The 144,179-nt window shown below is 42.7% G+C and overlaps 2 protein-coding genes across 2 annotated transcripts; both read right to left on the reverse strand.

Annotated features, from left to right (window-relative positions):
* Positions 1-20,744: 20,744 nt before the first annotated feature.
* PLPP4 (phospholipid phosphatase 4) lies at positions 20,745-117,556 on the reverse strand. The gene is made up of 7 exons (XM_008173307.4): positions 116,953-117,556; positions 82,421-82,529; positions 76,667-76,757; positions 73,557-73,620; positions 71,197-71,321; positions 31,917-32,087; positions 20,745-24,029 (listed from the first exon to the last, which is right to left on the reverse strand). The coding sequence occupies exons 1-7, from the start codon at positions 117,006-117,008 to the stop codon at positions 23,830-23,832; spliced, it is 816 nt and encodes a 271-aa protein (XP_008171529.1). The 5' UTR covers positions 117,009-117,556; the 3' UTR covers positions 20,745-23,829.
* Positions 117,557-130,390: 12,834 nt separating this feature from the next.
* Positions 130,391-133,217, reverse strand: LOC135972950 (uncharacterized). The gene is made up of 2 exons (XM_065553638.1): positions 131,897-133,217; positions 130,391-130,909 (listed from the first exon to the last, which is right to left on the reverse strand). Exons 1-2 carry the CDS (start codon positions 132,474-132,476, stop codon positions 130,440-130,442), a joined length of 1,050 nt encoding a protein of 349 aa, XP_065409710.1. The 5' UTR covers positions 132,477-133,217; the 3' UTR covers positions 130,391-130,439.
* Between the last annotated feature and the right edge of the window lie 10,962 nt (positions 133,218-144,179).

The raw sequence follows: 144,179 nt of genomic DNA on the forward strand, positions 1-144,179 counted from the left end.
TTTAAATGATAGGTTACAGATGACAGTTAGTGGTCCTGCAATTTCACATTTGAGTTCCTTCAGAACTCTTGTGCGAATACCATCTGGTCCTGAAGACTTATTATTGTTTAGTTTATCATTTGTTCCAAAGCCGCCTCTAATGACATCTCAATTTGAGACAGTTCCTCAGATCTGTCACCCAAAAAGAATGGCTCAGGTTTGGGAATCTCCCTCACATCCTCAACAATGAAGACTGATGCAAATAATTCATTTAGTTTCTCTGCAATGGCCTTATTGTCTTTGAGTGCTCCTTTAGCATCTCGATCGTCCAGTGGCCCCACTGGTTGTTTAGCAGGCTTTCTGCTTCTGATGTATTTTAAAAATTTGCTATTACTTTTGGAGTCTTTGGCTAGCTGTCTTCAAATTCTTTTTTGGTCTACTTATATTTTTATACTTCATTTGCCAGAATTAATGCTTTTTAAAGGATTCCTTTTTGCCTCTCACTGCTTCTTTTACTTTGTTGTTTAACCACGGTGGCTCTTTTTTGGTTCTCTTACTATGTTTTTTAAATTGGGGTATACATTTAAGTTGAGCCTCAGTTATGGTGTCTTTAAAAAGTTTCCATGCAGCTTGCAGGGATTTTACTTTTGGCACTGTACCTTTTAATTTCTCAAAAAGAAGAACAGGAGGACTTGTGGCACCTTAGAGACTAACAAATTTATTAGAGCATAAGCTTTCGTGGACTACAGCCCACTTCTTCGGATGCATATAGAATGGAACATATATTGAGGAGATATATATACACACATACAGAGAGCATAAACAGGTGGGAGTTGTCTTACCACCTCTGAGAGGCCAATTAATTAAGAGAAAAAAACTTTTGAAGTGATAATCAAGCTAGCCCAGTACAGACAGACAGTTAGATAACAAGTGTGAGAATACTTACAAGGGGAGATAGATTCAATGTTTGTAATGGCTCAGCCATTCCCAGTCCTTATTCAAACCGGAGTTGATTGTGTCTAGTTTGCATATCAATTCTAGCTCAGCAGTTTCTCGTTGGAGTCTGTTTTTGAAGTTTTTCTGTTGTAATATAGCCACCCGCAGGTCTGTCACTGAATGACCAGACAGGTTAAAGTGTTCTCCCACTGGTTTTTGAGTATTTTGATTCCTGATGTCAGATTTGTGTCCATTAATTCTTTTGCGTAGAGACTGTCCGGTTTGGCCAATGTACATGGCAGAGGGGCATTGCTGGCACATGATGGCATATATCACATTGGTAGATGTGCAGGTGAACGAGCCCCTGATGGTATGGCTGAGCTAGAATTGATATGCAAACTAGACACAATCAACTCCGGTTTGAATAAGGACTGGGAATGGCTGAGCCATTACAAACATTGAATCTATCTCCCCTTGTAAGTATTCTCACACTTGTTATCTAACTGTCTGTCTGTACTGGGCTAGCTTGATTATCACTTCAAAAGTTTTTTTCTCTTAATTAATTGGCCTCTCAGAGGTGGTAAGACAACTCCCACCTGTTTATGCTCTCTGTATGTGTGTATATATATCTCCTCAATATATGTTCCATTCTATATGCATCCGAAGAAGTGGGCTGTAGTCCACGAAAGCTTATGCTCTAATAAATTTGTTAGTCTCTAAGGTGCCACAAGTCCTCGTGTTCTTCTTTTTGCGGATACAGACTAACACGGCTGCTACTCTGAAACCTTTTAATTTCTGTTTCACTAACTTCCTCATTTTTATGTAGTTCTCCTTTCTGAAATTAAATGCTACAGTGTTGGGCCGCTGTGGAGTTTTCCCCACCACAGGGATGTTAAATTTAATTATATTATGGTCACTATTACCAAGCGGTCCAGCTATATTCACCTCTTGGACCTGATCCTGTGCTCCACTTAGGACTAAATTAAGAATTGCCTCTCCTCTTGTGGGTTCCAGGACCAGCTGCTCCAAGAAGCAGTCATTTAAGGTGTCAAGAAACTTTATCTCAGCATCCCTTCCGGAGGTGACATGTACCCAGTCAATATGGGGATAGTTGAAATCCCCCATTATTATTATTGAGTTTTTTATTAGCCTCTCTAATCTGTCTGAGCATTTCAGAATAACTAACACCATCCTGGTCAGGTGGTCTGTAATATAGCCCTACTGCTATATTCTTATTTTTCAAGCATGGAATTACTATCCATAGAGATTCTATAGTACAATTTTGTTAATTTAAGATTTTTACTTCATTTGATTCTATGCTTTCTTTCACATATAGTGCCACTCCCCCACCAGCACGACCTGTTCTGTCCTTCCGATATATTTTGTACCTTGGTGTTACTGAGTCCCATTGCATTGCATACTGTGTCCCTCTTGCATCTGAAGAAGTGAGGTTCTTACCCACGAAAGCTTATGCTCCCAATACTTCTGTTAGTCTTAAAGGTGCCACAGGACCCTCTGTTGTGTCCCACTGATTATCCTCATTCCACCAGGTTTCTGTTATGCCTATTATATCAATATCTCCATTTAATACTATGCACTGTAGTTCACCCATCTTATTATTTAGACTTCTAGCATTGGTATATAAGCATTTTAAAAACTTGTCATTTTTTGGCTGTCCCATATTGCATGACGTAACTGAATGGGACTTGTTTTCATTTGGCTGTTTCTCATCAGATCTTCCCTGTATTTTATCGTTTTCCATCCTCTCCTCCTTATTAGGACATAGGGAATCTCCATTTATAGATCCTCCCCTAAGGGATGTCCAAACCACATGGTCCTCCGCACCTGTCGGCTTTCCCCCAGCCATCAGTTTAAAAACTGTTCTACGACCTTTTTAATTTTAAGCACCAGCAATCTGGTTCCATTTTGGTTTAGGTGGAGCCCATCCTTCCTGTATAGGCTCTGCTTCTCCCAAAAGCTTCCACAGTTCCTAATAAATCTAAACCCCTCCTCCCTACACCATCATCTTATCCACGCATTGAGACCCTGCAGTTCTGCCTGTCTAACTGGACCTGCGCGCGGAACTGGAAACATTTCAGAGAATGCTACCATGGAGGTCCTGGACTTCAATCTCTTACCTAGCAGCCTAAATTTGGCCTCCAGGACCTCTCTCCTATCCTTTCTCATGTCATTGGTACCTACCTGTACCATGACCACCGGCTCCTCCCCAGCACTACACATAAGCCTATCTAGATGTCTCAAGAGATCCACAACCTTCGCACCAGGCAGGCAAGTCACCATGAGGTTCTCCTGATCATCGCAAACCCAGCTATGTTTCTAATGATCAAATCGCCCATTACTAATACCTGTATCTTTCTAATAACTGGAGTTCCCTCCCCTGGAGAAGTATTCTCAGTGCGAGAGGATACCACAACATCATCTGGGAGAAGGGTCTCAACTATGGGATCATTTCCCTCTGCTCCAGTTGGATGTTCTCCTTCCCTGAGGCTTTCATCCACCTCAACAGCACAGAGACTGTCAGACTGGGGGTGGGACCGTTCTACTGCGTCCCAGAAAGTCTCATCTGTGTACCTCTCTGCTCCCTTAGCTCCTCCAGCTCAGCCACCCTGGTCTCCAAAGTCCGTACACGGTCTCTGAGGGCCGGGAGTTACTGGCACCGAATGCTCACATACGCCACCAGCCCATAGGGCAGGTAATCATACATGCTGCATTGGGTGTAATAAACTGGGTAACACCCACTCTGTTGCTGGACTTCTGCCTGCATTCCCTTTTTACTCCTGAAGCTTGTTCCCTTGTTGGTGCTTTGTTTTTAATCAAGCGGTGGTTTGATCTTTAAGTGCAAAGACCTTTCAGTGGTCTGACCCAGTATGACCGTTCTTATGTTATGTTCTTATGTTCCACCTCTCATTACCAGGGGACATAGTTTAAGAGAAAAATGACTTCCTTTTCTGTATATAATTCTCTTACTATTTAAATATGTTGTATATAACCACATTCTCAGTCAATGGGATTTCCACAGTGGGTCAAAGGCAGTTCTGCATATGGCCCATAGTTTGTTTTATATCTGTATTTTTCATTTATTAATAATGAACTCATTTAGTGAAGAACAATGAAACTATTATCCCTATAAGACATATAACGACTAATGACTTTTTTATTTATTTGTGTTCTCATAATGCTTACAAAACCCCATTGTGCTAGGTGCTGTACAAAGAACACAGAACAAAAAGATGATCCCTGCCCCAAAGAGCTTACAATCTAAGTATAAGAAAAGAGACAACAGATGGACACAGATATATCAATAGTGGAATACAAGGAAATAATGAGACAATACTGGTCTGCGTGATAGGCTAGGGTCTCAGCACAACAACAGCCTAGCTGTTGTCCAGTTATTTGTAAGCCACGCAGCAAAGGATAGTTTTAAGAAGGACAATGAGTTAGTTTTGCAGATATTTACATAGAGCTTCTCCCAGGCATGAGGGGCAGCATGCGAGAAATCACAAAGTAGATGAATAGAGGTTGACATTGTTGGCTGATCATTAGTAGAAGTCACACGCCCTGTACAGCTGATAGCTAAAATAAGTTCTTGTTGAACTTAAGTGGTAAAGCCTGTGCTATGCAGAAGAAGGATGAGTTGGGCCTTTGGGGATGTGTGCTTAATAATGGTGAACAATCATTGCACAAAAATGTAAACATTGTAGCAATGAAAACAAACCTTAATCTAAGTCAGGGGTTCATAAAATGGGGATTGGGACCCCTCAAGGGGTCATGAGGTTATTACATGGGGGGTCGCGAGCTGTCAGCCTCCACCCCAAACCCCACTTTGCCTCCAGCATTAATAATGGTGTTAAATATATAAAAAGGTGTTTTTAATGTATAAGGGGGGTCGCACTCAGAGGCTTGCTGTGTGAAAGGGGTCACCAGTACATAAGTCTGAGAACCCCTGATCTAAGTGAAATCCCCCTTTTCAGCTCTTTTTTGCTGAATACGAATTTTAGCAACTGGTGGAAGTTGCTGAGATTTTTAGTATCCGCATTTTGAAATGACCCCAAGATATAAAAATACAATTTTGTCTGGAAAAGGTATATGCACACTTAAACTGCTAAATAAAAGAGCCTCACTGGACAGCATTGCAGGTAACATTTGGTGTTTTCTGGGTGGTGGGTTGTATCTTTATTCCTCACTGTTAATAATTTTTCTCTGCTCCTCTAAACAGTTTGTGAGCCCCACCCCCCCTCCATCTCAACAAACTCCCTCAACAAACTTTGGAAGAGTACATTATAGTTGCCACCATCTCTTGGAGCAAAATGAAAATTCCACCCAATAAGGACATGATATAAAAGCTTTTATCTGAGTTCAACTGACAGCAAGATGTATTTTTGCCCTGGTGTCTTCTGGCAAAGCCCATTGAAATTCAGCTCACAGGATTTATTCAGATTGTGTTATGCCTGTTAATTCTGATATTTAAACAAGTTCCTCAGTGGATGGCAGAACTTTTGCCAGCAAAGATTTAGCACAATGAAAATCAGGATTATAGTGCTTAATGTTTGATACACCTCACAAAGTTCTGGGACTACTGCATGTAAGTTATGCACATGGCTGAACATTAATACTAATTACAGTAGTGACTCCAGTTATTTACTGCATTATCACAAAATAACGAGGCAGTGTTTCCATGATTTTCTTTGCATAAAAGAGTTTACTGGGTAATAAATATTTCAGCCCCCAACTGCAAAATGCCGCACAGGATTTTGCTGTAACTTAGTGAACAGCCATGACATGATTATAATTTTTCAGGAGGGGCATGGTTTGCACACATTTTCCTCTGTATTTTTAGTGAATTGCTAAGAAATGTTCATGGTTTACAGAAACCTGTATTCACATCCCTAATAGTTTTGCATAATTTCTTACTGTAATGTTATATATTTTGGTAAGCTCCCAATAACAGTAATTGGAGTTCTATAAACATGCATTCAAGGGACTCTAATATTTAATTGCCCCTTAAGTGAACACATTTTAGCTCTTTGCTTTATGAAACTATTACACACACACACATACACACACAGAGTGTTTAGCCTCTTTTATATTCACTGTGGCACTGAGAATGTATTAAAATGCTTTATCCTTGCTTGTTTGGAGAATGCTACAGATATGAATTCCAGCATGTTTGCTCCATAGATTGATTCATACCAAGAGTGTTCGTTTAAAGAATTATATTGCCATATTATTCTTTTTCCCCTTCTCTTTTGCAGCTTTGCAAAGGGCTTCATTAAGGGATTACAATCTTAATCCGCTGTTGTGGCTTTGAAACATGATCCTGAAATTGAAGATGCAGTTCAACAGAGTGGTGCCATAATGCTGATTAAAAAAAATAGATACTGTAACACTCCCTCACTCACCCCAGAGGAGGGAGGTCACTGAAGGGTTGGTGGTAGCCCGCCGCCAAGCTCATCTCAGTTTAACTGGGGCCGGGGCTTGCCTGGGCTCAGGCAGCCGGCGAACAATACTCTTAAGGGGCTGGCTATAGCCTGGCTGGGGCTCAGGCCGCTAGCAAACACTACAGTCTCAAAGGAAGGTTGGGGCCTGAGCTTGCAGGGCTCAGGCAGCCAGCAAACAACAGTCTTACAGGGCTGAGGCCACTCTTCTTCAGAGCAAGAGCCCCTTGCAGAGGAACAAGGGTCAGCCACCCCGGGGGGGAGGGTCAGGGGGACGCGGACCCTCCCTACTCCACCATGTCCCAGCCCAGGGCCCTGGCAGGGGCAGAATCAGCTTCCCCAAGGTCGGCGGGGATCCAGCCGCAACACGCTGACGCTGGGGCTCTGGGGTTTGCAGCCAGCCCTACGGCAGTTGCCGCTGGGCCACTTCCTGCCTCCCCTGGGGTGGGTACCTCTGACATCCAATTGGCGTCTGGCTCCTCCGGGTAAGCGGCGGTGGGCACTCCGGGCCAGTTGTCGTCCGTGTCCGGGGCGTGGGTTGAGCCAGGCTGGGGATCCGCTCCATGCTGCTCTGGAACAGGCGGGATGTCCTTCCCCTCTGCAGGCTTCCCCCTGAATGGGCTGCAGGTCTGGTCTTTTATACTGCCGGCCACTCCCCTGTCCTTCCGGAGAGAAGGGCGGGGCGGCCTAGGCTCTGCCCTCCAAGGGGTGTGTAACACTCCCTCACTCACCCCAGAGGAGAGAGGCCTGTTTGCCTCACTACACACACACACACACACACACACACCCTTAAGTCCGTCTCCGGGAAACCAGAGATGGCCCCTTCCTCATCCCCTAACAGGGAGAAAATGTCTGCGTTAGGGTGGAGCCTACCGGCCCGATGCCGAATAGTAAAGGCATAAGGCTGCAGTGTTAGATACCAACGCATAATCCGTTGGTTTGTTTCCTTGGCCATGTGTAGCCACCGAAGAGGTGCGTGGTCCGTGATCAGCACGAAGGGGCCGCCTAGGAGATAGTAACGTAGGGCGTCCACTGCCCGTTTTACGGCCAGAGCTTCCTTCTCGATCACGGTGTAGTGTCGCTCTCGGGGAAACAGCTTCTGACTGATATACAATATGGGGTGTTCCTCCCCATTTACCTCCTGCGAAAGGACCTCCCCCAGGCCTATTTCTGAGCCGTCAGTTTGTAGGAGGAACTCCCAGTCAAAATAGGGAATGAAGAGCACCGGGGCTTGGCACAACCGGTCTTTAAGGGTTTGGAAGGTCTGTTGACATTCGTTGGTCCACTATACATGCCGGGGGCTATCCTTTTTCAGGAGTTCTGTTAGTGGAGCAGCGATGGAGGCAAACCCAGGGACAAAGCAGCGATAGTCGCCTGCTAACCCCAGGAATTGCCTCACCTGCCTCTTCATTGTGGGGGCGGTATAGACCTGTAGTGCCTGGACCTTCCCCACTAATGGTCGTACTTGGCCCCGCCCGAGGATGTACCCCATATAGGTTGTCTCCCTCCAGCCAATCTTACATTTCTTAGGATTGGCCGTCAGCCCAACATCCCACAAGGCTCGTAAGACTGCGGCAACTTGGTTAAGGTGACCCCCCTAGTTGCGGCTGTAAATCATCATGTCATCGAGATATGCAGCTGCATAGGCTTGGTGTGGCTGGAGGATCCAGTCCATCAGCCTTTGGAAGGTGGCTGGGGCGCCGTGAAGGCTGAAGGCATTCGGGTAAATTGATACAGTCTGGTTGAGGTTGCGAAGGTCATTTTCTCTTGGGCACTCGAACTCAGAGGGATTTGCTAGTACCCCTTTGTGAGGTCCAGCGTGCTGATGTACTGGGCATCTCCGAGACGATCTAGGAGCTCATCGACCCGCGGCATTGGGTAGGCGTCTAACTTTGAAATGTTGTTGACCCTTCTAAAATCGATACAGGACTGGACTGTCCCATCCGGTTTTGGGACCAGGATGATGGGACTGTGCCAGTCACTTTGTGATTTTTCCCACTACCCCCAGCTCGAGCATGGTTTGTACCTCCTGTTCGACTAGGTCCCGCATTCAGCATAGCAACGGCCTAGTGGTCTCGCGTATAACTTCCCCTGGAGTAGTCTGTATCTCATATTGCACCAAGGTGGTTTGACCCGGCTTTGCGGTGAAAGTTTTCGGGAAGGACTTTAATAGGGCCCTGGCCTGTTTCAGTTGTTCCTCGGTCAGGGTATCCCCCAACTGTGGCTCTTCTGAGTTGGTGGGACCTGGCGTTTCCAGTCCCAACTCGAGGTCTCGGGGGTACGAGGTGATCCAAGAGCCCTTCGCGCTCCCGCCAGGCCTTTAACAGATTGACGTGGTATATCTGTTTTTTCTTTTTCCATTCGGGTTGGGATTGGAAATACTTCATACGTGATGGGCCCGACCTGGCGAAGGATTTCGTATGGTCCCTGCCAGTAGCTTTGATTCCTCCGACGGGAGGAGGAGCAAGACCCTGTCGCCTGGCGCAAAGGTCCTTCCCCGGGACTCCTTATTGTAGGTCCGCTCCTGAGCTTCTTGTGCCTTCTGTAAGTTTCCCCTTGCCAGGTTCCCCACCCAGATCAGTCATCCCTGGAGTTGAAGGACATACTGGAGGAGGTTGTGCGTGGGAGACGGCGTTTGCTCCCAGTTCTCCCGCATGAAGTCCAGTAGCCCTTTGGACTGCCAACCATACAGCAGTTCAAAGGGGGAGAACTTGGTGGAGGACTATGGTACTTCCCGGAGGGCTAGTAACGGGGAGAGGGAGGGGAAATCAGCTGGTCCCACTGGCTCATCTCTTTCGGGGGGAACTTCCGCAGCATGTCTTTCAATGTCCGATTAAAGTGCTCCACCAGCCCGTCGGTCTGGGGGTGGTAGATGGAGGGCTGTAACTTTTTATCCCCAGACCTGATGGAGGAGCTTGGATGTAAAGTTCGTGCCTTGGTCCATCAGGATTTCTCGTGGGAGGCCGACCCGAGCGAAGATTTTCAGGAGTTTGGCGGCAATTGTCCGGGCAGTGAATGGCCTCCGGGAACCAGGTTGCATAGTCCAGGACCACCAGGATGTACTGGAACCCTGCAACACTCTTAGGCAAGGCCCCATGATGTCCATGGTGATCCTCTCAAACGGAGTGCTCAGGACGTGGGACGAGAGGTGCCTTTGGTATTCCCTTCGGGGCTGCTCGTTGGCAGTCGGGGCACGAGTCACAGAAGTCTCGGACTTCCCTATGTACCCCAGGCCAGTAGAATCAGCCCCAGATCTGGGCCAAGGTTTTCTCGTGGCCCACTGCAGGGACATCGTGAGCCAGCTGTAGAATCGCTCGGCGATGGCAGCGGGGGACCACAAGCTGCGCTCGAGTCTCATTCATCTGGCATTCTCGGGTGATCCGATATAGGCAGTCCCCCATCAACTCAAAATGGGGGTAGGTGGTGGCCTGATGGGGCACTGTCAGGGTCCCATTAACCCTTACTAACTGTTTGAAGGCCCGACTAAGGGTCGGATCCTCCCGTTGATCACGACTGAAGTCCATCCCCACCAGGGGTGGCCCCTCGTGGTTGGGCTGTTCGGGTTCCCCCTCTTCTTCCAGGGCGTCGGGGTTCAGGCCGCTGGCCCCAGGGTCCTCCCGGTTGGGGTCTGCCGGGGCCATGTCGGCTCCTGCTATGGCTTCCCCCTTGAGGGTCCTCCTTCCCGGTTGGGCCCCGCCTTGCGAGGCCCACAGGATCTCCGCAAAGCACCTCCAGTCTCGTCCCAGGATGACCAGATACGCCAACCTCGGGGCCAGCCCAACCGTCAGGGTCCGGGTCTTTCCCTTCACGGTCAGGGACACAGTGGCCTTGGGGTAATTCCGCACATTCCCATGTATGCACTGGAGCTGAACGACCCCCAGTGGTGTGGTGGGGAGTGGGACCAGGCCCTGGCGGACAAGCGTTTGACCACACCCCGAATCCACAAGTGCCGATACGGGGGCTCCATTCAGCATAATGGGGATAGTCAGTTTTCTCGCGCCCTGCTTACTGGTGCAGGTCTCTCCCAAGCAGACCTCCCTGAAACTGCAGTCCATCATGGGGCACTCCCGGCGGAGGTGTCCGAAGTGGCCGCCGGTGAAACACGGGTCCAGCTCCGGGCGTCAGAGCTGGTCCGATGCCGTAGGTGTCATGGTGGATGTCTCCATGGTCTGGGGTTGCCCCCCGGTGGCCCCCGTTCCCTCCAGACTACCCACCGGGCTTTGCCGACGTCCCATCCATCGGAGGGTCATAGCTCCAGCCGGGGCTCACTCCTCTGGCCTTGAGCCTTCTCCCCCGGGGGCTGGGTGGGTATAGTTGTTGGAGGCCTGGACCCCGGTCCGTTGGGGGTCTCTGCCACTAGGAAGTCTTCCATCAGGGCTATGGCCCGGGTCAGTGTCACCGGCAGATGGCGCATGATCCAAGTCCTTCCACGAGCTGGCAGGATGTGCAAAACATGCTCCAGCGCCACTTGTTCCGCTACCTCGACCCCCGTATGCTGTTCTGGTTGTAGCCATCGCTAGCAGGCCTCTTTCACCTGCTGGGCTATCACTTGGGGATGAGCTCTGGGAGGGTAGGTCTTCTCGCGCAGTCGTCGCTGGAAGGTCTCAGGGGTGATTTCCAGGGCATCGAGTATTGCGGCCTTCAGCTGCTCGTAGTCATGAGCCTCGGCCACAGGAAGCGCCCTATAGGCGGCCTGGGCCGGGCCGGTTAGGTACGGTGCTAGTAACGTCGGCCATTAAGCAGCGGAGGCAACCCTCTTAAAGGTGACTAGGAAGGTCTCGAGGTCCCCATCTTGGTCAGGCACATGGGTACGACGGGGTCTGGGGATCCCGGAGCTGCACTGGGATTGGGAGGCCCTGGGGTCGACTACAGGGCCGCAAGTTGTTGCAGACATTGCTGCTGCTGCTGCTCGTGGTTCTGGGCCCCCAGCTCCCGAACCAGCTGCTGCTTTTGGCTGCCGAGTTGTTGCAGCAGCTGTTGTTGCTGCTGCTATTGGCTTTCGGTGAGCCATTTAATCAGTCTTTCAACCTTCATCTTCTGCGTATCTTGGAAGGGGGGAGGCTTCTAAACCACTTCGCTGTCGGGGCATCCCCTTATCTCAGGTGAGGGGATGGAATCCCCACTTCTGGTACCACATGTAACACTCCCTCACTCACCCCAGAGGAGGGAGGTCACTGAAGGGTTGGTGGTAGCCCGCTGCCAAGCTCATCTCAGTTTAACTGGGGACGGGGCTTGCCTGGGCTCAGGCAGCCGGCAAACAGTAGTCTTAAGGGGCTGGCTATAGCCTGGGCGGGGCTCAGGCAGCTAGCAAACACTACAGTCTCAAAGGTAGGCTGGGGCCTGGGCTTGCAGGGCTCAGGCAGCCAGCAAACAACAGTCTTATGGGGCTGGGGCCACTCCTCTTCAGAGCGAGAGCCCCTTGCAGAGGAACGAGGGTCAGCCACCCCGGGGGGCGGCGGGGGTCAAGAGGACGCGGGCTTTACCTACTTCACCACGTCCCAGCCCAGGGCCCTATCAGGGGCAGAATCAGCTGCCCCAGGGTCGGCGGAGATTCAGCCGCAGCACGCTGATGCTGGGGCTCTGGGGTTTGCAGTCAGCCCTATGGCGGCTGCCTCTGGGCCACTTCCTGCCTCCCCTGGGGTGGGTACCTCTGACGTCCAGTCGTCGTCCGGTTCCTCTGGGTAAGCAGTGGCAGGCACTCCGGGCCAGCTGTCGTCCACCTCCGGGGCGTGGGTCGAGCTAGCCGTGCTGCTCCAGAACAGGTGGGACATCCTTCCCCTCTGCAGGCTTCCCCCTGAATGGGCTGCGGGTCTGGTCTTTTATACTACCGGCCATGCCCCTGTCCTTCCGGCGAGGGGGGCGGGGTGGCCTAGGCTCCGCCTTCCAAGGGGCGTGTAACACTCCCTCACTCACCCCGGAGGAGGGAGGCCTGTCCGCCTCACTACAATACCAAATTCAGATTAATATTATCACATCTTCCATTTAATCTGTTCCATGTAACATTTAAATAGCTATTTAAAAAACATCAAATGCAGAATAATATATGTTACTTGATTTACAAATGAGAATGGTGCCAGGAATAAAGTGGGGTTTGCTTTGACCTAATGTCCCTGGTACATGTTACTGAGTACAAGAACTGACGAGAGTTGAGACAGCAGGAAGACTGCAGAGCTCCTCTGTGTGAGAAAACATCACTGCTAGTCACCAGTCCGTTGTGTGTGCATGGCAAGAAACATGGACTGATTCGTTGACTGAGGTACCAAACACACATTTTTGGATGTACACAGGGGTCATGCACTGTGTTTCTCAACATTGGGACCTCTTGTCCCCTCCCTTCTGACCATAGGTGCTGGAACCAGTGGTGCTGGGGATTCTGCCAGACCCCGTGTCTTGAAGTAGTAATAGCAACCTAAATACAGCACCATTGCTTCTGACTAGTTTTTGTGGGGCTACTTGCAGAGTAAGGTACTACTCAACATAAGGGTGGCAGATTTCATACCATAGTGCACAGAATGGTTCTTATGCAAAAGGATTCCAATGAGAAAAGGTCACAGAATCTCCCTTTTCCCCCCACAGAATTGGTTCCATCCTCCACAGGCATCACAGAGTGAGAAGCTAGAGCCAGGTAAAATTTAATTGCAGTAACTTCAAGTGGTGGAAATTTAGAGCTGGCAGCAGCCATTGGAATCGCACACTAATTATTTTACTAAACTTCTGTATTTCATGCAATAATGCTAGAAATATAATTTTAGTATGGCAAGCAATGTGCCAAGAGAGATCAGCGTTATTGGACATTTTCTATCCCTTCTACAGTTAGGTACCTTAAGAGATGAGAATCTGCCTGGTTGGTTAAGAGTGAGGAAATGTAACGAGAATATATATACCTGTGTCAGGGAGGGGTTGGTATTAATGTCTTAGTCCATTATGGGCTTGAGGTGATCCTGACTTTACATAATCAGCAGGCTGGATTTTGTAGGCATCGTGGCAGAAGTGAGTCTTAAGGAAGGATTTGGAGAATTGTCTCCAAACTGAGATACTCCTATCCATAAAGGCCCTGAAATACATGTTATAGATCATCCAATATGTCTGGTAGATCAGAGGTGTTCTGCTCTGCCTGGTGGCAGAATATGGATCATAAATGTGAAGAACAAGAACCTGCTCCTGCTCCTGCTCCCGTTGAAGTCAGTGGTAAAACTCCCTTGGACTTTGAGAGCAAAACAGGGCCACATTTAGGCACCTGTCCTTGCTCATCAGCAGTTCTTACTGAGGTTTTAAGAAGTATACAAGTGAACCTGCCTCTTTCCAATACATTGCGGAAGAACCAGATGCAGACTATTTCAGGGACTTAAGGGTAAGGTGAGTTGTCTTCTGGGCTGTGTAAAGACTTTCTTTTTATAAGGAGTTGGGTTTTTAATGGTTTTTAGAGGGATACCTGGGCTTTCGTGAGCTACAATTATATCTGGAGGCAAATTGTAGTTTAGAATGTATAATAATTGCATTAATTGTAGTTTATCCCTTGTAAACACTAAAGTTGTCTGTACTGAATGTTGAAAATGAAAACCGCACACACACGTGGCATCACTGTCTCCGGGATCAGCGACACAGCCAGGGAAATGGTTTATAAATATATTTATGTATTTAAACCTAAATGTTCTTGACGTTTTTCTCATTATGACTTCCCATTATTTATTCATAATTATTTCCTATACAGCCAACATCACCTAAATGTTATGATTTCGAAGTATATTATTTTTACTGTCTGCATTTGTTCCAGATTTTCCAATTCTTGAGCTGCAAACCCTGGTCCCTTTGCACAGCTTTGGTACATGGGCTGTGCATAGGGGAATGCTTGGGGACTAGGAGGGAATGGAAAACCTGCTTTCCCCAGCTGTAAATTAGCCAGAAAGTGGCTCTGTGGTCACAACTGCAGCCTCACTGGCGACTCCATTCAAAGGGTTTGGCTCGTGAACACTGGTAATCTCAGATATAACAGCCATACTCCCTATAGCAGCCCCTGTTTCCGGCCCCTCCACAAATGCAGTCAGAGACCAACTGAAGTGCAGCACCCATGTCCTTTTATTGTTTGTGTCCGTTCCCACCACCTACTATTTACAAGTATTTACAGAGACCAGCACTCTTGGAGATTACTAACTTCCCAGCCAGCAGGGATCTAGAGCCCACACTCCTCCCTTTCCTGTCTCCCTCTGCTTCCTGTCTCTTAGCCAGCTTTATAGAGCAGGCTGGCGACCCAGGCCTGCAGGTGGATCCACTCTGGTAATTAGGGCGTGGCCCCTCAGCCAGCCCAACGAATACCCTTCTTCCTCTGGAACAGTGCTAACAGGGGCCTGGCTTGTTTCTCCTAGCCAGCACCCTGTTTCATTCCCCCACCGCTAATGTGGAGTGAAGCCCCACAGAACAGTGCTCTATGATGCTTAAGGGGCAAGGACTCCCTGTGCAGATTTGCTGCACAGCAGACCTGCACCAGTTCCACTACCTATTGGGTCAGAAGCATAAATGAAGAGCATGGCAGGATTTGCCTATGAGTTATATTTGCACTGCTGTAAGCTTATTCACCAGTCAAACATGAGCAGACAGGTTCAGTGGTGATTATCTGAGAAAAAGAGAGTGACTTTTTGTTTTTGTTTTTTGTTTTTTTAAAAGCCTACTTTAAATTCAGTACCGATGGACTTCACCAAGTGTGGAAGCTAATGGAGCTGCTGAAGCTAGGCCATAACGTTCAAGTAGTCACTACATGGGGTTTTCCTTCTAAAAGAGAGGTATTTTTGAATGTGGATCAGGCCAGCCAAAGCACCGGTACCAGCAAAACAGAGATGACAAGGGAATGAGAGCATGGATTGAACTGCAGCAAAAAAAAGCTCTTTAAAATCCTCTGAGCAACACCAAGAAAGGAAAGAGTTTATTCTCAGGCTTCAAAGAACTTTTATCTTTTTCCTTCCTTCAGCATCAGAAAGAAGGATCTGGAGACTAAGTGGAGAGGGACCCAAAGGAGCAGTGAGAGGTTAAAGTTGGCTTTTATATCTGTGACTGCTAGATCAAAAATATTGAAAGTGGGTTTTAAAAAAAGCTTTGACAATAAACTTTGTTTCATTCCAAACAGGATGAGTATAATAAATTTGTAGTGAGCCTAACACACAATGGATAAGATTTTCAAAGATGCCATAGTGTTTTAGACCTACTGTTCTCATTGAAATTAATAGGAGTTGTGCTTCTAAATCCCATTGAAGCTTTGAAAATCGCAGCTAATAAGAAAACAGCATCCTAAGTGCTTTGAGGTTAGGAGGTTTTTTTTTTATTTATTTTTTTATTTTAATTTGTGCTTGACACCCAGTAATACACACAAACCAGTTCAGTTCAGCACATAATTGTTTGTATTCATTCACTGCACCAGACAGGGATTTTCGATTTCATGCCTCATTCAAAATTTGGATTTCAGAAACTGATGTTACCATATATTACCTGGCTATACTTTTTTGTTCTTTTTGGAAGGTTTTCTCAGCAGCTGGCTGCATAAAGCAAGGGCCAAATTCTGACTTCAGTTGGTCTTGTGTAAATCCAGAATAACTCAAGTGACTTCAATACCATTATACTGAATTTACACCCGATGACAATCTGGCCGCTGGTGTGCATTGGTGGTTTGAGGACTTTCTTGTTGTCTCTGAGACTTTAATCCCAAATCCCATAGCACTTAGGCAGCTGTTGGGAAATCTAGGCACAAGGGGAAGGATTCTCATTTCTTTTTAGTATATCACAGAGTCTCCACACAGCTTTGTCATTGCAATTTTATACATTTAATATTTGTAGTCTGCTGACATTTGATGAAATCCCAGTCTGTTGCTTCAGAAATGATCAGAACTATAGACAGCACAATCTAGTGCTCTGCTTTCTGTTCCTGCACTCTCCCATTTCTAACTTGGGCTTTTGGGACAATGGCCCCGTCCATTCAATGGGATGGAGCAAACTTCTACCTCTTGACGAAAAGATCAGTTAGGATGGAACTCATGGGGTTTCTACTCCTCTGGGTATTTTCCTGTGGTGGAACGGAAAATGATTTACTTTTCATGGAGAAGAAAATGTATGACAGTATTTTTTTGTAAAGGGCTCTCACATATTGGATATATCTAATTTAGTTCTAACCTTTTGGAGGAAGGATGTAGGAGTCAATCCGATCACCTCACACAGAATGTACATGAAGGCAGACAAGAAGGCAGATCATGAAAAGGTGGAATAATGAGAATAATACATCAGCATGTTAATACTGATAATATTCTTGATTATTCAAAAATATAGTGATGCTTAGCAACTGTTAGATAACTGCGAAAAATCTCTATGTTTTCATTGTGTATTTAAATAACATGCAGTAATTAGCAAATTAAATCTAAACCAACTGATTCAGAACTGATTAGCACATAGGATGAGTATTTCAAATTGGTCTTTCCATTTTGTCTATTTCAGCTGAGATCCTATCACCCATTTAACTAGTTTTGTTTGGGCCTTCTGAAGTTATGGTATATTAGCACTGTTTTAAATTATTATTAAAATATTTGCTAAGGATTACCAAATGTAGCAACTACACTATTATGCATAACAGATGGTTTTAATGAACATTTTTATTAACATGAAATTGTGTTATATCTGTCTAAAACCATTTTTAGCAACTTTGATTTAAATGGTTATTTTAAATTTTTGTGTATCATATATTTATATAATCTGCATGTACTAAATAAATGGAGATCCCTGAACATATGGATGACTTTCTGAGAAGACCTTAAAAGAATTTTAAAAGAAATCACTGAAACATCTGGAGGGGAAAATATTTGTTTGGATTCCAGGACTGGTGGCAATTTTTGGAAAAAAAATTATCCGAACTTCAGTGCTACTTTCTCTTGCAAGCTAATTTTTTCTCCATTAGAAAAAGGTACAGGAGTGGGAACAGATGTTCATGGAGGTTTTACCTCTCTGAAGTAGTTGTTCTCTGTTGTACAGATGGACCCTGAATGTGAAGCTACAGACTTTTTGTATGTTAGTTTGAAGCTCATGAAATGTATTCGGTGTAATAGCTATGGGTTGGATTGTCTTTTCCCGCTTCTGAGAGCAGAAGGGACCTGGAGCTAGAGAACAAAGACGTCACATCTTTCTGGCATTGATCCCTGTCTTGGGATCCTGCAAAAGTTCCACTCCTGGTTTCCTGTGCATAAATTTGGGGGCAATGCTGGGGGTAGAGAAATAAAGCTCATTGCTGGCCGAGTCTACAGATATCAAAGTGAATATGCTTTTAGGAACTGATGTTACTCGCAGCTGCATTAACTCTTATTGGGGTCCTGTTTGTAGTTGCTACCACAGGAGCCTTGCTGATAGGAAGCCTAGCTATCAGTGAGGAAATGGGCTAAGCAACCCTCCACACAGATGTTTCTGTATCTAGCCAACTGTATCTGAAGAGCTACAGGCGAAATTTGGGGCCCGGGTACATTAACATTCACTGCCCCCTCCCCATTTCACTTTATTTATACAGACATGCAGACCTATGGGAGAGGCGCTGGTAGAATTGTCCTCACTTTCATCCTCTCTCATCAGCACTGACAGAGCCTGCAGGCTGCACCTACTGCACACTGTGCTCTCCACAAAGCCTCTCCCCTACTGGGAAACTCTGAGAGCACAATCAGAAGCTGCTTCCTGGCCCCTTTATTCCCCATTCTCTAGTAGCCCTCCAGTGGGATTCTCTGCGAGAGAATGAGCCAGCCCTTAATTTTCTAGTTTCTATGGGCTTAGTTCAATCTAGTGTAAGTCCTTGGCATTAGGCCCAGGATGAATTTGGCCCTATGGCTTTGATCAGACAGAGGTGATGCTGTACATTGAACAGGGAGAAAGGAACTGAACTTGCAGTACTTAAGGCTTTCTTCCTTCCTAGGGGGGTCTATGATCATGGTCCAGTTCAGAGGGGGAAAAAATCACCTTCCCTTCCTCTCACTTTTATTCACAGCTATTTGTGTGCATGTATTCTTCAGGCCTAATGCCATGCTGACATCTTACAAGTGAGCACTAACTGGGTCACAGACCTCTTCTTTATTTCCTCTTCCGTCTATTAGTTCTTTTCTTACATTTCTTCTGGCAGTTCCTCCTCTCCCTCCCCACTTAGGCAATGGCTTCTATTGAAATTGAAGCTGTTATTGCATCTGCTGCCAATACTCACCTTGCTTCTGAGTCTCTTCCTTTTTATTCTCCGGCTTACAGGGAACTTCTTTCTTTTGCTGCCCTCTCAAATTCCATTTGATCTACTTTTCCTCCTTGAGTTTTCCTTTCTACCATCCCCCTCCACGTGGCTGTCGTTGGCAGCTATCTGATTATATTAAAACCCTGTTAAAGGCACCCATTCCCTGATGAAAGATGATATATTGAGTTATATTGTAACATCCATTGTTTAATTTTACGATTAGGTCTTAGGCGATATAAGAATAAATTGTCTTTTTAAAAATGAACAGGCCAAGTTCTGCACTGATGTAAACCTCCTTCAACTCACCGAATTTAATGGAGTTGTACCAGGGTTAAATTAGTTCAGGATTTGACTGTGTATGAAACCAAATGCCAGCGCTAAGTAATAAAGACTTCCATTTTTTATTACAGTCTTGTTTGCACTGCAGCAAACAAACACACGCACCATGGGAAAGGACGGAGGGCCTGCTCCTGCTCCCATAGAAGTCAATGGAAGTTTTGCCACTGATTTCCCTGGAAGCAGTATTGGGGCCATTTTTTAAAGAGCCATGCACACCTATGGTGCATTAATAAAACAGAACACCTGCACTGTATACTCATAGCACTGTATTTACTGTACAGTTACATTAGACCAAGAGGTTCCACAGCCAAAGCCTAATGCCCATTTGATAGCAAGGCACTTCTCCCCCCTCCCAGGTCTATGGAACACTCTCAGTCAATTATTGAGAGCTAGATGGTACCCAGTTACAGTGCAATTGTGCAAAGGATGCGTGAAGCCGTTGCATCACTTGCACCTCCTCTACAGTGATAAGACACAATGGCTACCTCTCCAAGTTCCCCTGTAGACTCTAGCCACCCCAAAGGGGGTTGGCTGGATGCATCCACCCTCTCAGGGAGGTAGCAGTAGGCATAAGCCCCATGCATGCTTGTTAACACTGGAAGATGTGTCTTTCCTGAGTTCCTACTCTCTCTCTCAGGTCTTCTCATACATTGCTCTGTATGTATGCTATAACTTTGCTTCACAAAATGACTGTCAGCACTTCCATGGTTCCTGAAGCCTTAGGGCTGTATTAAAATGGTATAATTCTGGAGTATTTACACTGATTTAATTAAGAGCAGAATTTGGCTCTTTCTCTGTGAATTAGTATGAGCACAGGAGAGTAAATTCTTCAGTGCAGGGATCATGCCATATTTGTTCTGAACAGCAGACTTTCTGGGTTGATCTGTGCAGAGCAAAGTTGATCTTACCACTCCCCTGTTCCTGTTTCTGCTCTGTTCAAGGCTATTCCCCTTTCACCAGGTCAGAGCAGGGCTGCTCTTAGACCAGCTCTAAGTAGTCCCAAGAATCCAAAACTGCAGCCAAATCTAATTAGATTCACCCTTACCCACAAAACCATTTGTAAAATATGTGGTCAAAAGTTGGATTAGGAATTTGACTCTGGTCTTGTTGGTATCAGTAGAAATCTGAGTCAGTGGAATTATACCAGTGTCAAACCAGAACCAGGCACCTAATTTCTATCTTGTATCTTTGACACAGTATTTTCTACCTACTAACAAATTACAAACATTCTCACCATGTTAGAAACCAAGGGCTTATTGTACTGCTTTAGAAAAAGCAGAGATCCTGAAGCTACCTGAATCTGCAGTCAAGGATATGTGAAAAAAATGACTTAAACACCCTTCTATTGGTTTCTAGTCTGAGACATGCATCCACCCCAGCAGACGTTTTCCAAGTTCATCTGACTCTCAACCGGACTCTTAGCTGCTCTTGGTTTCAGTATTGCTCCATAGTTTTCCATAGCAGCTTATTATTCCTCTTATACTAATCAGATGTTTTATGAAGTATGTAATTCTCTAAACTTCACAGAGAGGCATGTCGTAGTTCCGCTGGTTGGATGTTCCGAGATGACCTTCAGATTCTAAGATCTAAACTGTGTTTTTTTTTCCTGCATAGAAATTGGATAATGTGTACTAGCTGAATGCTGGGACAGATCCTTGCTTGTAGCAACAGTAACTAACTCTTGGAACTGTTCCTTGCTCCTAAGTGATTTTAGGGCTGGTGGTTTGCAACACTCGTTATGGTTTACTAATGAAACCAAATTGGTGACCTTTCTCCTTACCAAAAAAATGATAACACTCAGATGTACAAAACCCCACATTCATGTGCAGTTTTATTGGTGCATTACATTACATTTCCTTCACATTAAGAGAGCATGAAATTAAAATACACCGATCCACAAAAATGCTTTCCTTACGCTGACATGTGCTGGTAATTATAGCTCCTATGAACCTTTCTGTAAGTTTCATTTTATTACATTTTTCATAATTTTAATTACACCTTAATCAAAGCTTTTACATGGGCTGTTTTATTACTTTCAATTTAATTACACCCATTAAAAATACTTTCTTCGCTGCATCGCAAAGTCCTTTTCACCCATTTATCTTTCAATATAAATATTTATGGTGCACAACATTTCATATTCCAACATTTTCACAGTTGCGTTTCTTCTAAGTGCTGTGTCAGCCTTTCCTATCCCAACTAACAAGGGGAACATAGCTAACTTGTATCAAAGTCCATTAAAATAGTGGGAATTTTTACAGCCCATTTAGGAGGCCCTACTCATTTTTTAAGCATACACCAAATTTATATAAAAATGTGTAAAATGCACTATACCTCAATAATAAACTTTCAATTTGAGTTTAAGAATTTTTTAAATATTTGCATACATGCCAGAAGCCAAGTTTTTCCACTAAAAGACAAAGCCAATGGAAAAATCCTACAGAATTTATAGAAATGATAACTTTGCTAGTTTTTTTAATCATCCTATATAAAATTATATCCTTGATATAGAATTCTATAGAACGGTGTGAAAACTCTCTAGCAAGGAGATAATTCTTTATTACATTTGCCTAGGTTTCTAGAGTAATGACTGGTCTACTATAGCTGGGTTTTGTTGGTAAAGATATACTGGGAAAACCCGCCTAGTGAGGATGCAGTTAAACTGGCACAACTATGCTTATATTGGTTTAATTTATGTCAGTTTGAGGAACTGACATAAGCTATAGTGGCATATAAAAACAGTTATGCTGTATAATTGTATCTACACTAGGGCCTATAGCACCAGTATAGACCAGGCCTAATTTCTATAGAACCCCTATTGGTCTCATCCCTATTACATTTTCTATGACTTTTCCATAAGGTCATTTCCTATTAATGTATATTTCACAATTTTGTATATGTTTTCATTAAATGAGTTTGGCAGCATTCTTTTGCGTGCATTTTTTTATTTAGAAAAAGGGTTCATAACTTGTTTTTCTTCTATAAAAATTCAAGTGTTGCCAATCAGGGAATAGCTCTTCTCAAAAAATCTACAAAGTGTACCTTTGACAAAAATAAATGACAAGCCTTTACACTGAGACACACAGCTTTTTTGAATCACAAAACGCCTACAAGGCCAATACATATTCCAACAGGAACACATTAGTTATAAGGTAGCTATGGCACCGGTCTCCTCCAGTCTAAAGCACCATAATGGATATTGTTGATCAAAGCAGTTATGATCACCTTAATGAGCTAATCTAGCCAAGGAATGTTCAACTGTCAGGATGTGATTTTTAGAACATTTTACCTGCTCTTTTATAATCCATCTATTAAAGGAAATGCTGGAAGATGACACTTTGCCATTCAAAGGTACATCATTTCACTGGAGGGTGATATGTTTTTAATATGGCATAGTGCATGAATAATGAATGGAAACCTAAAAAAAATGAACTAACATAGGTTGGTCATACACATGGTTACCTCCTCTGCACCTCATCAAAAGCCTACTGGAATATTATGAAATGATTCCCATTGACTTAATGGGCTTTGGATCAGGCGGCAAGATGACCCTTACAAATGCTAGGCTTAGGAATATGATGAATTGAAAATGGGGAAATGAGCAAATAGAATATTTTTCTCAGAATTCAGCCAGGCATATTACAGTGCTGGAAACTGACGGAAGCATTCAGACATGTCAAGTGTCAGAGGGGTAGCCGTGTTAGTCTGAATCTGTAAAAAGCAACAGAGGGTCCTGTGGCACCTTTAAGACTAACAAAAGTATTGGAGCATAAGCTTTCGTGGGTGAATGCCCATTTCATCAGACGCAAGACCAGTACTTCTGTTAGTCTTAAAGGTGCCACAGGTTGATTCATACATGTGAAACCAATGCTCATGAACCAAAGTCCTTACATTCCTTAAGATCACAACCAATGCTGGAGTGTCTCATTAGAGACAGTTCTACCAGGACAGCTGTGGCACATTGAGATTCACAGAAAAGACGGTGTTTCTTCAACTGCGCAGTTTTAGGAATTTTGCTTGTTTGTTTGTTTTTAAGATTGCAGCTTGTTGTATGTTGTGGGAGTTGCTGCAGTTTCATTCAATTTTGAAAATAATTACTGTCCGAGCTCTCAGAAAAAAATGCTAATATTTTAATACTCAGTTTCTAATCCAGCCTATGAACATATGTTATTGCAAGCTGACAATTTCCACAGATTTGGCTCACTCTGCTGTCAGCTTCATCCTCCAAAAGCCTTGATGTGAATAGATTTGGCTCTTTTCAGACTCTTGCTCTTCATACATTTCAGCAACTGTTTAATTACCAGCTCAGAATAACCCTGCCAAAACTTGACAACAAGCACAAAGCATTCACATCATGTGGAAGATTTATTATGTTAGAAGACCACAACATAAACATAAGGAGGTTGCCCCTTACACATCAAATTATATAAAGAAACAGACCAAGGGCTGATTATGGCAGTTGCTGAAAACCTCCTGAAAGTGATGACCGCACTCAACACCTCCTGAAGTCACCGATGGTTGAGGACAATCTATTTCCTAGGAGGCGCTCAGCATCACACAACATCTACTGTTTTCAATTGATTGTATATTCAAATACCTCTCTTTCAAAACTATTCAGTTAACTAGCTTGGATTTGGCATGTGCTCTCTATTGACACTTTTTTCCTCTCTGGATTTTTTTTCGCTCTGGCAACGGACTGAAAACAGACAGCTGGACAAAACAGTATGTATTGAAAACTGAACTTTAAAAGTAAGAGGATGTTACTGTATGAAAACAAATATCTTTAAAAAAAAAAATCACTGCCCAAATGTACTGTAGGAAACATCATGTTAAGAGACCAGTTTGGAGGAATGTGAGAAGGGCTAAAAGTTCATTGTGCACATTTATTAGTCATACTGGTCCTTCAGTTATTCCCTCTAGAGGCAGGCCGGTAGCATTATCTGCTGTTGGTCTCTCTTCTTTCTTCGTTGAGATCTGAACTAGGAGGCTGACGTAAGGTTTATGGCAAGCCATGTTACCCAAAGGTGGGTAGTGCTGTCTGTAGCAAATATAAGCGAAAATTAGGCCAATGATTCCTCCGACAAAAGCATCTAGGTAGGAAAAGCAACAAAAAAATCAAGCATGTTAGTGTTGAAATAGCAGCCAATATTGATGGGGGTGGATGGGGGGGAATTAAAGTCTGCATCCAAGAGGTGCAGAATGTTTCTCTGGGTGGAAGCACCCTGCATCCTTTAATCTGCTCCTGGATTTATCCTTATGCAGCGCACTCACAAGGGAGACCCACAATAAACCCGATGGGTTGCTACCCAGGAGATGGCACCCTTGTCCAGGGGCAGGTGGGTGGAGTCCCTATGAGGAAGTCTTTACAAAACAGTCCCTTTGTGCAGGGAACATCATGAAGGCCGTGGGTGGTGTGAGATGGATGGAATTCTGTATTGCCCCTTTGCATTCCCTACAAGAGTTTTGAGCTGCCAAATCCATCTGGCTTTAAGAGTCCCTCTTTCACCCCCAGCCTGCTAGCTATAACTACGTACTAACCAATGTATTTGGGGCTTGCATAGAGCCCCTGCATCCAAGAGTCACTCAGCACCTTGCGCTATTGGGCCCTAACAATATTTTGCACCTTTAATATCTTTTAACCATTGTCTTCTAAATCCAGGGTAGATATTCTCAAAGCTGCTAAGCTACATGGATACTCTATCCACAAAATAGGTTTTATTATAGTGACTACAGTTGCATTTTTATATTTTTTTAAAAAATCAGTTAATCTGAAAACTAACAGAAGTCTCTGAAAAGACAAACCCTAATTAAACAGTTTGGCTTTTTGGTCTTGTCTTCCTGCTTCTTTCTGACATCACCTCCCGCTCCAGGCCTGCAGTGATGCTTGGGGACAAAAACTCTCTGAAGTCCTGCAGACAGGAGTGGCGCCAGGGTTTTTGGTGCCCTAGACGGGGGTCCTTCCGCGCTCCTGGTCGTCGTCGGCAATTCTGCGGCGGGTCCCAGAGCGAGTGAAGGACCCACCGCAGAATTGCCGCCGAAGACCCGGAGCGTGGAAGGCCCCCCCGCCGCCGAATTGCCGCCGAGGGCAGCAAAATGCCACCCCCCCAAATCCTGGCGCCCTAGGCAACTGCCTAGGACGCCTAAATGGAAGCACCGGCCCTGCCTGCAGATACTGGGATATTACTCACTCACAGCATGCATTGGTTTAAAGGGAGCATGGTCATTACATTTCTGCCTGTAGTTCTCCTCTCCCTAGGTGCCATCACTACAACAAACAAGATAACAAACTTCTTTGCAACACAAAGGGATTTGCTTCCTACTCCTGTTCTTTTTGTAGGACTGTTATTCTCTGTCTGAGAGAACAACAGTCTGTCAAGTGCAAGAGATTTGCGCTGTTTGTCAAGTCACCCCTTGTCCCTTAATATTCAATTTTCTTGATCTTCTTTAGGAAATTCTTTATTTTCAAGTGAGGAAAAAAAAAATCCCTGAAAATACGCATCAGCTCGGAAAGGCCCTGGAGATTCAAATGTAAACAACAGTGAAAGACACTAACTATTAAACGGCACAAGGAGTTTAATTTTGTTCAGGAGCTTTAGCGCTGATCAAAAAAGGGTCAAAAGTATCCACTTATCTTTCTGATTTCTTTTTCACTTTCTTAACGGAAATGACAGTGTAATAAAAAATAGTGAAATTATCGTATCTAATTACAAAGAAGAGTAAATCGCTAAAATAAATGTAATTAAAGAGAAATTTAGAATTCAAGCTCTAGTTCTGTCAGTCTGGTGTAGATTAGAGCTACAGCTAAAGTCGACATAAGTTATGTCACTCAACTTAAACACCGGTGTAGACAGCGCTATGTTGGTGGGAGAGTTTCTCCTGTCAGCTTAGAACAGCAATACTAGAAAGCTGACAGTGGCGCAGTGACTTAGTAGCGTATATCCCATCGAAAGTCACCTGAAAATCCCACCTTTGAGCTTTATTTCCTGGCTTAAGTCCCATACCAGGGGTCATGGTTACAAAAAAAATTAACAATATCCCTGTCACATGGCAGAAGTCACTATCCACTGACTCCAATATGTGCTATTACACAGGCTTTCAAAGTTGGTTAAATTTAACAAATATTGTTTAGAATAAAATAATTTACTCTGCAGCTACATGAAAGGCTACTTTTGTCAGCTGGTACCTCATATAAATCACATTAAAGTCAAAGAATGATTGAGTTTGGATAGTGTTCTTAGGCCTCAATGGAAAGACTCCCAGTGAGTGTAAATGATATTGGATTGGGGTCTTAGTAAGAATATCAGAACGGCCATCCTGGGTCAGACCAATGGTTGATCTAGCGCCAGAGGCTTCAGAGGGAATGAACAGAACAGGGCAATTTCAAGTGATCCATTCCAGTCATCCAGTCCCAGCTTCTGGCAGTTGGAGATTTAGGGAAACCCAGAGCATGGGTTTGCGACCCTGACCATTGATGGACCTACCCTCCAGGAACTTATCCAATTCTTTTTGGAACCCAGTTATACTTTTAGCCTTCACAACATCCCCTGGCAAACAGTTCCAAATGTTGACTGTTCACTGTGTGAAGTACTTCCTTATGTTTGTGTTAAGCCTTCTGCCAATTAATTTCATTGGGTGACCCTGGGTTTTTCTGTTATGTGAAGTGGTAAACAACAGTTTCATATTCACTTCCTCCATTCCATTCATGATTTTATAAACCTCTATCACAGTGATCTCCATTCCCTCTGTCCTAATCGACAGCATCACGTTGGAACTCCTGCTGGAAAGTGTTAATATAATGGCAACTCTCATTATATTGATGAAGATGAGAGAACAGCACCCTTCTCATTTCGAGAGGATACTAGGACTCCCAGAGTATCCAGAGCTGCAAGCACACTGTTAACCATGCTATGTCCTTTCCACTGTGATCAATACAGTTAGCTTCAGCATAATGAACTCCTTTTGACTCAAACTTCTCCTGACAGCATTAGACTTTACAGATCAGGCATGATTATTTTTACTTTCTCTCAGGTTCTTCAAACAAGAGCACCTGGGAAACCTTGTGTGTTGGTCCTTTCTGTGTCCTTTAAAAAAGAGCTCACCCTTCCTGGAGGCTTTTGAATTATGAAGATTAGGTTATAATATATATTATAAACCTTTTCTTTATATATTATAAACCTTTTCTTTAGGTTATTGATCTGGCATGATGGATAACTCAGGCCTCAGTTCTGCCAGTCTTACATGTAGTAAGTAGCACCTTACTCATGAGTATTCTGATGGACTTCACTGTTACTACTCACATGAGCAAGTTGCTATATGTACTGAGTACACACAATCATGTGTTCCTACTACTCTATACCGTACACTACTCCCACCTGTTATATCTCCTTAATTAGAGCTAGATTGTATAAACCATTACATTGGTGAGCACAAGTTGACATGTAGAGCCCCACTGAAGTCAAAAAGATTGCTTGTGTGAGTAAATTCTTGTGTGAGCAAATGCTCACCAGTATGACCAAATGTTTCACAATCTAGCCGTTCATACACTCTTTAGGGTAGGGACTGCTTTTATTGTATGTCTGTACAGCATCCACCACAGTGGGACACTGATCCTAACCGAGGCCTGTGGAAACTACCATAATACAAAGTAACCACATGACTGCAGTGCTTTAGATCTGTGGGTTGCTGATCTTGCCCTATGTAGTCCGCAAAATTAGAATAAGCATTTTCACTCTGGTTTTCTCCAAGAAGATGCCTGTGTTTAATTTGAGATCCTAGGAGAGACAGCCTTGCAAAATGTTATTTTTAATTTATTTACCAACACTAGAAAGGGAACATTGTTCCAGATTCCTTGTTTACCCCTGGTTCTATTTATTTCCATTTATCTAGTTAATAAATTCATTGGAAGCTTTTCAGATTAGAGAAAGCCATGTGTTGAGTTAGGGTCTTAAAACAGTCAATGTATTTGGGATTCAATATGGAATATGCTAATCTGTTATAGTTCACTAATGCCAACACAAAGATTATGAACTCTATATTTTATATCAGAACTGAAGGAGGCTCAGAGAATGCTCATAATATTAATTCTGAGATTCCATTCTATGGCTTTTTAATGTAAGGTTACACTATTTCCTCTTTCATCTACAGTTCACTGAGTCCTGTACAGTGTATGGATAGTCCTTGCTCATTCCCCACTGGGCAGTTAAGGCTGTATCACAAAGCCACCATAAGTAATTTAACACAATTGGCTGCCTCCGCTGAGCACAAAAGACAGGGGCTGAGCTACAATGCTAAATTTTACAGAGTGACTTAGTCCCTCCCTAGAGAGTGCAGTTTTCTCAGGTAAGCGCTAAGGTCACTTGCAGGATAACAGGGCTGCCTGAATAATCCCTGGTTTGTTAACAGCCAGCAGAGTTTTCAGCATCATCTACTTATACTTCAAAGACAAACATATGCAGCTGTAATGGACATGGTGGTAACCCCTTGGGTGTAAACTATTTCCACAACATATAAAACACACCATAATTATCTGCCTCACAGCACACATTTTAGTCCATAAATAATTCTTGCTCTTGGCAGGATAAAACACACTGTAAACATGCATAGACCAAGCTAGAGAATAACTACTGAATCTTTTCTCACAGACAGACCCGCACAGTTTTAATACTACATTCCACAGCATATCTATCTCTATGCACATGAATCTGCAGAAATAATTAGTCTGCACTTTCAAGTGGTTATCTGATTTTTTTTTTAATTTAATTTCTATATTTTTTCATTGATTTGGAATGTTCCACCATCCTTATGTCTTATAAATTGCAATAAAATGACTGTCTACCCTTGAAATTGTTGTTGTTTTACTGTACTTTCTTGCTTATTGTACAGCTGGTCAACGTTGTTTGACCAAATTTTTTTTTTCTGTCAGAAATGTAGTTTCATCTAAATCAAAATTTTCTGTAGGAAAATGTTGATTTTGACTAGATATTTAAAATTTTCTAATCAGAAAAAGTACAATGAAAAAATGTTTTGAATAGGAAAAACCCACTTTTCCACATTTTGTTTTTAAATTCTTGAATGTGTTGAGGTTGTTTGAGATAAGCATGCAAAGCAAACCATTAATGTTTTTGTTTAAAAAGAGGTAAACAATTGTTTTTAAAGTTTTCAATTTTTAAAATTTCTTTAACAAACACTTTGTTTCATTTTTTTTGTAAATTATTATTTTGAGGTCTGTAGTATCAATGATTGGTAATAATTTTGCAAGTTTAACAAAAAGGTATTTTTAAGAAAAAGCAAAAATGGCAAAATTGAAGTATTTTAAATTGTTGACAGTTAAGTTGCTAAAGCACAGATTTTTTTTTTCCCTGAAATAACTTCTTGGGTAATCCCTCTTTGTTAACAAAACACCAGCTTAATTCAGGGCTGCTACTACACTGACTGTGAATTGAATATCAAGCCACCAGAATGAAGGGCTCTTGCAACACCAAACTTTTTGGTGATTTCTCTGATTGTTTTGTTTTCAAAATGTTTTGATTTTGCCCTCTTTGGGGGTGCAAAGGGCTCAGAAATGCAAATATAGTTCCAAAAGAACATCAATTTGTTGCTTCTTTAAAAAGGAGACAACAAACTTGGGTAAGAACACCATCAGGGCTAAAGATTTTTTTTCCAAGTGTCCAAGCTTAACCACTAGTGCATAAAATGTTCATGGTTTGTGTAAATGTACAGCTTTAACTGTGTAAGTGGCAAGAGAGAGGATTTCACATATACACCCATCTTTACCCATCCTGGGCATACAGACAAAGAAGTGATAAGAACTGGTTTGTTCTTCAGCATCTTACAAACGTATAACAGCAGCAGTTTTAGCTACAAATTAAGTGAGTTCTAAGTTCTTAGTGTAGTTAACATCTGGAAAATTTAACTGCAATTTTGGTAACATTTCATCAAGTAACATTTGTAAATCCCAGTTTTGGAATAAGAAATTTCCAAACCCTACACTATAATCAAGTACCTTTTTCTTTTCCTTTTTCCTCCCTATATGCGTGAGATAAAATAAGGTTTTTCTTAGTAACTGTGATTTTATGAACAAATGTCTGATCCTAGGCGGAATTCGTTCATAAAAAAGAGGGATTATATTATGATAATTGGTCTTACAAATTTATTCTAATTGTGAGCTCAACTGTAAAGGATGTGAAAGTTCATAAAATGTCACTATAACCTATAATAGCAAATGTTAATGGGAACAGGTGCAAAAAAAACCCTGATAAAAATAACTCCAGAATTAGTCAAAACAGAAAAGTCTACTGATATAATTCAAGGACTATGACAAAATCATGCTTGGTAAAGACAAAAGATATGTAACTGGATTATAATGAACTGCAATTGGTTTGCTGGACATTAGGTCTAATTGGTGAACAAAATAATGAGGGGATGGACTATTCCACCCATCACTCCCTTTTGAGGGGGGGAGGGAACCTTAAAGAAAGACTTTTTGGGGAAAAATTAGAAAGCACAGACAAAGCTACTGGAGCGAGCTGCACCATCATGGCTGCCATCCCCATTGTTTCCTGGGACCCCAAGCCACCTTTGTCCTTATCCCGAGGGATGTGCTGACCAGATTGGGCCAGAGAGAGGGATTCAGATGACATTGGTATCCCTACTTGCTTGAGCTAAATCCTAAACACCTCTAAGATTAAGCTAAATAGGACTTTAGCAACACCAGCTCCAGCTCATCTCAGCTAACTTCTTCTCTTTTACCCCAAAGGACAGTTATTAACTATCTTTAATACTAGGGTGACCAGATGTCCCGTTTTTAAAGGGACAGTCCTGCTTGGGGGGACTTTTTCTTATATAGGTGCCTATTACCCCCCACCCCCTGTCCCATTTTTTCACAGCTGCTATCTGGTCACCCTATTTAATACCATCTAAAAGATGGTCAAACAAGGGTTTCCCCCCCCTTCTAATAACTCTCTCTTTAGCTAAAGGGAAAGTGAAGGGATGTTGTTAAAATGAAAGCCTTACTTAATACTCTACATTTCAAATGCTTTAACTGTTTTTCCTACTTTTCTTTATCTTTAATAAAAGGTTAAAAGGATTTTGAATGGTGTGTTTGCCATGGTACTAAGCAGGCTCAGGTTTCTGTATAGCAAAATCTGTTTAAGACTGTTTAATGTTTGACAGTGACTGGCTTATGTTAAGACCTTTGACCCATTTATTCCATGTAAATTAATATGACAGTGATAAGATCTTCAGACTCTGAGATCTGATTGCAGAATCAGGAAAGCATTGCATGTTCCTGCAATAAAGAACATGTCATGATACAATAAATTATGAATATTTTAATTAGCAGTTGCAACTTAGTGAACATACACTGGTACAACGTACATTGTATATATTAAATCTACCCAGCTAACATCTGAGAATTAGTCCATTCTGAAGTAAAATACTGGAATCAAAAATATCTGCCAGAATCTATGGAAAATCAATTTTATTTTTTATTGGACATGATGTGAATATGATATCGTTTCCTTACTAAATTAGGTGATTAATTTGGAAACAGAGGTTCTCATTCCTCTAAAGCCATTATGACCATAGCCGTTTACCCAAACATCTGTTTTACTAAAAAAAATTTAATGGGCTAGAAGACATGAAGCTTTGCAGCAAAGCTTTGAGCTCGGGCAAAAGTTGTCACCATCTGTATTCTATACTATATATCTTAAGAGGCCACAATCCACCTAGTAGCATTTACAAAAAAGTTCTGTAGTTTTCTGTTCTACAGTAATGGGCCAAAACATGTTTATATGCATTCAATCATATATAAAAACACACAGATATACTGAGCCCCTGTCATATTCACACACGCTGTCGGAACTAAAATGACGCTTAGAACTAGCTGCCAGTCAAACAAGTTATAATCACTCCATCCCTGGAGCTCTCACTGCAGAAATAGAAGGACAATAAAAAGGAAAGGCATCACCATGACTCACCTTGCCAATGATGCTTGTAATCACACATGCGTGACAGGGCAATCATCATGGCACAATACAGAGGCAGAATTGCTGCACAAAGCCGCCAGCTTTTCCCTCGGCCATTTTCAGTGAAGCAGTGCAACTTTCCAGCTAAGTAGAAGGTCGTAAAGCCAAGGCCTGAAAATGCAACTGCCGAAGAAAAACACAAAGTTACAAAATCATGTCATTAGCAACTAGAGTAAGAGTGTGATCCTGGGAGGTTTAACAGAGAAGTGAGAGGCCTGTGATATACAGGAGTCAGACTAGATCAGCGGGTGGTGCCTTCTGGCCTTAAACTCTATGACTTTATAACATGTATCTTTCTACTGCAAGAAGATCTTGGTCCTAGTAGGTGCTCAGCAGCACCTTTTAGGTTAGAGGCCACTAGAACCAGAAGGATACAAAAAGCACAGGCCATGCATCCTGAACCCAGATAAACTCTAATGACCATATGGAGGAGCCACGGGTGCACAGTACCTGGTGGGAGGCATCCAGCACTCTTTAGGCATGGTAATAACCCCAGCCTTCTTCTTAACAGTATTGATATATCTTGGCTATTTTAGTTATAAAAAATTAACCTTCCTAAACAGCTGATTTTTAAATGTTTTTTTGTTAAAAGGCAATAGTGACATTACAAATCTTAGGCTCAAGCCTACAAGTGCTAAGCTGTGGGTACTCAGTCCCATGCAAGATTGGGCCTATTATTAATACAGGTTTCCATATATGTGATATACATCTATACAGGAAAACAAGGTAATGAGGTTGAGTAAATATTTCAGAATAAATCCATCTGCCTTTCAAAGATGTGCAGCTCGCACATAACCCACCAAATCCCAGAATACTGTGATATCTCATTTTTTTAAAAATTTTCATTAAAGCTTTCTTTAACAGTGAACTCTTTTCCTCTGGAAAAACCAGATCTATCCAGTATTACATATTTATCTTTTGCTTTATGGCATCCATTCCAATAAGCACTTAAGCATATGCTTAACTTTAGGCACAAGGTTAAGAGTTCTGATGGACTTTCCAGCATAGATCCCAGTTCATGATTGATGGTGTAAAAGGATTCACTCATATAAAGATCTTTTGATATATTTAAAAGATATTATTGGGTTCCATTTACTTGCTTCTGTATCACATTCTTAGCTAGCAGTTATGACAGAATCCAAATGCCAAGTTTCTATACACTGAATGTTTTTATACGGATTGCTGTTCAAATTCCAGATAGTTGGTGATGGATCTGGGGCAGCGATTTAACAAAAAAAAAAAAAAAAAAATTACTTTTTAATTAAAAATATGTATCTTATACATTTTAAATGTTTGTTGTTGTAGTAAATGTACTGCTGATGAAAGGTGTGGAACAGACAGCACTGGAAAACAGAGTCTTTTGTTGATCCACAAAAAGGGTACAGAGAGGCTCACCTATAAGCCTTAACCATGGTCTGGAAGGACCAACTGCAGGAATGAGAGCAGAGTTCACTCTCTAGACGTCTGATCCAAAGCCCATTGACATGAATGAGAGTCTTTCCATTGACTCCAATGAGTGTCGGATCAGATCCTTATATTCATTTCCCAATCCTGTGAATTGCTGAGTACCTTCTATAAGGGCATGTCTACACTTACCTCCGGAGTGATAAATTGACCGCCGAGCGTTCTCCCGTCGATGCCGGTACTCCACCGTAGCGAGAGGCACAGGCGGAGTCGACGGGGGAGCGTCAGCAGTCGACTTACCGCAGTGAAGACACCGTGGTAAGTAGATCTAAGTACTTTGACTTCAGCTATGTTATTCCCATAGCTGAAGTTGCATAACTTAGATTGATCCCGCCCCTCCGCCCCCCCCAGTGTAGACCAGGCCTAAGATGATGAAGGAAGTTGCAACTAATTCATTGATAATTCCACATAACTTTAATATATTGGTTTCACTCTGAATTGAGGTTATGATTCTAATTCTATTTATGCATGTGTCTAGTGAAAAGCAGTCTAACACACTGCCATTATGTAAGTAAATGGAGTCCTGAATATTCATGGCGTATCTAATAAAAATAATTGTAAAGAACTACCTGTGTACCTCCCCATGACATCTGTTATGCGTTTGTCACTGTAAGAACTAGACATTACTCATTTATTGACACATGAACATAAGGTAATAGGTCATGTTCATATGATAAAAGCCACTGATCCTGCTCTTGTTGAAATCAGAGGCAAAACTCCCATTGATCTTGGATCAAACCCAGATTTGTTTTCTAAACTTATACTTAGGCCTTTCAAAATGTCCTTCTGCACATACTTTCCATCGCTAAATGAAACAAAGTAATGACCTTTGCATTCTGCAGATGAATCTATGGAATAGTCAATTTTAGTTGATACCACAGTGGAGCATTTTCATAAATTTCAACCATGCAGACAATTGAATGTAATTACTGAAGATTTGTTTTTCACCTTTAAACCCACAAATGAATTGTCTCTTTTGAACAGAAGTAGCAGATAGAGATGGGATGCATACTAAGCATCAAACTTGGGCACCAAACACTTAGTTTTCGGATAGCCCCCTTCAGTCTATGGTGATTTCACTACATTCTTCCTGGCTGACGAAGGTGGGAAGTGGACTCTGAAATGCACTTCAGCTCAATGAAAGGTCTCCAGCAGATAGTAAACCTACTTTTGTTTATTATTATTTTAAAAAAGCTATAAGGATGTGGGTATAGCCTGAAAGTGCCCAAACCAATGGATAGTAAAACATTCTTTCTATCTCTGAAACTGTGGGTTGGGACCCCCTTTGAATGGGGTCTCCAGGGCTGGCTTACACTTGCTGGAGCCCAGGGCTGAAGCCCGAGCCTCACTACCCAGGGCCGAAGCCAAAGCCCAAGGGCTTCAGCCCTGGGGGGCAGGACTCAGGTTGCGGGCCCCCTACCTGGGGCCAAAGCCCTTGAGCTTCAGCTTTGGCTGGAGCAGTGGGGCTTGGGCTTTGCCCCCCCCCACCCAGGACAGTGGGGCTTGGGCGGGCTCAAGTTTCAGTTCCCCCCTCCTGAGGTCATGAGTAATTTTTGTTGTCAGAAGGGGATCGCGGTGCAATGAAGTTTGAGAACTCCTGCTCTAGAGGAGGTGTTGTGGTGGTTTCCTCCCATGTTCAAAGCAAGTCTTAACTTGGTGCATGCTTTTTATCTTCTTTACTTGATGAGCTAAGTGAGATGTGTAATAATAGGTATGGACTAGCAGGGAATGAAACAGAATCTGACCCAGATGTTCACCACCACTCAAATGTAATCAGGTTCCTTTTTTGAAATAATAATAAAAAAGTAAAAAGCAACAGAGGGTCCTGTGGCACCTTTGAGACTAACAGAAGTATTGGGAGCATAAGCTTTTGTGGGTAAGAACCTCACTTCTTCAGATGCAAGTAATGGAAATCTCCAGAGGCAGAGATTTCCATTACTTGCATCTGAAGAAGTGAGGTTCTTACCCCCGAATGCTTATGCTCCCAAGACTTCTGTTAGTCTCAAAGGTGCCACAGGACCCTCTGTTGCTTTTTACAGATTCAGACTAACACAGCTACCCCTCTGATAATAAAAAAAGTAGGTTTACTTTTTTTCATGTCTCTCCTTCTCCCCTTCACCCTCCAATTTCTGTGTGCCTTTGCACCTCCTGGTTCTTTCCATGACTGCAAAAGGGAAAGCTGAAATATGTTGACAATGATATTTCCTTCAATCCATCTGGAAGCACAAAATGTAATACATTTCACCAGTGAGCCTTCACTTGTGAGATTTGCAGCCCCTAGCAGTTCAGAGAGTTTGGATAAACATCTGAATTTTGTACTGATTTTCTAAACCTAGCCTCTGAACAGTGGAAAAGTTGTGCAGCAGCAATCGCTCTTTGCAATGTAGGTCTTCAGGTCACCCCTCCTCATATTCAGAACTGCTGTGGTTTGAAAGACAATTCCAATGCAGAAAAAAGCAGCAAACACAATTAACACTTTATTCTGGGGAGCAACGTATTTTCCCCACAGTAAAAACTCCAGCTAGGTGTTGTTTAGCATCTCTTAGGATCATGACCAACATTGAAGGGAAGAAAAACAGCAATTTAAATATGTTCATATGTTAATGTCAACCCCTATATTTTATTAATGCAATGAGAATATACAATTCACCCATATTCAGAAAAACAGATTTCTGGGTGCCTGTCTCAATATCTGCACATTATAAGGGGATGCAGGAACAGTCTTACTTTCCATACATCATGCAATTAAAAAAAAATGGGAGTTTCTTCCTTAATCTAAACCTTTTTATTTTCAGGCATGTAATTTTCACATTCATAGTGCAAGAAACATTGGGTTCTATTAAGATGCTCCAGGGCCATAGATTTTTGCAAAGTCAGTGAGACAAATATTAATCATAGCACAGCAGTACCCACCAAAAAAAAAAATGCACCACATTGCATTTCAATTAACTTAATTAGCCCCTAAAGACAAAGGACCTAACCAAAGGTTTTTTTAGATAAGATCATTATTAGTTTCAAAAAGGGAATGGTAAGTACAGAACTGCCTTGATATTTAGCATTTGCATAGGCTGTATCATCTCAGGGGGATTCTCAGAGAACTTAGTGACAGAGGGGTATCAACATTTGGAGAGTCTTTGGGCAGATCTACACTACAGCCGAAGTCAAATTATTTATGTCTCTCAGGGGAGTGAAAAAGCTCCTCCCCACCACCTGAGCGATGCAAGTTCTGCGCTTTCCACACTAGAGTTACGTCAGCGGGAGATGCTCTCTAGCTGACATAGCTTCCACCTCTGGAGTAATTATGCCAACAGGAGAGCACTCTCCTGTTGCCATAGTGTGTCTGGACCAGATGTGCTGCAGCTGCGCCGATGTAACTAACGCTGTAGTGTAGACTTGCCCCTAGCTTAAAATACATTACAAAGTAAAACAAAGGGAAACAACTCATCAACTGGGGTTCAAAACCTTCTTAATATGGAATTCCTTCAAAGTTTCTCTTTTGTGAAGAGAAAATGTAATTCTGAAACACTGACAGTGATTCTAATTGGACTGAAATGACGTATTGCTGGATTAAATGGGTAATGTGACGCACTTAGCATCAGAGAGATTTGATGCTGATTTGAACAGCGCAGTCATGGCAGGCCATGCATATTATAAACAGTCAGGCTGTTGCAATGCATATTACACTATGTCAAGAACTGATTTTTAAGTTTGCTGGCAGTTCCAATTTTTTTGAAAATTTATAAAAACAACAACGTTTTTCTGAATTTTCAGCGAGTCAAAAAGTTAGAAAAAAATCATTTGGGGTTGAATGAAATGCTTCCTTGAAAATGAAAGACTGTTTCAATTTTGGGCATTTTTGTTGTTAAAAGCAAAGGAAACTTGCTTTTATTAGGGCTAGATTCACAAGGGGACTTAGGCACCATTCCCAAAACCATGATGGTAGCGCACCCCCCTGCCCCACATTTCCTCACTCACCTGGGATGTAGAAAACCCAGATTAAAATCTCCACACTTTATATGAAAGTGGACCAGAGAGTGAGAATGATTCTGTAGCTTGGTGGTCCACACACTCACCTGGGTTTCAGCCCCTGCTCCAGTGAATATTTAATTATTTATACAAAGTAGAACAGCTTCAATAGGAGAGATTAAGACCCATCCTAGAATAGCCACTACCCTAGAGGAGAGATCTGAACCCACTTCTCCTATATCCCAGGTGAGTGCACTAGTCTATTTGATATAAACAGAGGAGGACCCTCTTTTTCCTCAATGCTGTGAACAGCACCCCTTCTGAATCTAGGCTGGAAAATCTAAATGTTTCATTTTGAAAATGTTGAAATGAACAATAGAAGTGGTAGATGTGGTATATCTTGACTTTAGTAAGGCTTTTGATACTGTCTCACATGACCTTCTCATAAACAAACTAGGAAAATACAACCTAGATGGAGCTACTATAAGGTGGGTGCATAACTCATTGGAAAACCATTCCCAGAGAGTAGTTATCAGTGATTCATAGTCAAGCTGGAAGGTCATATCAAGTGTGTCCCACAGGCACCAGTTCTGGGTCTGGTTCTGTTCAATGTCTTCATCAATGATTTAGATAATGGCATAGAGAGTACACTTATAACATCTGTGGATGATACCAACCTGGGAGGGGTTACTAGCGCTGTGGAGGATAGGATTAAAATTGCATAAATGGTCTGAAGTAAATAGCATGAAATTCAATAAGGACAAATGCAAAGTACAGTACAGACCCGTTTACACGCGAATCCGCTTAAAGCGCGGTAGTGCCATGCCTCCCAGTGCTACCTATTTAACACGCGAGACTCATTAACACGCAGTAGAGGAACTTGCTATGTAGTGCTACAGATTTGCTCACTAACTCACTGACACAGAAATCGACAGGAAGTGCAGAGTGGAAATGTGTTGTACATCTTTACCGATATTGTATCACGCACACGTAGTCATTGTCACGCTAGAGAGATATATAATATATAGTAGTTATATAGTAATATATATACACTACATTAGAAAATTTTAACCGTAGGCCTAATATAATGGCAGAGGGCAAGCATCAGTGTTCCTACACTATAGAAGAAAAGCTAGCTGCAATAGATGGAGTAAACAGATCGAGAAACCCAGGCCAAAGTTTCAAAAGATATTAGGATTGCCGAATCTACTCTCCGAGGATGGCTAAAAAACTAATCTAAACTGAATGACTTTGTACAAAATATCGATTCTGCCATGGGGCCTAAGCGAAAACATATGCGCTATTCAGCAAAACCCACAATAGACAAAGCCATGCGCACGTAGTTTGCTCAGGAAAGGCTGAAGGAATGCCGCTAAGTGGGCCAATTCTTCAAGCCCAAGCGACAAAAGTTGGAAATTTAACGGGGGATGAATCATTCCAAGCCAGCAAGGGGTTTATAAGTCATTTTAAAAAGTGTCATGGCATAGCGCAGGTATCGATTTCTGGAGAAAGCCGATCAGCCGATGAATCGGCCACGAACGCGTTTCCCGCCGAGTTAAAATCTATTTTACAAAATGAAGAACAACTTTATAATTGTGATGAAACAGCTTTATTTGCAAAACTGCTACCTGTTAAGACTTTATCCTTTAATTACGAGACACAGAAACAGCTGGATTTAAAAAGATATAAGATCGTGTGACTCTTCTTTTTTGTAGTAATAAGATGGGCAGCCATAAGCTTGCCCCTCTTCTTGTTGGCCACTTTCTTAACCCTCACTGCTTTAATCACCTCAGTAGAGCCACACTGCCAGTAATATACGCTAACAGCAAAAATGCTTGGATGACAAGACACATTTTCGACGACTGGTTCCACAACAGCTTTGTTCCAGCTGTTCATAAGCATCTGTGGTCGAAGAAACTCTAAGCCAAAGCACTTTTGATACTTGACAATTGTCCAGCCCATCCTCCAGCCGAATCACTGGTATCAAGCGATGGAAAAATTTGAGTGCTATACCTACCATTCAACACATTTTGTTGAGTGCTATACCTACCATTCAACATTTTTTTCGACATCAAAAAATTAAACCTTTAGACCAGGGCATTATTCAGAATTTTAAAAACATTTATCGTCGGGAGCTGATTTCAGCGATTATGTCATGCACGTCTTCAGGCATTTCTGAATTTCTGAAACAGTTAAACATGAAGGAAATCATTTATTTAGTTAAAAAAGTCCATTGAAAACTGCTGGATGAAGGCTCTCGGTGATGCCTTTTCTGTCAAAGACAGCTCAGACTCAGAAAACTCCAGCAGTGGCACTGATACAGAGCCAGACTTTGAATGATTTTCAGAAGAAGACGTCCTACAAACACGCACGCAGACAAAAGAGGATAAAGGTAAACTTCTCTTTCAAATGATAAAAGACTTTAGTTTGGATACGCCATCGGAAATCATTACCGAGTGGCTGGAGATGGATGAAGATTGCCCGACTTCAGAATTTCTGTCCGAGGAAAAAATATTAATGGGCTGTGAGGCTACGTTGGACCGTGAAAGTGATGGCGAGAATTCTAATAACGCAGGTCTAAATGACAATGATGACGACAACGAGGATGTCGTTGAAAAGGTCAAAATTTTGCCCACAGAAGCCATTAGTGCTGTAGAAATTGTGGTAAGAGTTATGGAGGAGCAAAATGCGGAAAATATCGAAATGATTCATCTGCGGCGAGTGACAGACTTCATAAGAAAGAAAAAAAATGCATAGCCCTTTTAACCCGCAGTCCGTTAACACGTGGTTGTGACTGCTTGACTCCTGACATCCGTGCGTAAATAGGTCTGTACTGTATTCCGCTTAGGAAGGAGCAATCACTTGCACACATACAAAATAGGAAATGACTGTCTAGGAAGCAGTACTGTGGAAAGGGATCTGGGGGTCATAGTGGATCACAAGCTAAATATGAGTCAACAGTGTAACGCTGTTGCAAAAAAGAAGACATAATTCTGGGATGTATTAGCAGGAGTTTGTAAGCAAGACATGAGAAGTAATTTTTCCTCTCTACTCTGTGCTAATTAGGCATCAGTTAGAGTATTGTGTCCAGTTTTGGGTGCCACATTTCAGGAAAGATATGGACAAATGGGAGAAAGTGCAGACAAAGCAACAAAAATGATTAAAGGTCTAGAAAACATGACCTACGAGGGAAGACTGAAAAATTCTGTCTGCCTTAGCAGCAGCCACACTGTGCCACCAGAGATTGCAATCGACTGGCGATCCTCTAGGATCAACCAGTCAATCATGATCAACTGGTTGGTGACCACTGGTCTAGATAATACTTAGTCCTGCCATGAGTGCAGGGAACTGGACTAGATGACCTCTCAAGGTCCCTTCCAGTCATGATTCTATGATTCTGACATTTCTGAAACCCCCCCACCCCCTGTTTTTTCCCCAATATCACTGACATGAATTTGTGAAATGTTTCAATTGTCTCAAATCTACATTTTTCAGCCTCTCCCCCACCCCCAAAAGGTCTGGATGAAAAATTCTGCCCAGCTCTAACTTGAAGAAACACAGTATCATCATGCAGGTGCCCCTTAGTCAAAGGATCCAGGTACATTTTTATACTTTACACAATCTCTGGCCGCACTGTGAAGTCTTTAGGGAGATCATTAAAAACCTTCCCATATGTAAAATCTTTTCCGTTTTGAATTTCCACTTTGTGGGCTTGGATTCTTCTGTAGAATTCCCTTCATGGTCATACATAAATAAATGAAAAGAAGACAGAGCTGTAGCTAAATGTACTCCATATAAATAAAGATATGGGTGTCTGACGGTGTTATAAATTACATGCCTTTAATTCTGAAGGCAAGAAGGCAATTAAAAGCAGAGGCGAAGAGGCCAAGTCACAGCAAACTGTATCTGACTCCAAGGAATATAGGCAAAGCCAACCCTACTTTTATTAAGGAGTTTCCACATCTGCCTTGTATTCTGTTCTATTCAATCTAATCCACAGTGCAATGTCCAGAACTGTATTGACGGGCTATATTTTTCTGAAGATTGGTGGCAGCATAGAAGAACATAAAAGATCATCCCTTTACAAGTGTGGTGGAATCCAGTGGTAGATTTATTTTGATGAGGCCTGGAGCACGTCCAATCAAAGAGCCTGGTACAAAAAAAAAAAAAAAAAATCAAAATGCTCATGGCATTACTGGTTCCTTTCCCATGCTCTGTATTTGTTCAGAGCATGTAAAATTTCCATTGAGGTCAGTGGAAGATCCTATCATAAAAGAATGCTCAATACACAGTTGAATCTATGTTTGCAGTATAGGTGGAGAGACAAATTTTGCCTTAGGCTGTTAGCTTGTAACTCTGAACTCAAGGCAGAAATAAAGATTGACTCACAAACTCTCCTGGGGGGGACTTATGCCCCACTTAAGATGAAAAAGTGAAGTAATGATGCTTTAGCTTGTGGCCATGAAACCAATATTCTCCAGCCAAGCTTTACATTACAGTGTTGTGAGACTGACTTTCTGAAACCTGGAATGTGTTCATCCAGAACCCAGCTGCTTTCCCTATGGCCTCAGTTTGTACCGTCAGCAGCAGAGGAGAACATGGACTCAGCAGCTAACAGCTCTCAGACGGAGGAACATCAAATAGAGAAGTAAGAGTAGACTCTGACATCATTGGATTGATGTGCACTCTGTGTAGGCTGCTACTTTGCTTGCTAACTATATTTTGAAGACGTGGTCAGTCAACAACATTAATATGGGCAATTCACTCTGTAAAAAGGGAAATCAGTGTGGGAATACGTGTGATTCACATTCAAGAATCAGTCAACCAATTGCATATATTTCAGTGCGTATTTTTTTTTCGGCTCCAGGAAAAGTCAACAGCTTATTTGTACCATACAGAATAGGCAGACACACACACAAAGACATGTCATGCACACTTTAGTACTAAACACGGAAATAAAACCGTCCGGTGTCACATTAAATAGTTCTTATGATTCTGCATCAGAAGATAGATTTCAAACAATCAATAGAACCATTGCCACTGACCTATATTTATATTTTTGCTTCATTATGAGCTGCTTTGATCCCTTGCACCTGAGTAATTCATATCCTGGACCACTTGCATAATGAAGACAAGGAGTGACATAAAATCCCAGCAAGCCCTTCTGGGAAACAGAGCACCAACAAAAATGAAGAAGTCAGTTTGATTCAGCTTAAAACAGTGTAACTAAAACTAAGGTTGATGTTGTTGTAAAGTCTCAATATAAATATTTAACTGGCTTTAAAATTATGGAAGGAATGAGAGGGAGAAAAGGAATGATCCAAATGCACATCACAGGAACATGTGACAATTCTCTGCCCTTTGTTCATTCTGGTATTGCTGATACAACTCAAGCACCTTATCCTGCACGGTGCTGCACTCTCAACCCCCACTCAACACCTCAAAGGGGGCAAACAGCATCTTACTGGGTTGGTCCCCAAGTTGCAAAACAGTGTGGAACTTGGCACATGTTGGATGAAGAAAACAGACTGGTTAAAATGTGTAGTGTGCCATTATTATTTGTAATGCAGCATTAGGTCCCTATTTGTGCTAGACTTTGTACAAACACACGCTAAGGTACTGTCCCACAGAGTTTACAGTCTAAACAGACAAAGGGTGGGAGAACCAGAGCTGCACAGAGAAGAGAAGTGACTTGTCCAAGGTCACACACACCGCCAAAACCAGAAATAGCAGCAGAGCCAGAACTAAAGTCTCCTGAGACCCAGGCCAGTGCTTTGACCACTGAATCATGCTGCCTCACAACATTCAAACAGCTTCACTTTGCATTTGAATAGTATTCATAAAAGAGCTCTCTCTAAACGGGTGGGATTAGTCATAAAATATTCCAGGGGTGAAGGGAGTATTGGAATTAGGAAGGAGGATTTAGTTCTTACTGTTAATGGTTGCTATATGCTGACATCCAGAGAACAACAGACCCAAAAGTGATGAGGAAAAAAGATTTAGCAAGACTATTCCTCCAATTATGGTAAGCTTACATTTTCTAGCTCTGCTGATAGCATTAGAGAAATGCATTGGGGACTGCGGGGCTGCATTAGCTCCAATAAAGATTCTGTATTTGCAAACTTTTGTACCATTTGGAATAGAAGCTGAAGCAATCCTGGGATGTGTGGTGCCTGCCAAACACTTTTTAAAAAAAGTAAACCCTGATAGTTCGTGCAGAAGGGCTCGGCCCTCCGCAGGGCTGTGGGGTATCCCACTGCCTCGCAATAGTTTGCTATGGGCCCAGGTCCTGGGTCAGGGTGGGCCAGTAAACACACAGTCAGGAGCTCAGGCCCTTAGGCAGGGGCTGAGCAAATAGTTCAATAGAAGCCCAGGCCCTGGGTCAGGGCAGGATAGCAAATACACAGTCAGGAGCTCGGGTTCTGAGCATCTGGAGCGAGAGGGAGACTGCCACCCATGAGTGGGGTGGCAGGAGGGACGCAGGCCCACCCACTCCACTGCGTCCCAGCCCGGGGCCCTAGCAGCGGCAGAAGACCCGCTGCTGTGTCAGTGGGGATCCTGACCACAACACACTGACATTGGTTCTGGCAGTGCTGCGGCCAGACCAGGGTCGGCTGCCCCCCGGGCTACTTCCGGACTCCCCCTCGTAAGGTACCTGGGTTAGGGCGGTGTCCTCAGAGGTCTCCAGCACCATCGGTTCCTCCGGGTAACTGGCAAGGGGTAGGCTTGGGTGCTCCTCGGGGTAGCTGGCCAGGGGTAGGCTTGGCTGGCCCGGCCAGTCCTTGGGTCGGCCGCAGCCTGCTGGCGTTTCCCAACCTGGAGCTAGGCCACAGGCATCTGGCCTCTCCGGCGGCTGGCTTTCAAGTGAGCTCTGCAGTTGGGCTTTTCTACTTCCTGTCCTGCGCCGTGACCTCTGGGGGGCGGGCGCAGGATCCACTGGCTCCGCCCACGTTGGTGCTAGGGGAGGCTTGTCCTTCAGCGGGGCTGTGGGGTATCCCACCGCCTCGCTACAGTTCCCATTTCTAAATTTGTTTTCCATATTTAAAAGGATTTTCTTCAAAACCACCACTATCAATGAACGTTCATTATCAAATATTGCTCTTAAGATAATATTCTCAGTGCCCATTTAGGCTTCTCCGGATAATGAATTAAATCCCTTAGCATTCTTTTCTATACATACTTTGCTTGTTTTATTTTTGCTACTACAAACCTTATTGGTTATGCAGTCAGAAGTGTTGTAGAGATACGTTTGTAGAAGATTATAATTTAGAGACACGCCCTCATAAGGGCCAGTATTATGAATATAGGAATTTGGAGATGTGCCCTGGAGGCAGGGGTTGGGACCACCGCATGGCTGTGTGCAGCAGCTCACTACAGCTCTCCAGTTTGTTTTATTAAGTTTTATTCCTTTCTCATTCATTTGTTTGTTATTTAATGAACCCCAAGATCGTTACAGGTGTCTAACTGATTTTGCTTTGAGTATGGTTGCAAACCTATTCATTTATTCACTGCACAATGTATTCCATCAAACAATCCACACCTAAGTGATGTTACAAAGGAATCTTGACCACTCATCTCTCTGCTCATCATAGGAATTCCCTATTCTTATGCACAGAACAAGTCTCTTTTGAGTACCAGTACACACTGGACCAACCTGTCACTGGCTTACATTGGACCAGTGCACACTAAGGCCTTGGCTACACTTACCCGCTAGTTCGACAGCTGGAAATCGAACTTCTGGGTTCGACTTATCGCGTCTAGTCTGGACGCGATAAGTCGAACCCGGAAGTGCTCGCCGTCGACTGCGGTACTCCAGCTCGGCGAGAGGAGTACCGCGGAGTCGACGGGGGAGCCTGCCTGCCGAGTGTGGACCAAGGTAAGTTCGAACTAAGGTACTTCGACTTCAGCTACGTTATTCACGTAGCTGAAGTTGCGTACCTTAGTTCGAATTAGGGGGGTAGTGTAGACCAAGCCTGAGATTACACAGCCCCCTGTGACTTACGTTGCTCAGAACACTGCCTATCTCATTAGCTGAACAGGGCCCTTTATAAAATTCCCAGTAAAGCTTCCTCTTTGTCTTTTGTTTTACTTTAGTATGTTTCTGTCTGATTGGGTATGTCAGCATAGTTGTTGTGTGAAATGATCCGCAAATTATATGATGCTTTATGTACATTTTATCACTCCTTTTCTCACAATCACATCCCCATCCTGCTCTCCAAACACTGATACTGAGATGAACACTTTGATTCTGTGCTCCTTATCAGCAAATGAGCAAGTCCTAGGAATATCAATTTGAGGGAACAGGTATTTACTCAGAACTAACACATCCACAAATGTCCTGAATCTGTAAAAGAGTCTCCTTTAATCAAAACACAACCTCTTATATTCATAGACTTTATGAGTCAGCTAGCTCAATGAAGCTGGCTCATTTTTTGCTTGCATTCCTGATTTGCTACCAACTTGCTGTTCTGATGCTAATAATATTATAGTAATGTGATTAGTACTAGAGATGGGATGAAAGAGAAATTTTTTATCTAACTCCTTCCTGCTGAACATCTAAGGTGAAGATGCAGCAGGACTCAGTCAGAAGCAAACCACACATGACTTGGTCTTGGTTTGACCAAAAAGAAGATTAAATCAGGGCCACTCTGGGACCTTTCTGTTTATTATCTAAGACCCCGATTCAGCAAAGTACTTAGTATAGGACCATTAAGAAAGAACAGACACACTCCAGGTGCTTCAGCAACGAACTAGAGAATGATCCCTTAAATCCTTCGTACAACATATCAATACATGTTGTCTTACTTCACAGTAATGAGGTACATGCACAACCTCAACAGGACTACTCACATGCGTCCTTACATGTATGCTTAAGTGCCTTGCTAATTAGGGCCTAATTCTGCAACAAGGGCCCAGCTGGTACCCTCTGAGGGCCCTCTTAGGTACCTGTTAAAAAGGAAAAACCTCTCCTTTTATTTTAAGTGCAAGCTGAATGTATTACTGGTGTAAAGTGAACATCCTGCTCCCTTCAGAAACATATCCTCTGACATGATACTGAGACACTGGAAGAATATCTAAAACCAAATCTCCAGCCCTTTGGCCATCTAAGAAATTTCAGAATGTTCACCTTGACCCTCTTTACCTAGCAAATTACAGTGTGTATTTTACTTTCCATTTCAATGATCAGATATGCTATTCAGACCTTACATCATTATGTTTTACAGACCTGATATATTTCTGTACTTTTAACTTGTGACTCAGTAAAGGAGCATAATAGATGTGAACGAGCACCAGGCTGTTATTCACATGGGGGCTTTGCTGAGGTCATAAATCACTAAAATGCAGCTAAGGTGGCTGCTACAAAGCAGCACAACCCAGGGAGCGAATTTCAGCTTGATGATGTTGACATTCTGGAGCTCACATATTTCCTTTCCATGAGTGTACATGGGAGTATTTGCGAATTGCTGCAATCGGCTCTTTGGGTAGCCAGGTGAAAACAAGAGACAAGGCGGGAATAAGAGTGCCAAAATCTTTATGGTGATTTGATTGATCCCACTCATGCAATGATGTGTCAATCCAGATTGAGACATTTGGACCTGCAGAACATATTGTTATTTAAGATAGAGTGCTTAAACAATCAATCATTTATTTAGGAATATCTTATTTTAATAGCGTGGAGGAACATGAAGAAAACTAGGACTGGCATTTTGTCTGTTTGAGATGTCACCAGATGCCATCGCAGGAGGTTGTAGATTGTTAATATTTATGTGTTGATCTGGCTGTGAAACAGAGAGGTGTTTCCAAAGAGGCTTGAAAAGAGATGTCTCTCTTCCTTTTTAACGATTAAATATGCTTATTTCTTATTTATAGCTATAAAGTTATGTTAAGCACTTTAGAGACAAGGGGAAAAGACAAGGTCCCTGCCCAAGGAATTTACAGCGTAAACCCTGATCCTACAGTTGGATCAGAACAGGCAGATCCCGCCTCCATGCAGTGGTCCATTGAAGCTAATGAGTTTCTGAACAGGCGCAGGTTCACCCCTACAGATCTGATTGCGGGATCAGGGTCTAAATCAGGTGGAGGCATGGCCAGGCAGCTCTGCACGCTGCCCCATCCGCAGGCGCTGCCCCTGCAGCTGCGATTGGCCGTGGTTCCCGGCCAATGGGAGCTGCGGGGCTGGCACTTGGGGCAGGGGCAGCATGTGGAGCCCCTTGGCTGCCCTTACGTGTAGGAGCCAGAGTGGGGACATGTCTTTCAGGAGCCGTGTGGAGTCATGGTACTCATGGAGTGGGGCAAGCCCCCGACCCCGCTCCCCGACTGGAATGCTGGAGTGGGGCAAGCCCTCGACCCTGCTCCCCAGCGGGTGCTCAAGAGCCAGATTAAAATGCCTGAAGGGCCAGATGCGGCCCCTGGGCCGAGGTTTGCCCACCCCTAGTCTAAATGATAAACATATAATGGGAGACGCAGTTTAAGTAGAACCAAGTAACTGAATGATGATTTCACATCTCCATGAGCTACACTGGCTGCCAGAGGATTTCTGAATGAGGTTAAAAGTCCTGATTTGGCCTTTGAAGCCCTAAACAGCTCTCTCCCTCTGTTGTTTAAAGATTTGTGGTGGGCTATCTAACATTGCTGAATGGAGGATGTATTTTAAGCTATCCCATGGGTGCCTATCAGAACTGGGAAAATACCAGTTCAATTAAATTGATACATTCCACAGGAACAAGTCAACTTCATCAAATCTTCCAACAGAAACCAGGAAAGTTTCTCATGGAAACCTCACCTGCCTCTTCAGCAGCCAGCCTGACAGGCCACCATGGCACCAGGAGCCTGGAAGCCCTGGCTGGAACTGGGTTCTCAGGGATTCTAAGCTCCCTGCTTCATAGAAGGGAGCATGGAAGCAGGATGTAGAAAGGTCTCTGGGCAGCTCTAAAAGCCTCACCAATTTTGTTTCAAAAAGTCTAAATGAAATGTTTCGGTTTGCTGAAAATAAAATTTCAAAATTCAATGGGAAACTGCACAATTTCACAGGGGTTTCTAATACTGAATGAAATTGTGTTTTAAAATTTTGGAATATCCCATGCAATGGGAATTTCAGATCTCGAGCAGCCTTGGAATGTATGGATAGGAGCTCTTTTCTGACATTTGAATTACATAAATAAAATCTTTCTAGAGTCAGCCTTTTGTGTGTGTTGTGTTCACGGATATATGCAAAGAAGTGAGATTTAAAAAAAAAATCAAAAGGATCTTGTTGGAAAGTTGCAATGTAACACTAATTCTTTTCTTAGAATTCAGAACCCTAATGAACGAGAACCTAAAAACAGTGAAACACAAAGCAGGCTGCTCCGAGACATGCACACTCACTACCCCGTTACTATAGGCTGGCTTTCTGTAGACTGACTCTGATGGCATGCTCCCTTACAGGACCCCCAAGGATCAGGAAACCCCTTACATTTAAAATGACAGCTTGTAATTTGAACACAGTAAACAATACACCACAGTATTGTTTGTTCTTGTTTTGTTTTGTTTCCAGTAATTTCCTCCCTCCACCGTCCCCAAACGGTCATTAGAGAGGAAAAGTAGGATCTAGAGGCAGTTTGCTCTAGTGGAGAGACTATGTGCCCCATCTTGCAATTGGATCCATGAAGCCAGTGTGGCTCTGCATGAGTGCAAAGATCCAGCTGCACAGATCCTAATGCAGGATTAAGACCCATGAAACTAGATCTAAAGCCCATTAAAATAAATGGGATGTTTTCCATTTACTTCCGTTGGTATTGGATCAGGTCCCAGCTCGATTCTAACCCTCCTTCTACCATTAACGTGCTGTATTGTCTTGAGGAAGTCACTTAACTTCAAATCTCAGTTATCCCTGCTTGGGGATGATAACCTATCACCCATGAGTTTGGTAGATTTAGTTCATTGGTATGTATCTATATAATCATAAAGGAAAGCACTGTACAAGTATTAAGTTAATATTATATGGAAGTTTCCTGAGAAAAAAATTATTTTGTTTGCGTTTGCTGAGACGTAAACTACCCCATCCAGAATCCTAATCTTATGAAGTTTCAATGCCCGCTTTACTAAACGTGGCACTATATATGTCTCCTTTCTCAAAGCTGCTTTTGTACTGAAGAAAAACTCTCAACATACCTAAATAGCAACAAATTATGAAATTGCAAAACAACAATTTACAAAACTGCCTATATAACAATCAGAGAAAATGATCCGTCTCTTTGTTTGTAACACTTTATACTTGCAATGATTACTGTATATTTTCCAAATACAAACAGATACCATTCATCACTGGAATTGCACAGCAGCCTGCTGCAATTTTAGCTGGGGCAACTGGTGTATGTTTTCAGTTTCACACTGTTCAGAGAATGATTATTTATCTTTCCTGAAGTAAAATGTATGGTACCAGATGGTAGTGTAAATTTTAATGCTGAAACTCAGTGCAAAGACAATTTGACAGAAGTAAATTTTCATGAGAACATTTTGAGCTCTGTGTCACAGGCATTAACGCTTTTTTTAATAAGCAGGATAGTCAACCATCTTTCTTTTTTGTTTAATTTTATTTGTTTTCAGAAGTAACAAAGAAAGACAATATAGCAGAGACAACATGGTAGAGATGTTAAAGAGTAAGCATACCAATATAACACATGTATGTGTAACCCATGCCTGCTTGGTGTGGTGCACCTAGACCGCCTAGAGATTGATGAGTCCGCCACAGATTTAGCTAAAAGCAATGTAGCTTTTAGCTCATGCAGTAGAGGCTCATGCATTTAGCTCCAGAGATCCCAGGTTCGATCCTGCCTGCTGATGACTGGGGTTTGTTGGTATTACATATGCAAATATATAAAAAACTAAAGGGGGGAAAGATATCTGAGACAGAGGTATATTGGGAAAATGATGTACCTATATAATCATAAAGGATAGATGTTAGAGTTGTCTAGTCCCTGGTTTGTTTCTTTGGGGTTGTTTTGTTCAACTGCTAAAAAAACAGAACCAAGTTATACTGAGATCACTAAGATCATTTTCACTGTTTTTATTTTTTAAATCTGTAACTTTTTATTTCAGAAACATGTTCCAGTCCTTTTAAGAAAAGTCATCATGTCTGAAGGATTTTTTTCCCCTAGTATATGACTAAGGAACATCTCACTGCTACCAACATTGAGAAACAAACTTAAAATTTTTCACTTGATAGTCCCCTTTCACAAAAAGCCCCAGAGGTTAAGGATGCAAGCCTGGATCCGCTATGCCCTAGTCATTCCCAGATGCTGATGTCATGGTTGGGGGAGGGGAGAAAGGTGAGAAAGCCAGGCATAAGAAAGAGACAGTCCAAGCCCCCAACTAGCCCAAGATAAATGTATCTTAAAATCATGTTTACCCCCAACCCCAGTCTTGCACTGAGCATAACTTGGCTAGACCAGAGAAACTGGACCAGTGATTTCAAAAAAGAAATATGAAATGACAATACAAAAATGTGACCAGAGTTTTGAACAATCCATTTATCTTTACCTCCAATGAAACCACCCTAAAACTCCCTGTGAATAGCTCCACTCAACACTATCAAAATACTTGTATACATCTACTTTAGGAATGAATTATGACTGAGCCAAATGGGTTACTCCAAACTGTCTGATGCCTTTGGACATGCCAATCTGGTTCCTCTTTTCCATCTCATAATAGTGGCAAAAATCTTAAGCTGAAACTTAAGGGAAACATTCTACACCATATCCTTGGTCCAGAATGACAAAATATTTTCTTCCCTCATAGCAGAAGGGAGTCACTCACTGTCTCAAAAGATTTTGAGAAGCCGGTCCATTTGTTTGAAGGGCACTAAAACAGGATGAGCTACCTCTTCATTTTCAATGGCACTTTCCAGTTTAGTCCTCAGACCTTTTGAGTGACTAGGTAGATTTGTTCAGTTAATGTGTTATTTTATGTTCTTTTCAGAAATCGACTTTCACTAGAATAGTGGGGAGAGTCAAATTGGAAAATGCCAACAAATCTCTTTGAATTTATATTTTATCGAGCCTGCCTTGTAGCTGACAACTGATATTGATCTTTTGTCCTTTTTCCTGTCTGAGTTTATAAGCAAAGGAAATGTGGGTTCTATTACCACATTATAACATTCCTTTAGCTAGCAATGGAATATCTCTATCTTGACTTATAGCAAGATATTGAATTTGGCTTCTGGAGATCACTAAGATTCTTTTGGATCATAGGGATTTGGGGTTTTTTCCATGTATTATTTCTAATGGTTCAATTTCATTGTAAAAATCTCTCTTCTTTCAATTTCCCTCGCTTTTTCCCTAGAAGCAATATTCATGAATTTTCCTTTTATGACTGCTTCATAGGCTTCCCAGACAATGATATTTGGAGTTTCTGCATTTTTAATTAATTTCAAAATATCTTCTTAAATTGCTTAATAGAATTCAGACAGCATCTTTTTCACCCTCCTAGATATTGGTGCTTCACCATTACACCAGTCATAAAGGGTGGCTGAAATTAGGCCAGAATCCCTCCACCTGACCAATATCAGATTCTAATAGGAACAACCTAAGAGAGGATGAGATGGGAATACAATCAGTCCTTCATTATACCTGGTAAGGCTGAGAAGAATCAGGTGCAATGCCTCAATAATGAATTATGTTCTCTGCAGGCATCTAAGATACCAAGCACTGGCAGCATATTTTTATTGTACAGATCTGTATATCTATCTATCTCCAGTTATAATGTATAGCCCGGAGATTTGTCTCCGGTTTCTTATCAGATTTGCCGAAGTTGAAATCAAGTTTTACTAATTTACAATGCTAATTAAGATAGGGAGAAAATGGCAGACATCTTATTGTCAAATGAGACGATAACCAGAGATTTAATTTTTCCTTTCTGATCCCAGTTCCAAGATCAATGCATAGAAAAGTTTGTTGGTCATGACTGTATTTTATTTGCTTAACATAATGTTTCTAGCCCTGATTTGTCTATTGAGTCTCTATAAAAAGGCTGCTCAGGAAGGGCACAGGCAGTCTGTCCCAGGCCTTCGAAAAGAGGGGAAGGTCTGTCTCCAGAGCTAGGAGACTAGCACCTGGGACAGCGCAGTGCTGGGCAGGCCCGGGGGAGCAGAAGGGAACTCCAGCCCGGTGTCTGCCAGGCTGCAGGCCCTGAGGGGGAAGGGCATAGCGGGTGCGAGGGGCCGAAAGGGAAGCGGCCCAGGAACGTGGACAGACGGAGGGAGAGAAGGAGGGCAGGACGGCTGCCACTAGAGGGTCCCTGGGTTGGGACCCAGAGTAGTGGGTGGGCCTGGGTCATACCCCCCCCCCCCCGCCTTGCCTTACACCTGGCCGACAGGAGCGGCCGTCTAGAGCTGCACCAACCTCCTGCCAAGAGGGGTGCGACTTTGGGGGTGCAGTTGGCCACCTTGGCTGGGGCGCAGAGTGGCAGCTGATTGATTCCCCCCCCCCCCCAGAAGGGGGTGAGGATGGACTAAGGGCACTGCCGGAGGGCAGTGGCTCGAAGAGGACGCCGCAAGCTGGAGAGTGACGCGGGCTCAGATGTCAACCAAGGGTGAGACAATGGGTGGGACACCACCAGGAGAGGGCGCTCCACTGGACTGAGCTAATTCCCAGAGACAACCAGCAGGAGGTGCCAGGTGGTGAGTCCCAACCTGTCACAAAGACAATTCAGTGAGGCACTGCAGCACAAGAAAGAGTGTCTTACCAACTCCTGATGCACTAGAAGGTGGAAAAAGATAAAGTCTACTCCATTCTCTTAAAAAACAAAACAAAAAAACACAACAACATTTGAAGTGGACTAGTTCCCTAAGGTTTTGGTGAGGGAACAAGATCTGGAAATGCACATCAGACCCATAGAAGGAGGCAAACAAAAAAAAAATGTGAACAGTAGGTTTGGAAGTAGGTAGAGTCTCTCTGGCCATGTCTACACTCGAGAAAAGGTGTATCTGCAACACATTAGTTCACATGTCTTAATATTCCAGTGTAGACAAGACAATGTGTAATTTTAACACATTAGCTGGTCAAGGTAATCTCTAGTGACCCTAGGTTTTACTTTAAGCAGCTAACTCATTACAAATTAGGCACTGGCTTTTAACATGTAAGAGGTGCAGGGGCTCAAGCAATTTTTTTTAACATTCGTAACTTCTGCAGCAAGCCCACAAGGGCCAGGGCTATGAACTGCCAAGCCTAGAAGTGCTGGGGTTCAGCCCTGGCGCAAATTAAGCGCTGTTAAAAGCACACATTTTCCCTAGTGGAGGCAAGGCATCTGTGTGCAGAGAGAGGAGTGGGTTCCTCCGGAAGTTTTACATCTTCATATAGATCTGTTGGAGTTGGTTCGTTGCTAGTCCCTGCGAACTAAACTTTGTAGTGTTAACTTACAAGCCCCTCGAGTTCAAACAGCCCTAAGTTGTTGCATATTTCTGTGGCAATGGGTACAACAGGAAAATTTCTGCATATTCCTAGGGTCAAATTAACAAGTTGATAGGCTCTAAAGGAGATTTCTTTCTGCATATCTGAGAAATCCTTTCCTTATTTTCCTGGACTCTTCTTTAAGAGGACGAAATATTTCAGACAGACATTGCTTTATAGTTGTTAATTAACAGATTTATCCTGAAAATATGGAAGTTGCAGTAATTACAGCGAAGAACCTGGAGCTTGTAGCTAAACTATTACTTAAAGTGAACTTTCCTTGCAGAAGGTAATATGCTTATCCTCCATGAAATTACTAAGGAAAGATAATTAACAGCTCAAATTCAGATATCCAACTATAATTACATGAGCTGGAGTAATAGTTGATACAAATTCTCTGAGTACAGCAACCAATCCTATTAAAATTAAATATTTTTTCTCCTCTACAACATGCCACTTTTTTTTAAATTTTAAAACTAATCAATTTGTTTTAAAATTTAAATATATTGTCTTGTCTACAATTCAGTACCGTTCCACTTACTTTACAAAAAGGAACAAGGATCTTGTAGTCCTTTTACCTCTGCTGTGCTATATTTTTCAATCATCCATTTTCCTTTCTTTTCAGTGGCACAGCAAGACATGCAACAAACTCTATGATTAATGGTTCACAAGACAAACATGGTGCTAGCATAATTGGCTTTGATATCATAATAGGGGTAGACTACTCCAGGGGTAATACGATGATAATGAACTATACAGTGGAAAATGTCACCATTTTGAGGAGAATAGTTAACGGCAAACCAAACAGAAAAATGAAATATTACCTCACCTACTTCGTCTCTCTAATATCCTGGGACCGACATGGCTACAACTACACTGCACACATTATTTACCACTGTAATACATATTATGTCCACTTAATAAGCTGTTGGTTGGCACTGGTCCAGTGCACTCAAGAACTTAACAGCCCATGGAAATTAACTGTCATTTGTTTGCAGGCGGGTGCTGACTAGTAACATGGAGCAGTACAAGTTTATTTTTTTGTGACCAGTCACCAGGGGATCATACCCACAGGATCCCCACAAATGGGACCTTCTCTGTGAAGTCTACCCCCTTCTGCAGAGCAGAGCTACACTTTCTACAGTGCACCTGTGTCAGCATCCTTCCATTCCTGGACCCAATGGGCAGCCCTCTGTAGAAAGGGGGAAAGGGAAGGGTTGAGGTGGGGTCAGTGCTGAATGCACATGGTTCCCACCACCACCACCACCTCCACCACCATTCTATGCGGAAATACACCAAAAAGTAAAAGGAGAATAAAGATGCATTAGTTGTTCATCATAGCCCCCCTACATGCTGGGGAGCATCCCTCTAAAGGGAGGCTCCAGAGGCAGTCACTGGTGAGGGAATAGAGCTGTGCTGTCTAGAAGCCAGAGGCCCTTGGTGTTTATGTGGATGCAATGTGTATTCCCCTAAGATCTGCGGGTCTTGGTGGTGAACCCCTGTATTTTCTGCAGGGAGGTACCTTACAAAGAGGACCTGAGGAAAATCCTGAGGGAGGAGCCTAGTGGAGTTTTCTTCTGCCACGTTCCCCTTCTATGGAGTTTCCAATGGAGGGGAGGGGGGGATCTCCAAAGAAGAATTTTACTTAAATATATTTAAGGTTGTTACAATAGCTGAAGTAAGCAACTGTAGTTGCACAGAATCTGGATATGTTAAGTAGGGAATTACTATTCAAAACTGTGATCTTGAGATGTTATCTCATTTAATTTTCCAGCAGTAAAAGTAACATGGATTCTTTTCAATTACTGTCTTCATCCCTCTTCTTGGATATTCTATTATTTCTCCCAAGTCTGAGCAAAGATGTTTTAATGCCCAGTAGCATCCACTGTGCAGCTCAGACACATAATGCAAAAGTAATCTAGAACATGCAAGGGCCCAATTCAGTAACTGCACAGAACTTTCATGGAATCCAGTGGTTCTTTGAAGTGCTTTAAGCATGTTTTAAAGGGTCTGATTCTTCTGTTATTACTTGCCACTGACTTCAATTACTGATTCCTTTTTGAACCATTAGCAGTAGTTAATACTTGTTATTTTCATATTAAACTCAGCAATTCAGTTTTGCCATTGACTTCAGTTGGAGCAAGATCACCCTCCAAGAGGGGACTGGACTCAGACCCCAGTTGGGTTTACATTTAATTTTGCAAAATGTAATCATGAATGATGAGGTGATGCAAAACCCAAATCACCCCAATATTATCCCATTCAAATTTTGAAGTCTCAGCAGAAATGATCAAAAACAAATTAAAAACATCCTGGGGGATGTGTTATCAGGTAGAATTTTTTGCATGAAAAAATGCCACTTCAGGTTATTAAAAGTAGTCCCTGAATGGGACTGTTTAACTTTCATTCATACAATTCTAAGACTTTTAAAAGCATTGATTTCCTGCAGAAGAAAGGCTCAAGCTAGGATTATATATATATCAATGAACTTTTTTCCAATTGTTTGCTGTTGTGATGATGAGGTGAATGTATACCTTACTTTGGAAAAGAGAGAAGATCATTTCTTTTCCACTTCCAGAGGGTCATAATTCTTTCAGACATATCACGAGCCCTCCATTCATTAGGGAGTAACTAATTCAAAAAACATATGACACAAAAGCCACTGTTGTTGCACTTACAGCCAAGCACGCTGATTACATGCTTCATCTGAGATTTCTAATTAAATTCTCTGAATCCTTCAGCTGTATTCAACAGTAATTGCTACAACTATTTTTCAGCCAGTATAATACAATCCAGGGATAGAAGAAAATAAACAGAAAGAAAAGAGATGGTTTCATGTACAGTGGGAGTTTAAGGTTCATGCTGGAAGCAGATCAAGTTGAACTGAGACGCTACTAAAACCTACTCTGGAAACAAGGAGCCTTTGAAATAAATGAGGATTCCATGGGCTATATGGCCTAAGGTCAACATCTCAAATTCATTTAGGTTACTGAATTCAAGCTAAAATAATAGAATCACAAAAGTGGCATATGCAAAAGACCCATTAGGACATTTTCATTCATGTTCCTGCCAATGTGGGACCGTTTCATACAAAACAATATGTTTTCTATTAAATTTAGTATCACTATAAATAAACTAAACATCACCTGCCTGTAACTTTATGTTTCTCTCTAACAACTTTTATTTGTATCAGTTCTGTTTTTCATTTAAGGCCTGATTTAAAGCCCACAGAAGTCAACTGAAGTCTTTCCATTAGGATCAATCGCTTTTGGATCAGGCCCAGTCAGTAAAACTCAGACTGGTGAGAGCCGCACTCACACACGAAGTCCCTTTCATAATTGAATGTTACTGGTAAAAATGAATGAAGTTAGCAAATTTCAAAGTTACACATATGAGTATTCATGAAAATCCAGGGCCTGATTCTCCACTTGTTATACCAGAATTGCACCCACAAAACATGATTTCAATGGAGTTACAGAATAAAACCAGTAGAGAACAGATGTAACAGAATGAAGAGTCAGGCCCCAAGTCTTTTAAATGTGCATGTTTATGTATTCACACAAAAAGTACTTCTGTGCTCATCAAACAGGGAGCAGAAACAATATCACATACTGTATGAGAAAGATCTCTTACATAAGAAACACAGCTCAAAGGTTGAATCTTGTTGATCAATCCATAAGTGAAACATTTAAAAACATTCAGTAAATGAATAAGAATAATTAATAAATTCTGAAACAACCGCAATCTACTCACAGCTATTTCTGAGCAGGAATAAAGAGGCTAAAAAGAGAAATAAATTATTCATCACAAATTGGTCATTCATTTCTACTGAGTAAGCAAATAGGGCTAGAATTTGACATGTTATCTGCAAAGCATCTTTGGTGCCTGTGGAATAAAAGGTTCTGTATCAGTGCGATTATGTACTCCTATGAAGATTTTCAGGATCTGATCCAGCAGCTTCCAACAAAGTCTATTGTCTTCAGTGGGCTCCGGATCTGGATCATCACCTACAAATTCCTCCTTCAAGATTTTAGAAAAAGGAAACCACTGGAGAAGACAGACTTGCCAGCAGGCCTGCTGACAGGGGCGGGATCAAAGGGGGCAACTGCCATAGGGCCCGAGCGATTTAAAAGGGCCTGGTAGCGGCGGCACCAGCCGGGAGCCCTAAATCACTTGGGTGGGCCGCAGGGCTCCTAGGCACGCGCAACCGCTCCAGGCGCAGCGCTTTGTGGGGCCCCATGGGCCAGCACAATTGGCCAGTGCAGTCGGTCCTGGAAGTAACGGATTCGTCACTTCCGCCTTGGGCCCAACTTCCCCTAGGGACAGCCCTGGCCCTCGGGCCTGGGAATTGCTGTTGGCGGGCCTGCTTGCCAGACACTGATATCTAATTGTCTAACCAGCTCTAACAGTTGCCTCCATAGTAAAACAGCAGTTGCAATAATTTTGCATTAGTATTTATTTGCACCGCCCTAAAAGGCTTTTACTAGCTACTGTTCCTAGCAGTACTCCATGTGTTAAGTATGTCAACGTGCAAGGAAAGAACTGATATATGTTTATGAAGATGTTTCTTGCTGATACTACAAAGCTAGAGCTAACTCAAAATGTCCTTTTGGTTATTAAGCTGAGAGGGCCAGGCCCTTGTAGATTAGTCTATAGACCTGCATACACTCTTTGTAGCATTTGTCTGGGTAAATTATCTTAGTATGAAAAGCTAGTCTGAAAAATCTTTTCTTCGGCTTTTATAACTACCCAGTGAACAGTTAAACCATGTGAAGAAGGCAGCAGTCTCACAGTCTGAGAAACAGAATCGCATGTTTCCCTTAGCTTTCCCTGTAGCTATAATTAGGGTTACCATATTTCAGCAAGCAAAAAAGAGGACGGGAGGAGCCCCGCCCTAGCCCCGCCCCTGCCCCTCCCACTTCCCGCCCCCCCAGAACCCCCAACCCTCCCCCCGTTCCTTGTCCCCTGACAGCCCCCTCCTAAGACCCCCCCCCAACTGCCCCCCAGGACCCTACCCCCTACCTGTACCCTGACTGCCCAAAACTTTCTCCACTCCCCCCAAAAAGCCCCCCCCCGTTTCTTGACTGCCCCCTCCAGAACCTCCCTGCCCCTTCTCCTGCCCCCTGGCCCCCTTACCCTGCTGCTCAGAACAGGGTGTTGGGCTCTGTGCGAGCCGAGCCGGACACGTGGCTGCGCTCCCCAGCACAACAAAACCCGGTCCCTGGCCCTGCACAGTGCTGCCGGACCGGGCTGCAGGGGAGAGCTGCCCCTGGCTCAGAATGCAGGGCGGATCCGGCTCCTCTACAGCTGCTCCGGAGTCCAGCCCGGGACTTTCCTGCAGCCCTCCCAGCTGCTCGCTCTGCTCTGCCGGGGGAGGGGGGAAATCCCGGACATTTTGAGTGCTTTACAAATTCCCCCCGGACGCTATTTTTAGCACAAAAAGGAGGACATGTCCGGGTAAATCCGGACGAATGGTAACCCTAGTATAATTCATGAAGTTCAGAGCCAGAACCAAGACAGCAAAGCTACTCAGTGGGAAGATTAGAGACACAATGGTGCTGGCAGCCTGCTTAAGTGTTCCTGATTTTTTTTAATCTTGATTGGTCTATATGAATCTGAGCACTTGTTTGTTAAGGCTATATCTAGACTGCAAGTGCATCCAACTTTGGGGTACACATCATGCTGCTCTTATCTGATGTGGTTAAAACAAACACAGCACACACTTTTTTCAAAACACAACTATGTTTGTGTCCACACCTACCATACTGCCCAACTATGTTTGTATCAGTGCATTCTGAGAAAATCTAAGCAGCTATCCCATAGTGCTTCAGTGGGGGATAGAGTGCCCTTATGACACATACACAGAGCAGGACCAGCTTTGCATGGGGCAAAGCCCTCAGGGATGTTGTACCACCCAGAGAGCTGGGAGGAAAGAAAAGAGCTTGAACTGGCTAAACAGGCACTGCTGAGAAATCCTGTCTACGCAGCAAGGTAACAGTGTTACAGAAAGACTTTCATGGGCTAGCCTAAGCTTCTAGCCAGGGTAACATGCTGTTAGCTGTTATGGTTACTAATTGTGTATTACCCATGTTGTGTGTGGGGACATAAACCATGACACTAACTGGGTACAGACTCAATTAAAAGTTAACATGGAAATGTTTTACAAGAGATTAGCCTAAATCAAAACGGTGAATCTGCATTTTTGGGAAAGTGCACACACAGAGCTTGGTCTAAACTTCAGAGGTCAGGCCTTTCATCATTTGGCTGAGACCTCCAGTCCCAAAACTGAACATCACAAACTTGGGAAAACACTGGATCTGGATAGAGGCTTCAGACATCAGGCCCCTCTCTAGCTAAGTTCACAGAAATGAATATTAAAAATATCCTTTGTAATTCTATCTGGCAGGTTTCAGGGAAAAAATTCTTCTTGAAACATCTTACTCTGTTGTTCAAGAGATTCAAGTATCAGTTATTTGCAAAACTTTACCTAGTCTTATAAAATATGTTTTCAATTATGTTGTATAAAATAGCTCCACAACAGTTTCAATTGCAATTTTTCTGGGGTGACATTTTGCTCTTCCTGAAAGAAGCTACAAGAATGAAATCACAATAGGAAACATTGGCCAGATTTTTAAAGATATTAGGTGCTTAAAGATGCAGATACATTCCTAATGGGATTTTCACTTAGGCCCAGCCTAAATTGAAATCAGTGGGAGTTAGGCATTTAAATACTTTTGAGGATCTGGGCCCAAGGAAATTTCAAAATTCCCCCTAGATGCCTATCTTCATTTTTAAGTCCTAAATACTTTTGAAAATCTATCCCTAAATCCTTTCTTGTGCTGCCCTGGTGGGAGATGATTAGAGGGAGAATTATTTTCTATGTAAGCAACAAGACAGGTCTCCATAATAGTCTAAAGGGGTCTAGGAAATATATTTGGAGTTATAAACAGCTTCTGGCTATATATTTCAGTGCCCCTCTCTGAGCCATTCTGCCCAGAACCTGCAGGATGGTTCTTGCACTGGTTGGTAGCCAGCTCTACTCCCTGCATCAATCCCCATCTGGCTCTCTTGGGTCAGGGCAGGATTTTTCCCATTGAGCTTGATACCTGAATAGATCAGTCGAGCAGTGTTTGTAACTTTTAGTTCTTGAACTACTATTTGTTCAGGCGACAAGAACATATGACATGCTATAAAGGAAATCTGTGGTAACTGCATATGCTGTACTTCCACAAGAGCAAAAAGCAGACTTTGTAACAAATAATTGGAGCATTTAGTAAACTGGCATCTAACACAGCATAGCTTAATAGAGGAGAACATACTGAAATGAATTCAGAGCATTCTGAAATGACGCATCAAGTCCAAAAGAGAAATATCCAATTATATGGTTCAAGACTAGATCAGAGAGAAAAATATGCCCTATATTGAACTCGTAAACTGTGTAAAAATATTCCTAGGGAATTGCTGGAAACCCTATCAGTTAAAATACATACAATTAGGCTGGGAAAAGCTCAAAAAATATATTTTGGGGGGGAACAATCCTCCACTAGCAAGGGGCTAATCTACTGTAAATAATTTGAAAAGGCTTTTCCATCTCCAGCGTCAATATATCTAGATTCAGGATGAACCAGAGCTGGAAAGTTTGGTTCTGGATCCAAAATTTCGGGAAGTTTTCAGGGAAGAAGGTTATTTGGATATAGCATCCTATCTGGAAAAGGGTCAACAGTAAAGTTCAGATTAAAACTCTAAATCCAAATTCCTCAAAGTTCTGGAGTGTTAAATACCCATTGATTTGCTAGGCCCATTACTAGTAATGCTGATCAATTATATTAGAACTAGTTTGTACCTGAGATACGTTGGTGGGATTGTTAAATCAAGACAGAATTTCCCCTTCCATTTTCTCCCTGCCCTCACTGAATTATGGCCTGCTGACTGTGGCATTATGACATCAGAACTAGATTAGCTCTCCTACTCTTTTTTCCCCTTTTATTCTTTCTCACATACTGTCATGATCTTCAATTCACTTGCATACTGCAATCCTGTCGGTTGAAATAAGCTCTTCCTCCAATTTAATTGCAGCAAAGCTATGTTGCAAACTGAAGTTGCTGGTTTGAGGATGGAAATTTTAGACAAATACAAATGCAGATCATATGCCCTACTCTATAATACAGAAATGGTTGAAGTGGCCTATTTTTTGAGCATAGCTTTCTGGCCTGTGACCAAGGTAGTCCACTCCACCTTTCCCTTTGGAATACCATTGAAGGTCAAGCAGACACCAAGACACAACATTACAGCCACTACTAATGCCTGACTGACTTGGAGGTAGAGTCCAGAGGAGAAATAATAGTTAGGCTTTCTGATGTCTCCTCTTCTTGAGAAGTGAGGTACACTGTCACTAGAGGTTCAGCCCCCAGTATAAAGGAGGAGCAGCCCCCATGGATGACTGCACCCATTTTTAAAGATTTACCAAGCCCAAGGAAGGAAGTGAATTAGATTTTGGATGCAATCTAAAACAAAGCTTGTAAGTATGTCTTACAATACTTTATGTTAAATTAGCAGGAATAGTTACCTTCAGTGTTTGCAACTCTCCAGTTCTCTTGAGAGTCTCTGTCCCTAAGAACCCCCTGAAGCTTTCTATCATGAAGTCAGGTTAATCTTCTCTTTTGCCTTCTGTATGAAAGGTGAACTGCAGTTTCACTTGTGACCTACATCTCCTTTACAGAAACATGAGACCTCATGGTGGAGAACCTGTTCTGGATTCTTGTCACATTGGTTCACCAGGCGCTTGAGATATGGCCACTCACCTTTCCATCAGGCAGAAAGTCAGACACTTTGTCATACTACTGAAGCTCACTAATACGGGGAGGAAAGACAAAGAGCCCAATCCTGCATGCCTTGCAGATCCAACATTCTCACTGAATTCAACAGGCGTTTTGAGTGTACAAGGACTTCAGAAATATTCCCTAAATGAGGGAATTCACTTCCAGAGTAGAGCAATGGCAGACATGGAGAGTTATTTTTTTGCAAGCTATTCAGTTTATTTGCATTGAAGAGGAAACAGGGAGCTGGACAATTGACTTCATTCTTCATAGTCCCATGGTGATCGTAAGCGATAAAATAATGCAATAAAGATATTTTAGGATGTCCTCCTACTAACGCATACTTATTTTAGTTAGTCATAAATATCTGTGGCCACTCATTTATAAAACTGGAAATTGGGGTCACTGAAATTATTGAAAAACTGTATTCTGCTCTTCTCTTCCAAATTTTGTAACCCAAGCAAACTCAGATTCCCCTTCTTCCCCCCAAGTACTAGCTGAAGCTTAATATCCAATATTCACTGCAAGCATAGTACACAAAACTGATGCTCTGAGAAATCTCTCTTGAATTGGTAGACACACAAAGCTACTTACAGTAACAAAGGGTTGACAAGTATTGAAAAGAATCTTTCTGATCACATTTCCAGTCTTTATCACTGGCCATCTGGTCTGCTTAGAATTGCTTTACTGCATGTAAAACTGGTTGTGCACTCCATTGTCTAGGGCAATAATGAAACTTAACAAGAAGCTTTTGTGAGATGGTAACTTTTTAACAACAGAGATTCAAAGCGTCAGACAATACTGATTGTTCAATAAATTACATGACAGAACTCCAGGCTCACACTTTGCTTATGGAAGGATCTTGTGGACCTGACACAGACATCAAAATGACATCAGCCACATGATAAAGGGCAAGAAATCAATTCTAGGAGGCTTTCTGTCCACCCCGTCAGTATGCTGTACGCTTGCAAGTTCAGTGTGCTTTTCAATCATCAACTACTGTGTGCATGGCTTAATCAATTAAGCAGACTTTATTTATACGTTGTATTTTCCCCCATTCAATATGCTGGATAATCATTCTGCTATAGGTATCATTAAATCCAATTTATTCTGACTATAAGAGCTTTTACTGATTTCTGCCCAATTCATGCTGTTTGTTGTGCTAAACATACCAGAGCATCAAGTCTGCATGTCTGTGCATTCTGTCCTTTATTCTGTTCGGCTTTCATTTTGCTACATTACAGAGCTGAATTGTGCCTAATACTAGGAGAGAGAGAAAATAGCAAAAGGAGCATTTTTGCCTCCTTAGTTCACCTGTTCACAAGGAGGAATAATCTGCCTCCTAGCACTGGGAGGAGTGACCCCAGAAGGGACACAGATTCTCCTCCCCCTGTTACACTGAGGTGGCTGCACTGGGGATGAGGGGGAATGTTAGCTAGATCTGTTACACAGGTGTGATAAAGGGTATTTCCCAGCACTCTCCACCCATCACTCAGCAGGAATTATGCCTTTGAAAGGCACATTACTGACAGCCATCTCTAGTGGCATGGCTGATTTCCTCCAACTCAGCTACCTCCAAGTGTACTATAACATCTTCTGTTCCCATGTGCTTTGACATATCTTTTGGGGATAGTAATTTGGAAGAGTGTGTGGAAGTAGAGCAAGGCCTGACAGGTTTGCTGCACCCAACAAAAGAGTGAGAACTGTGTTTTTCTCTGACAGAGTAAATAAAATAGCCAATAAAAGATAGCAGCATTGGAATGTTAAATTCAAAGAGTAGCCTTGCATTTCAGAAGGATTCTGCTCAAATTCAGTGCAGGGTCAATGCTGGTGGTAAACTCCAGAGCAGGAACCCCAGATGAAAAGTTCTCCAAGGTAAGAGGTTGCATTGGTATAAAGAATCCACAACCTCAGTTGTCCTACACCAGGCATAGCATGGGAGAGGGGTGGGGATTAGGGCTTCTTGGGGTTGTGCAGATTCCAAGCATTGTCTCAGCATCTTTCACAGGTGAGGCTCTAACCATAAATCAAAGCTTCCCCATTCAGAGGAGAAGGTAGCAGTATCATTGTCTACTTTTGGGTCAACCCACTCCTCCCACTCTGGGCACAAATAGCCTTATTGGTTCAAGCAGCCATAATTTACACCTCCCTGATCCACTACTAGTGAATCTGACTAGCTGTTTGCAAAGGATTGTGTTGCTGGAACTTTCCCCCAGACCTTTTGTGAGTTATAGGTTGTATTTTGATCTGCAACCAGCCAACTCACCTAAAATACCATGAAATTGGTGTTTAAATGCACAATAGGAACCATCCTCTTTCATCATTCATGATATGGTTGTATCAGCTTTTGTTCATCATTTTAGCCATGGTGTTAGTCCAAAGGATCTAATCCAGCAGTTTCCATTGAAGTCCATTGTCTGCAGTGAACTCTGGATCTGGCCCATCACTTACAAAAGCCTCAATAAAGAGTTTAGAAAAAGGAAACCATTGGAGAACACAGACTGTTCATACAACAGATGCACTTCCCAGTACCTATTCCTCCATCAGAGAGGGAAGGACAGCAGTTTTCAGCAGTAGCCAGCTGTTAACAGGTATGTGCTACTTCAAAGCTGTAAATATTCTAACATTGGCATATAATTAGTATGCAGTATAGCTGCCCTGAGTCAATGCCAGTGTGATGATTTATGGTAGAATTTACTAATCTAAGAAATGTAATATTTGTTTGTGAAGAAATTCATCCAATTTTACCTTACTTGGTGTCAGAATGGTTGTGTTTGCTCTTGAATAAAAGAGAATAACCACCTATGGTTTCCCAAATGTTGGCAGGCACCAAGATTTCCAAATACATAAAGGGTCATTCTCAGGACTGGTACATGTTGCTTTGTGCTCACCATACTTCCATCCCTGTGGAACTCAAGGGTGTTAACTGTACAAGATTCCTGCCACCTGTGTATTTCAGTGCCTTGCCTGCTTACTGGAATGGATGGACAGAATATTGCCCTCACGCCCATTGGCAAACCACCTCAGCACTTGGGATTAGTCCTAATCCAATCTCTGGAGCTTTAACAATATTGCAGCTTTTTTTTTTCCTGGCAATGAATCAGGAGAATTTTATTATGTTTATGGGTAAATTCAATTTAGTGTCTTTCCCCTATGACAGTCACAGTGTCTTTTGCCTCTGCTGGTGACTATTCATAGATTATAAGGACAGAAGAATCATTGTGCTCAGTTCGTCTGACTTCCTGTAAAACACAGGCCCTAGGACTTCACTGAATTAATTCCTAGAACTAGAACATACCTTTGAGAATCCAGTCTTGATTTAAAAATAGGTTGTGATAGAAAACTCCACCACAACAATTCCGCCTTTGGTAAGGCATTCCAATGGTTTATTACGCTCACTGTTAAAAAATGTGCACCTAATTTTCATTCTGACTTCAACTTTCAGCCATTGGATCATATTCTACCTTTCTCTGCTAGATTGAAGAGCTAACTATCAAATTTCTGTTCTCTATGTAGATATTAGTAAAGATCAAATCACCCCTTAACCTTTTATTTGTAACGATACGCAGATTGAGCTCGGAGTCTTTCACTGTAGGACGTGTTTTCCAATTCTTTAATAATTCCTGTGGCTTTTATCACCCCTCTCCAATTTACCAACATCCTTCTTGAACTGTGGACACCAGGACTGGATACAGTACTCCTGTAGTGATCTCTACAGTTCCAAATACAGAGATCAAATATAATCTCTCCACTCTTACTCAAGATTGGGCCTACCAAACAACTGCAGCACAAAAACAGCTTGTGATGCTTTTGTATATTATTCCATTTCTTCATAAATTAATACACTAACCACAGAGTGGTGATATTAAATTCTGAAATTGTAACCAACCCTACTACTGGCCTCCAAAATCGTTACCACAAAGATGCTTAGCTTCTTGGCATTCCCATTAAGCACCACCAAGCTGCTCAAAAGAAGGTGACTATTATTGTCATTTTAGACTATTTCCTGTACCCAAGAAGAAAGAGCCACTCAATCTGGAAAGTTAAATTGGGGGAGATTAAAAAAAAAAAAAAGTATCCAAGCTGCATAAACCTTCCAGATTCATTTAAAAATAATTCTGCACTGCTTGCAAGAAGCAGTGAAACATATTTTACAATGGAAAGACTCTACGTGCTTCTAGCTCTTGCTGTCACCTGCTTTTGAGTTCAACTGCTAAATATAGTAGTCAAATCCTTTACCCTGTTTAAACACCCTCCTGTATGACAAGGGTACCTCCAAAGTAGGGCATCAGTCTGACACCCTTACACACTTGGAGAAGTAACTTACTCCATGTACCATCTCACTGGAATCACAGATGACCAACATAATGCATGTGACTGCATGAATTCTCTGGTGCCCATTTCCTTCCTGACCTTAATCAGCAAAAAAAACCAAACCAGCAGCAGAATCCAACACAATGCTCTTCCCCCGTCTCACTCTACCCTACGTACAATTTTTATTGCTCATCTTCTAAACCCCCTGAGCAGGGTTATCACCATATGTGACTTATCTACCCCTTATAACAAAGTAACATGAGCCCAGTTTTTATCCTGGGTATTCTTAATCACGTTATTCCAGGAAATATCAGACCTGAAAACGGTGCTTCCTCTATTGAAGTCATATGATTGTCTCTCGTCAGTTGTACTCTGCAGTGATATGACTCTGGAAAGGGCTTTCTGTAAGTGGCATCATTTTCTGACTTGACATAAGCAAATTACAGCTTCCTAGCAGTTTGCACCTCTGCCAGGGAGAATCAGGTTTTTATGGGATTCACACTTATAGCCAGGCAGCTTAAGCATCATAAAATTGTTCAACTCTACAAGTGCAGGAGCAAGCCACACAAGAGCCACCAGTTAACCTCAGAGTGCAAGTAGGGTGGCATTCAACATGATGTTACTGCACATGTAGTGTCAGGTTCCTCCATTGATGATCTGTCAGTGAGACCGACCTTGCTATGCATCTATGTAGCACCACAGCCACAACAAACAAATCTTCCTGTCAAAAGTCTTGTCTGCATAGATTCGGTATCAGATTCTTGTACAACAAGGCTTTTGATTGACAGCCTGGCCAAGGAATACTGGAAAGAATGCTGGTTTGAAGATGAAAATAGCTTTTGACTGAGGCTTTTAATCTCTCTTTACCAGCTGCTGGGCAGCATGTTACTTTTGCTTGTGATTTATTTCCTTCATATGTCCAAATGAAAGAGGAAATGCCAAACTGCAGTGGGCTACTTTTAACTATGATTCCAAGAGAGATGCTATGGTTTATTATGTCAACTCTCATTCCTCCCATGGTGAGTTATTTATTTTTACTACCAGAAAAACATGAAACCATAGGAAAAACTATAAGCTTCTTTGATGCAGCCTAAATGGAAAGGGACATGGGGTAAAAATCACCTCCAGTATTGCTCCATCCACTCTACAGCACAGAAGCTGCAAGGGAACATAACATTGAAGGGGCTAATGCAACATTAAATCTTATTTCCACTTATCCCTTTGTAAATATGGTGCAATTCCACTAATGTCAGAGGAGTTTCTCTGGATTTACACTGGTGTAAGTGAGACTAGAATTTGGCCATAAGAGCTAGATTTACAGGTCTGAAACAGGTTGGCTGGATTCTCCTGTTGTCCTATCCTGCTGGAAGGTCTTGGGTCCAGGCAGGGAGCTGCTGGTTAATTACTAGTAACTCATTGGGTTGGTGTGGCTGATTAGATTCCACCCTCTATAGAAAGGGAAGTGGGAGTAGTCCTCTGACCAAGAGATATTCCAAGGGAAGAAACACAGCCAAGCCTAGGGAGAAGTCTTAGGCTTGGCTCTTGTTTGGTAATTTTGGAAATAACTTTATATTAATAACACCAGCACACAGGAGGGTTAGCATTTTGACTCTAGGATGAGCGTGTGGTTTTTTTGGGAGTTGTGTGGGGATTTCACTGTGTGATGCTGAAGAAAGCCAGGAAATGTATAGCTGTAGTAACAGCTCTAAAGAGAACAACTCATAGAATCATAGAAATGTAGAGCTTGTTGGGACGTAAAGAGTTAATCTAATCCTTCCTCCTGCACTGAGGGAGTCTTAAATATACATGACCATCCCTAACAGATGTTTGTCTAACCTGTTCTTAAAACCCTCCAATAGTGGAGATTCCACAATCTTCCTAAGTAACCTGTCCCAGTGCTTAAATCACACCAAGAACATGGTGTGATGCTGCATTTTACATGATGTTTGCTGCTTGCCACACTTAGGGTACGTCCAGCGGATAGCGATCTATCTATCGGGGATCGATATATTGCGTCTCGTCTAGATGCGATATATCGATCCCCAAACGCGCTCCCGTCGACTCCGGAACTCCACTAGGGCGAGCGGCGCTGGCGGAGTCGACGGGGGAGCCGCAGCCGTCGATCCCACACCGGGAGGACCCAAAGTAAGTCGAAATAAGATATGTCGACTTCAGCTACACTATTCCCGTAGCTGAAGTTGCATATCTTACATCGACACCCCACCACCACCACCACCCCAGTATAGACCAGGCCTTAAACCCAGTGGAGTAAGTTAAGGTTGAAGTGGCAGCAAGGAAATTAATTTACAATTATGATGATTTTTTAAATTTAATTTTATAAACTCTTGTTAATCCTATAATCTGGATACCCCTTTGCTATATAGAAAGTTTGGTGGGTACCGCTGTAAAAATGTAATCTTAGAATAGTTTCTTTTTCCTGTATGGAAATAAAATATTTATTATAAACTGCTTTCTGAGTCTTCAGAGCATACAACACGGACACAATGGCATCAAATCGGAAACAACTAAGGATTTGTAGCTGTTTCCGAACTGCTGCACTTTAGCATAGGATTATCAACAGATAAAAACTGCTGTGTATATAATATCCCCTCAGTCGTATCACTTGCTAGTAAAAGTCTTCGTGGTTGGAAATATAATAATCTAAACTGTATAATAAAGTTAACGAGTGAAGGGAAAAGGTTCTCTCATAACTTTGGTCTATGTGTGGCATAAAGTCAATTTACAACTCAGTAAATCCAATCTAGTTTAAAAAAAAAACAAAAATCGATCCCAAACATACTGTGGTCCAGGGGCACAATAATGTACAGGGAATCTCAGTATGGGAACAGTGGTCGGCTCCTGGGCTGTGCGACAATACAGACTGGAGCACATTACAGCCATGATGTTCTTAGCATCTGGGGAAAAGTACACTGAATGTCTTCTAGTACCTAAGCTTTGCAGCCCCCAATTTATAACATAATATGTTCCAGCATGGGAAAGTCACACTGCAATTCACATAACGTTAGTGTTGAACATTATGCTGTAGACGTGGTACTATATTTTTAATATGCTCTCAGCACGGGTCCCTTATTAGTACATCTCTGTATATTTACAGGACTTGAAGTAAGCATGCAGTTATCTAAATCTGTATAGGTGTAATTTTTCACTATGCCGAACCAAGCTGATTGCAACCAGATGTAAGGAACCAGCATCTGGGGATATATTGCAAACACTACAAGTTACTTGACTGTGACATATCATGTACTATATGCCTGCACTGCTCACCATATATGAGCTAGACTGTGGGCCTGCCACAAGCTCTATTTATGGGGTGGTGAGAAGCTACACTGTTCTAGGAGCAGCCAATGGAAAGAACTGTGCCTCAATTCCCACTATACTCCGGCAGATAGTAATTTCCTACTGAGCTACTGCCTCCCATTGTGTGATGAATCATCTGTGCTAGCACATTAAGCTCCCCCATCTACCTCTTTGGAATGAGCACACAGCTCTCATTTATCCCTGTGCGTGCTCAGAGCCATTGACACTAGACCGGAATGTAAGGGTGGGGAGCAGTCTTATTCCCTTTTACAGTCCCCTGTCCCCTCACAGTCCAGCCCATAACACTGAAACAAAAGTAAAAACTCCAGGATATGGAATATACTGTAAAGAAACATCACTGTGAAACTGTAAAGATATGGATAAATGTCAACCTGTACAGATGACTCACTTTGTGTTCATGAAGTAGTGCTACAAAAGTACTGACTATGCATTATTTGCAATGTTTTCAAAATCAATAAATAAATTAATCAACTCTTGCTCAATTCAAGCGTATTTCATTTGACTATAACTAATGAAATAAAACATGATTTAATATTTGCAGACACCTTCCCCCGCCCCAGTCAGAGGCTGGGGTCCCATAATGCTGGAAACCTGTGACACAAATTTTACATACAGTTCTCAGTTCTGTCATCCTCTCTCACCTTGAGCAGTCCCTTAATTCATCCGGACTATCTGTAGAGTGAGTGGGACTGCCTGTGGAGTGAGGTAGTGCTCAAGGTAAGAAAGGGTCACAGAATCAGAGCCTTAGTGTTTAAAAGGGATGACATCAAAAAGTTCAAACCAGGTGTTTTCTACAAAAGTGCTATTCCCTCCAGCTAAAACCAGGTGCATGATCCATCAGAAATAGCAATGCTAACACATAGATGAGGATAACTTTGCCAAAGATGAGTGGTATTTGAACGAACTTACAGGAAGAGTGGATACTGGGAAAACTCTTTCTGCCTTCGGACACCAGATCTGGATCACCTGTGCAGTGCATTTCAGAGTTCATTACTCCATCTGGAAAGCAGCGGTAAAAGAAATCGGGACGAGGTCTACAAAAAACACCATGGACATTTGAAATATAAGAGCTGTAGTTATAAATGAACCTCAAAGTGATCATTAAATTTACTATCACATAGAGAGAGTTCACTTCCTTCTTTTTATTCTGCATGTGGTAGCAATAGATATGTTCTTTATTCCTTCTTTCCTGCCAAACTTTTGCACACATGCTGTCTGTAGGAAAACTTCCAGCAGAGTGTGCTAGCAGCAGTTGGATGGTGGCATCTCTGCATTCGGACAGGCTCATTCCTGATGGACATATATAGGCTCGATCCTGAAAGGGAATATGCAGGGCTACTCATTGCATATCCCATAACTCAGCCAACCTGCACAGCATGCTCAGTGACCAAGCAGGCTATCCAATAGAGCAATAACTACCACACATGTTCCACAGGGTTGCACAGGGCTTGTTGACTCTACTCAGTAGCACCCCTACCTGTTACTATAAGAGGGAGGCATGGCCTGCTGGTTAGACTAAAGAACTGGGATCAAAGAACTACAAAGTTCTAATCCCAACCCTGATGCTGAGGTCCAGATCCTCAATGGCATTTAGGCACCTAACTCCCAGTGACTTCAATGGGAGTCAGGCACCTAAATACCTAGGAGGATCTGGGCTTGACTCCTGGGACAAGCAATTAACTTCTCTGCTTCCATTTCCCTATGTGTAGAATGGAACTAGTGATACTTACCCACCTCCCAGGGCTCTTGCGAGGATCAGTTAATTATGTTTTGTGACAGACCCAGACCAGTGGGGTACAGAAGTCTGGTAGAGGGCAAATATACTGGTCACTGGATGAGTAGTTTTCTGTTCCCTGAGTGACAAGAGCAGGGGCTGCACTAGAGTAATCGGGAACCTGCTAGAACCAGTTAAGGCAGGTTGGCTAATTAGGACACCTGGAGTCAATTAAGAAGAAGCTGCTAGAGTCAATTAAGGCAGGCTAATCAGGGCACCTGGGTTTTAAAAGGAGCTCACTTCAGTTTGTGGTGGGAGTGTGAAGAGCTGGGAATAAGAGGTGCAAGGAGCTAAGGGTGAGAGGGTGTGCTGCTGGAGGACTGAGGAGCACAAGCGTTATCAGACACCAGGAGGAAGGTCCTGTGGTGAGAATAAGGAAGGTGTTTGGAGGAGGCCATGGGGAAGTAGCCAAGGGAGTTGTAGCTGTCATGCAGCTGTTACAGGAGGCACTATAGACAGCTGTAGTCCAGAGGGCCCTGGGCTGGAACCCGGAGTAGAGGGTGGGCCCGTTTTCCCCCCAAACCTCCCAATTGACCTGAACTCTGAGTTCTTCCAGAGGGGAAGGTCTCTGGGCTGTTCCCCAACCCACATAGTGAATCTCTGAGGCAAGAAAATCCACCAATAAGCGCAGGATCCACCAAGATAGAGGAGGAACTTTGTCACAGTTTGTAAAAACACTTTTAAAGTGAAAAGTGCTAAGTATTATGACTGCCAGGAGAGCAGTGTTGGGGTGGGAGCAGGGTGTGTGCCAAAATATAAGCACAGATACTCTGCATGCAGCATTCCTGAAATAGTAAGAGAGAGCCCTTCCAGGAGTCCATTGGTTACTGCACTCCTGGGCTTGGTAATCTTGATGGATGCTGCTATTGATGGAAGATCTCATGGACAGTAGCATGCTTTATATAAAATGCAGCACCATGAATTGATTTCAATTTAGTTGTACAAGTGGGAGTTGGCAGCTAAACCCCTGAACACTGTGACTGTTCCCCTTATGTATCACCAGTGAAATGTATAGATTACAATTTACACCTTGTCTTGATCTTCAAACAAGCCCACCTGCCACACAAACTCCAAAAGCTGACAGCAAAGAATCCTGCAACAGTCAGATGTCACATAATGAAGATAGAACAGGAGTACTTGTGGCACCTTGGAGTCTAACACATTTATTTGAGCATAAGCTTTCGTGGGCTACAGCTCACTTCTTCGGTGGGCTGTAGCCCACGAAAGCTTATGCTCAAATAAATATCTTAGTCTCTAAGGTGCCACAAGTACTCCTGTTCTTTTTGCGGATACAGACTAACACGGCTGCTACTCTGAAACCTGTCATAATGAAGATATGCACCATACTTTCCAGGGGTGAGGACAGGAGTAACAGGAATCTCTGCAAATCCAATGTGTTCTGGAGCCTTGCTTAGTCTTTATATTAAAATGGATTATAGACAGACAATCTTAATTTGACAGTTTAAGACATCACTTAGAACATGACAAGACTTACCTCCCCACTATTAATTTAATAGTATTTGTGCAGACTCCATTCAGAGCGAGAGCCAAGGAAACAGCTAAAAAACAAAATGAACAAAGAACAACAACCTAAGTAACAAGTTATAAATTCTAGTATTACAGCGTTTGATTTATGAACTGAAACTTTTCACAGATTGAAATTGGATTCTTCAGTATAGCTGAAAGATTTTAATAACCCCATTGTTTCTTTTCTTATTTTGGCTGAGAGTAAACTGCAGAACAGGGTAATAATCCTGGTCTGATTCTGTTGTGCCAAAGGAAAAAAAGGAACGATACGTTTTGCAAAAGAATAATGAAAAACATTCCTGTTTTCCAACCAGCTATAGTGCTGACATAAATAATAATAATTAATAATAAATGAGGAACTTTCTAATTAAATGTTGTCATAACTATAAAGGGAAGGGTAACAGCCCTCCTGTGTACAATACTATAAAATCCCTCCTGGCCAGAGACTCCAAAATCCTTTTACCTGTAAAGGGTTAAGAAGCTCAGGTAACCTGGCTGACACCTGATCCAAAGGACCAATAAGGGGACAAGATACTTTCAAATCTTGGTGGGGGGGAAGGTTTTTCTTTGTGCTCTTTGTTTTGGTGGTTGTTCGCTCTTGGGACTCAGAGGGACCAGACATCAATCCATGCTCTCCAAATCTTTCTGAACAAGTCTCTCATATTTCAAACTTGTAAGTAAACAGCCAGGCAAGGCGTGTTAGTTTTATCTTTGCTTTCTCAACTTGTAAATGTACCTTTTACTAGGGTGTTTACCTCTGTTTGCTGTAACTTTGAACCTAATGCTAGAGGGGGTTCCTCTGGGTTCTTTAAGTTTGATTACCCTACGTCCGTTCTTATGTTCTTATGATTATCCACACATAAGAACATAAGAACGGCCGTACTGGGTCAGACCAAAGGTCCATCTAGCCCAGTATCCTGTCTACCGACAGTGGCCAATGCCAGGTGCCCCAGAGGGAATGAACCTAACAGGTAATAATCAAGTGATCTCTCTCCTGCCATCCATCTCCACCTTCTGACAAACAGAGGCTAGGAACACCATTCCGTACCCATCCTGGCTAATAGCCTATTAATGGACTTAACCTCCATGAAATTATCCACACAGCCTTCCATCTTGTGTTGCCATTTACGTCTATGCAAAGTGACAGGTTTCAGAGTAGCAGCCGTGTTAGTCTGTATCCGCAAAAAGAAGAACAGGAGTACTTGTGGCACCTTAGAGACTAACAAATTTATTAGAGCATAAGCTTTTGTGGACTACAGCCCACTTCTTCGGATGCATATAGAATGGAACATATATTGAGGAGATATATATACACACATACAGAGAGCATAAACAGGTGGGAGTTGTCTTACCAACTTCGTTTTTTTTCTCTTAATTAATTGGCCTCTCAGAGTTGGTAAGACAACTCCCACCTGTTTATGCTCTCTGTATGTGTGTATATATATCTCCTCAATATATGTTCCATTCTATATGCATCCGAAGAAGTGGGCTGTAGTCCACAAAAGCTTATGCTCTAATAAATTTGTTAGTCTCTAAGGTGCCACAAGTACTCCTGTTCTTCTTTATGCAAAGTGAGTGGAATCTGGCTATAAAATGCTACCATTGGTGTAAGTGGGTCGAGAACTAAGACCTGCATTCAGTTAACATGTATGTTAATGGCAACACAAGGGGCAAAGCAGTGGAGAATCAGAACCACCATTTCCGTCCTCTACATTCAAACATTTTTCCATGCAGAATCAAAGAGTTCCAAAAGAAAATAACAGCTATAGAATAAGAATTTCTTATTTTTTGTGGGCGGAATGCAATGGGCCAGATCCTCATCTGGTATAAATCAACATAGCATCATCAAAGTCAGTGGATCTACACCAGCTGAAGATCATGTCCATTTTGAGTCTGATTTATCTCTTTCAATATGACCAGTCCACAAAAGGTCCGAATTTATGCAAATATTGGACATTGAGCTATTTTGTAAAACATTAAAATTGTGGTGTCTCGTGTGATTGGGTTTTGAGGATTTTTTTTATTATTATTATTATCTGGGCATTGTAGGACTAATGGTCATGGCAGTCCGAAATGGGGGGGGGGGAGGGAAGAGAAATAGAGAATACTAATCTAAAGTATCCCTGAGCCATGGAGGGAGAACAAACCATGGAGACAGAGACAGAGCTCCTTTGCTTTTGAAATGAGAGAGACAGAATGAAAACCAGCACCATGACTATATGTTTTTATATGTATAAATGCATGTCCCCCCGCCTACTAAATACATTTTCCATCAATAAAACATCGCTTATGATAAATTTAACAACAAACTGTCAAGTACTGGCAGCATCAAAAAACAATCTCTAAGATCTTTTCTCAAGCTGATATAACACCAGAATAGATGAACAAACTCAAAGAGAATTCCACTCTTCCAAAAATTGATTTTAGCATTAATACCCTCTATATCCAGTCTAGCACAGGCAAAAGTCTGGGCAAATATATGGGTCTTAGCCTATGAGCTGAAAATCAACAAACTCAAGCTCTGCTTCACCAGCAAAAGGGGAAAGAATTCCAGTCATGGACTCTTCACTACAAATACCCTGCCACTAAGCTCCAAATGTTTGAAACCATAGTCTGTTGGCAAAAGTTCTTTGGCTGATCTCAGACTTTTGTAGGGGTGAAGCGTACAGAGACAATTTGAAGGTCCCTTATTGTAGTCAATAGGGGACCACAGAGAGCTTTAAAAATTAACACCACTGCCTTAAATTGCACTTGGAAATAAACAGGAATCCACTGTGACATAGAGAGAAAGGAGTGACTGCCACAGATTATAGCCAATCAACATTAGAAAGATCTCAGCTGAGTTTCATTACCCAGCAAGGACCACAATCTGATTTGATCAGTAGAATGTAGAAACAAAGCATGGAACTCATAGGCTTAGGAATGTATGTAAAAGAGAGATTTTTTTTTAAAGATTTCCTTGACTTCAGTGGAAGCAGCATTTCACCCACAAAGTTTTCAGGGCTTGGAATACTAATTAGAACAATCACCAGTAGGAACTCTTATGCACTTGTCATCTTAAAAATCAATCTACTTTACCTAGGAAGGCTTCTTTAATTTCAGTCTTGTCTGTCCGCCGGATTATTTTCACCACAAAAATGACAGCCAGTGGCGTGAGGAATGAAATTGCCTGGGAGAGATAACAAATAATCACGTATGAGAGCATCAACTCCCTGTTATCCCCACGGATTAATAATTAGTTCCAGTTAGTGCCATTTAGACTGGATGGCTGAATAATCTTTATCGAACTCCTGACCTTGAGCAAAGTGGGACGATTTATATCTGTCACTAGAGGGCAATGAATATACTTAAAAATTGTAACCTAATTGTGGGTTATAATTGATTTGTAATTACTTGGAGCTACATTTAAAGTGTCAGTTTTGTAAATGAAAAAGAACAGTGCATAAAGATCATGACTTAGTATTGCCAACAACTACATCTCTTTACGTTTGTTTTCTAGAAATGGATAAGCAAGTTTTTCACCTTTCTGATCTATTAAGAAACACATATATCATGCACAACAATGTAATGTTTAATAGAGTAAAACATGTCAGGTTGTAGACCCTAAGCCTGCAAACAAAGAAGCAAGTAGGTAATTTTATTGAGTAAAGTTGCTCATGTGCTTAAGTGTCTGTAGGGTCTGGACTAGAATTTGCAAATTAGACACTAGAAAATAGTATTGGACCTGATTCCCCCACCCTTGTATTAAGAAGAATCTCAGTACGTTGGTAATCCCATTGAACCCAATTTCATCAGTGGGGCTATTGACAAAGGAAGTGACAAAGCATGTCAGACAGATGCATTATTTGTGCTGTTTTTCATGCAGGCTGGTCACAGTTAAAATCCTTGGTAAACAACTCGCCAGAAATATACTGTAGTTTGAAAAGAATGAACTATTTAGCATATGTAACTGGCGGTGCACAAAAGCAAATGGCCAAGTTACTATTTTGCTGATCCAATGTTTTCCTCTGTACAGATTCCTAACAGAAAAATACTTCTAACTGAACTCACTGTGCTAACTTGCTTCATATATCCAAAAATGTCCTTTTCCTGGCTTCCATAAACAGGACTATGGGTCACTTTACAATCTAGGGATTAAATACTTGGAAATGCATGGGCTCACTGCTGTGAAACACATAGTCCGACACATATCCCACCATACTTATCACAAATCTCACAAAATCCATTCATGTTGGAATTTGGCTGCCATACTTTACTACTACCTCAGGTTAAAAAAAACCTCATATTCAGTCCTTGATGTTCTTGTGTTGAATAGTGCTTTTTCTTCATAAGGAAACCCATTCACTTCAATAGGACCACTTGTGGAGTAAGATACTACCTAGTGTGAATACAGGTAGGAGAATCCAGCACAAACTTTTTCAAAGCTTGGGGGTGCTTAAATCTTTTCTTAATATTTTTTCCAAAATCTGCAAAAGAGCATTGAGCTGACTTTACTGAAGCATTAGGGGACCTGAGTCTTATGATTCTTTCATGTACGGAACAAGTGTACTGGAGTGGAGCCAATGGCAGGTTGCTTAATCTTGGGCAAAAATGGGGGGCGGGGGAAACAGCTCCCAAACATCCACAACTAAACTCTAGGGGAGCAAGGTACAGCAATAGCATATTTTGTGCCATTCTTGTCTGGCAAAGGAACTTCCAGTCAAAATCTACCTTGGATGCATGTGCATGACTCCCATGGACCTTAATGACACTCCCATTAAAGAAATAATTTGGCCTTTGGCTGATGGATCACGTTGCAATAAATGCTTGATTGTAAAGCCGCAGTCTAGATTCTTGTGAGGAATGTCCTTCAGCAGGGATACTACTCATCCAGCTCTGCTACTGCAGGGAGTTAATTATATTGTATAGCAGAGAAAAGTGAAAATAAGCTGCCTGGGATGTTTTAGAGAACCTGAAAATTAAACTGTACATTATGATACTGATTTATCTGCCATGCTAGCTTGGGCAAGCCATTTAACCTGGGCCAGATTGTGCTACCTTTATTTACACGGAGTAGTAGCTTATTCCTCGAGTAGTCCCATTTAAATAAAAGATGGAGAAATTGATGGAGATTTGGGGAGCTAGGACAAAGAGGATTCTGTATCCTAGTTCACCCTTCTGAAAAACGGAAATAATACCCAATGCTCAGAGCCAATATTAAGCTCTTTTAAATCATAAGAGGTAGTGAGCTATATAAAAGTGCAAAGGATTTACTGCTGTTATAATATATCCTGCTCCACATTCCACTCTCTTGCATCCATGCAACCCCGTTGACTTGAGTGAATAATAAGGGTGAAATTGAGGGCGGGGGATGGCTCCCTATTTTTACATTTTATTAAGCTTGCCATCAATTTTTGTGCAGAACATTTTTCGTTCCAGTTCAATCTCCTGTGTGGATTGGTGGCGGAATACAGTGCTAAGAATGGACTTTATTTCTTGTACCCTAGGATTGCAAATATCTCCCTCTCTCTCTCTGAAAACGGAAATTAAACCCTGTTATCAGAGACAGTGAAAAAAATGGGGAGGGTAAAATCTAGAATTATTATTATTTTTAAAAGGAAGGATTTCCTCCCCCACCCCACCCCCCAAAAATCTATCTTCCGTTCTTGAAGAACATGTCAAACTATAGCCTCATTGACAGAGTTATAGATTATACAGCTGCAACAAGGGAGTTAGAAATCTTTTGAACAGGCAGGAGCAGCAGAAGATATCAACAAAGGATAGAAGTAAAACAGAAACTAAATCCAAAATGTTGTACAATCCATCTGGTAACACTGCAGATTTTCATATATTTTTAACAAACTGATGGATTTGTGATGGAGATTCAGAACTGTTCACATTTGCAACTCATTGTGTTGGCTGTTATTGCTCATTTGAAAACATCAATTGATAACCCCATGCTCTGGCTGTCCCGAAATGTCTGACTGCCATAAACTGGGACTGGCGTCAGGGGATGGATCATATGATAATTTCCCTGTTCCGTTCATTCCCTCTCAAGCATCTGGTACCAGCCACTGTTGGAAGAACGGATAATAGGCTAGATGAACAATTGGTCTGCCCCAGTATGGCCGTTCTTATGTTAGGAGGTCAATTTACTCATCAGTGTAATATATGTATAGGCTAAGCCTGACCTACAAGAGATTCCCTTTTTCTTCCACAATAGACCCATGCAGGGCTCACGTCTATAATATATAATATATGTTGCAAGGGTCTAGATAATAACATCCCCCTCATGATTCAGTATCATTTTCTTTTCCTACAGTGAAATCTTCTAATATTGCTTTGATGGGTGAGACCAGTAAAAGTCTAGCACATTCATTATTCATCTTGTCAGCCTAAAGATAAATGCTAGTTGCACAAATCCCCCAGAAAAGCACTTGTTGTTGTCTCTGATTACTTCAATAAAATCCACTGGCACACAAGATTTAATTTGCATGCTGAAAAATACAGATTTTTCACTTGCGTGCTGTTTTATTGCTTGACAGCATTTTTTAATGATTTAGGGCTAGATTGTATGTTCACTCTCGGCCCTGTGTAAAGGGCAGTATAGCTGTGCAGTCCTGGAAGCAGCGTGGAGAAGGAGTCATACTCTCCCCTTATTCCAGGGGGGTAATAATCTGCTTCTTACCCATACCAGAATACTACCTCTCCTGCACCACACCAGCTTAGCCCCACTGGCTAGCATGTTTAGCAGCTGGGACCAAGGTTCAGGAGCTCAAGCAGGGAAGCATCCACATGTGTTAGTCAGGCTATGATCCAGTGGTTCTCAACCCATTTACCATTGTGGGCTGCATATGTGGCCCACAATGCATTATGTGGGCCACATCCAACGCTACCTGTATGGCCCTGAGGATGTCACATGGGCTGCAGCTTGTTGCTGATTGGGCCACAAATGGCCCAGGGGCTGCAGGTTGAGAACCATTGATTGAGGAAGGGGGAAGGTATATTTTTCTATAGTATAGAAACTAGAGTGAAATCTACCTAAGCAAACACCTGGTACTGAGTAAAGAACACAATTGTCTTATTAAACTGTTAGCAGATGTGATGGACTGTGTAAATGCCTTAAGCCACATGATGCTGTGCTGAGCAGTTCCTGGGAGGGGCACTCCATCAACCTTCAGTGGGAGCTGAAGGTATTCAGCACTTTGCAGGGTCAGCCATGAATAGTACCAGGCATGCCTGTCTATGAAGAAACAGAACAGTGAAGAAGTCCCTTCCAGTTCTTCCCCTTTGCCAACATGAAGATTTAGCCTAATTTGAGTCTGGAGCTAGACTATTCATGACTTTCCTCTTGACTTTAAAATCTCCCGGTGTTCTAAACGTAGGACTTTGTAACAAATGCTAAACAATTCTTTGTTTGGAAATTCGTTTAAAAATTGGTTTTATGGTGCTGGTAACAGGAAGCACCTTAAATTATGAAAGCAAATAACAGATGTGCGTGTGCGTGTGTGGTTTTTGTTTTAATTAAAGAAATAAGCCCAAGCCAATTAGAAATTATCTATAGTTTCTTAATTCAAGGAGTCACTCACAGGGGAGCTGCCTTTTACTGAGTGGAATAGTCTAAGCCAATCCGAGCACACGGTTACTGACTCATGGTCAGGTTACTGACTCACAGCTGCATTGGAGCTTTCAGCTGCCATACAGTATGCCAAAAACTGGCATTTGGGGTAGGTGAAAGATAAGGATCAAATATACCTCCCTTACATCCCTGCTATTTACCAACCTGTAGCAGGGCGATGACTCACCCTGCGGCGCCTCCTGCTGGTCATCCAGGGAATTAGCTCGCCAGCCTCCAGAGGGCCCTCTGCAGGCCTGTGTCTCGCCTAGCCGCTGGCCCCGGTGTCCCTCCCGGACTCCGGTGCCCCTTCTCTTGGGGTTCTGCCCCCTGCAAAACCCTGCAGTCTTGCTGGGTCTCCCCTCCCCAGGGAACCCCCAACCCCCGAGTCCCACCTCACCTCAGTCTTTGGTACTGCCAGTCACCATCTAGCCCCTCCACTCATAGAATTATATCCACTAACTTCTAAAAATATATGCTCTGTATGTGGAGGTAACTGGTATGATGAGGGTACTCAGTGCCAGGGCCTTATTTAAATAAGTGCAGTATCTCTCCATAATAAGTGCTGAGAACTAGTATTGTAAAGGTACCTTGATATTAGTTGCTCCCACTAGCTTAAAACCATTCCTGCATGTGCATATGAACTCTGCTGGGCTTGACAGGGTGAACAATAGCACTGTCATGTCAGGTTAGTGCTAGGATGCTTTAGAGCCTGATTCTGTGATATACTGGAAACCCTCATCTCCCATTGACCCCTTGACTGTTCACGGAAAACTAGCACAAAGGGGCTGTGAACATGAGCAAATCACAATGTAGAGATTTGGGGTAACATTTTCAAAGGTGCCTACGGGCACTAAGAAAGGTAGTTAGGTGCCTAAAGATGCAGATAGATGCCTAGTGGGATTTTCAAAAGTGCCCAGACACCTAATTTAGGAGCCTATCATTCCTCACATCCATTAATGAACTCTTGCTTAAATCTGAAACTGCACCATCAATATAGAATTCAGAATACGGTGCTTCTGCTCCTCCTGCACGGCTCGTTTTGTTTTTTCTAAGCATGCTCTGTAACATTTCTCATATTATAAATAAGTTCAGGCTTACATAGTTTTGAATCTTATCATAATCAGAACCTAAAGAACAGGCTATAGTTACACAAGTTTTCCTGTTATCAAATGAAAGTGTGTTTAGTTTACAGTTCATAAAGCTGTCAAATGATCCATTAAATCTCTGGTACTTACAAACATGAGGCGTGTAGGTATGTTGTCTGATTGTACCAAAGGATTTTTATAAAGCCAGATTTCTTCTGGCTGGATAACTCTCTGGAATGGATCCAAAAACTCTGTAAAACTAAACATAACAATAAAAGATATTTTTTCCAGTTCAAAAAGATTATGGATATTGAAATAATAGCCTTGCCGAACCCCCTCCCCCAAACTAATTAGGACACTACAGCCATTAATCATCCACACATATTGCCACCCTACACCACTGTTACAGTTATATAACCTTCATACATATACACTCAGCAAAATGTTTCTGAAAATTGCATGAACTGCATCTTTTTAAAGAGCATCTTAAACTGCACTCAAGGGGATAAATTATCATTATTTTCTGCTCAAGGTACAACACTAGAACAGGATACCATGGGAAGAAGGTGCCATGTACAGAAAAAGAAAAACACTAATTGATAAAAGTCATAGCATCCAAATTTCAAGTCTCGGGATACAAAGTTTGGGGTTCAAAAACTAGTAGTCCTATAGTCATTAGGCAGATAGAAAGATACAATGAAGAGAATTTCTCCCATTGACAGAAAAAAGAGGATAATCTTTACAAAACATCTTTTCCAAAAGACACTTGTCCCCTAAAAAAGACCCAGCTGGCGAGCTCTTTAGATTTGGAATATGGACAAGTGACAGTGTCCATCCTTTGAAAATGGAAAGAGCTATTACTGAAGTCAAGCTAGTAAGTCCCTTCTCTCTTGTTCAGATAACTTTGATTGGTTGTCTTTTAGAATCTGAATACTTTAATTGGGTAGAAATGTCCTCCGGAACTTTGGGGACAACCTGGAGGTCTAGATGTATTTGTAGCTCTTGCAAAATGTCAGTCTAATATCATTCCTCCATGTCCTCTGACCTCTTCATCTTAAGGCAAAAGTGAGATGCTAGAAAGATGGAAAAATTCAAGAGGAAGAGAGGATGTTTATCTTACAATTGGGGAATGCAGGTGGAGGTGGGGATGTGAACCAACTAAGAAAAGCAAGATTTGGAAGGAAATGGGATAGTCTAAAATAATGTAGGGCCACATTTATAGAAGTATTTACATGCCTAGTGGGATGTACAAAAGTGCTTAAGCGCCTAACTCCAATTGAAGTCAATGGAAGTTAGGCACCTACCTTGCTTAGTCACTTTTGTAAGTCCAATCGGGCATCTATCTGCATACCTTTGTAAATCTGGGCCATAGGAACACAAGTCTTCTGAAACAGAAAATCTCATCCAGGTCTCAGAGCTCCTTCAGAAATCCACCTGAAACTTCTTGTCAATATCATGACTAAGGCTACAAGAAAGCCCGATACAATAAAGGCTGCCAAATAATATATGCAAAAAGAAAAAAAAACCACCTTAATTTGTTGGCTGAATCCTCTTTCCTTGTTTTCTTCCCCACTACCACACAAATTCTTTTAAAAGCTTGACTAGAAACCTAGAATATTTACAAATTTGTGGCACAGAATAGATTGAGCCCCATTTACGAGTCTGGGCCAAAAACTAAATGAAATAATGCTGATACTTTAGAAAACCAGAAACTCTCTCAAAGGGCTGCGAACACTATGCCATTTAAATGAATCATAGCAATGATTTTAGAATTCTGCTAGTTCTATTATCAAGTTCAATAAACCCAAGAACATTAAAAAGGCTAGAAATACTAAAACTTCTCCCTTTAGGTTACTTCCTAAAAAAAGGAACTCTGCTGGGTCTAGAAAAAACAACACACTTTCTCATGTGCCTGGTGATTCCCCCCCCCCCCCCCCCCCCGTAGGATAACTGGCAAATAAAGGACATTCTAAAAAAATGCTTTGTTGTTTTGTTTTGCTTTAAAGAAAGGGGTTAAATAATTGTTTCCAGCAAATTTTATTTTCTTTTGAATTTATCAGCTGTACAAAAATTGCTTCAAGTCAGATTTTAAAAGTTCTCTGTTAAGACAAAGATTTTATATAGATTCAGTGGGAGATTTTCAAAGGGACAAATGACACCCTATGGTTAAAATAAACACCACACACACTTTCCATACAATATTTTTCTTGTTGGCTAGGTAGGGCCTAATCAAGTCTGTTAAGATACCATTTCACTGTTTGAGCTAAACAGATTAAGAAGAAGAAGATTTTTGTTGTAAACATATTTTACAGATGATTTTTCTGTGTTCAGATAACTCAAGTCTGGCTATGTTTGAGAACTTCTGACTCCTCATGTGCTACACACGTGTGCAGTCCTCTTTGAGAAATACGCGCTTTGCTAGGGTTACCATATTCAAACATTTAAAAAAGAGGACACTCCACGGGGTCCCTGTCCCGTCCCCGGCTCCGCCCCTTCCCCAGCCCCGCCCCAACCCCATCCCTTCTCCGCCCCCATTCCAACCCCTTCCCCAAAGTCCCGGCCCCAACTCTGCCCCCTCCTCTGAGCACCCCGCATTCCCCCTCCTCCCTCCCGCTCTGATCTTGGTTGGGGGTTGCTAAGTGCTTCCCTGCTCCCCACGCGCCCTGCAGCCCCTGCACCCCCCACCCCTGCAGCCTCTGCGCCCCCCGCCTGCCCTGCCCCTGCACCCCCCTGCCCCTCCTCGCCCTGCAGCCTCTGCACGCCCCTGCAGCCTCTGTGCCCCCTGCTCCCCACTCGCCCTGCAGCCCCTGCACCCCCCCCCGCCCCTGCAGCCTCTGTGCCCCCGTCTGCCCTGCTCCTCCGCTTACCCGGCAGCCTCTGCCTGGCGGGGGCTTCGGATGCTCAGCGGCGACCGGGGCAGCACGGGTCCCTGCAGCCCCGGCACACGCCGCACTCCTGCCCCGTGCTGCAGCCTCCTTCCTGCCGCGCGGGGTGACGGGGCCACAGGAAGGGTTCCCCAGTGGCCAGGGAGTCCCCGCCCACGAGGGAAGCCCGAGCCACTGGCTGGGCCCGGCCTCCCCATGGTCCTGCGGGCTCGGCTGGGGCGCGCGGTCCGCCTGGCCTCCGGGGGCAGCAGCGGCCCCTTTGCCGCCTTCTGCGGCTGCGCCCCCCTTCCCCCGCCCGAGCTCACTACAATGTAGCCGGGCAGCTGGGCTGCGCTGCGGACCCGACGGGTTGTGCTGGGGCCGGGCGGACCCTGGCTTATGCTGCCTCCCTATTTCCCCGGACATGTTCGGCTTTTTGGCAATTCCCCCCAGATGGGGATTCGAGTACCAAAAAGCCGGACATGTTCGAGGAAATCCAGACGTATGGTAACCCTAGCTGTGCTACTGTTGAAAAAGATCAGTTAAGAAGCTCTAATTGTGATACAACGCTGCTGCTTAGTGGTTGTGAAAGAAATTCAGATAACTAGCCAGGCCCCTGTCCTCCTGTCTGTTGAAAACATACGTGCGTACGCGCGCACACACAGACCATTCATCAAAGCAGAACGAAGCTTTTGGGTTCAGTTTGACACATTGTTAAGCCAACTATCAGGTAGATTCAAGGTATGTCTACATTTGAGCTGGAAGGTGTGATTTCCAGCTCGTGTAGACATACCCATGCTAGCTTTGCTCAATATAGTACCTAAAAATGGTAGTGTGATCACAGCAGCACAGCCAGCGTCTTGGGCTAGCCGCCTGAGAACGTAGCCAGGGGTTTAGGACTGGATTGTTTTGGGGGCAGCTAGCCCAAGTGGCTGCACATGCCACCATAGTTGCAGCTATTTTTAAGGGCTAGCTCACGCAGAGCTATCAGAGGTACATCTATGAAAAACAGGACTCGCACCTCTCAGCTCCAATGAAGACCTACTCTCAGTGGTGAAAAAAACCTTTCCACACCCACAGCTCTGTAGGAGGAGGACACCCTCCCACTGAACTGCGGATCTGGCCACAGTGATGCATATGCAAGTCATGCCCACGCTGGATTACTGTAACTCACCGCATCTGAGCCTGAATGTTGAAAATATGCAAAGATGCCAGCTTGTGCAGACTGTGGCTGCCTGCCTCCTCAGCAGGCTGCTATGAGTATATCAGGGATTATGTCTCCAGCAGTGGCCAATCTGGAGAAGTAAACTTCTCTATACTAGGCAGAGTCAAAGACAAAATGCATGAGAGTTGGAGGTAAAGCATTCTCAGCCGAGGGCGTTCTATACGGTTTGGAAAGGATACCAGTATGGTCATGCAAGTCATTCTGGGAAAGTTGAAGGCCACCAAGAATCACAGTTCTACTATATCTAATGCACTTCACACCCCTGGTTGTAAAAGTGGAGTGGCATGGGGAGGGCAAGGATTGCTCTTGAGAGTGCTTATCCAATCCAGTCATACATATATAGACAAGCACATGTGTCTGGCTAGCCAAACAATGAAACAAAAGCTACTGCTAGAATTTCAGCAAATGCAGTTATTGTAATGTCACATCTTAAATTACACCTTCCCCAGTGTATCTAGTGGTCTCACTGACTCAAGGATGTGTTTCAAGGCATTGGAAAAGACAGACACGCCAAGGAACGCCTTGAAGCATAGACACACTCTTTGATATGTCTACTCTAGGCCTTGATGCATTTCCATATGAAGACCAATGGATACATGTGCATTGATGCTTCAAGGCAGTGCATCTAGTTGTATGAGCATTAGTGCACTTCTTGAAATGTGTCACATTAGACCACACATTTATATAAACACACATTTGGGTATATGAACAAACGACAGCACAATTAAAGGTTTGGGGCTTTCTGCTTCTTTGTCTTCTGTCTCCTTTTTTCCTCTTAAAACCAAAAAGTATTCATTAAACATTTGTTTGAGAAGTTAAACAAATGTAAAGAAAAACAAATTTATAGTTCTCATGGGAATCAACACCCAACCACACTGCAAATACATATTAAGGCATAAAAATTAACCCCCTTAAAAGCAATGCAAAGTACTACATATGCAAAGGAGAACAAATTATAATAAATAATGTTAGCATATTTTGGCTCTAGTCGGAATCATAACTGAATTTTCTGATTATTAAGCTTCCAAAATCTTTGTAATCTTCTAAGGACAGATTTAATTTTGTCTCAGCACTTAACCAACAATTATAATGATATATTTCATAATAACAATGCTGTGTCCACATAGCTTATTAAATTTGTTTATGAATATCTTGCTTCCCTTTAATTGTTTCTATGAAATATGGTCAAGTACTGCATTGGAACATAATGAACAAAGAGGAAAGCAATTTGCTGAAATTGAACAAGAATCAATTAAAAAAATCATAACTGAACAAAAGGAAGCAGAAGTGGATGTTGTTGTGTGAGCAATAAAGAAAGAAACAATAGAATGAGAGGGAATGAAAAAAAAGAGACTGTACCAGAAAAAAAAAATCACCTTTTTGTATAGAAAGACCAATTATTTTTCATACCAGTTCACATCACCGGTGGGCAACAGGATCTAAGAATTCACTAGCTTTGAATGCATATGTCCTATTAAACAATCATGTGGATACACTGGTTTCCTAAGTTTCCTGATAATGAATGATTTATGTTCCTTGGTCCGGTTTGATAGTGCAGTCTATTACTATTCATAAGCTACCACAAGTTTGGATGTGTATGTATATTAGGAATAGATGGCTATAATCTTTTTTGCCAGGTCTTACACAAAGAAAAATGGATACTTTGTATCATAAATCAAAACATAGCCACATCCATCCTTGAATAAAGAAAATCTCATGTTTCCTGAGTTGTAACTTAGAAAGTTTACACTTTATTCTTATGAGCGAATATAGGATTTACTTTGCTTTCCTCTTTCCCTCCCTTTCTGTACTTTTATAGGTTTGGGAAAATGTATAACATTTGTTAGTAATAGTCTAACAGACAAAAAGACAAAATGTTAAAACATAACAGCCTGAGTCAAAGCCTTAAGTGAATGGAAAGACTCCCACTGGCTTGGATCAAGCCCTTGGGATATTTGAAGAAGCCTAAAGGAGTTTGACACCCTAATCTCATTAAAATTCAACTGAAATTGGGTGCCAAATTCACTTAGGCTTCTTGGAAAGTCCCAGCTTTATGGTCTAATCAATCCGCTCCTAAATTGGCATTTAAGCACCTAAATAAAAGTGGTCTGATTTTCAAAGGCACTGAGCACCAACAGTCCCTACTGACTTCAATTTGATTTAAGGGTGCGCGGGACTTCTAAAACTGAAACCACTTGTATGTAGGTGCCTAATTATGGATTTAAGAGCCTAAAGCTAGATATTAGGGTTTAAAATGTTTGTCCTAAATAATGTTATCAATTAGAACCATCCAGGGATACAGAATTAACCAAACTTCCTATGGGCATCACAAAAATATCCACAAGGAATCTGGGAATTGTGCCTCCACTGTAACCACTGCCACTGGCATTAAAAACCACAAATAAGGACTAGGGCTGCTCTTTGAATCATAACCTTTTATTCTTTCAAATTGACTGCATAGGGTATCTGCAATCATAGAATCATAAAACTGGAAGGTACCTCGAGAGGTCATCTAGTCTAGTCCCCTGCACTCAAGGCAGGTCTAAGTTTTATACGTGTTGGCATTCAGCAGTGTGAAGTCATAAGGAACCAGGGACATCAAAAAGTTTCTGGGATCAGAAAGAGTGTTGATAAAAGTAGAACAGCAAGCAGGAAAACATCTCAGGAGAGTGACAGTGAGTGCAAAGGCAGAGGGAGATCAAAAAGAGCCCAAAGTCTACTAAACTTGTAATGTGTGGCTTCTGCTACCCAAATATTAACTGTGTCACCTAGGGACAGAGACTGCATGTTTTAGGATGGCTAAATGTAAATGTATACATTGAAGAACAAAGAATGTAAGCCATATTTAGCATATGGGGGACTCTATCCTGGGAAGTAGCGACCCTGAAAAAGATTTGAGGGTCGTGGTGGACAATCAGCTGAACATAAACACCCAGTATGACACGGCGGCCAAAAGAGTTGATGCGATATCTTGGATACATCAACAGGGGAATCTCAAGTAGGAGTAGAAAGGTTATTTTACTTCTGAATTTGGCACTGGTGTGACTGCCGCTGGAATACTGTGCCCAGTTCTGGTGTCCACAATTCAAAAAGGATGTTGATAAATTGGAAAGGGTTCAAAGAAGGGCCAGGAGAATGATTAGAGGATTAGAAAACATGCCTCACAGTGATTAAACTCCTTGAGTTTATCTATTTAACTTAACAGAGGGAAGGTTAAGGGGTGACTAGATTGGGGAGTAAGTATCTACATGCGGAACTTGGACTCTTCAGTTTAGCAGAAAAAGGTATAATATGACCTAGTGCATGGAACTTGCAGCTACACATACTCAGACTGGAAATAAGGCATAAGTTTTTAACAATTGGAACAATTTACCATGGGTCATCATGGATCACTGACCATTTTAAAATCAAGATTGGATGTTTTTCTAAAAGATATGATCTAAGAATGATTTTGGGGACGTTCTATGGCCTGTGTTATACAGGAGGTCAGACTAGATGGTCACAATGGTCCCTTCTTGTTTTGGAATCTATGACTAGAGCTCATCAGATTATTTCTTGCGAATAATTCTTCTGATGAATTCTTCTTTATTTTTTCTGTTCACAAATAGTCCAAGAACTGGTTGCAATTTGCAGTTGTTCACCTAATAACTGGTGGAAATGTGTAGTGCAGGGAATCATTGACTTCAATAGGACACCACATGGTCTACTCACATGCACTATGGCTTATTCATAAATTAGTAACTGTACTTGATATTTGCATTTCCTGCCACATGATGAGTCACATGAGGTAAAATTTTTCGAAAGTTTCTAAATGGTTTAGCAGTCTAAGCCTCATTGAAAGTCAGGCTCCTAAGTCACTTAAATGCTTTTTAAAAAGTTTCTCCATGTTATTTTTTCTGTTCCTTGACTCAATAACCTAAACTTTATAAACAAGAGGCATCCATTGCCATTTGAAAATTACCTGTAAACTTGTCAGGAGTTTGAGGAATTTGTCCACTATTCATATTTATTTCTGTATTTATTTATTATAATCAATACATACATCCAATTTTTAAAATGCCCATGCTCCAGAAAAATACACACCCTAGAAACATTAGCTGTGCTGCCTTACCCACAGACCCAAAGCTAATGAACCACAAAATTAATAAATCAAAAGCACTTGTCCAAATCTTTGTGGGAATAAAAAGAACTATGCAAGCTGGCCAGAGGTAACTCTTCCAGTCTGAGAACATTTGCATATGTTTCCTCCTGCTACCATTTGCATGATTTAAACTTTTTTACAAACATTCTTGGAAATGAAACCTCCATCCCCTAAATGTTTGTGAATTTAGATCAGAACTCAAAAGGTAATGAATTTCTATGGGAACTGAGGCGCTTGACTTTGTGAAGGATCAAGCCCTATCTGAGTCACTCAACAGCACACAGGAAGCCTGTGGCAAAGTCAGGAATTGAACCTAGCTCTCCAGACACTCACTCATTTACAGCAAGGTGTAGCATGAGGTTTCAGTTCTACACTCCTTCCCCCTCCCTTTCCTGTTAACTGCGGCTGAGGGAATGCTGGGAAATGTAGTTCTTTCCCTGCTCCAGGGCTGGCTCTATAGGCAGGGAGCTAACCAAGGAACTACAGCTCCCAGGGCTCCCTGTTGGTTCTCAGCTCTCATGCTGGATTCTTGCGCCCCTGCAAATTTGCCGCCCCAAGCACCTGCTTGCTTTACTGGGGCTTAGAGCCGGCCCTGCTCCCACAGCTCCCACCAGTTAGGTTGCTAAGTTCCTGATGGAGTTATAAAGGTAATTGTCAATAGGTAGCTCTGTTCCCAGAGGATATAAACCCAGCAGGAAGGGGACTGAAGGGCTTGCTCCTGAGAATTTGAGGAGGCCATATGGGTCTACTACTCATAGATGCCACTCAAGTACTTCAAGGCATGGGAAGCTTCCCCTTTACGGACTGTGAGCCACAGGCAGCACAAGCCTTTTTGTCTCTACTTTGAAGCCTTTATTTTGTGACTGAAATGGAGTGTTCATATTCCTGTTTTCCCTCCCCTGGTGCAAGCTGGTGCCCACTCTTTCTCCCTGTCTCTCCCCACCTGTTACAATAGCTGAGAAACAAAAGGAAGTCCAGCCAGATACTAAATATGCGAGAAAGGAAGAAAGAACATTAGAAATAGAGTAATGTAAAAATAAAATAGGAAAGAAATTGTGTGTGTGTGTGTGTGTGTGTGTGGTAGGTCTTTGTTGCTGATTAATCTTTTATCCTCAAATACCAAGAGACTAGATCTCCTTTCTTCTAAGCAATACCTGTAGGCAAGTGGAACTAAGCCTGCAACTGCTTTGAATATAGTTCCCTATATGCCCTACTATATTCCAGAGAGGTAACAGCAAAATTACAAAGGTCAATGAATCTCTCACATAAAACATAAGAAGGCTGTTTAAAATAAAAGAATGGAAATTAGTAATGTCAGTTAAAATAAAGATAAATATTCACTCTTTGAAAATGAGTTGGCTATCTAATATTCTTCATAACTCTCAGGATGAGTTAACATATCAATATTTACCTTACTGGCAAAGACTAGCAATGTATTGGACTCATTACCTTTTCAGTGAATTAGGGATTATATGGACACCTCTCTGCCTGAATATTTTCACAACCACTGTGCATTTCAGTAGTTGAATGTAATAATAAAAGCATCTAGAGCACATCTTTAATCTCAAACTGTTTTGCAAACTGTGACCCTTATCCTGCAATTGGATCCATGTGGGGGGAACCCCCTGAAGTCAAAGAGGTTTTGTATGGGTTTATTTGATTACAGGATGCATGTGTGTTTTTACACATGCACAATGGGCAACAGGTGGGGAGAGAGGAAAATGCTGGCCAAAGACCACTGGGCAAATGTTTACTCTTAGAAAAAATGCCTTGGGATCTTTAATATCTGCAGAGCAGATGGAACCTTATATAATCATAGAGTATCAAGGTTGGAAGGGACCTCATGAGGTCATCTAGTCCAACCCCCTGCTCAAGGCAGGACCAACCCCAGACAGATTTTTGCCCCAGGGTTGAGAGTTCAACTGGCCCCCTCAAGAATTGAACTCTCAACCCTGGGTTTAGCAGGCCAATGCTGTTAAATGCTGTTAAATTGTAATGAACTACGGAATGAGTTGCCAGGATTTGAATGTGAGGCTTGGATTACTAAATCATCCCCTCCAGCTGCAACATGTAGTCCCCTCCAAAATAATCATTTAAAAGGTACTGATACGACATTATTTGTCCACCTCCCTACTGAATAACTGTAGTTTTCATTCATAGTATCAAAATATCACCTCTTCTGTGCATTTAATATTACTCAAGGAAACAGGGATTTGGGGATTTATTTGGAAGGAGGGTTGGTCACTTTGTGGACTTCTGCAAATAAAGAGCAAATATTAAAAGCCTGAGATGGACTGTGGCTGTGATGTAAAGGGGAGTTAACAGAGCAGAAGTAGATAGTTGGGGCAGTGGCAGGGCAAGATAAGAAGTGATGACTGTAGTTTATCACTGCTATTCTGCTTGCCACATGGAAGCTGGAAGAATTCTATCAAAGCTACTAAAATGCTGCTGAACAGTTGTCACCGTTGGGGAGATAACCTGACTTTATATTAGCATAAAGGTTAGTCTCAGGAGGAAGCTCTGCCTCTAATTAGATTTTTATGCAGTCATTTGGGATACTAAGAATTCCTTAGCTAGAAGCAAATGAAAAGAGAACTATATGTTAGAAGTACAATGAAAAGACTAAGGTCTTATTATTATTGATGATCTGTAATCTCATTAAAAGAAACCTGACACCATTGATAAATCTTAAATCAATTAAACTTTTATTTAGTTTGAAAAAGGGTGCTTGGCCTAGTGATTAAAGCACAGGACTGGGCGTCAGGAGATCCTTTCCCTTTGTGCCACTGACTTGCAATGAGACCTTGCTCAAGTCCCTTAGGACAAAAGTTTGGTGCATAAAGCTAAGCACCTAAGTCTGTATTTGGGCACCTCAATGAAGGTATGTCTTCACTAGCATGAAGACTGGCTGTGTAGTCATGGCACTCGCACTAGGAGAGAGCCTGGCTCCCAGCGCTGGTGCACTGTCTATACTGCCACTTTACAGCGCTGAAACTTGCAGCGCTCAGGGGGGTGTTTTTTCACCCCCTGAGCGAGAAAGTTGCAGCGCTGTAAAGTGGCAGTGTAGACAAGGCCTTAGGGGTCTAATTTTCACAGCTGTGGAGTATCCACAACTGACTGGTATCACAGTATGAAAATGTTGGCCTTAACTTCTCAGTGTCTCCGTTCCCTCATCTATAAAATGGGGCATTATTATATCTAACCCTTAACAAGGATGTTGTGAGGATTCAGTTATTAATGTTTGTGAAGTATTGTTCGATTATTTGATAGAAGGTTGTTGTTATAACACATTATAGCTGCACTGAAACAAATAGGTTAAATAAATATCAAAATTTCCACTTGCACTGAAAGGAGATAAAGAAACAGCTATATTGATTCAAAGGGAGTTTTGTCTCCTTCATTTTAATAGCTAAAATGCTGCATTATATACTTCCAAACACAGTGATATGCAATGTTTACTCTCACTTTTGATTATCAGTCTATAATCCTGATGTGAAACGTTACTGGCTTTGCTTGTCCTGAGGGACATGGCTATTTAATATTAATCAGAAACACTGTATGAAGATAATTCAGAAATTGTTTTTATTGTTCCAGAAATGAAAAGCCTGGTGCCTCACTTTATTCATGGTGACCCTGTGATTATGGGCTGGTATTTATTATGACTGATAGGGATAGCAACAGAAAAGCAGAGACCGGAAATCACACTGCTGCAAAGTACAGGACTTCTTATAACCAATCTTGGATCAATGGCCAATCGGGCAGCATGAGACTGAAGAATCAGTGTGGGCAGATTGTATTTTTAAGGTCCTATATCTTGTGAGCAGACAGAGCTCAAAATGCTTGCTTTATGCCATTTCCTTTTATCTTTAACTTTAGCGGTTCTGATTCTCCCACAATTCCATGCTTCTACCCATACCTGCAGGGCAGTGTTTCCCAACCTGTTCAGGTTGGCAACCCCTTACTTCACTTATTTCTGTATGTGTTTCAAGAGGTTGACAGAGAATATTTGATCTTGAAGGGTAAGGTTGTGTGTAGAGTGGGGCAGTATGATTTTCTTTGCTTTAGATTAGAACAACATGTGCAATGCCTTGTGGCTACCCTCATTGCCTTTTGTGACCTGCCAAGGGATTGTGACCCACCAGTTGAGAAACACTGATATAGGGCCTGATCCAACTTTCATTGAAATCAATGGGAGTTGTATCAAAACCATAATGCCTTTCCTGAGCTGGTCCACAAAGTCCTTTTCCCTATTTAGGGCTTGACCCCTAAACATGTTGAGAATTCTGGCTCCGATTCAGCAAAGCACTTAAGCATGTGAGTAGTTTCATTGAGTCCAACAAAATGATGTGCAAGCTTAAAGTTAAGCACATGCTTAAGTGCTTTGATGTATCAGGGCCAGAATGTATCTTGCAGGATTGAGCCCTTTAAAGCATTCCCAAACATTCACTCATTTTGTGATACCAACAAGGAATCACTTGGCTAGGTCATCTAGTCGTTTATCTCAATTGTCTACCACTGAATGGGTGGGTGAGGTAATATGTGGATAATCTAAGCACTATACCCAGATAGGCAGACACCCTTTTCTCAGCCTATGTATTATATAATTTTTTTAACATCAGCTTTAATAAAAATTTTAAATCTATTATTGGACCAACTTCCATTGGCAAGAGAGACATGCTTTTGAGCTTACAGAGAGCTCTTCTTCAGGTCTGGGAAACTTACTCAGAGCGTCACAGCTAAACACAAGATGGAACAGATTGTTTAGCATAAGTAGTTAACACATGTTTCAAGGGACCATTCAAGATAAAATGGTGAGTTAACAACCCTCCAGACATAAGGAGGAAAGTGGAGGTGGGGAGGAGCTAGGAGGGATTGTTAATGGGTTATAGATTGTTGTAATAAGCCATAAGTCCAGTGTCTCTATTCAGTCAATGAATTTTAGTGTCAAACAAAGTTATGACTTTAGGCTCCCAGGCTCATCTTCTGAAAGTGTTGTGCAGGTTTCCTTTGAGGATTGATCGGTCAGATATAGAGTGATTGCTTTGTGAAAAGTGTTCACCCACAGGTGATATGATGTTTTTGTCTTTTATAATTTTCCTTTGGGAGTTCAGTTGAGAGCATAGTGATTGTCTGATTTCATACATATAGTTGTTATTGGGGCATTTAGTGCACTGGATGAGGTACACTACACATTGTGATGGACATGTGTAGGATCTATGGATCTTCAAAGATATGTTTTGAGGGGTATTGATCATTGTAGCAGTGGAGATGTGTCTGCAGGTTTTGCATCTGTTGTTCTGGCAGGGTCTGGTGCCACTTTAAGTTGTTGTGTCCTAGTATGTGGGGAGCTTGCTTCTGATGATGAGCTTGGAGAGGTTGTTTGAAGGCCAGAAGAGGGGTTCAGGAAAATTTCTTTCAGGATGGGGTCCCCAATGAGTATAGGTTGTAATTGTTTGACGATACCCTGTATGGGTTCCAATGAGGGGCAGTAGGTGACAACTAGGGTTGTGCGGTCGGAGAGTCAGAGTAAGTTTCCAAGACCTGAAGAAGAGCTCTGTGTAAGCTCAAAAGCTTACAACCTCTATAATAAATAATAACAATTAGCTGCTAAAACCGCATGGGAAAGAAAATTGCACAGGCACTGCACCACTGACGTTGCTGCAGCACAGAGAAGGATTTAGGCTTAATTGGAGAGACCACGACAACAGGCTAGGCTGCACTGCTCACTGGCGCCTTGTGACAGGAATATAGCTAACAGACTGGTACAGATGTTTTCAAGGCCAGTAAACTTTTCTAAGATGTGACCCTGGACTAGTGATCAGATGATCTTTTATTACTGAGAAATTGTGTTTACTCAGCCTCCCAATAATTTGCAATCCTCACACTCTCCTGGGGATCCTGAATAAATAAGCTGCAGTGACCTTACAGTGTTTATACAAAATTTAACAATGTTTCCTCTGTAGCACCAAACTTTGTTCCATTTAAAACATCAAAAATTCAGCATGTTTTTGCCCAGGAGATGTTTGAAGGAAATCAATAGGGAAAGCATCAAATAATTATGAACAAAAAGAGAAGTGAATTGGGGACTGGGGGTGAAGGACTATACAAGCAATTTGTTCCTATGCTAATCAAGAAATGGAAAGGTAAGAGAGTTGCTAGGAATATTTGTATTTAATGCCACTGAAAATCAGAATGCTGGTTTTCAAGGCATGCATCTGGCTAGGATAAATAGGTTGCAGTTGATGTCAAAGACTTTTCAATGCTTTAAATCAGAGGCGGTCGTGCTAAATTTAATCAGTGCATACATCAGTACCCCACTAGACCTTGACATTTATGAAATCTCATTTTGATTAAAATTCTATTTAAAATCAGTTGTAACATGAGTTTTAAACCACACAGCCATTAAAAAGGGAATGTAGATGTTACCTAGCAGCTATGTGTTCTTGGGGAAGCAGGGCCCAGTACCCAGCCTGTCTGACTCACGAAAGACACCCCACACACACACACACAACCCAGCCTCTGCTTGAACCAAATCTGCATCAGAAGAAAGGCTTACAAAAAGCAATGAAAAGGCAGTGGGAGACACATCTAAACTCTTGGGATAAGGATGACAGAATTAAGGAAACTCCCCTAGCCTCATTTGCATCAAAGATGGGACAAGGAGGCATCACCATTAGCATACAGAATGGAGAACAGAGATTCCAAGGCAAGAACTGCATGGAACTCTGGGACCAGAAAAGCAGGAAAGCACTGCATGATCTCTGCTCCAGATATCAATGAACACACTCCTGCACACACCCAACTCAGTAGTTTTCAGACCAATTCTAGTAATAAATCCTTTATTGGTATCCAAAATAGTGAAGCTCCCTAATTGCATTGTGAGCTCCCTCCAAGGAACACCGCAGAAAGCCAGGAATAATCAGCTTCCATGGTCTAGCCTGGACAAAACAACTTTGGTATACTCCCTTGTTTACATATAAACAAATCTAGTGTTCTCCCTTGAACCATTGTTGTTTCTCTACAAAAACTCCTACCCATGCTCAAGTAAGTGTTCTGATGCCTGGATCCAAACTCTGCATCAGTTCCACTGGGACTTCATCTTCTCCTGACTGATCATGCTGGGGGCTCTGCCTGTCTCCAGTACTCCGGACCCTCAGCTACCACCACTACCTGGGACTCCCAATCGATTCAAGCTTCATGGAGTGGTGAGAACCCAGCTCCCTCTCTCTCTCTCTCTCTCTCTTTTCTGTCTTTCTCTCTAGGTATAGCCTTCTGACCCTAACTTGTGTGATCAATTATAGTTTTCTAAACCTGACTTTTATAATCAAATTTAAGTTAGATTTAATATTATAACAGCTTTGTTTGTTTGGCTCCCCTATGGTTATTACCTGGCAATAAATAACTTTTATGATTAAGCTGGTTGCTTCTCTCTCTCCCCCCTTCCCCGTGGGTGTTTTTTGGTTTCCTCATTCGCTCTGCAGCAACACTCCTCGTACCTAAGCTACAAGATCCCTGCAGAGCCCAAAAATCCTGTGGGGTTTGCTCATCAAGTGCATTACTACCAAAACAATTGTAACATGAAAGTGGGGATAGAGACATGCTGCACCAGGGACATATAAGGATGGCAGCTTGGAGGTGCTGTTCGATCCAGCCTGCTGAGTCTAAGGGCCTATGAGGGTGACAGCTTGAAAGCGCTGCTCAACCCAGTTTACTGAGTCTAGGGACCTATAAGGGGTCAGCTTGGGAGTGCTGATTAAATCAGTCCTCCCAGACACACGTGTGTGTGTGTGTGTGTGTGCACATGCGTGCGTGTTACTCTGATTCTGGGGCTGGAAGAACCCCGCCCTGGGGAACCTAGGTCCTGCAGTATAGCTCCATTGGGCGGGAACTTACAGCAGGGAGAAGTAGAGCTCCATATGAGAACACAAGTGACACAAGCAGTACATTGATAGAAGTACAGTACAGACACCCCCACCCACACCCTGCCATGCCTACACAAACACAGAAGGAATGGGAGTTGGAAAGTTTCAAGGGGCATTCTATGTTGTTGTTTTTTGACAAAGTTCAGTTCAAATAAGGTTCTAAAGGTAGGGTTACCATACGTCTGGATTTTCCCGGACATGTCCGGCTTTTGGGGCTCCAAATCCCCGTCCGGGGGGGAAATCCCCCAAAGCCGGACATGTCCGGGAAAATCGGGACATGCGGTGCCGGGCCAGGGGCTCGGGCGCCGGGCCGGCGGAGCGGGGCCGGGCCGGCGGTGCGGTGCCGGGAGCTCGGGGGACGGGACGGCGGTGCCGGGACGGGACGGGACGGCGGTGCCGGGACGGGACGGCGGTGCCGGGAGCCGGGCTGGGGACCGGCGGTGCGGTGCCGGGGGTGGGCCACGCCTCCTCCCCCAACACCCCCCCTCACCTGCTTCAGGCTTCCGCGACTCAAATGTTCGCGGGAAGCAGGGGAGGGGGCGGAGACTTTGGGGAGGGGGCGGAGTTGGGGCGGGGGCATGGGCGGGGCCCCGTGGAGTGTCCTCCTTTCGGAGGCACTAAATATGGTAACCCTACTAAAGGTGAATGGCTGAGTTTTATTTCTGTCCGAAATCTTTATGAAAGAATGTCAGCCGGAAGTTTAATAATTCAGTGTGAGGTTTCTCAACACCAAGTTACAAGTCCACTGCTTTCTCAAGCCCTAGAATATGATTCCAATCTGACTACATGATTGCACTCATACAGTCCTATCAAGCCTAAGAGGAAATATTCTTATGTTAGGAAAAGGCAATGGTTAAATGAACATGCATTAACCACACAAGTACACTTGATAAACACAGCAGGATAATTTCACTGACATGGATCTAACATTTCTTAACATGTGCCAAAAGAGTTCCTAAAGCCTAGAAGCTCTTCCTATTAATTAGCTAATGTTTCGTAAGCATATGGAACAAGAATAGCACTGTATCTTTATTCCCAGTGTGTACAAAGGGAAACAACTGGACCAAGAAAACCTCTATTCAATGAAAAGCAAAAGAGATTTCTTATGTCGGAGTTAGAGAACTTTTACTCGGACCTTTTCATAACTGTTTCACCCTTATAGTGGATAATGATCAAAGTGACAAGGAAGAAGCAGGGGCAACTTGGATAATGCTACACTGAACAAGGTAGCAGATGACAGGGTGATTATGAAGAAATAGGAAAAAATACTGGTCCAATTCTCATATTTTTGGTTCTCTTTGCATCTTTTATTATAATGTCATTTCTTTTAACCTATTTAATTCTGTCTTTGCATCATTTGCTTCCTGTTCATCTCAATATGTAAGAATCATTTTAAAATAAAAACATCCCCATGTTGGCATTCAGCTCCTCCAGGGATACATCAACTCATCTAGATATTTGCTTAGTTTTACAACAGGCTCCGTAAAAAGTACTAGCAAAGTCAGTACAAACTAAAATTTCATACAGATAATGACTTGTTTATACTGCTCCATACTCTGAAATGTAAGTACAGTATTTGTATTCCAACTGGGTTATAATTATATTGTAAAAATGAGAAAGTAAGCAATTTTTCAGTGATAGTGCGCTCTGACACTTTTGTATTTTTATATCTAATTTTGTAAGCAGGTAGTTTTTCAGTGAGGTGAAACTTGGGGGTTCACAAGACTAATCAGACTCCTGAAAGGGGAACAGTAGTCTGGGAAGGTTGAGAGCCACTACAGACCTTAAATGTCTGCAAAAATTGTTAACTGAATTGTACTTGGGATGAGTTAATGTATTATGGACTCTGAACAGTCATCGCTCCCCTTTTATAATAATAATTATAATTACAATTAATTTTGATCAGGTGATACATAATATAATTTCATGTGCTTGTGGCTGCCTAATAATGGGCTTAATAGCACAGACATTATGGGGATGATATGAGGTAAATGCTTAGTAAATCATCGACTGTTGTGTTTTACAACCCAGAGTCCTAACATCAAAACACATGACAGGGGACAGTGTATCTCTAAAGTCTGTCAAACATCTGATGTTTTCCAAGTGTCAGAATTATCTGAGATTAATCACGATAGACTGATCCACTGAGAAAAATCGACAGCAATAAATAAATAGCCCATAGCTATCTCATTTCCTTTCTGTAACAGGCGGTCTATGTTGGGCTATAGTCTAAAACTTAGAAGTAACAGGATAATGGGCTGAAATCTCATAAAGGGGTTTTAGCTCTTCCTCCAGCAAATATGTACTGCACTGCAAGTAACAAAATAAACCTCATCCTTCAAGTACTTCTGAGTCTGGAACATTAAAGCTCACTACTGAATAGGGATATATATCTGTACCCACTGAATTGCCAATAAGCCATAAGCAGCATGTATGCCTTGAGAGGGGTGTGAGCTCCCGATGAGGGAAGAGTTCAGAGGTTTGGTTTGGTATAGCATCTGGAAGTTCAGATGCATATCTCGATTCTCATCACATCTGAAGTCAACAAGATCAGGCTGGAAATCTTCTAAGACTACTCCTGACATTTCTGCTTCCAGACCTGGTGAGAGCCTGGGAAAGCAGAGGTGCAAAAAAAAGTGAAAACAAATGGGGGTGGGGGCAAAGATTAAAACAAGCAAATGGTAAAATTTAGGGTAAAAGTTCTGGTTATTTCTTATTTTACCCAAACTAACTCATGTATCCCTAATTCTGGGCCTTCATCAAGATATAGGCCTTGGCTACACTGGTGCTGTACAGCACTGCAACTTGCTGCGCTCAGGGGTGTGAAAACACCCCCTCCCCGGGCACAGCGAGTACAGCGCTGTAAAGCGCGAGTGTAATCAGAGCCTGCAGCGCTGCACACTCGCTCGCAGCGCTGCCAGCTACTCCCCTCGGAGAGATGGAGTACTTACAGCGCTGCGAGAGAGCGGCGCGACTACACTTGTGCTTCACAGTGCTCCCGCGGCAGCGCTGGGAAGTCCTGAGTGTAGCCAAGGCCATAGTTGTGCACATGACCTGGAAAGTGGGTGAGGAAGAATGGGTTTGTGCCTTCTTGTTTATTTGTTTGCTTGTTTTTATGATATAGAAAGAAGACCTCAAAGGCTTTTCTTTTCTTTTTTAATTTAGGTCTTGTTTACTGTTTTCTTCCTACAAGATTCTGTGCATGACTGACATGCTAATAGAGAGGAAGAATGGCCTTGTGGGTAAGGCACTGCCATGGAAATCAGGGATATATTGGGTCAATTCTTAGCTGTGCCATGGACTTCCTGACTGACTCTATGCAATAACTTAATCTCTCTGTGCTTTAGTTCAGCCAACATGAGGATCATACTTCCTCCTCTGACCCTTTGTCTTGTTTAATTGCAAGCCCTTTGAGGCAGGCACTCTCTCTTACCATGTGTATGTACAGCACCTAGCCCAATGTATCATCTCTGCACTGGTGTAACAGAAATAACTAATAATAATGGTAAGCACAGATACCAAGAAAATGAAACCTTATTCCTCATCCTACCAGCTAATATTTGTATTGAATTATTTTTCATTCTATGCATCAATTCTTGATTTATGTTAAGTACTGTTGCCCACGCACTCTTTTTATGGACAAAACTTAATTTGGGGCTAAGCTACTTAACAGTGTCCCTTTAATCTCGGTGAAGAATAAACACAACCCTAAGCAGTTAAAATGCTGACATAGCAGTAGAAGATTTCATAAGACATTGTTCTACCAGTGGATTAATTCATAGCAGGCAGTTTTCTATTCTTCAGAACTATCTGAAAAACATAATTCATATTAAAGACTTAATCACACAAGTACACTAATAATCAAAATATATTGCAAACAGCCAAAAAGTTTTATTGTTGCGACTTCTTAATGTTTGTTTTTTCTTATACCTCAAAGAGGTCCTTGTTTTCAACCAAATTACTCTCAGAATTCCCTAGAACATTTGCTTAATGTTCACAGATCGTTTGATAAAACAGCGCACACTCCAACTTTACTTGTATATTGTCATCTTGTTGGCTATAAAATGAGAAACTGAAACAATAGGGGGGAGATAAACAACGATATTTGGTTTCTGTTGGTGACCATAACTTTTCCTTCTCCCTTCCTTTCATTCTCTCAATACCTCCCTGCTAAAGGTCCCTTTGTATTTCACTGTCATCTCCATGCTAATCTTTAAGCTGATATACACGGCCCCCCCTTCTTGTGTCAGTTCTTTAAAACCCAGTAGCTGGGCACTGATGCTGTAGCAGCAAGTGTGTTGGGTCCCATTGCTGATCTGTTTCTGTTGCATGCCACGTTTGAGCCATTGGTTGAGGCTTAGGGCTTTTCAGTTTATGGCTTATGGTGTCCTTTTGTTTTGATGTGAAGTGAAAGGACAAAATGTTGAGTGAGTTTCAAAACTCAGGTGGGGTCAACATGCAGATATCAAAACTGAAAGATGGATCTGCATTTTTACATAGGTCCCTGTGCAGGGAAACAGCTGAGCTTTGTACAGTTTGTTGACGCACGTTAAGCCTTTTGAGTGTGTTATTTTATGTTTTTCTTTTTTTGGTCTATCAAAACATTTTCTTTTTGTAGCTTTCACTGAAACCCAGCCATAACTATGAGGGTGAATGAAAAGGCTTAGTTATGTCATTACATCTTCAGCTTCCACTCTTCTGCTACACAAAAGATGGAGATCAGAAGTGTGCTTTTCTGTTTAATAGGAAGAGGCAGGTAGACTCCATGCCATGTCAAGGAGCAGTGAACAATTGTGTCATACTAAGCCCAGCAGAACGAGCCTTGTAAGAAACATCATGTGAACTTTAACAAATAAGATACTGATACAGTTTAGGGAATCCTCTGAATGCATGAAAACAGATTGCAGGGTATGGATGGATAGATAGGTTAGACAGAATCAATTACAACCTTTCAGCAAAAAAGGGAACTCCTCAAGAGTCATTCCTGTGTTAACAGAACTCTGCCTACTCAAGCAATAGGCTTCCATTCACCCAATCCTAACAAGCTAGAAGGAGCTGTGTAGTTCTGACAGCTTGTCCTGGGGCATCATCTGCTTTAACAATTACATTTTCTACATACTGGGGACGACATTCCATCATTTGCCCCCTTTGCTTCCCCTCTTCAAAGTCCCACATGATAAGGACTTCAAGCTCAGCTAAGGAGAAATTAACATAAAAGTAGCTATGTCCATCTGTTTCCTAGACCTGGCCAACAATTTTCAACCTAGGAGTCACTCATGACATTTTCATTTTGGAGTGTTCATGCTTCATTATTCATGATGTGTAACCAGTCACCTTAATCACATGGTATTATTTCTGCTCCCTCATAGGACAATAGAAAGAGTAGACTAATGAAAAACAAATAGACTTGTTCACTAACAAAAGACTTGTTCACAGGCAAATCTAGGTATACCAAGACTAGCCATTCTGCAGACATCAGTGTGAACAAAGAGGCTCGTTAATAGTGAATGAAAAGGAGTCTGAACATGGGCAAGATGGCTCTGTCTTTCAGAATTTAGTTTCTGCGCTATTCAACGATCTCTACTAGCAGTACTTACCCACCCTGACAAAGTGCTTTGGGTACTACAGGAATAAAATGTATTACACCTCTACCCCGATATAACACGACCCGATATAACACGAATTCGGATACAACGCAGTAAAGCAGTGCTCCGGGGGGGCGGGGCTGCACACTCCGGCGGATCAAAGCAAGTTTGATATAACGCAGTTTCACCTATAACGCGGTAAGATTTTTTGGCTCCCGAGGACAGCGTTATATCGGGGTAGAGGTGTATTAATAATAATTCCCAATATGGGCTATGAAGATATTAAGCCAGATAAACTGGAAGTCAATGGGGATATGCCAACTTACTCCGAGTGAGGATCTAGCCCATCGTTTCTAGAGAAAATGTCCTATCCCAAACACACCTAGCAGAATCCCATAAGCATTCTCAAATCCAAAGAAGAAATATTGTTTAGCTGACAGCTACCGCTTTGCTGTAAATTTCAAGGACAACAGCAAAACTCTTGTTCATTCAAAATATTGTTAAAGTATTCGACTGCAAGCTTAAAGGATAAGATAGAGGTTTAGCCAAGTCCCACACTAACTTCCAGATACAGGATATTTAAATGATGATCTCTGACTGCAGTGATTTTCTCATATCTATACAGGCTCGCTTGTGAGTTCATGCTCCATTCCTGAACCTGCTCAGCATCCACTCAAGGAGGGTGTGTATTACTACTGCCCTTGCCTTCCACTACCCATCTATGTGAATAACATTTCTTTTACAAGAAGTTGCTGTTAGTTAATTTTAGGTTTTTTGAAGGATTATACATATTGTGTCAGTTCTCAGCTAGGGTAAATCACAGTAGCTCCACTGAAGTTGATTTACCCTAGCTGAGGATTTATTATTAGGGGTGCACTTCTGATTCATAGCTGTATTACCACTTGATTCATTTCACTGCATGAGCAATCTTAATGTAAGCAACAACACAGCTTGTAAATACTGTTACCCTAACCCAGGGGTCGGCAACCTTTCAGAAGTGGTGTGCCAAGTCTTCATTTATTCACTCTGATTTAAGATTTTGCGTGCCATTAATACATTTTAATGTTTTTAGAAGGTCTCTTTCTATAAGTCTATAATTACAAACAACAATAGTTTAGTTATATAAGTAAATAAGGTTTTTAAAATGTTTAAGAAGCTTAATTTAAAATTTAAATTAAAATGCAGAGCCCCCCAGATCGGTGACCAGGACCCGAGCAGTGTGAGTGCCACTGAAAATCAGCTCGCATGCTGCCTTTGGCACGCATGCCATAGGCTGCCTACCCCTGCCCTAACCCCTAGCATATGCAATTCAGTTACTCTGATTTCTTTGTCTCCCATTTCATTATAATCAAAAGTCAATGAACAAATAATATTTTAACAAACATAAATATTTAACCACCTGGGCAGTTGAAGCTTACAGTTATGCAATGAAAATGGACAGTGTGACCTTACACTCCATATTCCTTATAGAAATATTGTTAGGATATGAATATGGCATAGCTAAAATCCGTTTTGGGCAAGATGGGTCATGCAAGATATCATTGGAAAGGTTGAGTATCAGAGGGGTAGCCGTGTTAGTCTGAATCTGTAAAAAGCAACAGAGGGTCCTGTGGCACCTTTAAGACTAACAGAAGTATTGGGAGCATAAGCTTTTGTGGGTAAGAACCTCACTTCTTCAGATGCAAGTAATGGAAATTTCCAGAGGCAGGTATAAATCAGTATGGAGATAACGAGGTTAGTTCAGTCAGGGAGGGTAAGGTGCTCTGCTAGCAGTTGAGGTGTGAACACCAAGGGAGGAGAAACTGCTTCTGTAGTTGGATAACCATTCACAGTCTTTGTTTAATCCTGATCTGATGGTGTCAAATTTGCAAATGAACTGGAGCTCAGCAGTTTTGCTTTGGAGTCTGGTCCTGAAGTTTTTTTGCTGTAAGATGGCTAACTTTACATCTGCTATTGTGTGGCCAGGGAGGTTGAAGTGTTCTCCTACAGGTTTTTGTATATTGCCATTCCTGATATCTGACTTGTGTCCATTTATCCTCTTGCGTAGTGACTGTCCGGTTTGACCAATGTACAACCAGGCTGAGGTTGATGGTGGGGTGGAAGCTGTTGAAATCATGGTGGACTCCACAGTACAGCCTGGACCAATCTACACGGGAGGTCCACTTCCTAGACACCACAGTACAAATAAGCGACGGCCACGTTAGCACCACCCTATACTGAAAACCCACCGACCGCTACGCCTACCTTCATGCCTCCAGCTTCCACCCCGGACACACCACATGATCCATCGTCTACAGCCAAGCGCTGAGGTACAACCGCATCTGCTCCAACCCCTCAGACAGAGACCAACACCTACAAGATCTTCACCAAGCATTCTCAAAACTACGATACCCACACAAGGAAATAAAGAAACAAATCAACAGAGCCAGATGTGTACCCAGAAGCCGCCTGCTACAAGACAGACCCAAAAAAGAAACCAACAGAACTCCACTGGCCATCACCTACAGTCCTCAGCTTAAATCTCTCCAACGCATCATCGGTGATCTACAACCCATCCTGGACAATGATCCCTCACTTTCACAGACTTTGGGAGGCAGGCCAGTCCTCGCCCACAGACAACCTGCCAACCTTAAGCATATTCTCACCAGCAACCACGCACCGCACCATAACAACTCTAACTCAGGAACCAACCCATGCAACAAACCTCGATGCCAACTCTGCCCACATATCTACACTAGCAACACCATCACAGGACCTAACCAGATCAGCTACAACATCACCAGCTCATTCACCTGCACATCCACCAATGTTACACATGCCATCATGTGCCAGCAATGCCCCTCTGCTATGTACATTGGCCAAACTGGACAGTCACTACGCAAGAGGATAATTGGACACAAGTCAGATATCAGGAATGGCAATATACAAAAACCTGTAGGAGAACACTTCAACCTCCCTGGCCACACAATAGCAGATGTAAAGGTAGCCATCTTACAGCAAAAAAACTTCAGGACCAGACTCCAAAGAGAAACTGCTGAGCTCCAGTTCATTTGCAAATTTGACACCATCAGATCAGGATTAAACAAAGACTGTGAATGGCTATCCAACTACAGAAGCAGTTTCTCCTTCCTTGGTGTTCACACCTCAACTGCTAGCAGAGCACCTCACCCTCCCTGATTGAACTAACCTTGTTATCTCCATACTGATTTATACCTGCCTCTGGAAATTTCCATTACTTGCATCTGAAGAAGTGAGGTTCTTACCCACGAAAGCTTATGCTCCCAATACTTCTGTTAGTCTTAAAGGTGCCACAGGACCCTCTGTTGCTTTTTATTGGAAAGGTTATTATTTACTGAATGTGATTATCCAATGTGTATGCATGTATCATTGCTGTATCTATAGTTAGGAATATTGACTATATAATAATTACAACTGTGTGTGTACTTGGGAAACACCCACCTGACAGCTGGCCATCAACCTTGATGGGCCATTAGGAAGAAACAATAAGACTTTGAAGGTACTAATCTCTCTCCTTCCTGAGAAGCATCCTGGGATGTTGCTTTGACACTACAAGGTCAGGTGGTCATGTCATCTTGGATTTCTAGTGATTTTCCACTAAAAGGAGGGGGAGGTCAAGACTGGGAAACAAAAGGTTCCCACCTTATGTAAATTATATTTAAGGCTAGGGAGTAAGTTGGTCTAGGTTCACTCTTCACTGAATCCCCATCCAGGATGACAGCTGGAAAGATCTGAGAAACAAAGACCCAGTTGGGGAAGAGTTGAGCCCAGTCTGGAAAGGGGATCTGGTCTGTGAATATGGTGTCTGAAGACTTAAGCTGCAAGCAGGGTACCTAACCTTCAAGAATTTCTGCAACATTTAGGGTGAGAAATTACTTCTTGTAACCAGTCTCTTTAAGATCTTAAGCTTAGTATGCGAGTTTTGTTTTATTTGCTTAGTAATCTGCTATGTTCTGTTTGCTATCCCTTATAATCACTTAAAATCTGCCTTTTGTAGTTAATAAACTTGTTATTGTTTATTATAAAACCCAGTTTGTGCAATGTATAACTGGGGGGAGGAGGGGGAAGAAGTTATGCATATCTCTCTCCACACTGAGGGAGGGGGTGAATTTATGAGCTTACATTGTATAGATTTCTCTACAATGCAAGGCAATATTATTTTGGATTTATACCCCAAATGAGGTGTGCAAGTGTGTGCTGGGTGAATCACAGAGATGATCCCTCTGTCCATTTGCAGCTGGGTGTGCCCCTACTTGTGTGTGTGCCGGAGAAGGCTCGAGGACCTGGCACAGCTAAGATAGGGTGAGGAAACCCAGGGTAGTAGAACGGGCGGAACCAGTGGGACCCCAGCACATCAGGTGGCATCCCGGACAGGAGGGTCCAACCCATCACAGACTGTAAAATACAATATACATAATAAATATTACAGTCTGATTCACAACCAGAAAACATCCTATTTATTTAGAGACATTAGAAATATTGTCCAGATCATCTGTAAAATCTCCTGCACAGGAATGAGTCAAAAAAAGAAGGCTGCATACCTAGTGCTGTTGTTACTGATATGCTATTTAGAGTGCACAAAAACCCAAAACATGAATGTAAAAATCCTGAAAACCTATTGAAAATACATTACAAGTGCCACAAAAGACTTGGTCACTTTGTCTGCTCCAGTGAAGACAATGGCATTCAGATAATTTTTGAAGCAGTTGCTCTAACATTATGTAGAATACACTGACACTTTCCACTGTAAACCTTTATGACTCATAAGTGGATCACAACCAATAGTTTGTGAAGCATTTGTGTAAACATTTATCTTCAAGGGATGTTATTAACAAGACTGTGCTGTTGGAAAGATATCCAATTATCCTGAGCGGCATTTATATTGTAAAAAGCAACAGAGGGTCCTGTGGCACCTTTGAGACTAACAGAAGTACTGGGAGCATAAGCTTTCGTGGGTCAGAACCTCACTTCTTCAGATGCATCTGAAGAAGTGAGGTTCTGACCCACGAAAGCTTATGCTCCCAGTACTTCTGTTAGTCTCAAAGGTGCCACAGGACCCTCTGTTGCTTTTTACAGACTCAGACTAACACGGCTACCCCTCTGATATTTATATTGTAATTACATCACATTCATTGAAGAGTTCAAGGTTTGATGAAGCAGTCTTGAAAACTTTCTTTTTAATCAGTTAGAAGCAGCTCTAGAATCATTGGAGATATGTTGTTGATATTAAAAGTCACCATGCTAAACCTTCAACAATGGAGACCGGTACTCATATCCTCACTCTAAGCCAATGTTGTGATGTTCTGATATGTCCAAGAAATGGTTGAAAAGGACCCCCTTTCAAGATATAGCTTAGACTGAAGATTGATCTTGTCAACTAGCTTACTAGGCAACTCCTATCTGCAATCATTCTTAGAGTATAATAGCCACACTCCATGCATATTTCATTGCCAGTACCACTTCCTTTTTTATGTAAAAGACCAAATATGCTCTGAGATGTTTCTGTAGTTTCCTCTAATTGTCAAGTCAGTCAGGTCTGCCTGATCAAATCTCTAATGACTGGCAAAAGTCACAGTCACTGTGTAGTGGTTGAAAGGTTAAATTTAACATGCTTTAGCATCAATCAGGCACTATCAAAAATACTCTGAGTCATAGGAATAACTACAAAATGCAAGAGGCACAAAAATATGTTCAGATCATGGATCTGTCCAAACTATTTTTTTAATTCTTGAAAGAATAAGAGATTAAACTCTTACGGTTGTTATCAAACAATGGTCCTACCACTACCCTAAAAATCTTGCCTAGTAAACACACTATGGTATTTATTTTTAATGCAGAGTAACTTAAAAAAGCACCATGAAGTTCAAATTAATTATTAAATGGGTTGAACTGATTTTAAAAAGGTATTTGATTTTGTAGAACCATATATAAAATTTGCCTACACTTAAGTTATAAAGCTGATGAACTCCTACAGTTAAAAGCATTTCTTTGCCTACAAGTCATCACGTTCATTCACAGAAGGATGGGTTCAGACAGCCCATTTTATGATGCTGAATATTTTTCTAAAAGGAAAGTGATTTAGTTAATCAGATGAGAACCAGGAAAAACTATATGGAATACAAAACAACACTACACTTCTGTTTGCAGTTATGGCTCAAGGACTGTTTCACTGAATGAACTCAAAGAAAATCTCTCCTTGCTTCCAGGAAAGCGTGCATCATCCTACATTTTTCCTTTTAAACAATTTAGCAAGTTGTCGTTCAGAACTGTAGGCAGGCAGAGATCTTCAAATAAATATTATTGAACTCATCTCTCCTTCAGTAGCAATGAACCCTGAGGAGTAAAAGAACCTTCAGCGCATGGTCCTTATAAAGGCACAGGAGTTTGTTACTTGGATTTTTATACCTAAGATGTTCCTTAATTATTTATCAAGCATAGATAAAGATACCAACTTAAATGATTTCTCAGACTGCCTCATCATTATAATTTTTTTGGTCTGGACTTGAGAATTATTCCTATTCCATGCTAATACATAACTTTCAACAAGGTGCATAAATTATGGTAGTTTATGGTATTCATTTGATCAAAAAGAGCTTTCACAACCTTCAAGAGTACAACTTTTTGCCATCATCAGAAACGTCTAAAATGGTGATTACCACCGCTGCAAAAAGAAAAAGTTGCCCAGAGTCTTTTAAGTACAGGAGAGACAGTTGTTGCAGTGTATTTTCAAACTGGAAATATAGTGGATTTCAACAACTGTCAGCAAAGTTACCTGAACTGTATTAAATATTCCACTTATACATATTTCAGCACTTTATGAAATGTGACATTCATCACCAGCCAATGTTATGGTACAGAAAGTGCATCTTTCTCTTTTGTGTCTCATAGTGAAAAATGCTCCAGTATATTATTTTGAGTCAGTCAGAAGGTTGAAGCTAAAAAGCCACCTGGGGGGAACAAACAGCTCTCAGAAGATTGGTTCCATAGCTTGGTACCATTCTCCTAATGTCAACATTCTAATTCTGTGCAAATTGGTAGTGACCCAAAATCAACAGCATCTTCGTAAACGGACTGCATATGGGAGTCTTTCCCTAATGAAGGATAGAGACCACACTGCCCTCTCAATCCTAGAGGTTCTCAATCCCAGGATCATTTGTATTGCTGCTGTCTGGATAGACAGAGGGCTTCAGATTCCAGGGACGGTCAATTTGCCAGTTTTCACTAACACTGACAGAATAATAATTATTGTTTTAAAAAAAAAAATATATATATATATATATATATATATGAAAGGTCTCTCCTCCCCACAATAATTCCATTGTTTGTGTTACAAAACAAGGTGTAACATAAAAAAAAATAAAGCTGTATGAACCAAAGAAGTTTCAAAAGCCGAATTCCCCCTTCTCCTCTCGCTGCAAAAAAATAAAACTTAGAAAGGAAAAACAGAGATTGGAAAATACTGTATATCATCATAGTAGCAAAGAGCTGCTTGAGGCTTCGATTACCAGAATACAAAGTCAGTATATTCTCATTCTACCCAGGGATTGTATCCTTATAACTATTACGATCTAAAGTACGAGCTTTCATAAAACAAAATATCTACCCAGATGTGAATCGCAAATAAATCTTCAGTACTTTTAGAAGTCATGATCTCTTCTTTGCCAAACGGATGCTGAAAATTACCTACTAAACTTTCATAATGTATATATCTCCAGAACTTCCAGAAGGCAAGAGTGGAAGACTAGCCGTATGAAAGGGCTAGCCTTGTTTGATAAGTTATTATGCATTTGGAGTTTTGGTGACTTTACATAAAGCATTTCTTTCTTGAAAGCTGTGAGCTATTGAATCAAGAAGTTAATGGGATGCTGTTGTGGGAAGGAGATCTGCTGGGAAGAGATGAGGTCCACCGAACCAAGAAGGGGAAGGACACCTTCATGCAATGACTCATCAAAGGGGGCAGGTGATGAAAGTCCACAGATAAGCATTAAAAAAGGGGACCTTGACAGAAAGCAAAATGTTGGGGGGCAGAGGAGGGACATGGAAAATTACAATAGAGTCATAGGAGCTGGAAGAAGAAATCAGAGGAAAATCTGCTCAACATCTTAGATGTCTATACCCAAATGCAAGGACAATGGGGAATAAACAGGAAGAACTGTAAGTATTAACATTAACACATAAGCTAAATTGTTACTTAACTGACATTACAGAGACTTGGTTGGATAAATCTCATGACTGGAATAATGGTATAGAGGGGTACAGCTTGTTCAGAAAGGACAGGCAAGGAAAAAGGGAGGAGGTATTGCATTATACATCAAGAATATATATACTTGTTCTGAGGTCCAGAAGCAAGTGAGAGGCAGACTAGTTGAAAGTCACTGGGTAAAAGATAAAAGTGGGAGGAATGGGGTGATGTCATGGTAGGAGTCTATTATAGACCTCCAAACCAGAAAGAGGAGAGTGGAAGAGGCATTTCTAGAACAAATAACAGAAATATCCAGACACAAGACCTGGTAGCAATGGGGGACTTTAACTACCCAGACATCAGCTGGAAAAGTAATATGGCAAAAAACAAAACAAAAAATGTCCAGCATGTTCTTGGAATGTACTGAGGACACTTTTCATTTCAGAAAGTGGAGGAAGGAACCAGGGGACAGCCATTTTAGACGTGATTCTGACCAACAGGATAGCAAATCTTAAGGTGATGGAAGGCAATTTGGCTGGTAGTGATCATGAAATGATAAATGTCATGATTCTAAGGAAACGAAGAAGTGAGAGCAGCCGAGTAAGGAGAATGGGCTTTGAAAAAGCAGACTTTAACAAACTCAGAATAGGTAGGTAAGGTGCCATGTTCTGTGGGAAGAAAATGTTAAGGGATGAGTTCAGGACCGCTGGCAGATTTTCAAGCAGATAGTAAAAAATGTACAACTGCCAACTATTCAGTTGTGACAGAAAGATAGGAAGAATAATAAGAGGCCAATATGGCTCCATCAGGACTTCTTTAAAGATCTGAAAATCAAACAGAAATCCTCCAAAAAGTGGAAACATGGATGAATTGCTAAGGAGGAGTATAAAAGTGTAACATAAGCATGTAAAGATAAAATCTTAAAGGCTAAAGCACAAAATGCACAGAACATAAAAGGCTACAAGGCTTTAAATATATTAGGAGCAAGAGAAAGAGGAAGGAGAGTGTAGGTTGTCTATTTAGCAAGAAAGGAGAGCCAAGAACTGATGACATCAAGAAGACTGAGGTGTTTAACTCCAATTTTGCTTCAGTCTTCACTAGAAAAGTAAATGGTGACCAGACTCTCAACACAATTAATAACAAGAGAAAAGGAACACAAGCCAAACTAGGGAAAGTACAAGTTAAAGACTATTTCGCTAAATTAGATGTATCCAAGTTGGCAGAGCCAGATGAAATTCATAATAGGAACTAGCTGATGCAGTCTCGGAACCGTTTGCAATTATCCTTCAGAACTCACCGAGGATGGGTGAGGTCCCAGAGGACTGGAGAAGGGCAAACACAATGCCTATCTTTAAAAAGAGGACTTGGGGAATTATAGAACAGTTAGCATATCTTCAATAACCCAAAAGAGACAAATAAATTAATAAACAATAAATTTGTCAGCACCTAGAGGATAATAGCGGGTTTTAAGGAATAGCCAGCATGGATTTGTCAAAAACAAATCATTTATATCTTTAACAGGGTTACTGGCCTAGTGGATGGGGGGAAGCAGTATATGTGATATATCTTGATCTTAGTAAGGCCTTGACAGTCCCACATGATATTCTCATCAGCAAACTAGGGAAATGTGGTCTAGATAAAATTACGACAAGGTGGATATACAACTGATTGAAAGACTGTACTCAGAGTAGTTATTAATGATTTGATGTTAAACTGAGAGGACGTATCCAATGCGTTCCACAGGTGTCAGTCCTGGGTCCAGTACTATTCAGTATTTTCATTAATGTCATGGATAATGGAGTGGAAAGTATGCTTATAACATTTGCAAATGATGCCAAGCTGGGAGGTGTTACAAGCATGTTAGAGGACAAGATTAGAATTCAAAATGACCTTGATCAATTAGAGAATTGGTCTGAAGTCAACAAGATGAAATTCAGTAAAGACAAGTGAAAAGTACTTCACTTAGGAAGGAAAAATCAAAATCACAACTATGAAGGGGGAGTAACTGGCTAGGTGAGAGTACTGCTGAAAAGGATCTCAGGGTTATAATGGATCACAAATGAAATATGGGTCAACAATGTAATGCAGTTATGAAAAAAGCTAATATTCTGGGGTGTATTAACAGGTCATATATAAGACGCAGGAGGTAATTGTCACACCATATTCAGCATGGGGAGGCCTTATCTGGGGTACTCTGTCCAATTCTGGGCACCACACTTTAGAAAAGATATGAAAAAATTAGAGAGAGTCCAGAGGAGAACAAACAAAAATGATCAAAGGTTTAGACAACTTGACCTATGGGGAAAGATTTAAAAAAAAAAAAAAACAGGCAATTTTTAGTCTTGAGAAAAGAAGACTCATGGGGAGGGTGGCTGATAGTCTTCAAATATGTTAAGGACTGTTATAAAGAGGACGGTGATCAATTGCTCTCCATGTCAGCTGAAAGTAGGACAAGAAGTAATGGTCTTAATCTGCAACAAGGGAGATAGGTTACATAGCAGGAAAAACTTTCTAACTATAAAGGTAGTTTAAGCTTTGCACTAGGATTCCAAAGGCGGTTGTGGAATCTCCATCACTGGAGGTTGGTAATAATAGGTTGGACAAACATTTGCCCTGGGATGGTCTAGGTCTACTTGGCCCTGCCTCAGTGCAGGGGTCTGGACTTGATGACCTTTCAAGGTGCCTTCCAGCCCTACACTTCTATGAGTCTATGAAAAGTATCAGAATTTAGATCAAAATGAAGATGTCACATTTATCAAACACGCTGCATTTCTAATAAAAGATCTGCCGCAATATTTAAAAAATAAAAAAGAAGAGCTTTGAAGAATATGTCAGCGAGAAGTATATTAGGCAAATGACTCATTAGCAATGACAGGCCCAGATAGAAATAAAATCAAAGGATTCAAATATTACTAGCTGTAAGGCAGTGTCATGGCTTAATGGATACCCTGTACTATTTCTGTATGTGTTTGTGTCAAACTAGATCCATAGTTAAGGAGGTAAGAAGTAAACAGGACTTTTAAAAATTCCATCCCGTGGCTGTAACCTTTATGTGATCAAAGAAACTGCTGCAGTTTCTAATGCAGCATAGAGAGATCACAAAGTTTGAGAATACAAATCTGTAAACATTTAGCAGCTAAAACGAACTCATTTAAAATACTGAAGTTTTTCATTGTTCAAATGTCTAAAGATTGAAGGATTCTACCATAAAGGAAAAAAAGGATTAAATTTTATTGAGTTGATATTTGATGCATAACGTAAACAAAGAAAATTACTGTATGACTGTTTCTACTAGAGTAGCACTATTTGACAAGGAGTAAGAATTAAAGAAATAGTGTAAGTATAAAGAAGAACAGGAGTACTTGTGGCACCTTAGAGACTAACACATTTATTGGAGCATAAGCTTTCGTGGACTACAGCCCACTTCAGAAGTACTTATACTTCTTTCAGAATCTTTAGAAGTCAGTTTTCCAACTCCTTAGCTTTCTTTATACAAATATATAGATATACATGATTCACAATCTAAACTACAGTATTTTGATATTCATGTCTTTCTTAGGAATCATGACATTATATTGCTCTTTACTCATGAATGCCTCTCCTTGGAATGTTGAGCACACACTGAAGATTCTGAAAGAAACATGACATTCTAACACCCAGCTAGTTGTTTCAAGGCTGTGATACATTAGTTATGCAATTAAAAATAACACTGCTCTAAAAGAAGATTATACCTGCTGGAATTACACACACACACACGGATTTTTTTTACAGCAATCGTCTTAAGGTCCTTGACACATCATTGTTGTCCCAGCATAGATTGGGCATTATTCATATTCTTTATAAAAGATTATCCTCGGAACAAAATGAAATTCACTGCAGCAGCTTTGGTGCCTTCAAAAACGTCTGTGACAAGAAAGGGGTACGAACCATCGGTCCCTACTATCCTGCGTTCCTATTTTCTTAGCTCGGCGAATAGCAACAGTTATCAATTTGCTTAAAGCTACGGTGTGTGCCACTGAAACAGAAAACATTGCTGGAAACGATTGTGCACAGATAGACGGAATGCTTCCCCATTACAAGCACAAAACTACAGATCTCAGTCACAGGCTAGTAAGGCTGTGAGGAAACAGTTGTTAGGAGCATGCATCAATTTTGACAGGGGTGATTAACTCTTCTATTTGCAGTTCTCCCCCTCCCTCGCTCCCACCTTCGACATTCAGCTAAAGCCAGAAGCTTATTAAGAAAGAAGGTGGACAAAGATAGGAGGAAGGACAGACGGACGGGGGAACTGACAGACGCTTGGCATGCATGTACAAGCCCAGTCCAACTCCTGCAGTCCCCGCTCCTCAAGTCCTAATTTCCTTAGTGCCATTCCAATCCCAGCTGCCGCAGTTGATCTAAACAGTCAGTGCTTTAAAAATCAAATCGGGCGAGGGGGCAGAGAGGGAATTTAGTAGGAAACACGCCAGCCCAGACATGTTAAACCATTAACCTGCCATCGACACTGGGCGTGATTTGGTTTCATATCTAGAAATGATGTGTGTGTGTGTGTGTGTGTGAGAGAGAGAAGGATGGAGAGTGTGTGTGTGTGTGGGGGGGGGGGGGTTATGTATCAAAGCAATGGAGGCCATACCAAAGAAAGTCAAGAGCCAGGTAACTCAAAGGGGAGGCAGAGAAAAGTTCGGGCGGTCGGAAGCACCAGCTGGGAGGGCCAGGAGCGAGCTCTCCCTCGGCCGGGTACTTACACGAAGACACCGAAGAGCAGAACTCGTATCCCGATCTCGATCGCTAGATCCCGCATGGTTTGTCAGAGGGGCGGAGGGAGGATCCAGGCAGGCTTCGGCAACTTCAGCACCCCGCCTACAATTCCATCCGCAAAACCAGGAGGCGCGGGGTGGGGGAATCAGCTGCTTCCGATCGGCCAGGAGCCCGCTCCTTCCCCACCTCCGCCGGGAACAACGTGCTGGGGAAATCTGCCGCCCCGAGCAAGCCCCAGACCTTCCCTGTCCATTCCCTCCCCGCCCGGGCTGAGGGTCGGCAGCGGGGCTCGGCCGGGCAGGACCGGCACGCTTCTTGCAGCTGTTGGACGCAGACAATGTTCTTCCCGCGGAGCAACGGGGCCGGGCTGCAGGCACCTGGCGCTGGGCTGTGCTGACTGCCAGCCCCCGCCGCCAGACTGACACATCCACCCGGGCGGCTGCTGCTGCTGCTATTGATCCGCCGGTGCCCAAGCGCAGAGAGGGGGAGGGTCCCCGGGACTAACTTCCAGGCTGGGGCGGGGGAGAATCCTGGGGAATTCCACTCCCCTTCCCTGCCCTCCTACTCGGTAACTATCTGTTGCCTGCCTCTGGCTGTCCAAACTCCGCCCCGCAGCCCCAGGGAACTCCCGCCGCCTCCAGCTAGCGGAGTGCTTCGCCGCTCATTTGCTCCGTGTCCACTGCAGCTCCCAGGCTTGCCGGTGGTTTCCCCTGGTCTCCGATGTGCAGGAATTTCACAGCCCACGCCCCGCTGCCTCTCCAGACAGCCGCCCTCCCCCAAGGGGGGGTTTACCGTTCCCGACAGACTAGATTCGCTCGCTCAGACGCTCCCGCTGGTTCTGTGAAGTTGGACATTCCCACGCTTCTTGGAAAAGGGGGATCTCAGCTCCCAGACAGTCACCTGCAAAGCGTCCTTCATTTGGACCCACCTGGGTGCATGCACCAGGCGCTGTGCTTAGGACTCTCCGCTGCGGTCAGGAAAGATTTTCGGAGCAGCGGCTCATTTCGGTTGATTGGGACAGTTCTGCAAAGGGAGGGCCTAGGGACTTTCCCGTTCGCACGGGATTCCACACTGGCCTGTTAGGGCTAAATCAAAATGAATATTCGGTGAGGCCGCTAGCACAAATCCCCCGCCCTTGCTAGGAGTGTGACTGGCTTAGTGAAGGTTGCTCAAAATCATGGAACGACGCCCCTAGTTGTATTGAGTATTTGGGTAACGCTTGGAAAGAATGTTCCCGCATAGTCGTGCTGCACTGAAGTAAATGAATGAAGGTACAATACTAATGACGTCTCAATTTAAATATGCATCCTCAGTGAGAAAGAAATTAACAATTGTCCATTTAATCCTTGGGGAATCTACTCACGGGACAGGCTGCAGGAGGGTGACTCACATGACATACCCCTCTGATACTGTGTAATTTAAACAAATAGTATTTAAGATCAGGATTCAGCAGGTTGAATTTCATTTTTTGTAATTGGCTCATAAAGAAGGAGTTTGCAGTATGAAATGGAGCACCCCCACCCCCCAAAAAAAGAGGAGGGGGAGAAAGCAAAGGATACCGTTGTTGGTAACTTGTGCAGCTGGCAGTTACAGGCCAAACAACTCATGTTGATACTGTGCTTGGCAGCATTATGGGATAATATTTGCCTAATTGATTAACAGTGTCTGGATACTTTCTTCACCATATTCTGCATGTATAGTAGGTTTTCTACCAAGCTTAGGCACTGATCTCTTTTCTAAACCGCATTTATTGCTGTCAGTGCAAGTAACATCTTAATCTCTGATCATATGTATATTATTATTATTATTATTTATATAGCACTGGAAATTGTGTTAGATGCTTTACAGACATGTAAAAAGACAATTTCAGTATTTATAATTTAAGTGCTACATTGTGTCACCTTTGCTCAGTGAGTAGCCCCATTGACTTCAGTGGATTTGTAGAGCAAGCATGGCAGAATCTGGCTCCATATAGGCAATGAACAGACAAAGAGATGCAACATGAGACTGTTTCCACTATGTATTCCATTATGTCCATTGTAACATCAGTGATATTAATAGAGTATTGTGTGTATTTCAGTTCCATAAAGCAGCTAGTAATGTGTTGTCATTTTTCAAACCAGTAGTTCTGCGTTTTGAGCAATGAATTTAATGTTCCACATCTCAGTTTGTGATAATCTAGACCAAGCAGTTTTCCTTTGACCCCTAATCACTGAGGAAATCCTCCTTGTAAATTGATCCAAGGGAAACTTCCCTATTGCCTATGGATCTCTGTGTACACCCAAGGCAGAGAGTTTGTCTGAATTCTTCTCTTGTAGCTTTGGGGATGAGGTGTGTTCCCAGAATTGCATTTCTTCATGTGGACAGTGTCCAACTAATATCTGAGATTAGATTTATGCATGCGTATTTGGCTCAAAGTCTCTGTGCAGATTGGCAAACACAAACCTCACTTAGGTTCCCCTCTCCTGAATGCACTTGGGACTTGAATTATTTTTAGCATATTTATTGTGCTGAATGTTCCTGATCACCACAGTTAATGCAAAAGAGTAATTCACATTTAATTACATAAACTCCCAAACTACTTTCATGTGGCCTTTGAAAAATGTGTTCTTTGGAAAGTGTACATGGTTATGATTATTGCACACAGTTACAAAGCAAACATCATTGCAATATGCGGGCACCAGCTCACTTCAGTATATTCATATTTAGATAACTAACTGTATGCTCTGGATTATTCATATCTGTGTTGTGATCTTTACCCGAGCAAGTCCATGTATAATACATATGTCCCTTTTCCTAGTGCCTCCACATTTCGGGTGACTGCTCTATGTATGAGCTACTATATAGTCAAACTCCCACTGATCTATAGTTGTGGAGAGTCAGGCCTACGAGAGACATAAATTGCCACATCAGCATATTCTAGGTAGTAACTTGATATGTACTTGATTAAATGCACAACAGCTATACTTCTTCTAAAAAGAGTGGTTGAAGCACAGTGCATATGGCAGTCCTGATTTGGAACATGGACACATTTGGAGAAATCACTTTTGTGCATAGCCACTGAAAAGAGATTTCTATTACTTAGCTAAGATCCACCTCATGTTTTATTATTGTCTATTTGTGGCTTGCACTGATTTTCAATAACAATCAGAGTTGCTTTGAGTGGAGATATGTTGTTAGACTTCCACTATGCTCACATTTCTATCTTTGGTCCTTGCACAAACTAATAATATGCACCTGTGCCTAAACAAGTGAGCTGTGCAGCTCTTTGAGAGAGGCTGCAACTAGGGCCATACAATAAGTTTCAGAAGCATGTGGTCTACCTTAAGAATAGAACGTGTCCCCTGCATGGCCACAGATGGGAAATCGGATCTAGTGGCCTGCATTCCACATTTCCTGTATTTTTGAATAATTATGACCTTAGTTCAGGAAGATATTTAAACGTGCTTAATTATAAGTATATGAGTAGCCCCAGTGAGGCCTCGTTATCTGATTGTCCTTTTAAATAAAGCTCATCTCCCTCTCCATTGAAAAGTCTCAACTGATATGTCTTCCATTGTCAAACATTTGTGCCTTTTCTAACCTCGCCCCTAGATGACTGGTGTAGATAACATACTACCTGTTGTGTATGTGCATCACTGCTGGTGGAACATATGAATAATCCTTATTCATGTGAGTAATTCTTACTCATATCTGGTCAGATATCTCTGGAACTCCTAAAGGCAGGGGGGAAGAAAGCTTGTGAGTGACATCCTTGCACTTCTCTGCACCTTCTGGCAGGGCCGGCTCCAGGGATTTTGCCGCCCCAAGCGGTGGAAAAAAAAAAAAAGCCGCGATCATGATCGGCAGCAATTCGGCGGTAGCTCCACTGCATGCTTTCTTCTTTGGCGGCACTTCGGCGGCAGGTCCTTCCCTCCAAGAGGGACCGAGGGACCCACCGCCGAATTGCCGTCGAAGAACCCAACGTGCCGCCCCTTCCCCTTGGCCGCCCCAAGCACCTGCTTGCTGAGCTGGTGCCTGGACCCAGCCTTGCCTTCTGGGAAGAAAGCCACATGCAAACACAATTACTTTATACAAAAATAAAGGGGAACCAACTACCGAGGGATATCTTTGCTCAACGTGGTCAGCAAGGTGCTTGCAAGGGTTCTGCTGAAAATACTTCAAGTCCTTGCTGAGAGAGTTTATCTTGAGAGCTAGTGCGGGTTCAGAGCTGGACACTCCATGACTGACATGTCCTTCACAATGCAATTGTTGCAAGCAAAAAGCCGTGAACAACAGGCACTTTTCTATGTAGCATTTGTCGACCTTCAAAAGGCCTTCAACATGGTTAGCACTGTTTGCAATGAGTTTAGTATTGATACTGGCATAAAGCAAGACTGTGACTTCATGCCTAATGGCTTTGGCATTCTTTTCTCTATTCTTCTTAAGTATGCTTTTGGAAACATTCAATCTGGAGCATTAATTGAATCGAGGACGAATGTCAGCTTGTTCAACACCAGACAATTTCAGATCAAAAGGTTTGTCACCCAACTCACTGTTTGGGATCTGCTCTTCACAGATGCTGCTGCATTTGCCTCTTAACTCATCTGATGAATTACAGATCATGATGAATAAGTTCTCTGATGCATGTATCAAGTTCGGCATGGTAATCTGTATCAAGAAAACAGAAGTCATGTCACAGGGCACCAACATCCCACCTCAAAACTATGTCAGTAATGAAGTGCTAGACAACGTGGATCACTTCTGCTATCTTGGCTCAACTTTAACCAGCTCTTAGCCTTGATAGAGAACTTGATGTGAGAATCGGCAAAGCTGTCACCTTTGGCAAACTTACCTCATGTATCTGGAGCAACAAGCTGCTAACCCTGAACGTAAAGGTGTCTATGTATCAGGCTTGTGTCCTCAGTATCGTCCTTTATGGCTGTGAAAGCTGGGTCATTACTCCAAGTAGGAGCAGAGATTGAACAGCTTCCACCTTCGCTGTCTCAGAAAAATCCTTGGAGTCACTTGGAATCAATGGATCACTAACAATGAGATCCTTGAGAGAACCGACCTCCAGTCTATGTAGACTATGCTGGATGCTCACAAGCTTCGCTGATGGGGACATGTGGAGCGTATGTCTCAAGCTCATCTGCTGGAGGCTGTTCTCTATGGCCAACTCAAGAACTGCCTATGACGCAGAGGAAGGCTAAAGCTTCGATACAGTGACAACGTCAAGCAAGGTCTCAAAAAGAGAAGCTGGGTTAAGACTGGTGCAGTCACCATGGAGAGCCATCAGAGAGCCCAGGCTGAGGCCCACAGGCAAGCCAGGAAGCAGAGTGTGCTCCAACCTCCATCTGGCGAGTGGACCTGTAGCCACTGTGGGAAGGTCTGCCGCTCGGGCATTGGGCTCTTCTCCCACACTACTGTCAAGCACCACTGACTGACTGGTTTCATCGTGTTTCCTTTCATCTGTCAAGATGTTGGATGGCCATACTATACTAATCCTTACTTATGTGAATAGTTTCATCAACTCCAATGAGACTACTCAGATAAGCAAGAGACTGCAGGATTGTAATGTAGTACTTCCTGACTATGCTACAATTCCACACAAACTGTGGTGATGGGAATTGGACAGCTCCATTGACGTAACAAAGCTAAGCTAATTGTGATGCAAGAACCTCTTAATGTCAACTGACCAGGGGGTGCAGAGGAGTTACAGGGATCTCTTAGTCTGTCATGTACATTCTAGTTCACCAAAGAGTGTCATGTGAGGTCTCAACTAAAAACTGGTGTTGCTCTGGTCATCAATATCATTGCGAAAACTCGTGTGTATGTTGGTTAAGGAGTCGTGTATATACAATGAACATTATCTTTGTTAAAGTCTCTGTTAGGGACTCGTCACCAGCAGAAGTGGAAAAAAAGGCCTTCTGTCAGACAAGACATGTTTATCTATCTGGTTGTTTATGTGTCAGTTAAGTATTGTATTATTTCACAATGGGTCTCTCTCTTCCAACCCATATGAACTGAACTGAACGCTAATGAAGGATTGTGAAAAACTTCAAAGAGAGAAAAGTAAGGAAGAAGCAAACAGTGGGTGGGGTGGTGGTGGGGGGTAAGAGAATCCTATCTTGAGATGCATATCAAAGGTTTGTGCTAGTATATCTGGGGCACAAAGAAGATACCCTGTCATTCTTCACCTAGGAATGAACAGATATTACGTTTTCTTCATGAAAGAGGGCACTCAACCAGGATTGGTTAAAAATGCTGGAGAGAACATTGGTGAGATAAGCTTCTTTAGATACAAAGGTAACTCCTGTTAGTTTAGCATCTAAAAAAGCATGTTATGATTTTGTTTTATGTGCAACCAGTTGTTTCCACTATTCTTATTCACTATCCCTTGAATCTCTGTTTTTGATAATACACTTGGTCTTGTTTTCACTGTAAATATGTCAAAATGCTGTAGTGCTAATGGTGAGTTGAATCTTACAAACTACTTTTCCTTTGGTAACAGCAGGCTTGTAATTCTGTGACTGTTCAGTCGAAAAGGGGCTGGACACTGCATGGAATGCTCTGAGGATTCAAGGGTTGGTGTGTGCTTATCACGGCTTGTACAGAGAGAACCAGGCCTGGAAGTTGATCCACAGCAAGCACATGACTTCCTCACCCTAAGGACTGGTGGGGGTGAGGTGTCTCCCAACCCTGGGTACTTCTGGGGAGCGTCACACCAATTTAAACCAGCTGAGGATCTGGCCCGAAGTATATAGGCTTTGTGGGCAGAAGAAAAGTTTATTTTTCCTCTTCTTTCCTTTCTTCTTTTTTTTCCCCTTTGTAATATTTGGAACTGAACATATTTATCTCATTCACCTGCAGCTACTTCCTGTCCTTACCTTCGTTGCTGCCTGGGGGAGTTCTGTGTATAGCACAGGACTTTTTACTCACCAGCATATTATCTATATGTCTTCATTTGGGGTTAGTCGACCTTTATTTGAACATCAAATAACCATTTTAAAATGAAATAAAAGTGGTCCTACTGCAGTTATCTGTTCGTTAAGGTCTGATTCCAAAATCTTTGCGGCTAAATATCTCAGATTGGTTTTTTGATACCAAGTTGAACTTGCAGTGCTAGAATTTGGATATAACTTGTTCTGACTTTTCAACTTTTCAATCACGCAAATTAGATATACGGACAATTGGTGGGGAATGTCATAAAGTCGACATTGAGTCATTAAGCCACAGCCTGGAATTAGGAGTGGTGCAAAGCCCCTCTGCACCAGCAGGAGTTTCCTACAGGCATGATGCCTCTGAAAGACACCATGCCTGTTGGAGCTCCTCAGCTTGCTGTGAGAGCTTGGCCATTGCCCTACCCCTAAAAATGAGTGCAGCATGTGCTTTTCTCAATGGCTGCCCTGTTCAGCTAGCTAGTATGGTGGAGGAATGAGGTCAAGATCCCAACTTCTCTCTTCTTCTTTTAGAGTGGCTATCAGGTCACCGGTGCTTTTAATGGGGCTCACCCCACTTGGTCCCTTTGCTCAGGAATAGCCACCGTCTCTAATTGTACATGGCTCCTGCCTGGGGGCACAAAGGTGAAGGATCCTGGTGCTTTTCTCGCAACTGTGCACCTGCATCAAGGCCCAGCACAGTTCAGCCCTTAACATGGCCCAGCTAGATCCTAATTTTACAGAGACATTTTGCTGACCATGACAAGTGGGTGCAACATGCCTGGGCTTCTAAAGAAGTAAATGTTTCTCAGTAATACAATGTAGTCTGACTCATTCCTAGGCCCTGCAGTAGCTCTGCATCCCTTAGAGCTTTCATGGACGGATGGCTAGAAGGGTTCTCTCTTTTATAATGGAGCCCAGAGAAATTTGAGATCCTTTGAAAAAGTTGTAGAAAATCTAACTTTTCTGCTCTTATATAGTGTGGCAGAGCTCTGACCTTGTCCCCGTGGGTCCTGCGCTTCTAGGCGGTATATGCTAGCCTCAGTGGCTCTCTGTGACCCTCTCTAGGGCCAGGGTTACAGTCTACTGAGCCCTTTTCATCATAAGCCAGCAAGGAGCTTGGTGAGAGAATTCCCACAGTCTCTGTTGTCTCTAGGGCTTGTTTTAGAACAGTTTAGCCTCCTGTCCTGACAGGGGCCTGACTTCCCCTCCCAGGAGATGTTCCTGGAGTGGTGGGATGGGGGGAACCTGGGCCTGCCCTCTACTCTGGGTTCCGGCCCAGGGACCCTAATGGTAGCAGCTGTTGGCAGCCAACCTTTCACTGCCAGAGTTGCTACATTTCCCTGGGCCACTTCCCCACAGCTCTCCTGCTTCTCCCTTCTTCACCCTTACCTTAGGGCTCCCTTATCAATAACTTGCGGGTGTCTTCATTAACCAGTCCTTCAGCCACACTTCCTCTCCTCTGGCTCCCCTCTGCCTGACTGGAGTGAGCCCTTTTTATAGTATTAGCGGGGCCTTAATTAGAGTCAGGTGGTCACATTAGCTTAATGGCCTCACCTGACTCCTTGCAGGTTAATTGGAGTCAGGTGTTCTCATTAGCCTGGAGCAGCCCCTGCTCTGGTCAGTCAGGGAACAGAAAACTGTTAATCCATTGTCCAGTATATCTGCCTTCTGCTATTCTGCTGTACCCAACTGGCCTGGGTCTATCACAATAGTTAGATAATTACACATTGGTAGTTATGTAGGTCAAGAAGCAAACCACAGACCTACCATGCCTGGATTATTTAATGACCACACCATCACCATCCTACATATTTTGAAACTTTCTGTGCCAGAGGAGAATTAAACCACTGCCATGTACAATAACTAACGAGAAGCAAGAAGAAGTATCCAGTCTGCAGGATAATCAATATAAACATTTTTATATTTCTTTGAAAGATGAAAATCAGAGTTTGTCTTCCATGAAGAATTGGAAGCTACATTCTCACAGTTGGACAATTTCCAACTCCCAAAGAAATTTATGAGACAGAGCCCCATTGGTGCCAGCTGGTAAAGGGTTCACTACTCTGTGTCAGCAACTCCTAACAGGCCTGACAAACTCACTGCACCTAGCACACCACTTTTAGAGTATTTATCTGTAAATAATATCATGTAAGGTACCAATTCAATTGCTGAGCTGTATGTACGGATGATATTTAAGGAGTTGTGTATATGTACTGAAAAGATTTTTTTAAATCTGTGTCCTAGGCAGGGAGGACAAGCAGTTTTGCCCGACAAAGGAATGTAGAATCGCTTGTCTGCCTTGGTTCATAGTAAGCCAACACAATCAAAGCCCCGTTTTGCATATGGACTCAACATGAAAATGTGAAAGGCAACTTGGAGCCAGCACACCAGGAAGGGAACCATGGAGTAGGGAGGGAGGGAGGGCCATGCTGATTCTGTGGACAAAAAGGAGAAGCAAAAAACGTTTTGTTATCCATTCACTGATATTCACGAATCCTGGCTAACTGAAAACCACCTAGCTCCATGAAAGACTGAATCCTTGGGGGGAAATCTACTTTATAATATAGGAAAGATAACTAATAATAAAAGTAGACTCAGGTTTGCATTTTATGTTTTTGTTTTATATGTAACAATTTCTGATTCTATTCTTATTTACTATCTCTTAAATCTTAGCCTTTGATAATAAACTTATGATTGTTTTCACTATACCTATATCTCAGTGCTATGATGTTTTAAAGGACCTGATCCTGAGTTGTACCACCCAAGTTATGTATATACTGTTCTCTTGGGGACAGCAAACCTGGTAATTTCTGTGAATGTCCGTTGACAGGGGCTGGATACTACAAGGGGCTGCTTTCAGAAAGACTCGGGGGCTAAAGTTCATCTACTGTTAACATGCAAGGCAAAGTAAAAGCTGGCAGAGCCCTGAGGAATTGTTGGGATGGCTAACAGACTGGTGATGTCAGGGAGCTGACATCCAGTCAAACACAAGCGAATCTTTCTGTCTATGGAGACAAGAAGGGTAACAAGGTGAATCATAGATAAGAGCACCCAGAATTCTGAATTAAGTTTATTATTTCAAAACTACTCTCATCTCCACATCATTGCAAAAGAGTAAAAGCCCGAGAGCCTGAATTAAAGCCCATTGAAGTCAATGGGAGTCTTTCCACTGACTGGGCTTTGGATCAGGACCTTACACATTGCTATAGAATGAACAGGCATCCAAGTTATCAGATGTATCTTGAGTAATGTATTTTCCTTGTCATTGTGCCTGCCCAAAGGTTTCTGCTTAAAAACTTATGCCATGGTGTGACTCATTATTATGATTATTGTACTGAAAAAAAAGGATGGCTAATAAAATGCATGGGAATTACACATTTTGTAGTTTCAGAATGGGGTTGGAAAAGGAAGGGGTGGTAACTAAGTGAAAATATTTTATGCTGTGAAATGTGACTAGGGTGACCCGATGTCCTGATTTTATAGGGACAGTCCCAGTTTTTGGGTCTTTTTCTTATATAGGCTCCTATTACCCCCCCACCCCCTGACCCGATTTTTAACATTTGCTCTCTGGTCACTTGTTTCTTCATGCTTGAATAATCTAAAGCAGTTCTGTGGATTTTGATTATATTTAGATTCGAAGCTCTTTGGGGCAGGAACCATTTTTTTTATTCGGTGTGCACCTAGCTTAGTGCAGTCCTAGAATAGAATAATAAATATAGAATATATGGAGATATACCTATCTCATAGAACTGGAAGGGACCTTGAAAGGCAATTGAATCCAGTCCCCTGCCTTCACTAGCAGGACCAAGTACTGTCCCTGACAGCTTGTTTCCCCCCCCCCCCCCCGCAACCCCCCCGCCCATGACTGCAATGTAAATAGTAAATAATAATGATGTTAAAAAAAAGCAGAAAGCAAAAATAAAGTAGTTCAACCCCAATGGAACACTAACTGCTGTAAGTGACACAGGGAATCAGAATCAAACAGCTTTAGTATTGTTGCCTCAGTGCTGTGATCCCAGCAGTTCTTTGTGGTTTCACCAAATCTATTTACAGGAGAGGGAGATTTGAGGTATCAGTATTTGGGTTCATTCAGGGAGGATTTGTCTTATTTTCCCGAGTCTTAAGGTATGTCTACACTACGAGAGTAGTTCGATTTTACTTAAAGCGAATTTGTGGAACCGATATTACAAAGTCGAACGTGTGTATCCACACTAAGGACAGTAATTCGACTGTGTGAGTCCACACTAACGGGGCAAGCGTCGACATTGGAAGCGGTGCACTGTGGGCAGCTATCCCACAGTTCCTGCAGTCCCCACTGCCCATTGGAATTCTGGGTCAAGCCCCCAATGCCTGCTGGGGAAAAAAATGTGTCGGGGGTGGTTTTGGGTAACTGTCGTCATCCAACCGTCACTCCCGCCCTCCCTCCGTGAAAGCGCCGGTGGGCAATCAGTTCGCGCACTTTTCTGGTGATTGACAGCGCGGACGCCACAGCACTGCGAGCATGGAGCCCGCTGCGATCATTGCTGCAGTTATGGCCGTTGTCAACACCTCGCACCTTATGATCCACCTTTTTCAGAGGCAGATGCTGAGAAATCGGGCGAGGAGGCTACGGCAGCGCGGTGAGGACATGAAGTCTGAGAGGGGCACAGACCTCTCACAAAGCATGGGACCCCACGCCGTGAACATCATGGTGGTAATGGGTCAGGTTGATGCTGTGGAACAGCGATTCTGGGCCCGGGAAACAAGCACGGACTGGTGGGACCGCATAGTGCTGCAGGTCTGGGATGAATCTCAGTGGCTGCGAAACTTTAGGATGCGTAAGGGAACTTTCCCGTAACTTTGTGAGTTGCTGTCCCCTGCCCTGAAGCGCAAGGACACCTGGATGCGAGCAGCCCTGACTGTCCAGAAGCGAGTGACCATAGCCCTCTGGAAGCTTGCAACGCCAGACAGCTACCGGTCAGTCGCGAATCATTTTGGATTGGGCAAATCTACCATGGGGGTTGCTGTGATGCAAGTAGCCAACGCAATCGTTGAGCTACTGCTCTCAAAGGTAGTGACCCTGGGAAATGTGCAGGTGATCATAGATGGCTTCACTGCGATGGGATTCCCAAACTGCGCTGGGGCTATAGATGGAACTCACATCCCTATCCTGGGACCGGACCACCAGGCCAGCCAGTACATTAACCAAAAGGGCTACTTTTCAATGGTATTGCAAGCACTGGTGGACCATAGGGGACGTTTTACCAACATCAACGACGGATGGCCAGGCAAGGTTCATGATGCTCGCATTTTCAGGAACTCTGGTCTGTTTAGACGGCTGCAGGAAGGTATTTACTTCCCGGACCACAAAATAACTGTTAGAGATGTGGAGATGCCTATAGTGATCCTTGGGGACCTAGCCTATCCGCTAATGCCCTGGCTCATGAAACCCTATACAGGCGCCCTGCACAGTGAAAAAGAACTCTTCAAGTACCGGCTGAGCAAGTGCAGAATGGTGGTGGAGTGTGCTTTTGGACGTCTGAAGGGGAGATGGAAAAGATAACTGACTCGCTCTGATCTCAGCAAAACCAATATCCCCATTGTTATTGCAGCTTGCTGTGTGCTCCACAATCTCTGTGAGAGCAAGGGGGAGACGTTTATGGCGGGGTGGGAGGTTGAGGCAAATCACCTGGCTGCTGATTACACCCAGCCAGACAGCCGGGTGATTAGAAGAGCCCAGCGGGACGCGCTGTGCATCCAGGAAGCTTTGAAAGGTAGGTTCCTGAGTGAGCAGGGTAACCTGTGACTATTAAGTTTGTTTAAACAGAAGCTGAACCTGCCCCCCTTTCTTTACCCAGTTAATGTTGACTATCCTCTCCAGTTACCAACCCCCTTCCCCCGCTTCCAACACACCTTTAAAAATAAAATAAATGAAACTTTGTTCATTAACACCGTTTTCTTTATTAAGGATTTCGTGGTAAAGGGTTGAAACTGGGACGCAGACTATGGTGGGGAGCGGGTGTAGTGATGGAAAGGACGCTTCTAAACTCGAGGAATGACAGGCTCCTGCTCCTAGAGTGGTCCACAGTGGTGGACTGGTTGTTTCAACGGAGCCTGCCACCCCTCCTTTTCGGGACTCTGTGTGTGGGGGCTATGTGACTTTGTGGCGGGGGAGGGCGGTTACAGATCCCCTGCTGCATGGCTCTGTCATCCAGGCTAAGGACCGCTGCATAAGATCTGTAACCGCCCTCCCCCGCCACAAACTTACATAGCCCCCCCCCCCCCCCCCGAACATGAAAACCACCCCCCAGACTGACCAGGGTGCCTAGTGACTGCAATGTGTATGTGACCTTCTGCTGAACCTGCCCCAGTGTCTGTACCCTGGTAAAGGTGACTGTCCTCTCCAATTACCAACCCTCTCCCCCCCCCCTTCAAACACAGTCTCCTCTAAAAGAACATGATGGAAACAGTAATTATCAGAAATGTATTTTTTATTAACAACTACACAGTTAGGGGATGAAACCGGGACGGGGGCTTGGGTGAGTTGCTTTTGGAGTGAAGGAAAGGACTTATCAAATCTTTGGGAATGAGAGCCTTCTGCTACTTGAGCAGTCTGCAGGGGTGGAGTGACTGTTTTCACGGCCCCTGCCGCCCCTCCTTCTTGGGACTTTGGGTGAGGGGGGGATGGGACTTTGTGGCGTGGGAGGGCGGTTAGAGATAGAATGCAGCGGGGCTCTGTCCTCCTGCCTCCGGTCCTGCAGAACATCTACAAGGCGCCGGAGCGTGTCCGTTTGCTCCCTCATTAGTCCAAGCAGCGTTTGAGTCGCCTGCTGGTCTTCCTGCCACCACCTGTCCTCCCGTTCGCTGTGTGATCGCTGGTATTGTGACATGTTCTCCCTCCACTGGGTCTGCTGTGCCGCCTCGGCTTGGGAGCAGCCCATAAGTTCTGAGAACATCTCGTCCCGTGTCCTTTTCTTTCGTCGCCTGATCTGCGCCAGCCTCTGGGAGGGGGATGCCGGGGTAGCTCGGGAGACACTCGCAGCTGTGGGATGGGAAAAAGGGAGTGAATTCCTCACAAAGATACAGTTTTGCGAACAATGAATATAGTCTTTCTCTGTGAACAAGACCATGCACAGTACCTATCACATGCACACTAAGTACAAGGTCGAATTTTGGCCTTCCCATTGAGTGCCTGGGGTCTTGCTTTACAGATCACACAAGCGGGGCCGGACAACGGAATTCGGCTAGCCGGCGGACATGGTAAGCCGTAGACTTTTGGCTGCTTAAAGCTTAATTTATAGCAGTGCCCTCCTTTCACGTTCCAAGCAATGCTCCTAGTGTTGGCCAGTTCCTGCTGCTGGCAATCCGGCCAGCATGAACTCTGCCCCTGTCCCACCCTCCTTGCGGCTGTCCCCAGGAAAGATCCCTGCATGCTGCCCCTGTCCCGCCTGCACTGCGTGGCTGTAAACCACCGGTTACAGTTATGTAAAGGAACAGGTAATCAGTCCCAATACTAACATTTCCCTAATTCAAAGCAGGTCACCATGAGTGATATCACTCTGATGAGGATTTCGGAGACAGAGAAAGACCGCATGCTGCGTGAATGCCAGCAAACACCAGGGCCATATGCCGCCATGCTTTGCGAGGCAATGATCCCGGAGTACTTGCTGCTAGCTTGGCGCGGAAAAGTTTCCTACCATGAAGGCCGCAATAAGGCCGCTCTCCCCAGAAACTGATTGAAAGGCTTTCACAATACCTCCAGGAGAGCTTCGTGGAGATGTCCCAGGAGGATTTCTGCTCTATCCCCGGACATATTGACAGAATTTTCCAGTCGCTGCACTGGCAAGGACTAAAAACTAAAGCGCCTAGGGCAAACTGATCATGAAAAACCGGACATGTTGACAAACTTTTCCAGTAGCTGCACTGGCAAGGACTAAAAACTAAAGCACCTAGGGCAAACTAATCATGAAAAACCCATTGTTAAGATACCATTCCTATTCTGTTCAAAATAAATGTTTAAAACACTTACCTACTGATCCTTCCCCTGATTCACGGTCCGGGTTACCGCCTTGGGAGGGTTGGTAGGGGATCTCCGTGAGGGTGATGAAGAGATCCTGGCTGTCGGGGAAATCAGCGTTGAAAGCGCTGTCAACTGCCTCGTCCTCCTCATCTCCTTCCTCATCTTCCCCGTCCGTGAACATCTCCAAGGAAGCGGCCGTCGACAATACCCCATCGTCAGAGTCCACGGACAGTGGTGGGGTAGTGTTGGCGGCCGCACCTAGGATGGAATGCAGTGCCTCGTAGAAATGGCATGTCTGGGGCTGGGATCCGGAGCATCCGTTTGACGCTTTGGTCTTCTGGTACCCTTGTCTCAGCTCCTTGATTTTCACGCGGCACTGCGTTGCATCCCAGCTGTATCCTCTCTCCGTCATGGCTTTTGAGATCTTCTTGTAGATCTTCGCATTCCGTTTTTTCGATCGCAGCTCCGAAAGCACGGACTTATCGCCCCACACAGCGATCAGATCCAAGACTTTCCGATCAGTCCATGCTGGGGCCCTCTTTCTATTCTGAGATTGCATGGCCATCTCTGCTGGAGAGCTCTGCATCATTGCCAGTGCTGCTGAGCTCGCCACGATGTCCAAACAGGAAATGAGATTCAAACTGGCCAGACAGGAAAAGGAATTCAAATTTTCCCGGGGCTTTTCCTGTGTGGCTGGTCAAAGCATCCGAGCTCGGACTGCTGTCCAGAGCGTCAACAGAGTGGTGCACTGTGGGATAGCTCCCGGAGCTATTAGCGTCGAATTCCATCCACACCTACCCTAATTTGACATGGCCATGTTGAATTTAGCGCTACTCCCCTCTTCGGGGAGGAGTACAGAAATTGATTTAAAGAGACCTCTATGTCGAAATAAATAGCTTCGTTGTGTGGACGGGTGCAGGGTTAATTCGAGTTAACGCTGCTAAATTCGACATAACCTCCTAGTGTAGACCAGGCCTTAGAGCAGAATCAATAACTATCAAATCAATCACAATAACAATAAACAGATAAATAAAATAAAATGAAAAGAATACTCTTGTTTACAATTGAGGGCTGTGCAAATACTCTGATTTCCATTTTCTCTCTCTCTCTTCACGTCTCTGCAACTGACAAGGTGTTTTTTCTCAGTAAATTGACTTCTTCTAAATTGAAAGCACCATGCACAGAAGTTCTTTAACAGTATCGCAGTTATATGTGATGAGGATTTAAACACACTTGATATTGTTCATTATAATGTCAAAAGTTTTGTTAAGTCAGATTCCGCTAGCATTGATTTTTGGGTAACAACGCAAAGTTGTCATTAAAGTTCATATACCAAATTCAGCCCTGCTGTAAGGAGATTTCATTGATTTCAATTGCATTGTTCCTGTATTTGACCCTGTGGTTTCTGCTAATATCCCACCACTAAATAGAAATTACTATCTCCTTGTCCACACTGCGTGGCTATAAACGTGGGAGGTCATAACTGTGAAAACTTTTTCATCTGAGGAATTGAGTCCTAAGTAGATCTAGATGGGAAACTATTTTCCTGTTCTGGGAAAATGTTCAAGATTTTGGAAAAAAAAAAAAAAAAATCCTATCACAAATTGGAACAAAAATATAAAATCTCAAAAATTTTCTCAAACTAAAAATATCCAAAAAACGCAAATAGGTTTGGGTCAATTGAAGTATTTCATTTTTATGTTGACCTTTTTTTATTTTGAAACACAATTTTTTTAACTGTAAATTAACTTAGATTTTTTAAACAAAAAGTCATTTTGAACCAAGAAAATTGAACTTTTCACTTTTGCAAACATTAAAACATTACATTTTAACAACTTCAAAATTTTCCAACAACATTTTTAGAAAAAAAATCATCAAAAACTGTCTTTTTACCATTCCAAGTTTTGCTTTAATTGAACCAGCATTTTTTTAACAAAAACTTTTTGTTGAAAAATTCTGTAGTCTGAAGGTTGAGCATTTTTCCAGTCTACTTTCTGTCCTTTCCTCTCCCATTATACAGTTAGTGATTTTAATGATGGTAAAAGGGATTGATAGCACTAGAAATCCAAGGCCAGTTTATACACAGAACAGGTACCGCTTGGGCAGGAGCAGTGTAAATTTCCTTACACTGCCCTGCTAATGTGATTGAACCTTGAGTTAAGGGACCATCTTGAGGGGTAAGAAGGATTTCATAACCCTGCCCTCGGCCTCTAATGTGAGCTTGCCAACAAGGGTACCAATACATGCAAATTGAGACCCTGACCCTGCAGTGAGAGCTATGCAGGCAGACCCCTGTGTCCACCCAGAGCCTTGAAGTCAAGGTATGGCCACAGGAATCCACCCACACCTTCTCAGTGCAAGATCAGGATCTGAGATGGTGATTTTAAGTGATGTGAATACCCAGGCATTAGGAACTGTAATGACGCCACCAACTCATTTCATGTGCATCCTAGAACAATTTTGTCACCGTAGCCTGGGAATGAACTTTGTGCGTAGCCTTGTAGATGAAAAGTCTCACAGCCTAACACAATGCACCATCTGTTATTTCAAGTTATTTATCAAAACCAGAACTATTAAGCAGTGAAAATTATGGAAAATGTGGAATACGTTTCTTCACATCATTTATTTCTGGCTAAATTCTTATGTTTATGGACAAATATCTCATGGAGAACTTTCAGACCTATATAAGTCATTCCTTAGTTACTAAAATTCACTCCAGAATGAACTAACCTGTATTTTTGCTTATATAAGGTCATAGAGAGAAAGCATACTTACTGATCTTTGGTTTCAGATGGTCGTGAAGAGAAAAAGTATATGGTTACACATTTTCATCATAGGAAGTGGGCCAGAGCCAGCACCACCTGTTAATTAATAGAAAAAAATGACCAATACAATATTTGCAAGTATAATTTAGTTGTGAGCATATGGGATATCAAAGAGGTCCTCCAGAGTGGAAAGCCAAGCCTAGATATTGAGAGACTTGGCAAATACAACTAGAATACCTGAGACAATCTTGCTCCCTATGGGACATACTCTGCTGTATCTTGCACTTATGTAAATGTGGCATAATTTCACTAAGCCTTTCCATTGAATTACTTCACTCGACTGAAGCCACCAAATGAAAGTCACTTTGTTTAAATTGCTCTTGTTATATATAGGTATAACAGAGCTGCATTTATTCTACATTTGTTTACACTGGTGCAACTGTTATTAAAGGCAATGGAAACTACTTTCACAAAGGGAAAATTGGGCCCATTGTTGAAAAGGCCTTCCATACAGCCCTATTTGCTGCTACCCAGGCCCGGCTCCAGGCACCAGCCGACCAAGCCCGTGCTTGGGGCGGGGTGGCACTCGGGTTTTTATTTATTTATTTATTTATTGGTTCGTCGGGGGCAGCGCTGGACGGGCTTTTTTTTGTTTCCTCGGCGCGGTGCTCAGGGCGGCGTGGCTTCAGGCGGCATGGCGCTCGGAGGGGGCAGGGCTTTGGGCAGCACGGCGCTCGGAGGGGGGCTTCAGGTGGCACTCGGGGGGGCGGGGGCTTGGCGCGGCGCTTGGAGGGAGGGCGGGGGCTGGCGCGCACGGCACTCGGCAGGGGCGGGGGCTTGGCGCAGCGCTGGGGGGGTGGGAGCTGGCACAGCATGGCACTCGGAGACTTGGCGCTCGGAGGGGGGTCGGGGGCTGGCGCAGCATGGCGCTGGGGAGCGGGGGCTTGGCGTGGCGCTGGGAGGGCGGGGGCTGGCGCAGCATGGCGCGGCACAGCGCTCGGAGGGGGGCGGGGGCTTGGCGTGGTGCTGGGGGGGCGGGAGTTGGCGCAGCATGGCTCAGCACAGCGTTCAGAGGCGGACGGGGGCTTGGCGTGGCGCTGGGGGGGGCGGGGGCTTGGCGCGGCGCTGGGGAGGGCGGGGCCTTGGCACGGCGCTTGGAGGGGGTGGGGCTTTGGGCAGCGTGGCGCTCGGGGGGTGGGGATTTTGGTGGCGCTGGAGGGGGGGGCGGCTACGCGGCGCTCGTGGGGTGGGGGTACGGCGGCACGGCACTCGCGGGGGTTGGGGCGGGGGTTGGGGCGGCGCTCTTCTTTTTTGCCTGGGGCTGCAAAAAAGTTAGAGCCAGCCCTGCTGCTACCTGTAAGTGACCTCTATACTTCTGAGCAAAAAATATCTCAGAAAACAAGAATATCAATTCGCCGTCAAAACCATGCAAGATGTTTGGAATGAAATCTGAAACCAAAGTCTCACCTGGTTTGATTTTTCATTCAGCCCAAGTTTGTCAAATAATTTGCTAAGATTTGAGAATATTTTCAGTGAACTTGGGCCAAGCTTTTCATTTGAATCAAACAAATCTTAACAGTTTTGATGCAAAATGAGTTTTAATTTGGGCATTAGGTCTATTTGAATCTGACACTCAAAGCAAAAAATTGCTGGGGTGAGCCCTGACAGATTACAAACAAAGAAAATGTCCAGATGAACCAAACTCACGTCTTTCAACTGCATTATTTTGCAGCCCTTCTCTCCCTGGGCTTCTTGCCTTCAGTGATACTGGAGCTATTCATTCTTTAACTTTGGGGACTACTGTCCCTCACTCTCTTCTGTATGGCTGCCTGACCAATCGACTCTGAGGAGCCACTGGGGGAAACCTCACTCTCTTTCTCACACACATGCCCCTCATATTTAGGATTCCCTGTACATACTCAAGAAGTCATCCTGACATCATTCCCTCCAGTGCTGATTGACATATGTGGCAATCAATTTTCCATAAAATATGCAAATTTTTGCCAACAAAACCTGTTTCTTGGGCTGCATGTTCTCGCAGTGTATACATTTTTGCATAGTTCAGGATAGCTGTCTCCTTATGGAAATGGTTTCAAAATGGGCACATCACTGAAAAAACACCTCTATTCTGGCTGTAAATATTGTCTACCACACACACAGAGTTTTTTCCTGCTAGGAATAAGAATATCCTGTGCAGGTAGAGACACTTAATTGCCGCTACTGGATCATAGAGTGTATACATTGCATTGCACAGGCACAGGTATATATACTACATAACCCTTAACCTTACACATAACCTTCAAACATCTCCTCTGTTACTCTGGTCATGAAGGACTTTTGTACAGGGAACCAGAATCAAGGTAGAAAATGTTTTGATGCACATGGCAGCTGGAATTTGGCTTTTGGTCTGGATATGCTGAGTGCAACTATTGAGGGTTTGGTGTCTAAATAACTACTATTCTGTCATTTGGTGATGGTTTCTTACCTTAAAGAGGGCTCTAATGGGCAAAAGAAACTTTGAAGAATACAGCTCAAAAGAATTACAAACAGTCTTTTCATAGAATCATAGAATCATAGAATATCAGGGTTGGAAGGGACCTCAAGAGGTCATCTAGTCCAACCCCCTGCTCAAAGCAGGACCAATTCCCAACTAAATCATCCCAGCCAGGGCTTTGTCAAGCCGGGGCCTTAAAACCTCCAAGGAAGAAGACTCCACCACCTCCCTAGGTAACGCATTCCAGTGTTTCACCACCCTCCTAGTGAAATAGTTTTTCCTAATATCCAACCTGGACCTCCCCCACTGCAACTTGAGACCATTGCTCCTTGTTCTGTCATCTGCCACCACTGAGAACAGCCGAGCTCCATCCTCTTTGGAACCCCCCTTCAGGTAGTTGAAGGCTGCTATCAAATCTCCCCTCATTCTTCTCTTCTGGAGACTAAACAATCCCAGTTCCCTCAGCCTCTCCTCATAAGTCATGTGCTCCAGACCCCTAATCATTTTTGTTGCCCTCCGTTGGACTCTTTCCAATTTTTCCACATCCTTCTTGTAGTGTGGGGCCCAAAACTGGACACAGTATTCCAGATGAGGCCTCACCAATGTCGAATAAAGGGGAACGATCACGTTTCTCGATCTTCTGGCAATGCCCCTACTTATACAGCCCAAAATGCCGTTAGCCTTCTTGGCAACAAGAGCACACTGTTGACTCATATCCAGCTTCTCGTCCACTGTGACCCCTAGGTCCTTTTCTGCAGAACTGCTACCTAGCCATTCGGTCCCTAGTCTGTAGCAGTGCATGGGATTCTTCCGTCCTAAGTGCAGGACTCTGCACTTGTCCTTGTTGAACCTCATCAGGTTTTTTTTGGCCCAATCCTCTAATTTGTCTAGGTCCCTCTGTATCCGATCCCTACCCTCTAGTGTATCTACCATGCCTCCTAGTTTAGTGTCATCTGTAAACTTGCTGAGAGTGCAGTCCACACCATCCTCCAGATCATTAATAAAGATATTAAACAAAACCGGCCCCAGGACCGACCCTTGGGGCACTCCGCTTGAAACCGGCTGCCAACTAGACATGGAGCCATTGATCACTACCCGTTGAGCCTGACGATCTAGCCAGCTTTCTATCCACCTTACAGTCCATTCATCCAGCCCATACTTCTTTAACTCGGCGGCAAGAATACTGTGGGAGACCATATCAAAAGCTTTACTAAAGTCAAGGAATAACACATCCATTGCTTTCCCCTCATCCACAGAGCCAGTTATCTCATCATAGAAGGCAATTAGGTTAGTCAGGCACGACTTCCCCTTCGTGAATCCATGCTGACTGTTCCTGATCACTTTCCTCTCCTCTAAGTGTTTCATAATTGATTCCTTGAGGACCAATTGATTCCTTGAGGACCTGCTCCATGATTTTTCCAGGGACTGAGGTGAGGCTGACTGACGTGTAGTTCCCTGGATCCTCCTTCTTCCCTTTTTTAAAGATGGGCACTACATTAGCCTTTTTCCAGTCATCTGGGACCTCCCCCGATCGCCATGAGTTTTCAAAAATAATGGCTAATGGCTCTGCAATCTCACCCGCCAACTCCTTTAGCACCCTCGGATGCAGCGCATCGGGCCCCATGGACTTGTGCACGTCCAGTTTTTCTATATAGTCCTGAACCACTTCTTTCTCCAGAAGGCTGGTCACCTTCTCCCCATGCTGTACTGCCCAGTGCAGCAATCTGGGAGCTGACCTTGTTCGTGAAGACAGAGGCAAAAAAAATCATTGAGTACATTAGCTTTTTCCACATCCTCGGTCACTAGGTTGCCCCCCTCATTCAGTAAGGGGCCCACACTTTCCTTGATTTTCTTCTTGTTGCTAACATACCTGAAGAAACCCTTCTTGTTACTCTTAACATCTCTTGCTAACTGCAACTCCAAGTGTGATTTGGCCTTCCTGATTTCACTCCTGCATGCCTGAGCAATATTTTTATACTCCTCCCTGGTCATTTGTCCAATCTTCCACTTCTTGTAAGCTTCTTTTTTGCGTTTAAGATCAGCAAGGATTTCACTGTTTAGCCAAGCTGGTCGCCTGCCATATTTACTATTCTTTCTACACATCGGGATGGTTTGTTCCTGCAACCGCAATAAGGATTCTTTAAAATACAGCCAGCTCTCCTGGACCCCTTTGCCCTTCATGTTATTCTCCCAGGGGATCCTGCCCATCTGTTCCCTGAGGGAGTCAAAGTCTGCTTTTCTGAAGTCCAGGGTCTGTATTCTGCTGTTCTCCTTTCTTCCTTGTGTCAGGATCCTGAACTCGACCATCTCATGGTCACTGCCTCCCAGGTTCCCATCCACTTTTGCTTCCCCTACTAATTCTTCCCTGTTTGTGAGCAACAGGTCAAGAAAAGCTCTGCCCCTAGTTGGTTCCTCCAGCACTTGCACCAGGAAATTGTCCCCTACACTTTCCAAAAACTTCCTGGATTGTCTGTGCACCGCTGTATTGCTCTCCCAGCAGATATCAGGGTGATTAAAGTCTCCCATGAGAACCAGGGCCTGCGATCTAGCAACTTCTGCTAGTTGCCAGAAGAAAGCCTCGTCCACCTCATCCCCCTGGTCTGGTGGTCTATAGCAGACTCCAACCACGACATCACCCTTGTTGCTCACACTTCTCAACTTTATCCAGAGACTCTCAGGTTTTTCTGCAGTTTCATACCGGAGCTCTGAGCAGTCATACTCCTCTCTTACATACAACGCAACTCCCCCACCTTTTCTGCCCTGCCTGTCCTTCCTGAACAGTTTATATCCATCCATGACAGTACTCCAGTCATGTGAGTTATCCCACCAAGTCTCTGTTATTCCAATCGCATCATAGTTCCCTGACTGTGCCAGGACTTCCAGTTCTCCCTGCTTGTTTCCCAGGCTTCTTGCATTTGTGTATAGGCACTTAAGATAACTCATCGATGGTCCCTCTTTCTCAGCATGAGACAGGAGTCCTCCTGCTTGTGCTTCCTCCCAGGATCCCATTTCCCCACTTACCTCAGGGCTTTGGTCTCCTTCCCCCGATGAACCTAGTTTAAAGCCCTCCTCACTAGGTTAGCCAGCCTGCTGGCGAAGATGCTCTTCCCTCTCTTCGTTAGGTGGAGCCCGTCTCTGCCTAGCACTCCTCCTTCTTGGAACACCATCCCATGGTCGAAGAATCCAAAGCCTTCTCTCCGACACCACCTGCGTAGCCATTTTGATGTAATCATGTAATTATTTTGTATGAATATCATATTTAAACCTCTATACAAGAAAATTGTTAACATTTCTCTTTAGTTACTGCCTATAGTTGTCTCATGATTATGCCTAATTAGACAGTTATTCTGAACATTAAAGTATCAGTGTATTTCACTACTCCTCATTTAATGAAATTATGTCAAGTGCACATGCTGAAAATTTATTAGGCCCTGAATGCATGTGCCTGGAGCCATCTTGTGGCCTAGAACTACACCGCAGTAAGTATAGTTACTCACTGCATCTACCTACACAAACAGAATTTGCTAATACATACAACAGTGCTACATTCCACTATATCAACAAAGTAAGCTCTATAAGTTCCCTTAATTACAGAGCCCAGCAGAGTGTAACATTGTTCTTAGTGGACTTCATCATTTCTCACTTGTCTTTGGAATAAAAGCTTTGAAATAGGTCAACTGTATTTCCACATTTGCCCCGATGGACATGGACATATTTTCAGGCTACAAGAGTTGCATTTAAGTTACACTCCTGTCAAAACTGCTAGAGCTAAAAAGTGCAATGCATATATCATGTTAAGAGCCAGTTGGTTATTTGTGGGTCAGCAGGTTTTCCAGTACAGTATGTACTGCATACTTTGTTGTGAGCTTACAGCTCATAAAACCAGTTAAGATCCCAAATACCTGTGTTAAATCTGCTTTTGTAACAATAATATACAGTGAACTATATTAAAGTATTCATAGGGTTGTATGTAATAGGGGAATCATTTCTCATCACAAAGCATCTTTACAGATATGGAATACAGTAGGTGGTCACCATTCATTTATGTCCATGGCTTGTTCTTCCATTAAATCCAGCTCGGTCATGTCCCTGCATACGACATCCTGACATTTAATCAGTGGCTGGCCTCTAAGTCTGATTGACCTTGGTTGTGTTCATATTATTTTCTTTGGCATACTATCATCTGTCTTCTGTTGTGTCTACACTGTCACAATCCTTTCAGTTGAAGCCAATCCTGTACCCACCTCCTACTCATCTTCTAGCTTTTTCATTTGCTTTAATATTATTCCACTTTACACCTGCCATCTTCCAAAGAACTCTCATCTCTACTGCCTCCAGCCTTCTGATGTCTGTTTCATTTAATGCAGCTGTTTCCAGACCATAGAGTAATAGTGTTAGTAGGAGGTTTCATAAATTTTCATTTTGCTGCCAAATGTAATGATTTTATCAATCCATAATTTCATCAACTTCTCTGCAGCCTTTGTAGCTAACGCACATCTTTTTTATACCTCATCCTTGATGGAGCCATTGGCACTGATCAAGCTTCCTAGGTACACAAAAGATTTTACTTTGTTCTACGACTTCACCATTGTTGCATTTCTGTACTTTATCTATTGTTCCTCAAGATGCAACCATTTTGTCTTCTTGGTACTTCTTGTAATTCCAAGTTAAACTATACCAATTTTCCAAGGTAGTGAAGGGAAATCTCACTTGAGGCCAAATTCTGATACCCTTACTCTTGGTTGAACCTTACACCATAACCTCAGTGGAGCTATTAGTGCATTAAGATGCTGTTAAGTGTGTGAAGGTATCAGAATCTAGCCCTTGATTAGCAAACTCACTTTGTTGAAAATGAGAGAGACAAGGCGGGTGAGGTAATATCTTTTATTGGACCAACTTCTGTTGGTGAAAGAGGCAAACTCTTGAGCTCACAGAGCTCTTCTTCGGGTCATTTGTTGAAAAATGACAGTTGGCCTCCAGGGAACAAAGTTACACTAAATACGAAATGTAAAACTAGGTGGAATTAAAGGAGGATGAACGAATAATGCTACTACCATGAGATAACAATAAAATGGAATGGCTACCTCTTGGAATACACACAAGTTGCAAAATTTGAACCCCCAAGAGTTTGGATCTGGGATGTTGTTTTGGCATATTGTAAAAGCAAGTGGCTATTCATAAAAGTTATCTGGGTCTTGGATTCTGAGTAGCCCAGTTCAGATCTTTAACCACACTTGCCCAGTGTGGTTAAAGACCCACACATCTTAATTTATACAACTTCTTCCTTCCCCTGACTAGACCTTCACACCCCCAATACTTGGGGAAATGCAAATGCTGGTGAACATCTTCATAACATGGTACATCCTCTCCTTTCTAAACCATTTTGATGAGCAACACGAATGGGACAGTGAGTGCACATATTAGAAGTATTGTTGCAGGCTCTCTGCAGATATTGCTGCACCTTGGGCCACTTGGGTCACATTTCTAAGGTTTTCTTTGCAATCAGAACAGCAAGATAGTGACTTTTTAAAATGAAAGATGAGATTGGAAAACAATTGAGAGGTCTGTCTATGCTCCCACTGTTACTCCTTCACATCCCCTATGGGGTCACACCCCATGCTTTGGGAAATTCTACTTTTTAAATCTTCATGATTGTTTTGTAGTATTACAACAGGGCCAGATGTAGCATAGTGCCGGTTACAAGATAACTCAGTGATGATATCAAGGAAGACATGAGTTATATGAAACTCCTTCGTGTAACCTAAAAGCACAGTAAGTAATAGCAAGCCATGGGTTTGGCCATTGCAATAATGAAACATTTGTGAGACTGGCTATTGTGTTTTTATGCAGGACTTACGTGGCTTGCTTTCGCTGTGATGTCCTAAAAAATAATCCATTACCCACTTGCATATAGATCTAGTGTTTCAGTTCAGGCCCATATCTAGTGAAGTGGCTTGCCCGAGATCACACAATACAGGAGCACAGCATTTGACACACCAGAGCTTCCGATGGATTTTAGTAGAGCTAGGAGCAGTCTCCAGTTGCAAGGTTTTCTTTCCAAAGGACCAGCTTGGCATCACAACCTTTCTCATTCTTATTCTATGATGCTTTTATGTGATACCTTTCAGCTAGTGCTGCAAGCTAGCTATGAATAGGCAGGCATCTCACTGGTAATATTTCACCCAAAACAAATGATGAGTGCAAAATTTGTGCCTGCAAAATTGGCAGCAACTTTTTAAAATCTACTCTGAAATCTTTGCATTTCCTGGGTTTTAGGTGTTTAATGTATTTGCAATTAATTAAAGAAAATGTGTTCAAGATGACAGAATGTTTACTATTTGCCAAACATCCAGGATGGTTCTTTGTAAACATTCAGCCATCTCAGATAATGAAATAGATTCTTTGGTTGAATATGTGTACTAGATTGTAAGCTCTCTGGGGCAGAGTCTGCCTTTTTCTTTTGTATTTGTGCAGCACCTAGCACAACTAGGGCTCCTAGATTCTAACTCAATTTACAGAATCATCATAATAATAATGCAATATTTTAGAAACATATTATGTAGCCGGTATAGTAGAACAAGGGTGTTATTTTTTCAAGAGGAGTGGTGGTGGTGTTCTGGTGTTATTTAGTTAGGACTTAATCAAGTTTTTTAAAATAGTAAAAATACAGTATTTTATACTATGGTTTCCCTGAATGTCTCATTCAGCACCTTCTGGTTAAATAAGCACTTAGAATTCTCAGTATTTATGCAGAAGTCAGATTGGGTCTGAAGATGGAAGGAGCCAGCCGGCTTCTCATGAAATTAATTAAGGGTACATGATAATATGTTATGCATAGTAAAGAACCCTATGAAGGCTCTTTTAAAAAGTTACTGTGGTGAAGGCCAGTTTTCACACTTTTTATGCTATTTCCAAGCATTCATGCAATTTGAATACTCAGAAAATTGGCAGGTGATTTTCCTTTGTTGTGGTAAGAATTCTTTCCCCTTCAGCCCCCAAAACTCCATCTCTGTCCATCTCTCCCCACCTTTAA

Source organism: Chrysemys picta, chromosome 7 (assembly GCF_011386835.1).
Source record: "Chrysemys picta bellii isolate R12L10 chromosome 7, ASM1138683v2, whole genome shotgun sequence".
In the NCBI taxonomy this organism is placed as follows: Eukaryota; Metazoa; Chordata; order Testudines; family Emydidae; genus Chrysemys; species Chrysemys picta.

Bases quoted from the DNA above. Each gene is read 5' to 3' on its own strand.
- PLPP4 (XM_008173307.4), bottom strand. From the start codon at position 117,008: ATGCGGGATCTAGCGATCGAGATCGGGATACGAGTTCTGCTCTTCGGT. The intron at 76,758-82,420 runs GTAAGTACCAGA...TATCTCTCCCAG, and splicing joins TACCTACACGCCTCATGTTT to GCAATTTCATTCCTCACGCC. The intron at 32,088-71,196 runs GTAAGTTCGTTC...TTTCTTCGGCAG, and splicing joins TCCCAGTATCCACTCTTCCT to TTGCATTTTCAGGCCTTGGC.
- LOC135972950 (XM_065553638.1), bottom strand. From the start codon at position 132,476: ATGATGCAGAGCTCTCCAGCAGAGATGGCCATGCAATCTCAGAATAGA. The intron at 130,910-131,896 runs GTAAGTGTTTTA...CCCATCCCACAG, and splicing joins ATCAGGGGAAGGATCAGTAG to CTGCGAGTGTCTCCCGAGCT.